The following is a 123,936-nucleotide window of genomic DNA, read 5'->3' as shown; positions in this document are numbered from 1 at the left end:
TGTAAAGCTGAGAGACTAGTTTTTTTCCCCCTCGGTTCTGGCTGCCAACTGTAAGTGTAAACTCAAGGCTTGTTGTGAAGCCTAAACATATTCACAAATCAGCTTTTAAACTGGTGTCTTAGAAGGAAGGTAGATACAAAAAGGTTGTGGTAACAACTGGGGTCAGTGCTCTTGGTGCCTTTTCTATAATTGTACTTGTTTTTTAATTACTTCCTTTCACTGCCAACCTCGAATTACTGTACAGTATACGTCTTACTGCTTGTGATCAGCTGTGATGACAGTGACAGCCCCACAACTAGCAGCCACCTGTACATTTGTAAACTGACCTGACTCAATTTTGTCTTTAAATGTGTGGGTTATGTTGCAGCTGTTGCAGTCCCCCAAATACCTATTATTTTACACAATTTGACCTATAGGAGGACACTTACAAACACACAGTTGCATTCATCAACGGGAAGAGAACGTGAAAGCCAGCTCTTTCAGAATATCCTTTATTAATACTGCATTTGGGTATGTTTATTCCATCTTGGTACAAATAACCGATCTTTTGACAAGAGTAATGACCTCAGTGGATTTGCTTTAAAGCTCATTTTTTTTTTAATGTTTCACATGCTACATTATTAGCTGAGTAAGTTAGAAAATCTGAAAGATAAGGACTGACATAGAATTAGGAGCGTTCTTATGGAGGGCATAGAAGTAGGTTCGAAACCTACACGTGTAACCTACCAGTACAACCTACCAGTACAACTGTGAATCCCAGGTGAGGTACAAATGCACTTCCACTGAAACGAAGCATTTCTGACCGCTTTTTCTCGGTTGTGAATCTTAATTTTTGAATATAAGATGATAGGTAAACGCAGCTTTCTTGGATAATCTAAATTCCCAAGTGCCAGGAGTAGGATTTCATTATAAAATTAATAGCTAATCTTATTCTGTCTCCTGAAGATTTAATTGCTATTCTTGTTACCCATTTGAAATCAGCTGTACTGTGTGAACGAAATCGAGACAATAACTAGAACCCCTCTCTGGCTGCACGGTCGCTTATGGCAGTTCCACACAGTAGTTGGCGCCCAATGGGGGGTCCCTGAGACTTGCATGTAAAACTAGTCTAGATGTCTTCTTTTTTGTAAGTTTTATTTTTGTAACTGTGCATGTAAAGCATCATTGAATCAATGGATCTGTTGAAGAACTCAGCTGCTGGAAACCATGCAAAATGTTTTGAATTGCCCTTAAAATATGGAAAATGTTTTCTGAATGCTTTATATTCTTTCTGCTGTAAATTAAAAATGAAGAAAATTTCCCCATACTATGTGTGTTTTGCTTTAAACTCAACTGATATTGAAATCCAAGGTGATCAGCACGTTTCACACCATACGAAATCATTTCAAATATTTCCTTCTATCCCGATACAGTGTCTTGACCGCGAACGTTACATAGTTTCAGATCTGTACAGGAAAGAAAAAGTTTCTCACTGGAGCCACTGTTCCTAAAACAATTACTTGTCAACTATCTTCTCAGGCATCGCTCAACCTATCAGTCATTTGACTAAGGGCAGTTATTGGAGAGATAAAGACACCGATCTAAATTCACCTTTTCAGTTAAAACCCTTTGCAGTTTTTTAAAAGGCACTTTTCAGCTGACTACTAATACCAGCCTTCCTTTCCAAGAGCTCCGTCATCAGTCTCACTCCCTTTCACTGCAGAGCCTCATCTTTTGTCTCCCTGGTGGTCCCTCTTCCATCTAATCCATCCCACTGCTGCTGCCAGAGAAGTTTTGCATGATAGATCTCCCAGATCCGTGAGGCCTTGATGGCTTCTACAACCCACTGCACTGAAATGACATTTGCCTTTCTTGCTTATCTTCAGTCTTTATTCGGCCTTATTTTCACCTATGCCCCAACCTGCACACCCTGGTTGGTCTGTTCAAACCATGTCCATGTCCACTGTTTCTTTGTTCATGATGTTTGTTCCTCCCATGCCTGGAAAGTTCTCTTTTTAGTTACTTAACCCAACTCAAATCTCACCTCCTCTGTGACACTCTCTTGTTTATTCTAATACACACTAACATTTCCCTTTTCAAATTATGCCATTTAGAGTTGGAAAAGACAGTTTGGTGTTTATTTTCATTTCTCATCTGATCTGCCAGTTGACTTACTGGTGTTCTGTGGTGTTTTGTTTGTTTAATGTAGGAGTTGCCGACGTTGATAGGAATACTTTCAGTAACAGCTTAAAGACCTTGCACAGTAACTCACTGCATTCAGATTTTTGCCTCAGCCTCAACCCGAAATCAAAAGTTGAGGACCTACTCTGTGCTTGGGGGTCCGGAAATACAGAAACGTAGAAAGTACAGTCCCTCATGTCAAGGCTCCCATAAACAGATTATAATAAGATCTGTGCAGTGAAAAATATACGTGTCACAAATGAACACACGAAGAGAGGGAACCTAATCCAATCAACGCCTGTGACAAATACCCTGAATGAACTTCCCCCCTCATTTTGACAAGTTTCTTGGGAAAATATGGCGGTCTCCAGGACCACCGGGTTAATGCGACACGTTCAGCGGAAGCCCATGGGCTGTCTCCAGTACTGTCAGGGCCAGAGAAATGACCCACGGTCCCAGAATAACGTAAAACGTCCCCACCTTCATTTATCTGCACAGTCCCTTTTCAGAGCCTAATGCACCACGTGCCTCAGCGTCCGTACCGGCGGCGGCAAAGACATGGAGCTGCAGCCCAGAGACCTGCCTCAGCGATCTGCGGTGTCCCCGCCCGAGACGCCCCGCCCCTTCCGGCGCGCCCCCTGGCGCCGCGCGCGCCCCGCCCACCCATCGGCCCATCCCGGTGACGTCACCGCCCCCGCGCCGCCCCGCCCAGGTCTCAGGTCTCAGGTCTCCTGTCCCGCTGCGCCGGTCAGCCGATCCTCGCCCGCTGCCGCCGCTAACAAAATGTGAGTGACACAGCGCGACGCGGAGCGGCCTCGGCCCCGGATGGCGGCGGCCCGCTGCTGCGACCCCCCGCCCGGCCCGGTTCCCGTCCGCCGCCTCTCGGACGCTGGCGCAGGCCGCGCGGGCCTTCGCGGGGGGCTCCCGAGGCCTGGGGGCGGGTGGAGGCCCCGGGGGTGCGGACTGCAGACGGGCCAGATCGGTCCCGCGGCGCCGCCGGCCGCGCCGGAGGGCGCCGCGGCCGGCGGGCGGACGCGGAAGGGGTGAGGGCGGGGCGGCCGGGGTTTTCCGGAGGTAGGGAGAGCCACCCCCGCCCCTCCGCTTCCCCTTTTCCCCTCCTCCCCCCCCCCCCACCAAGTTCCCTAAGGGGAGCTGTGACCACCGCCCTCGTCCTGCAGAGCCTGCTCGCTGCCTGGTGCCTGGGCTGGGCTCCGGCAGTTGCAAGGGAAAAGACCTGGGCCCTGTGTGAAGGCACCTGCGGTCAGAGTGGAGCCTGGCGCAGAGCTGTGCGCCTCCGCTCTCTTTTTAAGCAGAAGCATTCTTGTACTTGAAAACGTGGAGTTTCCCGTGGTAACATTCCCAGAACGCTAAGTGTCAAGATTCACCAGGACCCTGTGTCCCCTCTCCAACCTGCTCATTCCTCACCTACAGAGGAGGAAGGAATGGGTGCTTTCGCAGAGTTCCTTCCAGGAACTAGGGCCACCCCTCTGGAGTGTTCCTGCTTGAGGCTGCTGTTCCAGTAGATCGCGGTGGTTAAAACTGAGATCTGTAGGATTATACAGAACCTGGTCTAAACACAGGCTCCACTGCAGCCAGCGGTGTGGACTTTCTAAACCTTACTTTACTCATCTTTGAAATGAGGTTAATAGTAGTGTCCCCCTCAAAGAGTTTTGAGGATTAAATGAGAAAATGCTTGGAGAAAATGCACCAGTACATGGCCCTTCGCTATTATCGATCAGACAATAAACTCTCTGAGGGTAGGGGTGGGATCTGCTGCTTCCCTGGTCTTTGACGCGTGGTAGGTATAAAATAACTGTCGGTTGAATCAGTGAATCAGTGGCCGTTGTATGCAAGACACGGGGAAGAGACCTCTAAGACACAGGAGTCTGTGATCTATTAGAGAAGGCAAGGCTATATATTTCTATATCTGAAAAACCAAAGCATTGCCAAGTCATGGACGCAATTAGGACTTCAAAGCCAGAGTGGTCAAAAAAGATCTGTCCGGGGGAAAAATAAAGAATTCGATGAGGATTTTAAAAGAAGTACCTCTTAAGAGAGGGAGCATTGCTTCATCTTACCTTTCCCACTGACGCCCCCTCAACGCCACACCCTGGTGTTTCTGACTCTGTTTCTCTAACTGAATCTATTTCTCCATACTGGAAAAAGGGCATTCTATAATTGTTCATAACTATGAAGACCATTCTTGCCACAGTGAAAAGCTCAAAAGAGTACTGAGTGCCTTTAAGTAGGTGTAGGTCTTAAAACAAGTAATAAAAAATGGGAAAGCAGAGTTTACCTATCTTAGGATCAGGTCCTTCAGTGATACAAAGGAGATCCTGTTAAACCTTCACTTCAGACCTTGGTCCCTTTGAACACGTGGGTGAATCTTTAAAGTTATAGAGGAATTAGAAGAGGTGTCATTTGGGCCTCTGTTCGTTGATGCAGGAAGGATTTTCTTTTTCTGCTTTAGTTCTGAAATTCCTAACACTGAGGCTTCTCCAGTACATCTTCATACTTACAGAAGTGTGTTTGGAATCCTGATTTACTCATGCTTGTGTCTTTTCATGTTTCAGGACTACAAGCGCACCTGCAGGGTCAAGCGCTGCCTCTGGCGGTAGTAGAAGACTTCAGCAGACACAAAATCAAGTGGATGAGGTATTGCCCAGAAGTGCTGTAAACATGAATCATAAGCCAACATGGGAACACTCTGGGAATAGCTCTGTTTAGAAAAAGGATCGTAAAAGTGTGAATGTAAAGTAAATTTTGACTGTCATAAACGTAAAAAAATTTTGTCCCCTACTGTTTTGCAAGCCCTTACCTAAGCTTCTGAGAAGTCATGTCCTACTGGTTTCAAGCTTGTTTTCCTGTGACCGAATCACATACCTAAAGTACAGGCTCTCCTCTCTGAGAACATTCCTTCAAGAATCACTTTGTAATGTATATTTTGCCACAATAAATAAAAAATTAGAGAAGAAAAAAGAACCACTTTATAAAATAATAGAATTTTGAGGATTAGGCCTATAGATTGCGCAAGCCAGGACCAATCCTTCTGACCAGATTTTTCATCAAAATTCTTTCTCCAGTAGTGTGACATACTAGTTACCCAGCCCAGCAAGTCTCTGTAAATTGTTGCCTATCGACATGCAGGAGGCAGGTGCTGGGAAACTTCTCTAGCCCAACAGATCTGTATCTGTGGAATTCTTGAGTTAGAAGACCCTCAGAGCATCTTTTGTTCTGCCCTATATATGCAGACCTACAATGGAAAATTGTTTGAGAAATTCAAGCTAGTATTAATATCTCCATAGTCCTAAAAGCCATCACTGCTGAACAAGCATATCTTGGTCTTTCTGCATTTAGCTGCCTTAAAAAGCAGAGTTAAACTAATATTAGATTCTGTTGTTAAATCATATGGTAATATTTTGGTCTGAAGGTTTTGTTTATGACCTTAATTGTGAAATTTTTACATTTTCATGCTGAGAAACCCATTCTAATTCCATCCTACATGAAACTTCTGTTAACTTATGAAATCAGATTGGGTCCTTTTTCTTTACTAAAGAGAGTTGTTTTGTTTTGTTTTAGATTGAGGTAAAATTTACATAACATACAATTAACCATTTTAAGGAGTACAATTCGGGCTATTTGGTATATTCACAGTGTTATACAACCATTCCCTCTGTCTAGTTTCAGTTTTTTTTCCTCTATCCCTGAAGAACACCCTGTATGCATTTAGTAATCACTCCCCATTCCCCCTTCCTCCCGAATGGTAGCCTCTAATTGGCTTTCTGTTGCTATCCTTGTGCCTATTCTGGATATATCATATAAAAGGGCTACAATACGTGGCCTTTTGCGTCTGGCTTCTTTCACTTAGCATCACATGTTCTACAAAGTTGTAGCGTTTATCAGTACATCATTTTTGTGGCTGAGTAGTATTCCATTGCACATGGATACCTCAATTTGTTTATCCATTCATCTGTTGGTGGATTTTTGAGTTTCCACCTTTTGGCTGTTATGAACAGTGTTGCTATAAACGTTTGCATATATGTTTATATGTGTACACCTGTTTTCATTTCTCGGTTATGGGTCTAGGAGTAGAATTGCTGGATCGTATAGTAATACTATGTTTAACTTTTTTTTTTTTTTTTTTTTTTTTGCGGTACGCGGGCCTCTCACTGCTGTGGCCCCTCCCATTGCGGAGCACAGGCTCCGGACGCGCAGGCCTAACAGCCATGGCTCACAGGCCCAGCCGCTTCGCGGCATGTGGGATATTCCTAGACCGGGGCACAAACCTGTGTCCCCTGCATCGGCAGGCGGACTCTCAACCACTGCGCCACCAGGGAAGCCCTAGTGTGTTTAACTTTTTGAGGAACTGCCAAACTTTTCCACAGTGATGTACTATTTTACACTCCCACTAGCCATGTCCAAGGGTTCCTGTTCTTCCACATCATCACCAACACTTGTTATTTTCCATTTTTTTGGTTATAGCCATCCTAATGAGTATGCGTTAGTAACTCATCATGGTTTTGGTTTGCATTTCCTAATGACCAATGATGTTGAATATATTTTCATGTGCTTGTTGGCCGTTTGTATATATTCTCTGTAGAAATGTCTGTTCAAGTCCATTGCCAGTTCTTTAATTGGGTAGTCTGTTTCTGGTGTTGGTTGATAAGAATTCTTTATATATTCTGGATATTAAATCTTTGCCAGAAACATGATTTGCAAATATTTTCTTACATCTTGTGGATTGTCTTTTCACAGCTATGACAACAATGTCTTTTGATGCACAAAAGGTTTTAATTTTTATGAAGTCCAATTTATCTGTTTTTTCTCTTGTTGTTCTTGCTTTTGGTGTCAAATCCATGGCCAAATTCAAAGTTGTAAGGATTTACTCTTACGTTTTCTTCTAAGAGGTTTATAGTTTTAGTTGTATACTCAGATCATTGATCCATTTTGAGTTAATTTTTGCATTTGGGGTAAGGTAAGGGTCCAGCTTCATGAAGTGGCTGTCCAGTTGTCCCAGCACCAAGTTTTGAAATTGGAAAGTGTGACTCCTCCAATTTTGTTTTTCTTTTTCAATACTGTTTTGGGTATTCAGGGCCCCTTGGAATTCCATATGAATTTGAGGATTGGTTTTTCCCTTTCTGCAAAAAAAAAAACCAAGCCATTGGAATTTTGATAGAGATTGTGTTGAATCTATACATATGTACATCACTTGGGGGAGTACTGCCCTCTTAAAAATATTAAGTCTTTCAATCTATGAACATGGGATGTTTTCCCATTTCATTAGGTCTAATTCCTTTCAGCAGTGTTTCACAGTTTTCAGTGTGCAAGTCTTTGGCCTCCTTGGTTTAATTTATCGCTAGGTATTTTATTCTTTTGGGTGTTATCGTATGGAATTGTTTTCTTAATCTCCCTTTCATTGCTAGTGTGTGGAAGCACGCTCATTTATGGCTATTGAGCTTGTACCCTAAAACTTTACTGTTGTTTACTAACTTTAGTAGGGTTTTTTGGTAGATACTTTGGTATTTTCTGTACATGGAAACATCTGCAAATAGAGATCACTTTACTTCTTTTCTAATTTGGATGCCTTTTATTTCTTTTTCTTACCTAATTTCTCTGGCCAGAACTTCCAGTACAATGTTGAACAACAGTGGTGAAGGTGGGCCTCCTTGTCTTTCACCATTGAGCATGGATGTTAGTTGTGGGTTTTTCCATAGATGCCCTTTACTATGTTAAGGAAGTTCCCTTCTATTCCTAGTTTGCTGCGTGTTTTTAACTTGAAAGGGTGAGCCCTTTTTTCTTTTTTTTGAATGGAAGTTTGGCTCAAAGTAGTAAAGTGCTGACCTGAAAAAAAAATGCCGGTAAATTTCACTGAGGAGTTTTGTTCTTCATTCCTTTACGTGTAACTGAGCGTGATCATATTCGTCAGGTGGTGGACATCATGAGGGTCAACGTGGATAAGGTGTTGGAAAGAGATCAGAAGCTCTCTGAGTTGGATGACCGTGCAGACGCACTGCAGGCAGGAGCCTCCCAATTTGAAACGAGTGCTGCCAAGCTGAAGAGAAAATACTGGTGGAAGAATTGCAAGGTAGTTCGCTTTTAACTGGTCTTTACATTAAGTCACCCTCTGTAGTCTCAGGGTAGACAGAGGCTACACATATTGAACTTTCATGAATCTTGAGTTTGCCTTCCCTCGCGTGGAAGTGTGGATTGACTCTGAATCAAAAACACTGACTGCATATCCTCTTCCTGTCCCCACAACTGGGAATTCTCCATGTTCTGGGGCCGACCTTCAGAAGCATGTAGAACAGGACCATCCCAAATCAATCGTAGACCTAAGCCCCTTCCAGCCCTCCACCCCAGCAGAGCCCTGCACACAGGTTGACAGGAGAGGGCTGGACAGGTGGTCAGTTTCCACGTGGCTGTGAATGGCTCCAGTGTCAAAGGGAAGAGCCACTCGAAAGCCGCAGTGTGCTCCACAGAAGAGCAGGAAGCAGCCGCGCAAGGAGCATGGCCCAAAGCAGAGGTTACACAGCTGCGAAAGAAATGTGCTGTGATCAGATCCCTTCCTGGGTTGGAAGTGACACTTTCTGACGTATGGGACAGGCTTAGTAGCCCTTCTTTAGGTGGAAGACAGGTATACACAAAGGCCTATGTAGGGACCACAGATCATTTGAACATGTTATAAAAAGCAGATAAGTAACTTCCAGGCCCTAATTGAGAACATTAAGTTTAGGCTTTAAAAATTATGAATATTTCAGATGGTGGTGCACCTTTATTTCTCCTTCTGTGACTAGAACGATATTATATGATGCTTTTCAGTAAGCACGTTAATCTCTAGTTTTGAATATGAAATGGACGTATGTGTCGTTACAGATGTGGGCAATAGGGATCAGCGTTGTCGTCATCATCATTGTCATCATCATTGGTGAGTTCCCTGCTCCAGACTCCTTGCAGAAGCCTCCTCTGCTCACAATGGACTGCATATACAGGAACTCCAAATAAAAGTTCCCTCAGAGATGTTAGTTTATCCCAAAGGTTTTTGTTTTCATTATTAAGTGTTTTAAGTACTTGGGTGCTGAGTCTGAGATTTTCCGATATAAACAGTAATCCTTTGACGTTAGAGAAAATTTACTCATTTCCACTGAATGAGTGGAAGTAAGTTTTCTCTCTGAATATATTTTCATCAGAGGTTTCCTTTTATGAGAAATAGTGTAGTCTAGTGATTAAAAGCATGGACTACCTGTGATCCACCCTAGCTCCACCATCCAGTTGTGTGGCCTTGGGCAAGTAATTTAATATCTCTGAACCTCAGTTTCCTCATTTATAAAATGGGGATAATAATAGTACCTACCTCATATGTTTGTTATGAGGACAAAGCTGTTAATATATAAAAGGTGCTTAGGATGGTGCCTGGCATATAATAATAATAGTTATATAAAGAAATATATATACACACAACTATCATTATTATTATTATGATCATTACTACTGCTACTGTGTACAATATTGGAACAGCCCATTGCCATTCATAGCCCAGTACGTGAGAACTATTTAAAGAAATATATCTTGGATCCTTTTTTAGACAGCCTCCTCTAGCCCTCCAAAAAATGTAGAAAAGCCACTAACAGGAAATTGGACAGAAATTGAATTTCTGTTCACACTTAGACTGCAGTGTTTGATGTTTATTCTGTATTTGCACTGAACGACTAAACTGTTGTTTTTCCACTTTTTTGCATCTCCCCTGCTTATTAGTGTGGAGTGTTTCTTCCTGAAGAACCAGTGAAACTCCAGCCTGCTGTTCAAGAAACCTCTTCAAGAGTTTTGATTTAGAACCTGCTATATTATCAAGCTTACCTACTGTTATATCTAAAATGATTATTTTCTGTTAGTGACTGTAAAGTTTGTTTTCTAGGAAATGTGCCTTTGTTTTGTAATATGCACTCCAAACTAGAGGTGTAGTCAGCCCAGCCCCCATTTTGCACAGTGCCTTTTCAAATTTACATATGGGCTGATGAAGAAGACTTCTTAAGTTGCAGAGTGTAATAACCTAGCGGTAATGTTGTCTGATTAACTGCCAGTGATTCCAGTTAAGGAAATTTGTTCCAAGTTAGCTGTCCTAGTCATATGACATTACCCTCATTTTAAACCTTTGGGTAGTCAGATTCCAATTTGTGCCTTCCAGAAAGAACACTACTGCCTAACACAAATACAGACTGTGCCTTATTTTGCTATTTTTCTGATTCCCTTTAAGAGAACTCTCTACTGTTTATAAACACTGCTGACTCTTTGGCTGTATTTAAAACAAGATGCTGGTAAAGAGTTTTTGCTCCTGCGTTAGATATGAAGATGTTTACTTTCTTGTTACTGTTATGTATCACTTGCTAAAAATATTGTTTTAATCAGAAATAATAACCTCGTTAAAACATTTTTATAGAACTGTGGCTGTGACCAAAGTTTCTGTTTTGCCAAAAAGTTAAATCCCAGTCAGATGTCAAGTCTGTTCCTGGTAGATAAGTTCAGAAAAGTGACCAGTGGGACTCAAGGTGCCCTTCAGAATTAAAATTGTAATATTGTGTGTGAACCTCTGACATCCTGGCAGGCCTTTCTTGCCCTTGAAAGGCTGTAGGTCTTGCGACTCTCCTTCCAACCCAGCATTTTTCCTGGGGGTTAGAGAAGGTTTGAGCTCGACTGACCATCTCATTCCTGTAGACAGAGTTTTACCCAGCCATTTGCAGATTATCAGCTGTAGACTCCAATATGTTTCTAATAATTATGTGACCAACAGTTCTGTAGTCTTCAAGTGAGACCATCTGTGAACTGGTCATTTTCTGGCCCAGTTCCCACGGACGATAGCTTTTTGGGGTTTGTTTCCTATTTTGATCCATAGTCCACTTCCTAAATCTGCCTTCTAAATTATGCTCTCGATTAGGCATTGGTCAGGGGGAACGAGTTTTTACAGAGGATAGCTAACCAGAGACACTTTCTTTCTTTGATGTCACAGACTGTCTGCATAAGATGCTGCTTTGGAAATAGCTGTTGTCATCTGAGAGGCTTTTGTTGTGTACGTGAGACTTTGGACATCAGGGTGTGTGGCTTAAGGACAGGAATTCAGGTAGGAATGAAAACAGACGAGGCAGTGAGGGGGAAAGGAGTCTTACCACCCTGTGGCTCACCGTTAGTGGAATATTCTAAAATTCTTGTTCACACACTAGTTTGTGACTTACAAAGCAACAGTTAAGCTGCACCAGGACCCAGGTTCCATTTCTGTAATATCTGTTCCCCTGATATCAGTGAAATGGTGTGAAGTTGAAAATATGCCTTGCAGTGTGCCAACCTGGGAAGAAGGGAGCAGCTGTCAGTGTTGGGACGTTGGCCCACCCTCGGCTCAGGTCTCCGGCCGGGTCGACTCTGAATCCTCGGTGCTCTCTCCTTGGCCTCGATGCTCAGTCCCACGTAACCCACTGGCTGCTGCGTTAACCCAGGAATACTTCGCCTATATCTGTGCATTTAGCTGGGAGTCGCCCACTGTAACAAACCGAATAAAGTGTTTATAAACAGAACTCAGTGCTTGTGTTGCTTGTAGGGCTGCTGCTCAACCCGCGTCGCCCTTCCAGACCCCAAGTCCCCTTCCTCTCTTGCTCTCTCACCAGTCCCCTCCCTGAGGACTCTGAGTTCCTTGTATACCACTCCCCATGTGAAAAGTGCTTTTCAGTAGAGGAGATGCGTGGGAAACTGGCTTTCTTACGATTCCTAAAACGTTCAGAATTTGGCTTTTGAGTTTCTTAAATATATGGTCTTTCAGAAGTGACTAGTATAGAGCCGGCCGGTATGTGCTGGACCAGGTCGCTGCCCACGTGGGGCGTGGGAAGATGACTTGGGTGGGAGAGGGACGCCTCTTGTTTTCATTCTGCATATCTTTCCCCTTGAATGTACTTCCACTCTTACTCTGCGAGCCCTAGGGAACAATATACTATGGGTGGAAGGAGACTTGCGTATGTTCACAATAAAATGCCAGTTTTCAGTAGAATCCTGCGATAAGCAGGTTGACGTTTTTCCATTGCCTCGGATAGACAGTCACTGCTTTTCTTGTCTGGCGTGCGATTGTGTCCCTGGGAAAGCAGTAAGTGTGGAATCGTGCCTTTTGTTCGGGAGCATGATATAATGAAATGCGTGTGAACTTTCGGTGCCATTTTCAAAGGAGAATCTACCCTAAAGCGGTTCCTCTTTCTCTGCTTCTCCCTTAAATGTCAGGGTTCCTTGGGGGCTTCTGTTTCCATTCTACTTACCCTCCCCAGGCAATCTTATCTGTGCTCATGATCCCTCTTTTCATTCATCTGCTGATGAGGCCTGGCCTATTGCCCGTAAGCCTCTCAAACGCAGCGTTCACCAGAAGGAAACATCCCCTGCCCCGTGCCCCTCCTCCGATCATTCACAGTGTCTGCTCCAGAAATGGCACGATCACCGACCCAGTGACCACACTAGCCAAACCCACTGGACTTGCCGCTCCTTTTGGTCACCATCTACGTCACTCATGATACGCTGGAGAGGTGCTATGTACCAGACACCTCCCAAATCGCCACGGCTCAAAGTTTTTTCCTTGCTCGTGCTCTGTGTCCCACGCCAGTCAGCAGGGAGGCTCTGTCGTCAGTCCCTGCGGGGTGGGGTGAGGGGACTTCCTGTAAACATTCGTTTCCGGTTATCACTGCGGAAGGAAAGGAAGGGACCAGCAGGAATTGTGCACCGGCTCTCAACGCCTGCGCCGGGAAGTGGAGCCGGCACGTTCTGCTCACGTCTGCTCACGTTTCATTGGCCAAAGCAGGTCAGGTGACCGTGGCTCACCTCAGAGGTGGGAGGGAGTCCTGTCTGTCACCCAGAGGAGAAATGGAATGTTTGTGAACATCTTCCTTTGTGTCAACAACTTCAGTCAAGGAATGGGGGCAAATTCCCCGTGTCTTGTATTTTCTAATGACTTGTGTCTCTTACACGATAATTCTAGATTTGCATCACCAATAAAATGTTTCTTAAAGTATGGCAACTTTTTTATTGGCTCTGAATGATGATTCATTATTTGCTTTAAAATTGACCAGACTCGGGCTTCCCTGGTGGCGCAGTGGTTAAGAATCCGCCTGCCCGTGCAGGGGACACGGGTTCCAGCCCTGGTCCGGGAAGATCCCACATGCTCCGGAGCAACTAAGCCCGTGCGCCACAACTACTGAGCCTGTGCTCTAGAGCTCGTGAGCCACAACTGCTGAGCCCGCATGCCACAACTACTGAAGCCCGTGCGCCTAGAGCCCGTGCTCCGCAACAAGAGAAGCAATGAGAAGCCTGCACACCGCAACAAATAGTAGCCCCCGCTCACCTCAACTAGAGAAAGCCGGCACACAGCAACAAAGACCCAATGCAGCCAAAAATAAATAAATAAAAAAAAATACCTTAAAAATAAGATAAAATAAAATTGACCAGACTGCTTAGTGCATTTAAAAATAAGCAAACTTATTTCCAACTGAGCTGCTTTTCATAGTAGCAGAAAATTCAATCTGTAAAAGTAGAATTTACTAAATAAACCAATTATGGCATAATTATTAGAAAATAATTTTTTTTTTCTCATCCTTTAAATAGCAAGCTAAGTGCATTTAGAAATCTTCTACTTGGCTTTATACCGCCAAGACGGACAATCCCCTGTTGGGAGAAGTGCCTGCCTCTGGCCAAGGCTCTGGATCCCCAGCCTCACGAAGGACTTCTCTCTGGCAACTGCCTCTTGTCTGCAGCCCTTCCCTCCTGCGTCATTCACTTCTCCCTTCTTATTGGATCACCCCATCACTTAATAGTGATGCCCACATCCCTCCCTCCAGCCAACAAATACTTGTCTATAGCTCGTCACAGAAAAATTCCTCCCTATGTCTTCCTGTAGTCATTGCCTCACATCCTACTTTTCTTCAATCCACACCACTGAGACGTCTTTAACCAAGGTCACCATCTTGCTGAAGCCCAACAGGAAATTCTCAGCCTTTGTCTCACTCTGCTTATCACCAGCATTTGATAAAGTTGCCAGCTCTCTCCTTGAAATGCTTCGTTATCAAGCTTCCAGGACCCCACACTCCTCTGGTTTTCTTTCAGCCTCATCTATGGCTCCTTATTCTTTGCTTGGTTCTCTGCCTGACCTCTGAATCTCTGTGTGCCCCAAATCTTGGTCTTTGGCCCTTTTCTCTCTATCGGCACTCTCTCACTGACACCATTTCACCCATCACTGTGAACTCCATAGACACTCTGACGACTGCCAAATGTAAACTGTATCTCCACCCCCGGCTTCTCCCCTAAGTTCCCAGCTGGGAGATCCAATTGCCTACCTGACCACTCACTCCACTTGGATGTTTAGTGCACATCTCAAACATGGCATGTGGAAAACAGTTCTCTGTTCTCCCTCCATCAAAACCTGCCATCCCCAGACCTGCACTCAGTAAATATTTGCTGAATGAATGCAGTTTAACAAAATAGAGATTCGGAAGAGAGTAAGCATCATTTGGAGAAATAAGGTGGTTTATCCAATACCTAATATGAACAGTTACCACACCTCACTTTCCCCTCCTCTTATTTACAATTCCTTTCATTCATCCAACCAATACTTAAGATTTCTGATGTACCAGGCACCGGAGAGGGGCGGAGTTCTACATGGCACCTTCCACTTCGGAGGAGTCGAGACACAAATAAAAAGAGTCTTCCGACGGTGTTTTTTAAAGGCCTTCTCTACACCTTCCTTTCCCAAAATAATGTCTTTTACAGACACTTGTCTTCCTCCAGTTGCTAAGTGAATCTTTAACTTTAGGAAGACCAGGGAAATGTTTTAAGTTTCGCTGTCCAAATTCCGCTTCTGAGAACCGGGTTTGATCTTTCCAGGGCTGCTACACTGCCGGGTCCTCACAGCCCCTCACTTAAGATTCCGCAGGAGCGAGAGCAAGAAGGTCGTTAAGAAAAATGGAAACGACGGGAACCCGAGAAGACGCAGGGAAAGCGCAGGGACGTCTGCCAAGCGTGGTCCCGATCCGCCCTCAGCGCTGCGCCGCTCTCCCCAGCTCTGGAGCTGGGGCAGCCGCGGCCGCTCACGTGGAGGCCGCGCAGGCCCCGCCCACCCCGCCGCCCGGGGCCCGCCCCCTCATGACTGGCGGCTCCAGCGCCCTAATCACTGCCACGCTCGCTCCAGCGGCCCCCGGGGCCCATCCCCCGGGGCCGGGAGCGGGGCGGGGACTGGAGCCTCCTCTGGGCCCCTCTGCCCCCTCCTTACGTGCCAACCGGCCGGGATTGGCCGAGCGCCGTCCTCGGGCCGACCCCCGGCGTTACGTAAAGAGCTCCGGGACCTTTGCCCCGCTCACACGCCTCCGCTTATGTAACCGGGGCGCCCCTGCGCGGGTCCCGCCCCCAGGCCAATGGGGTCCCGCAGAGCCGGCAGCGGCAGCCAATCGCGCGACCCGGGGGCGGGACCGCTCACGTGGTGCGCGGGGGGTGCGGCGCCCGCGACCGCCCGGCACGCTGCTGGCCTCGAGACTGAGTGGGGCCGGGTCAGCTGGGCTAGCGGCGGCGCGCGGGTCCGCGGGAGGCGGCGGCGGCGGGTGAGGGCTCGGCCCGGGCGGGGAGGCCTCGGGGCCCGCCGGGCGCCGTCGCCCCGAGCCTGTCCTGCGCTGTGGGAACTTTGTGCTTCAAGTTGCCCCTTGCCGGGTGCGGGTCCTGGGTGCACGCCGACTCTCGGGGCGGCCGGAGCCGGGATCCCCCTGGGGCTGCCCAGCCCGCGAGCCACAGCCGAGCTTCCAGCATCAGATTGTGTTTCTCTTGACACTTGTCACCTTTGTTTCCACCGTCCCCCTCCACGGTGGACCTCCCGTGAGCGGAGACGTCCAAGACTGCAGGGAAATACTGGGGAGAAAAGTGCCCCCGGAGGAGCAGAAAGAGTACCTCTACTTGCCGGCTTGTGATGACTGACATTTTCTCTGAGACGATGGCCTGGACCAAAATGAGAAGTACATTTCCGTCGCCGATCGCAAAGTAGCAAAGTAGCAGGCGACAGGCTGAGGACTGCCGGGCGAGCGATGGATCCCTGTGAAGATCTGGAAGTGTCCGGTGGTAAATCTCAGGACTCTAGGCGGAGGCAGCCTCATGAACTTGAAGGACCACAGGCCAGCGGTCCTGAGGCGCTGGGGAAGGACTCTGCTGAGATGTGGAGCCGGAAATACCAGCTGCGGAGCAAATGCGTGCAGACCAGCAACAGGTGAAATAACCTGATGTGTTTGTTCTTCTCTGCTGGCGTAGTAGAGGGGAAAGGCGGGCTTACATCTTTCTATATTTTGTTTGTAAGCCTAGGAAAAAGTTTAAAGAGACTCAGACAACTTAGAATGAAATACCCTGGAGAAACTGAAGGAAATTAACCAAAAGGTAAAAAGTGGTTGAGGAATTTAGCTGACTCTAGGCTGAAGTGGGAATAAGAGAGTGGAAAATGCTTGATGTTTACCCATTTCTTTGCCTGGGATTCTCCACCTGTAAAAAAAAAAAAAAAGTGGTGGATAATAAATCTGTGAACTAAATGAGCTGATCCATGTTAAGGGCTTAGAAAGCGGGCCTGGCGTGAAATACGCTGTTCAGTAAAAGTTGACTTATTATAATCGAAAGTGTGAATTTAGAATCTTTTTTATCTTACAGTGAACCACAAGATCGAAACAGAGTTTCCAAAGACCTTATAACGGTTGTCCAAGAAATGAAAAAATACTTTCCGTCAGAGAGACAGAGTAAACCAAGCACCCTGGATGCTCTCAACTATGCCCTTCGCTGCGTACACAGCGTGCAAGGTAAACGGGCTGGAGAGGGAATACAGTCGTGCACGGACACCACTGCTCGTAAACAGCAGCCGGGCCAGAGCAGTTGTCTGCCTGGTTTTAGGCACAGAAATGTTTTGAGCTTTTTATGGTGCTTTATGTGAGACGTGCAAATCTACACTGATGCCATTAGCATCTTAGTTTTTCACATGAGCACTCGGAGAACCTTATTTGTGTCATAGCTTAGTAACCGTGCAGTATTTTGCTGATTTGTTTCAGGAGAGTAGAGCTCGGTATAAGCACATTTTGAAGATTCACTTTTTAAAATATAGTCTTCTGTGACTATTAGGGGAAAAATACACTTGATTAAATACATTTACATTTCTCTGCCGTGGACATACTTTTAAAATACAGTCATGATGTATCAGGAATTTACCAAATTAAAAACGAATGGTTGTAAACATTTTTTTCTTTTTATGGCTTTTCAGACTTCTTCTCAAGGGATTTTAAAAATACGCATTCTGTAGCACAAACCTCTGTGGCTTCATAGATGGTATATAGTTCCTGAATCCTCGAATAATGTTTCTGCCATACAGATTTCCTGTGTGTGTATTTGGAATTTTGGGTTTCAGTACCTTGTTTTGGTACCTTCAGTGTGTCTCATTCCTTGTGATCTGGAACATGCAGAATTCATAAAATTCAAAATCTTAAGTTTGTACAACTATCAGTATTTTAGTTGAAAGAAGAAAACGATCTGGTTTCAAGGAAAACGTGCTGCGGTGTCCTCATCCTAAAAAACAAGCCTGCTTTTATACTGATGAAAAATGATTTCCTAAAGATACTCTTGTCACTGGACTACCTATTTATTTTCCTGTGTTTCTTAGCAAACAGCGAGTTTTTCCAGATTCTCAATCAGAATGGAGCGCCTCAAGCAGACGTGACCATGTACAGTCGTGAGGAGCTGGCCACTATTGCTTCGGAGCACACTTCCAAAAACACAGTAAGAATTCACAGATTTTGCCATATCAACCTGGGTGATTTTTCCTAACGATCTTATCTAGATGCAGATTTTTTAAAATAATAACTGAGCATTTCAGTAACCACAGTTTGAGGTCAAGCATAGGAGAAAACTGTTAAAGAGGCCTTGTGGAGTTTCTCCTGCCCTTGCCAGAGAAAACATCTAAAAACAGGAAGCAACACATAAGTAGTAGTTGGCTTTGCTTCTGTCATGAGGTGCCTCTCTCTCCTTAGCATCCCTGAGTTCTCTCAAATGAAGAAAAAAATAACACTGCAGAGTGATTTCCTGCATCTTATTCTAATCTCCGAATTGTTAATTTCTATTTATGTCATTCTTAGTTCCAATACCTACTACTTCAAGTTGTAACAACTGGATTTTATAGAGCAGGTGAGTTGAGATGCTGTCATTTTTGGTAAAATTTTGGAAGAGATATTTAGTGTATCTTTTTTGAATCTCTTCGTGTTGACAGAATAATGGAGCCTCATGTTTTGCTGATGTGATGGAGATTACTTAATTTATGTGTAGACCTCAACGTAATTGTAACTTAAAGGTTTTATAATATTGGAGCATGAGCTATCCCTAATGTCACAGTGCTTATTTTACTAACTGATGTGTTTATAACACGGTAGTAGGCGCTATGGAGATTTAAGGGAAAAAAAGTTTAAGGAAAACATTTTCCCTTTAAGATCTTCAAAGTAAATCTAGAGAGGAAAACATACGCCACTTGCTAGCAGGTACAAACAGTGGCCGATTATAAGCAAGCTATGTATATGTCTAACGGAACACATTAGAGAAATGATTCTTATGTAATGAGGTTTGTCAAAGACAACGTCTTGGAGCAAGTGACTCTTGAGCTTGGTCTTGAAGCCTGGAATAGGCATATGGGTGAAGAGAAGACAGTCCTTCCAGGTACAGTTTGCAAAGGAGAGGGAATCAGAAGTGTACACAGTGTATACACTGTGTTTAGTCCGTGTAGAATGAGCTGGTGCATTGTTTGGCAGAACTTAAACCTTCAGAGGGAACAATGCAGGTTTTACAGCGATTTATTGCCTTTGCAGGGGTGTGTGTGTGTGTATGTGTTTTAAGCTACTGATCATGGTATTAAGCTATTGTTCATGGTAGACGTCTAGACGAAATTTATTCAGGGAATATTGCCAGTATGTATCTCAATATTTTGCTTTTATTTTAAATATTTTTTGTAGGATACCTTCGTGGCAGTTTTTTCATTTCTGTCTGGAAGGTTAGTGCACGTTTCTGAACAGGCTCCTTCGATCCTGCACTGTAAGAAAGAGTTCTTAGAGTCCTCTCATTTCGTTGAACTGCTCGCCCCTCAAGACGTGAGGGTGTTCTACACGCACACTGCCCACGCTCAGCTTCCTTTCTGGAACAACTGGACCCAAAGAGGTAATGGGACCAATATTCAGATGTTTATCTTGCCTGGTAAAGATCAGTTTCATTCTTCCAGAAATAGTACACAAATGAATGCCTTATTCAGAACATGCAAATATATAGTTTTTCTTATTTCTTCATTTTAAAAGTCAGAATGTGATGAAAATAGCATTTTAAATGCTGCTAATAACATAAAGATCCAATAAATTTGTTTTCATTTAATCAAGTTAGTTTCACAGACTATATGCCATAGATATGGTGTGTCACAGCATCATGTATAGCAGGTTAATTGCTACAAAGTGTCTGTTGTTAATAAAATTAAATGTTTTTCCTCTTATACTGACTTCATTATTTCTCTGCTTTGCTCTGGAGGTAAGCTTCTCAAAGTTAGATCCCTTTCCAGCTTTTCTTCTCCCCAAAAGTTATGAATCTCATCATTTTGTTTTCCTTCTGAAAGACTGCTTTTCCTGAACTGGGGGTGGGGAGTGGGTTCCCACTCAAGTTTTCTTTGTGTTATTCAATCCCATGTAATCTTTCATTCATTCATTTATTCTTTTTTTTTAAAAAAATATTTATTTATTTATTTGGTTGTGCCGGGTCTTTGTTGCGGCAGGTGAGCTCCTTAGTTGCAGCTCTCCAGCTCCTTAGATGCAGCACGTGGGCTCCTTAGTTGCAGCACGTGGGCTCTTTAGTTGTGGCTTGAGGGTTCCTTACTTGTGGCTCACGGGCTCCTTAGTTGAGGCATGCGAGCTCTTAGTTGCGGCATGCATGTGGGATCTAGTTCCCTGACCAGGGATCGAACCTGGGTCCCCTGAGTTGGGAGGGCAGAATCTTCACCACTCCACCACCAGGGAAGTCCCATTCATTCTTTCTTAAGTCACTCTTTATTCCCTCTTTCATATTTTTTGTGAAATGTCTCTTAAAGAACTTAGTAAAGATCAGCTTCCTTTTTGATCCCAAACCCTTTTCTCTCATTTTTAAAAAATTTTGATTATTTTTATTATGGTAAAAAACACATTCACAAAATTTACCATGGTAACCATTTTCAAGTGTACAGTTCAGCAGCATTAAGTACATTCACAGTGTTGTGAAACAGATCCTCAGAACTTCATCCTGCAAACCTAGAGCTCTGTACTCATTCTGGTTTTTAATCCAGTTCTCAGTCCAGTGAAGAACAGTGTTACAGCCTTCTTTTTTCAATCCCAGACCCTTGCCCCATTCTCTGTGCACGTTTTATGTAAGCTTCAGAAAAGACACCTGTCACCCTTGCTTTCTTCCAGCTCCCTCTCTCCTATTCCTTTCATTCAAAAACACTGGTTTCATTTTTCTTCCTCTTTCCGAAACATGCGTTTTCAACCTTTAATTGTCCACGTTTGTTTATCTGCTTTTGTTCATCGTTTATTCATTCCGTAGACATTATATAGCAGTGTCTGCGGGCCAGGAGCTGTTCTAGGTGCTAAGGTACAACAGTGAACAGAACTGACATGTGGTACTGTTCACCAGGTCTTTCCCATTTTCCCTTCGGTATTGCCCTATAGTCGCTGTCTGATCTTTTCACTTGTCTTTTTTTGACTGTGCTGCAAGACTTGCGGGATCTTAGTTCCCCGACCAGGGATCAAACCTATGTGCCTGCAGTGGAAGCGCGGAGTCCCAACCACTGGACCACTAGGGAATTCCCTGATCTTTTCACTTTCTTATCTTTGCTAATTACTTAATGGTATTTCCCCTACTTGTAAAAACATAATAGTCCCTGAAAGTGTTGTCTCTTGGACCTAAACATTTACTTGCTCCATAAAGATGAAGGCCATTTAGTTTACTTCTCACACTATACTTCCGCTTTAGGAACCCCAGGGATCCACACCCTCCCTGAGGGCCGTTGTTCAGCTCCACACCATTTCTGGGCTGTGCTCATGTTACCTCTTTCTGTCCCTTCCTTTGAACTCATAGGACATTAAGAGGACACGGGAAGCTCTAAACTCAGCAGTTGTCAGCTTTGGCCCTGTGTTAGAGCACATTTCCACTTAGGCTTGTTGTACAGACCTCTCAGAAGGATCTGACCGCTGTTTCTTTAGAACACACTTCCAGAAACAAGAATTCGCACGTTCCGGCCCAGGTGTGGAAGTGACAGCGGGCCCCCGTGTACTGTTTTTGAGATCCGGTAGGCTGGCTCTCTGTGTTACAGGACTCTGGGGGGGGGGGGCAGTTGAATTCAGGTGCCTGCTACAATGTATAAGTAGTGTAAGTGAGTTCACCTTACAGCAGAGTTGCAGTATTTTTTTATGTGCAAAGAATGTTAAGCTCAGAATCTGAAGGTCTGAGTTTCAAATTGCATTTTGTCCCTTTGTGAACCTTGGAGGCCACTTGGCTTCTCGTTGTAAAATGAGAATCACAGTTTCTGACGTGCCTGTTAATACAGGCTTTCTGTGAGAACCCAGCAAGCTGTAGGTTGGGGAAGGCTTGGAGATATTTGGAGCGTCCGCAGCATAAAGGCTCATCTTAACTGCTGTCATCTGTTGAACTGTTACTGTTTGCCAGGGACCCTTCTCTTTGCTTTTGTGGATCAACTGAGTTAATCTTCACGAAGACCTTGTGAGGTGTAGGTACTGTCATTCTCCCCGGTAGACGGACAGAGTAACTGAATTAGTTCGGGTTTGCCCAGAAGCGGGACGCTGACTGGGGGAGCGGGTGGAAAGTGGTGAGAGGAGCCCTCAGCCCGCATCGCTGGCATCGCTGGAAGGAGCGAGGCGGGGGGAGGGCTGGGCAGCAGGAGCTTCGGGCCACAGCGCAGTGCAGAGAGCTTCTGGGCCAGGCAGCCAGAGGGTGCACCCGCTGCAGGAGCCCGGCGTCTCCATGGAATGGTCCTGCCTCGTTGCCTGCTCCGTGTACGGGCACGGGCCGGGGGCAGCCCGCGGGAAGCAGGGCTCAGGCAACAGTCGGGTCCCTCAGAGCCAGCAACTGTGCCCTTTCTTATCTGCCATGGTCACAGAGATGCCAGGGTCACACTGCCTGCAAGTATGGAGCCGGCCTTCGCCGTGGCAGCGTGCATCCAGAGCCCGTCTGACCCCACGGCTGCTGGGACTGTGCCTTAAAGCGGGAGAGCTGCCCTCAGCCAAAGGCTGAGCTGCCCTCAGCCAAAGGCGAGCGTTTGAAAGTGTCACCGAGGGACGGTTCCCACCCGCGAGAGTCAGCTCAGAAGATCAAGGATAGTTCTGAAAAATCTTTATCTTGCCTTAATTCCTCCACAGAAACTCCAGGTGACAGCATGCCCTAGAGTAATTCATTTCTTTAGCTTACTTTGTCAAGTTCTTCCTGTTGTTTCTCCCAGACATTCTGGCTTCAGAATTCTGGGCCTGTAACTTTCATAGTTTCACGAATTACAGGAGCTTGGTCACTGGTCCCTTTACTTTTAAACTGGAGGGCTTTTTTTAAACTGTGAACATTTTTCTTGATCACTCAAAAGCCCATTTTCTTATTCTTCCTATGATCCTTTCCTTAGGAGTACAAACACCTGGACCATGTTCAGTATTTTGGTTCTTCAGAATCCTCGTTGTAGGTGCTCCTTCAGTGTATATTTTTTTAAAAACATCTCCTTGGTTGTAAACATTTCCTTGGTTTCTATAACTGAAAACTTTTCACTCCAGTGAATAAATGCCCAAAAGATGTATATTCAGGGAGTTCTACCAGACGAAATAAAGTAATCAACAAACATTTGGAAATAAGTTCAGTTTCCTAAGATGGGCAAATTTAAATGTTTCTGAATTACCACCTCACACATTAATAAAATAAATGCGAAGTCAATAAAGTTGAAGCAAAACCTTTGGCATGAGGAGTGTGAGAAAGTGTTATTAATGACACTGAATTGGTACCATCTGCTGGAGCTAAGTTTGCCAATATATGATGAGAGTCATGAAATGATATCATCGAATCTAGGAACACAGCTCTGGGGAATTTGTCCAAGGAAAGAAATGTATGTATCCTCTACCTGAAAGCTCTAAGTAATCGGAATTCCCAGTTTTTGAGACGTGTCCAGACTATTACAGGGGAATAGAATATTACCAGTGAAATAATTGTGTCGCAGGATGATTACGTTGACATTTGAAGCAGTGAGTCCAGGCAGGAGCAGAAATGCAGACAGGACTGCAGGGGGTGACAGGGAGAGGCCTCCGTCAGGTGCTCTCAGGGTCTCACCTGAGGGTTACTATTCAACACGAAAAAGCCCTGGGAAAATACTGGATGGAACTAGATCTTAGTGAGGGAGGAGAGTCCTATTTTAATCCAGAGCAGCTCTGTCCCTGAAAAGAGTCTCCCCTTTGTGCAGTGACAGTTTGGGGAGGAGCTGCGTGCGGGCGGGACACTGACACGTGTGTTTGTTTCCAGCAGCCTCACGCTATGAATTCGCTCCGGTGAAATCCTTTTTCTGCAGGATCCGGTGAGTGTGGGAGCTCCTGGAGGCCAGGGACGGCGGAGTGGGCTCTGGTTTTACTTTATTTTTTATTTACTTATTTTTTTTAATTGACTGTATAGTTGATTTACAATTTTTCAGCTGTACGGCAAAGTGGTTCAGTTATACATATGTGTGTGTGTGTATATATATATAATTATATACATATATATACATACATATATATATTCTTTTTCAGGTTCTTTTCCATTATTGGTTATTCCAAGATATTAAATATAGTCGGCTGTGCTATAAGGACAGGGAACTATATTTATCTATGCTATAAGGACCTATAAAGTAGGTCCTTGTTCATGTGTTTTATATATAGCAGTCCTTATCTGTTAACCCCAAATCCCAAACTCATCCCTCTGATTTTATTTGGCACTTATTTTGATGCCTTATTCAGCTAGGTCTGTTGTGGATAGAAAAGACAAGACTTGGTTCTTGCTGCAAGAAGTTTGTGTTTTTTTTGTTTTTTGTTTTTTTTGTGGTACGCGGGCCTCTCACTGTTGTGGCCTCTCCCGTTGCGGAGCACAGGCTCCGGACGCACAGGCTCAGCGGCCATGGCTCACGGGCCCAGCCACTCCGCGGCATGTGGGATCTTCCCGGACCGGGGCACGAACCCGTGTCCCCTGCATCGGCAGGCGGACTCTCAACCACTGTGCCACCAGGGAAGCCCAGAAGTTTGTGTTTTGATTGAGGAGAAGATACGTGTACTTATGAGAAAAGTAGATAATAATGCAATAGGGGAAGAGGCCAGAAAGACCATTCTTAACCCAGGGGCATGTGAGAGTTACTGGACATGAAATATACTTTCAGATGACAGTTTTTTGGAGCTCTTTTGTTTTTGTTTTTCAGTCACATTTAAACTTAATTTTTGAAATTTTGAACAACCTGAAAAAAAGCAAGATAGGTATATTTATGAGGACTTAAAAGGTCCAGTGACAGTGAACTAGAAGAAAAGAGATCAAAATTTTAATAGTAGTTGATTTCTGGTAGGATTTATTAGTGATTTTTTTTTTCTCTTCCAAATTTACTTTGATATGTTAATGTTACTTTCAAAGTAAAAATAAAAAATGGTTTTAAATGACGTCATGATCACCAACAGTAGTATTGAGGTTACTAAGTGCTCTTGATATGCGGGGAAGAGAAATCCTTGTAATGGATCATTCAGACACTCCATGGAACTGAGGGGGACTCGCGCTAAGAGTGTTCGAATGCTTGGGGAAGGATAACCTGGAAAGGTGTGCGTGTGTGGGGAGGGCCATGTCGGTTCTTTCTGTCACTCGCAGGTGAGTTGTTGGTTATGAAGATCTGAGAGCAGTGCCTGCCGCATAGTAAGCGCTCTGTGTGTTTCTTATGTTGGTAAATGTTTTCAGGTGCCTTTCCTGAGCCAGGGGAGACCTAGCAGCATATACTGGTGGGTTAGTTTCGGGTGCGAGATAGAAAGAGTAGTCAGGTGACGTGGGAGTCTTGGCTCAAGGTGCCATGTATTGGGGAGGAGGAAACTGTAGGACAAGCAGCTGCCTGGAGAGCAGAGGGGAGAGCGTGTGCCTTAGTTTTAGGTGAGTGTGTAATGTCGAGTAGGAATCTGCCTCTTGATGTTGACGAGGCGTTGGTCCAGGAGCCCGGGGTTCAGGGGAGGAGGCCGGGCTAGAGACAGATGTGCAGGTCATCGGCGTATAGGTGGCACTGAGAAGCTCAGGACGGGATGAGCCTGGAGAAAGCACGCACAGAAATGGGAGGGGAGCCACTAGCACAGGTACAGATGCTCGCAGGTGAGTGCCAGGAGAAGGTGCTCTTCTGAGCGGTGACCTAGGAAGCAGGGTCACGGCTGAGAGTGGAGAAGTCACAGGAGATGCTGGAGTTAGAGGAGAGAAGAGAGCGGGAGGGCGGCCAGAGACCCCCGAACATCCACGCTCACGATGGTTGGCGAGGAGAGGTGCGATGGGCAGAAACGGGGGAGCGTGAAATACAGGTTGGGACGTTCGGGCAGATCCAAGTGGAAACGTCTTCCAGGCAGCCAGGCTGATGAAACAGGACGGACATCTGTGTGCTTGTTGCAGACCCCTCGCCCCCGGGAGCCTCCTGACAGGGAGCGAGCAGCCTCTGCGCCGGTTGGCCGAGAGGGTCCAGCCCCACCATCTCCCCGTAGCTAGGAACGGTGGGCGATGCTGAGCCGCACACAAGGTCTGCGCTGGGCAGCGGAGCGGCTGAAGCGGTGGGACTGAATCGGTCATTTGAACGAGGGCGTAGGAAGGGCTGACGGAGGGCCGGCTTGGGGGCGTGATCCCAGGGGGCCTTGTTTTCCACCATGTGGTACTTGGTTTAGACACACGAGGCAAGACAGGTGGCTGTGCCTGCCCCTCTTCCCAGCAGGAACAGAAAGTCACGCTGAAATTAGCGAGCGGTTCACACTCACCTTGGTGAGCCGCCTCTCCAGAAAGCCTCCTACTCATCCAATAACAAACGAGTATCATTGCCCGTGGCTATTGAAAATTTAAACTAACGTGTCCCTCCTTTTAAAAATAAATATGTTTTGGACTTCCCTGATGGCGCAGTGGTTAAGAATCCGCCTGCCAATGCAGGGGATGCGGGCTTGAGCCCTGGTCCGGGAAGATCCCACGTGCGGCAGAGCAGCTAAGCCCGTGAGCCACAACTACTGAGCCCACGAGCTACAACTGCTGAGCCTGTGAGCCACAGCTACTGAAACCTGTGCACCTAGAGCCCGTGCTCCACAAGAGAAGCCACTGCGATGAGAAGCCCGCGCGCCGCAACGAAGAGTAGCCCCCGCTCAGCGCAACTAGAGAAAGCCCACATGCAGCAACGAAGACCCAACACGGCCAAAATAAATAAATAAATATGTCTAAACATTTTAGATTCAGACACGTCTCTCTTGGAAATTACCAACAAAACATTTTCCCTGGCCTTGTTTCACGTTGGACTAAGTGAACAGGTCAGGACTGGTACTAAACCATTTTTCTTCTCTTCAGTGGAGGTGAAGCCCGGGAGCTGAGGCAGCCTTACTGCCCGTTCCGGATTATCCCCTATTTGATTCATGTGCACAGCTCGGCCCGCCCGGAGCCTGAGCCCTGCTGTCTCACACTGGTGGAGAAGATTCATTCTGGTTACGAAGGTAGGTCAGGAGCGTCTGCGTTTAGGTCAGATGTGACGTGTCAGCACATCAGAAAGAAGCACGTGAAAGCCTGTTTCCTGCAGCCACTGTCTTCAGCTTGGCCCTGAGCTGATTTTCCCTGACGTCTCTGTTTGCTGGCCTTGACTTCCTGTGTGGTCATCTCCTTTAAGGACAGCATGGCCCAGGGGTCTGAGCATAGACTTGGCCACAGATGCACAGTCTTCTAATCCTTTCTCTACTGGTGACCATCCTGTGGCCTTTTCTTCTGTCTTGCGTGACAGGAGAGCATTGAAATTGTTCCATACAGAGGTTACAAGAATGAATTTATATTTTTAAGTGTTTTGAAAGCTCCCTGCGTAAAAAGTATAATTTATGTCTTCCAGTGGCAGAACAGCATTGCTAAATTCATATATCAAAACAGAAGCAGCTTCCATTTATCATTTGAAATTACAGTTGGTTCTGCTGTAATGTGACATATGCTTTCCTAAAACTTACCATCCTGTGCAAAAAAATTCACACAAACCACAGGGCTTATGGGAAAAATGAGTTTGGGGCAAAACACTCAAGTAACCATACATTAAAAATAAGAGGGGAATCTCATAAAATGGTAACACGGTGTTACACATTAAATGATGAAGAAATGCACAAGTGATACAATAAATGCGGCTCGCCACAGCGGAAAAGCCCTGCGGTTTGCTGTGGACGTGGGTGTTGGAAGGGCTGCACCTTGTGCATTACTGTGAGGAGCGAGGGGAAGGCGGACTGAAATCAGAGGGAAAGTTCCATCACCAGGTTGGACGGGCGTGGCTCAGAGCACACCTGGTGAACAGAGGCTGCAGGTGGATGTTTCAGGTGTGTGCATGTTTCTTCACGTTCCTAAGTGACTCCATTCAACTAGCTGCTCTTTTCTGCATTCACCTCGTGTTTCTTGCAAATGAAATCGTGCGTAAGCAGAGTTAGTGTCAAGCTCAAATTGTTCCCTAATGTGCTAATCACTACATTGTCAAAGCAGACTGTAGCAGCACTGACCCTGCCAATTTTATTACAGATTAAATACGTCCCTATTGTACTGACGTTTCACATCCTATTTGCTTAGTTGTATTCAACCACTAAATATGAAGCATTTTTGTCCTGAACTCTAAACGACCCCACCTTTGACTGTTAGATTGTGATGGATAAGCTATTCGATGTACACAGACTTTCTGTCTGTTTAAAATTAACTTTAGTAGGCATCACGTTTTGACCTAATTAAAATGTGGTTAATAATGAAAGTTATTAGCTTTGGCTGCTCAAAGGCCAGGTCCCTAGGTGAGATTTCTGCCAGGGCCTATAGAGTTTGTTCCCTCTTTAATATGTTAAGTGGATAGTTAATTAGGTATTTGCCTTTAAACCAGTCTTTCTGGTTTCCATAGCTCCTCGAATCCCAGTGGATAAAAGAATTTTTACCACAACACACACCCCCGGGTGTGTTTTTCTTGAAATAGATGAAAGGTAAGTACTTCTTTAAGCCTAAAAGAAATTTGTTTCTGAAAATAAATAAAAATATTTAAAAGTTTACGTAACGTTTAACATATGTTAAACGTAACGTGATAGAGCTGAATCTATTCATTTGCGCATTTGAGTTTTGTTAGTTTGAAATTTGTGTTGTGTAAATTTTTTTAATATTTATTTATTTTCCTTATATATATTTTTTTGACTGCATCGGGTCTTAGTTGCGGCACACGGGGTCTTTGTTGAGGCACGCAGGATCTCTTCGTTGCGGCGCGCGGTCTTCTCTCTAGTTGCGGCACGCGGGATCCAGAGCGCGTGGGCTTTGTAGTTTGCGGCATGCAAGCTGTCTCACTGAGATGCACGAGCTCAGTAGTTGTGGCGCGCGGGCTTAGTTGCCCTGCGGCGTGTAGGATCTTAGTTCCCGGACCAGGGCTCAAACCTGTGTCCCCTGCATTGGAAGGTGGATTCTTTACCACTGGACCACCAGGGAAGTCCCGTGTTGTGTAAATTTTTAATGTAAATATCTTGCATGTTATAGTGCTAAGATTTACACATTATCATATTTATTTCAAAGCTTTAGGAAAGTCAGAAATTATTTTTCCAGTTTGCACAAGAGGACAATGAACGTGGGCCACGTGGTATTAGATGACTGTGGTCCAAATGAGACCACGACTCTGGCCTCCAAGTCCTATTCCAGTGTTATTTCCACTAGGCAGGTGCTTCCCAAACAGTTTATAATGAATTTTTATTAGTCTGAAGTGGGGGAGAAGAGAAAGAAAAATAAGGCAGATTTTTTTTGTGTGTGAAGAACTGTTACTTATTTTGAACTTAGCGTCCTTCCTGCTTTTTTTTTGGTTATTAAAATAGTCTTTCTTATTTAAAGAGTTAGTGACAGTACATAATAGTTGTTGCTTACTGTTGTTTTTTTGATACCTTTATTTGGAAAAACAAAACATTGTTATCCCCTGTTCGTACCCTCCATTTCCACCCGCATTTACTTAAAAATTTTACTTATTTGTGAAATCTGAAAATCTGAGAACCAATGTACCGTACCACACATAAGCATAAGCAAAAATGTCAAAAAACCTGGCACAGTTATGATAGTTATTAATTGTGGTTTGTTTTGGGTTTTTTTTTGCAGTACGCGGGCCTCTCACTGTTGTGGCCTCTCCCATTGCGGAGCACAGGCTCTGGACGCGCAGGCTCAGCGGCCATGGCTCACGGGCCCAGCCGCTCCGTGGCATGTGGGATCTTCCCGGACCGGGGTATGAACCCGTGTCCCCTGCATCGGCAGGCGGACTCTCAACCACTGCGCCACCAGGGAAGCCCTTAATTTTGGTTTTTAAAAAATCTTAACATACAGGGAATTCCCTGGCAGTCCAGTGGTTAGGATGCCATGCTTTCACTGCCGAGGGCGCAGGTTCAATCCCTGGTCGGGGAACTAAGATCCCACAAGCCGAGTGATGCGGCCAAAAAAAAAAAAAAAAAGCTTTAAAAAATTTTTAACATCTGGAAATGGGTTTATTACCTATTTATTACCGTTTAGTTACCCTGAAACTAAACAGTAATTAGTGAGATACTTTGTATAATATAATCTGTAGAAGGTAAGAAAATTTTAGCTGAAGTTATTCTGAAAACAGCTTAAGTTTATTGTAATAGAAAGTATTTGTGAATTTGTACACATAGAAAATGTTTCTGGAGTCAGTTTTGTCTAAGTCATCTTGAGTGTCTGTACATCAGAATTTTCCCATGAACCTTTATCCTACAAATGGCTTTGTGACTGGTTGTCTATTTGATATCACCTTTTGGGAGACATTGTTTTTGTATAATTTTAATTATTCTGTATAAATTTGTAGCCTGCTTTATTCATTTAACATCATAAGCATTTTTCTATGTTATAATGTGATCTTTGTAGACTTTTTAAAAGGCAGCGAAATGGAGGGCATCAGAGACCTCTGAGGAACTTGTTAACAATATAGACTCCTAGTCTTACCACAGAAATTCTGATTTAGTAAGCTTGTGGTGAGCCTGCAAATCTGTTTTTTAGAAGTTTCACAGGCGATTTTGATGCAATATGTCAGATGACCAACACTTCTTAGATTGTGTATCTATTTCCCCACAATATAGGCACTTGGGTTGTTTGTAGCATTTATAAATGCTGTAATGAACATCTTTTGCATACCCTTTGTCATATTTAAAGTTTAGCTGAAAAGTACTGTTGAAAGTATATAAGGTATGAGTTACTTGGTGCATGTGACATGCTGCCTGTGCTGTGTCTGTGCTCAGAGCAGTGCCTTTGCTGGGTTACCTACCTCAGGATCTGATTGGAACATCCATCCTGACATACCTGCACCCGGAAGATCGTTCTCTAATGGTCGCCATACACCAAAAAGGTAAGGACCTACTTCTTTATAGGAGGACATTTCTTTTTCATTGATCTTTTTTTTTTTTTTTTTTTGCGATACGCGGGCCTCTCACTGCTGTGGCCTCTCCCGTTGCGGAGCACAGGCTCCAGACGCGCAGGCTCAGCGGCCATGGCTCACGGGCCCAGCCACTCCACGGCATGTGGGATCCTCCCGGACGGGGGCACGAACCCGCGTCCCCTGCATCGGCAGGCGGACTCTCAACCACCGCGCCACCAGGGAAGCCCCCATTGATCTTTTTAAGTTTGTCATTTCATTTCTCACTAGAGGGTCTCACAAGCTCTAATCGTTAGAGCTTAACCTTTAACCAGGTAAGCAATGTATTGGAACTGCTGAAACAATTTTTTTTTTTCTATTTTGACATTCTAAAACACTTACAAATAAATGCCTTAAAAAAGCCATTTGTAATCAATATCCGCGTTAAATAAATTGTAATTTTGTCTTATTATTTTATATAGTCTTGAAGTTTGCAGGCCATCTTCCCTTTGAACATTCACCCATTAGATTTTGTTCTCAAAATGGGGATTACATTGTATTGGATTCCAGTTGGTCCAGCTTTGTGAACCCGTGGAGCCGGAAGGTTTCTTTCATCATCGGTCGGCATAAAGTGCGAACGTAAGTCAGTCAGTTTGCGTATTTTCTAAAAAATCTTTTTCCAAATAATGTTCTTTGGCCCATTGATTCCCCTTTGAATCAACTAACACGTGAACTAAACGAAGGACAGGTTTTTTTCAGTGCTTCTGGAAGACAGTTTGGCAATAAGTATCAAGGGCTTTATAAGATTTCTACCTCCTTGGCCTAACGATTCCCTTATTGGAATATTCTAAAGAAGCCGAAATACAGAAAGCCTTATAAAGAAAAGACAGATTTTGCAGCATTTTTTAATTGTAATAGCTTAAATGTCTATCATTAAGTAGATTCTGAAATATCTGCTTGACATGTTATTATATTGGTCAATAAAAATTTTTACAGAGAGTATGGGAAGTTGATATATTAGATGATGTAAAAAGCAGCATACAGAAGTTTTTATACAGTATGATTATAATTATGTTTAAAACACAAACACTGTGAAATAGGAAGAAGAAGATTAGAAGGAAAGAAAACACATTTTGGTTATGTGTGGATAGTGGGATTTTGGGTGAAGTTTTGTTTTTTTTCCTTTTCTGAATTTTAAGGTTCTCTTCAGTGAGCATGTAAAATTTTTTATATCAGCCTTCTGCTGTCAAATTCCACTTATTTGTGTCAATTTTATTAAATCTTTTTTTTTATGTGGACCATTTTTAAAGTCTTCATTGAATTTGTTACAGTATTGCTTCTGTTTTATGTTTTGTTTTTTTGGCCTCGAGGCATGTGGGACCTCAGCTCCCCCACCAGGGGTTGAACCTGCACCCCCTGCCTTGGAAGGCAAAGTCTTTAACCACTGGACCACCAGTGAAGTCCCTAAATCTTTATTTTTAATATTTAAATTCGTTCATATTTATTCTCCTGCCAGCATGGCTGACCCAAGCCCGCTTGATTGTTGTTACCTGTCCATACAACAGCCTTGCAAAATGGATCCAGGGCAACCTGGACCACGGTTCCTGTAACCTGAGATACTCCTATAGTCCCTGGACTTTGTGGTCCATTTAAAGTTGACCTATAGGTTTCTTAACTGGCCCATCCCATAAGTTTCCTTTTGATGTCTGTTTCTTTTAAGAGTGGAAATTATACTTAACTCTTCAGCGTCATGCTGAAATTGAGCAACTCTGTCTTTTGTATTTTGTTATACAACTTTGTACACAGAAGAATAAAACTTCTGTGTACAGAACAGTACATCTCCCAGTAAGAGTATTTTATCACGTGTTACATCGTGATAGAGTGATGTTTTGGCCACTGTGAGATAGGCCTCAGGTTGCTCTGACCTTGTTGTGCTCCAGGGTTTGGCCTCTCAGCAGAGCAGGTCTGCCGCTTTAATGGAAGAATCGGGCTCCTTGCCTCCCTGACTCATGAGGCTGATTTGTGGTAGAAAACTAACTGGATAATTGAGGTAACGAACATGACTGCCAAGGAAGTGCTATTCGTGCTGCTCAGAAAGGACTTTTTTTTTCCCCCAGTAGGGAGACCTCTTGGGAAATGAAAATAAAATCAGATGGTTGGGGACTTCCCTGGTGGTCCAGTGGCTTAGACTCCGCCCTTCTAATGCAGGGGGCCCAGGTTCGATCCCTGGTCCGGGAACTAGATCCCACATGCCGCAACTCAAAAATGGTCCCGCGTGCCACAATTAAGACCCGGCACGGCCAAATAAATAAATATTTTTTAAAAATCAGATGGTTGCTTAGGATGAATATAGGAAACCCCGAAGCAAGTACAGTTCCTCTGACGAGACGTCCATCTGGGTGTTTGTTGACCAGTCTGAGTACCTCCCTGTCAGTGCTAGAGGTGCATCCTAGATTCATTCTCCAAGCCATCCTTTCAGTTCTTTGATTAAAGATATATGGAATAAACCGACATATTAGTACTCCCAATGTTTTCAGTGTTTTTTAAAATTACACCAATAATTGCATCTCAAGATCCAGGATTATGTGAGGGAAAGAGTTTAGAGGCTAGTAGGTATTAATTTCTCTCATCGAACAGTAATTATCTATTACGCTTATAAAATTATTTTAATGCATTTATTCCTTCAGTAAGTGTTTATGGCCACCTGCTGAGTCAGGCGTTGTGCTAGGCTGAGGCTGAGGTTATAAACAGAACAGACGTTCCCTTTGCCGCCCACCGCGTATGGGAGAACGGAAAACAGCAATGGCACTGTGATGCGCTGAGCAGAGTTTTGGAAAGTGTGACAGTTGAAGTAGGGAGGGGTCTATGGGAGTGTCCGGCTCTCTCCAGGTCCTTCCCAGCGGCTCTGTGCAGTTACCTCTGATTTTACAAAACAAACAAACAAACCCGCATTCTGTGAAACAGAGTCACTTTCCCGGCGATCACTGAGGCAGGAGGTTGCAAAGTGGAGACGGACACCAGATTTCCTTCTTTACTCCTAGACCCGTTTCCTGACGTCCGCCGCCTCCGCCACCGCCGCAGCCAACACTTCATGCCGAGCTTGACACCATTTGATGAAGGCGGCGAATCCTTTAAGTTCTGTAATTGGTGATTAAAAGCCCAACTTGGTTTTGTCGGAAGGGTCACCCCTGGGAACATCCACATCTCATAGCACAAAGCAGAACGTTCTGTTTGCACTCAGCATTGCACTTGAACAGCAGCCCAGACGCCTCTGGAAGACATTCAGGCCCACAGCACACGGGGATGCACTTTAGCCCCCAGGGACCCTTCTTTGACGCGGCCACGCTTTTACATGCCGGGCCGTGGGAGGCGTCAGAGGAGCTAACGGAGCGCGGGAGGCGCCTGGCGCCCGGCGGCGGGTGAGAGGAGGGGCACCTGAGACCTGAGACGTGCCAGTGTCAGGCTGTCGTCCAGGTGCAGCTGGCCCTCCGCGTCCCGCATCGCAGAGCCGGTGGCCCCGGACAGGGCCTGGCGCCTCCCAGGGTCTGGGCGGGGGCGGGGGGCCTGTGCCGGGACGCGGCCTCTTCCTGACGCCTCCCGTGACCCCGCTGGCGTCCCGCCGTTCCTGCTGGGAGTTTCTGTCTTTGGGGAAGTGTTGCCGCGTGTCTGAGGTGTGAGAGGCAGCGTGCAGGACTCGTAACAGGAAAAGGAGGGAGAGCCGGCTCGGGGGTCGGGCGTGTGGCTTCAGACGCGCCCCGGCCGCCTGGCCACGGCAACGTGGCAAGTTTCTTCACCTCTGCCGGGTTGATTCCTACCTGCCAGGGTCGCGAGGACTCAGGAGGTGACGTGTCTGGCCCGCGGCACATCCGGTATTAGCAGCACTAGTGCGACCGAGGTGCCGAGAGCGTGCGGCCTGGAGCCGGGACTCTGGGCCCCGGGAGCACCTGGCAGACCCAACAGCGGGGGACCTGAGCCGGGGTCTGGCTCAGGGAAGCGAGGAGGGGGTACCTGGTGGAGCAGCTGGCACAGCGCCCGGCACGTCGTAAGGGTGTAGAAAATGTCACTTATTCTCGATGTGTGTTATAAAACAGCACTTCCTGTCACATAGAGGGGCCTAAGTGAATGTCAGTCGCTTGTCTTTGCTGCTCTTTCTGCTGACGTGTCTGCCTCTCACTGTATTCCGGTGGTAGATTTCAGATGCTCTAGAATTGGGGTATAAATAAGACTGAAGATTTTGTGGCAACCACATGCTCACCACGCCGGTGGGCTGCAGAATCATCTTTACTAGGTAGCTTGAGTGATTAAGTACATTAAGCATTCAGTGTGTTTGCCAAACTTAAGGTCCTAAAATTTCTCATAGCCAGTAGGTCACTCAGTTCATGTTAAATTCTGAGACCAGTAGCTGTTAAAGGTATTTTAGTAGCTAGTGGTATACCTACCACTGATTTTAAATTTATACAGATACAGTAGAATGATTACAGCTGCAGAGAAACTAAAGAAGACGGTTAATACCTCATTTGTTTCCTAGGATTCTCTCTACCTCTATGAATAGAGTTTGAGCTTCATAGTTTCTATATTTGGACTTGAAGAGCTGCTTTGTAAAAGCATAGGTTTATTGTTTGAATTTTCTATTAAGAATCACTTTAGCCTTCGTTGTAAATGAACTTGAAATTGTCTGACTCAATCTTTCACTTGGCATTTTGTAGGAGTCCACTAAATGAGAATGTTTTTGCCACCGGAATAAAAAAGATGAACAGTAATGACAAAGACATAACAGAATTACAAGAACAAATTCACAGACTTCTCTTACAGGTAAAGTGAGAGATTTTAAAAAAACAAACATAATATTCCCATAATTGTCTTTAATTTTAACATTCAGTCTTAGTAAAGTCACTTCACAGAAATAAACCGTGAGGAGAGAGAAATCCTTACCCTCTACATTGCAGAAATTTTTGTCTTCCTCTTTTTGTTTTCAAATTAAATTTCATTAATCTTGTTTTCCTTTTTTCTGTGTTAAATACACAGGACTTTTTGTAAGAATCCAATTTAAGACGGCAAACAGAGTCATAGGAAGCAATAAGATAGAGAAGTTATTTCTAAATGAAAGAATCATTCTTGTATTCCAGACGCTGCCAGTGTTTTGGCTTCACTATTTTTTTAAATAATTACAGTTTTAAAGGTGGGGAGAGGGGTGGCAGGTCTCTGTATCTCTAGTCATTATGAGCCAAAGTAGGAAAAACTGCTGTTGAAAACAAATACCAAAATGCTTTCTACTAGAGAGTCAGTCAGTAAACTTCTCAAGCATTTACTGATGGTATCACTAAAACTGTTACCCAGTAGTGTTCAAAATGTCATTCATACAGTCTCTAGAGTTCATAAAGTATCTCTGAGGTTCTTGGGGAAAAGTACAGTATATATTTAATATGTTCTGTCTATTCCAAACTCAGCATAAAGAGTTAGAGTTTATTTTCATGTTTTGTTAAATTTATTTACTGTGGCTTTTAAAACGTTTGTTCTAGAAATACCCACCTAGACTAGAAAAGTAGGTTCTGCCCTTGAGAATTACCAAGATGAGAGAGGAATGTCTTTCATGTCAGCATCATCCTTCACACACCTCATTTAGGATTCCAGAAATTTTAATCTTAATTTTGTGATGACTGTAGATAAGCTCAGAGGTAGGCAATGCTGTGTCTCTCCTCTGATGGCCACATCACCCGGGGCTGCGACGGGCCCCTCTCTCTTGCAGCCCGTTCATGGGAGCGCATCCAGTGGCTATGGGAGCCTGGGGAGCAGCGGGTCTCAGGAGCATCACCTCAGCATCGCATCCTCCAGTGAGTCCAGCGAGCGCTGCATGGAGGAGGTGCAGAAGGCACCGGTGAGCGAGCACACGTGTGTTTCTGAGCACGTGTCCTTTTCTTCCTGTGTCGTTAACCGTAACGTGTCGGTGCTGGTTCCGTACCTCGACACATGTGGCTTCTTAGTTCTCGTCTGGAAGATCTCATCGGGTAATAGACATTCTGATCCATTCCGGTTTGGGAAAATGTCTCTAAAAAGAAAATATCACCTTTAGAAGGTGATATTTGGGTCAATTGTGTGCTTCCTAAAAATTAGCATGTTGTGGACAGATTGCTGTAAAGCTTCACTGCTCCTCGTGTGCTGTGGTGCAGCGGGAGACTGAATTAATGCTATTAATGTGCTTTCAGTCATTCTGTCCACAGAGAACCAAAAGTTAAATGTATTTCGTTTATGTATCTTTTAATGCACATTTTTGTAATCTTTGAAACATTGGTTATCATTCTTTTCCATAAGTTGACTTTGCAGCAGGTCTGTGCCAGTGTAAACAAAATCAAGAATCTAGGCCAGCGGCTGTACATCGAGTCAAGGGCCAAATCACCAAAGAAGCAAGTGATGGAGACCAGCCTGGGACAGCGTGGTGGTGAGTCAGCAGGGTCGCGCCGCCCCCCTCCCAGAGCGGCCCTCACGAAGCCACGACTCTGGGCTGCTGCTGTTCAGGTTTACGTGCCCAGATAACAAAAGTAACAGTACTACTACTAATAACAATGGCAGCAGCAAATACTGCCCCGAAAGCTAAATGGTATTAGAATGTATTCACAGTATACTTCTACTAAAGAATTGACTTTTCTGCTAGCTCCACCCAATTCGTAGATTCCCTTCATATGAGCGATCTGTAAACCAAAAGAGGTAATTTTAGAATACATTTCAGATAATAAATATATTAAAGTAATAATCCCTCCCTTTCATTTCAAACAAATGGAGAATGTTTGTGACCTAAATTGAATGAAAAACTTGGCCTTTTTCTTGATTACATGTTTACTTTTCTCAAATATGAGGTAGGGAGCACCCCAGAGGAATTGGATCAGTCGTGATAGTTGACGTTATTGTGAGAAGCTAGCCTGCGTGCTTCTATATACAGAATTATATAGTTCTGTATATATAAAGTTTTATAATATAGAGATCAAATTATGCTAACTTCTTAACTTAGATAACTTTTTCTTAATTTTCCTCCTTGAATGTTAATATCAATATAATTTGGGAAGTCGTTATAGATTTTGGCCACCTAAATGTCCTTGATGGTCCCTACCACTGTCACATGTGGGTGTTCTACACAGTAGGGTGAAAATTCTTCTCTTAAGTCAATAATAATAATAGTAGCTGTACTTTTCAGGACTTAATATGATTGCCACAAGAAAAATATCAAACTGCTGCTCCTACAGGTGATATCACTGGGAGCCCGTAGGACACCCTCCAGATACAGCAAGTCCCGTCCTTTAGTTTTTTGGGTTCTTATTCATCTTGGCAGGAGGTTTCAAGTTCTGTTTGTTTCTTTTGCTGTAGACGTAAGGGCACAAGGTAGAAATGACAACCTTCTTTGGTCCCGTGAAACCATCAGATATCCCCCACAAAAGAATTTATCTTAAATATCTTTCTTGTTGTGTATCGTTATTCCATATCCTGCCAGAGAAAATTCTTTGAGGAGATTTTTTTTTTTTTTTTTGCGGTATGCAGGCCTCTCACTGCTGTGGCCTCTCCTGTTGCGGAGCACAGGCTCCGGACGCGCAGGCTCAGTGGCCATGGCTCACGGGCCCAGCCGCTCCACAGCATGTGGGATCCTCCCGGACCGGGGCACGAACCCGTGTCCCCTGCATCGGCAGGCGGACTCTCAACCCCTGCGCCACCAGGGAAGCCCCTTTGAGGAGATTTTAATCTAAAATTTCTAGATGTTTTCTTCATTGTCTGATCCAGTCAGTGCTACTTGCTGCTGCCTTGGCCTACGACCTCATGTTAGTGCCACAATCTTACATCCTGACCTCTGGAATTTCTTCTCAAGGTAGAAATCCTTTCTAACCTCCTGCTTTGTTCCGTTTCTTATCACCTGTCGTTGCATTGGTCTAGTAATACCGTCAGTGCTGTTGTTTTGAAGGCTATATATTTAAGCATCATCCATATTCAGTCATTCAACATTTTATAAAATTTAAGCTATGTCTAACCCTGTGTACTTAGGCTGCTATTTTAGAAACTGCAATTTTCTTACTACCTAGCTATGTGCTATGTTTGACTAATACACATAGGATGCCACTTTGGGGGGAAGTTATGCCATTTGGAATAACTTTGGAGAACTAATGTTATTTGGGCGTCTTGTTTTTATTAATAGCTTAAGACCTACAAGTTTAAAGAGCTAGTAAAAAAATCTTTATTACTGTTTACTGAAGAGAAACAAGAAGGTGACTTAAAGATAGAAAACGTTGTAATTCGAATATTAGAAATTGAGTAGAGATATACACCAATGAAAAGGAAAATACTAAATGGTCATTGTATATATATTTTATTATATACAGGGTGCTGGAGCACACAAGAACATAAGGTTTTAAGTATGTATGTTTACCTTTCTTATAAAGGCAGGTTATGCTTTAGAATAGAATAAGAAGGGAAACTTTTGGGTTTCCCTGGTGGTGCAGTGGTTAAGAGTCCGCCTGCCAGTGCAGGGGACACGGGTTCGATCTCTGGTCTGGGAGGATCCCACATGCCACGGAGCAACTAAGCCTGTGAGATACAACTACTGAGCCTGCACTCTAGAGTCCATGAACCACAACTACTGAGCCTGCGTGCTGCAGCTACTGAAGCCCATACACCTGGAGTTCATGCTCCACAGCAAGAGAGGCCACCACAATGAGAAGCCCGTGCACTGCAATGAAGAGTAGCCCCCGCTCGCCGCAACTAGAGAAAGCCCACGTGCAGCAACGAAGACCCAATGCAGCCAAAAATAAATTAAATAAATAAATTTTTTTTTAAAAAAAGAAGGGAAACTTTTAAACTTATTACAGAAAGGCAAGGAACAACAAAGAGATGTAAAGTTCCGTCCTCAGCCATACAGACCGATGCCAACTGCCAGAGAAGTAATTGGGGAAATTGAGGAAAACTGAACGTTCTACTGCGAGGGTGATGCAAAGCCCAAGTGAAAGAAGATGATTCATACACTGAACTAACTCAGAGTGACAGTGCTTTGGTTTCTGCTCAGGGAGAGCTGGAAAGAGCATCATTCCAAACTTACGAGGAAAAAAGCCAGACGGGCAGCAAGTTCGTGTTCTTTCTTGAACCCGTCAGAGTGCTGAGGTTACAGGGCAGCCAGCAGGCCTGAAATCTGAGGAGAGGCACATACTTGCAAGGAGAAGTGAGGTAAGTGCTGGATCCTGTGACTGACTGATTCAAGTCACCTGCAAGAGACAGACCTTCTCTGAGGCACAGTGCAGGGAAGACCAAAGCCTGGAAGTGGAGCAGATGTTGGAAAAAAGAGCTCTCAGGAAACCAGCCTCCACCTGAAGCACAGAGTGTCACTAGAGGGATCTGAAAGCTGTCATACAGTGAGTGAAACCATAGCAACAACAAACCTCAGACCTGGCCTAAAGTTTAATTAGATTAACCGGAACACAGACCTAGTGGAAGGAAAGGCATGCTCAGTCCCTACTGTCTTATACATGTTCACTTTTCAGCAAATTATGAAGCATATGAAAAGCAAGGAAAAAAACCTCCTAAGAGACAAAGCAGTCATCCGAACAAGAACAAGAGTCGGGTAGGACACAGATGTTGGAAATAACTCTGAATAATAAATACATTAAAGGCTCTAATGGACAAAGTAGGTAACATGCAGAAACCGCCGAAGTAATCACAGCATCGAGATGGAACACGAAAGAAAGGATCAGATGGAAATGTTAGAAATGCTGGAGATGAATATATGCCTTTGGTGGGCACTCAACCAAGAAAAGAATCAGTAAAGTTGAAGATAGATAAATAGAAATTACACAGCTGAAACACAAAGAGAAAGGAACATGCAAGATAGAGCCTTTTAAGAATTTGGGGACAAGATTAAATGATCCAACATATGAGTAATTGAAATCCCGGGAAAAATACTCGAAATGATGGTTGATTTTCCAGATTCAAAGAACATCAAGTAGTGTAAATACAAAAAAAAAAAAAAAAAGAAAGAAAAAAAGAAAAACACCACACACTTGGGCATATCATATTCAAACTAAAATAAAACCAAAGAGAATATCTTGAAGGCAACCAAAGGAAAATGATAGATTACAGAAAAACAAAGATAAGAATAAGAATTACAGGAGACATTTCTTCAGAGACTGTGAACGTTAGAACACAATAGAGTAACATCTTCAAAGGAAAGAAACCGTCAGCGTAGAATGGTACACCCAGTGGGAAGTATCTTTCAGAAATGAAGGAGATATAAAGATTTTTCTCAGACAAAAACTATGGGAATGTATTGCCAGCAGATCTGTTCTATAAGAATCCTAAAGGAATTTGTAAAGGTAGAAGGAACATGATGTCAGACATAACACTTGGATCTGCACAAAGAAATGAAGAGCACTGGAAGTGGAATAAATGAAGATAAAATAAATTTTATTTTTTACTTATTTTTAATTACTGTAAAACATAACTAACTAAAGCAACAATAGTATTCTGCACGTATAACATATGTAAAAATACTGCAAAGGATGGGAGTGAGGTATTAGGAATATACTGCGTAAATTCTTCCCATATTATAGTATTTGGAGTATGCTATTTGGAGATAGAAACTGAGTCCTTAAAGATGTATATTGTAAACTTTAGGACAATTATTAGTAGAAGTTTTTAAAGAAGTGTAAATAATGTCAGTAGAGGTGTTAAAATGTAATTTAAAACACTTAACCCAAAATGAGGTAGAAAAGGAGGAAAAAAGAAACAAAAAACCCAGATGGAACAAATGGAAAACAGCAAGAGGTACATTTTAATCCAGCTACATCAATCACATTAAATGTGAATGATCTCAGTATATCAGTGAAAAGACTTGGAAATTGTGAAATTGGATGAAAAAACAAGATGCAGCTACCTATTATCTACAAAAACCCATTATGAAAATTAAAAACATAGGTTAAAAGTAAAAGGTTAGAAAAGATATACCATGCTAACAGGAATCAAAGGAAAACTGGAAAGCTATATTAAGGTCAGACACAGTAGACTTTAGAACAAGGGCTTCAGAGAGATATTGCATAAAGACAAGGGGGGTGATTCTCTGAGAATATAAAACAATCCTGTTTAGGCACCTAACATCAGAGCTTCAAAATACACGAAGCAAAAACTGATAAAAACTTCAAGGAGAAATAAACAGATCCACAGTCATAGTCGGGGACTGCAGCAAATCAAAACCGCGATGAGATATCAGCTCACACCTGTCAGAATGGCCGTCGTCAAAAGGACAAGAAATAGCAAGTGTTGGTGAGAACGAGGAGGAAAGGGAGCCCATTTACACTGTTGGTGGGGATGTAAATTGGTGCAGCCTCTATGGAAAACAGTATGGGGCTTCCTCAAAAAATTAATAATAGAACTACCATATGATCCAGCAGTCCCATTTATGAGTATTTATCTGAAGAAAACCAACACACTAATTTGAAAAAATATGTGCGCCACTATGTTCCCTGCGGAATTATTTACAATAACCAAGATACGGAAACAACCTAAGTGTGCATCCGTGGGTGATTGGATAGAGGAACTGGTATAGAGAGAGAATGGAATACTATTTGGCTACAAAAAAAGAATGACATCTTCCTGTGGCAACACGGAGGGGCCTCAGGAGTATTATGCTACATGAAATAAGTCAGAGAAGGACAAGTAGCATATGATTTCACTCGTATGTGGAATCTAAAACTACAAACCAGAGCTCCTAGATACAGAGGATAAATCGGTGGTTGCCAGAGGGGAAGGGGGTTGGGAGGTGGGCAAAATGGGTGAAGGGGATCAGAAGGTACAAATTTCCATCTATAAAACAAACAAATCATAGGGATGTAACGTGCAGCTTGGGGGCTATAGTCAGTGATACTGTACTGCAGATTTGAAAGTGGCTCTTACCACAAGAAAGACGTTCTTTAACTTCATATGGTGACAGACGGTAACTAGATTGTTGTGATTGTTTTGCAGTGTATACAAATGTTGATGCATTATGTTGTACACTTGAGGCTGATAGAATGTTGCCTGTCGATTATACTTCAATTTTTAAAATATAAATTTCTAGAAGAAAACATAGGAGAAAATCTCTGTAATATTGGGTTTGGAAAGAGGTTTTAGATATGACATCAAAAGCATGATCCATAAAAGAAAGAAATTGATAAATTAGACTTTATTGAAATTAAAACTGTTTCTTTGAAAGACGTTGGTAAGACATTGGTAAGACAATGAAAAGACAAAATATTTGCAAATTGTATATAAAGAGCTGTATCCAGAATACATAAAGAACTCTCAAAATTTAACAGTAAGAAGTTAAACATCCCAATTTTAAAATGGTCAAGAGATCTAAACACTTTTCCAGTGAAGATGTATAGATGGCAAATAGCATATGAAACAACACTCAATCTCATTGGTCATTAGGAAGTTAAAAACACATCACACACCCGTTAAAATGGCTAAAATTAAAAGAACGAAAACTGACAATACTGAGTTCTGGCAAGAATGCAGAGTAACTGGAGCTGTCACACGTTGCTGAGGGTAATGTAAAATTGTGCAGCCACTTCGGAAAATGCAGCAATTTATTATAAAGTTAAATATCTTATAATCTTACCATATTACTCAGCAATTCCATTCTTAGTTATTTACCCAAGTGAAAAAAAGAAGCAAGTTCACACAAAATCCTGTCTGAAAATGTTTATGACACTTTATTCACACTCACCCAAAATTGGAAACAACTTCCATGTCATTCAGCAGGTGAGTAGATAAACTGTGATACATCCACCCAATGGAATACTACTCAGCAATAAAGAAAAATGAACTTGGGCTTCCCTGGTGGCTCAGTGGTTGAGAGTCCGCCTGCCGATGCAGGGGACGCGGGTTCGTGCCCCGGTCCGGGAAGATCCCACATGCCGCGGAGCAGCTAGGCCCATGAGCCATGGCTGCTGAGCCCGCGCGTCCAGAGCCTGTGCTCCGCAACGGGAGAGGCCACAACAGTGAGAGGCCCGTGTACCGCAAAAAAAAAAAAAAAAGAGAAAAGAAAAAAAAATGAACTTGATTCATGCAGCAATGCAGATGGATCTTAAATGCATTTTGCTAAGTTAAAGAAGCCAGAGCTAAAAGGTTGCACGTTGTGTGGTTCTGTTCTGGGAAGGCATTACTTCTGGAACACAGTAGGTCCGGAAAACAGATCAGTATTTGCTAAGGTTGCGGGATGTGTTGACTGCAAAGAGGCAGCTGGAGGGAAATGTTTTGAGTGAGAGAAACGTTCTTTTTGTTACTCTGGTGGTGGAATCACAACTGGCTGTGCATTTGTTAAAACTCATAGATCTGTTGTGCCTCACCCCACCCCAGAATATAGAGGGAACCCAAGATGAGGTGTAGGCTGTGACAAGTGACCCTAACCAAGTTAGGCATAACAACTAATGGCATAAACATCCTGAAGGAGGTGGGGAAGAAAGTTGCTGAGTAGCTTTGCAAATCGGTGTCTTCGCTGGACACCCCAGCACTAAATCCAAAACATCAATGTACACAAACACAGTATTCAGGAAACTGATTTCTCACCATAGTGCAGGCTAGCGATTCTGAAGCTACTTTACATGCACAGTAGAACTGAGCGAGTAGGCAAACACATTGCAGATAATGAGATTCCTCGCTACTGGAGAGGGACATAGCAAATGAGCAGAGGGAATGCTAGCGTGAACTCTGGTGCTGGATTGCAGTTAAAGGTATCAGCATGACCTCATGCCTTTTTGCTTGGTGGATGGACGGATGGACAGACAGGAGTTGACATACATACAGATATAGATTTGTTTTGTCCATTGAGGGGACCTACAAGGAGGGACACATTTACCAATGAGCACACCCAGCACCCAGGTCTTAGTTCCTATGTGTTTTTCCCGTAAAAGAAACCAGAGAAGTAAGGAAGTAAGGAAGAGCTCAAGAAAAAAGGGAGAAAATGGCATGTCCGAGGGACACAGGAGGCAACTTGAAAGAGCACGTAATGACCAAAACTGGAACAATTTGAGCAACAAAATAAATAATGATAGCATTGGATTGCAACACAGCAAATGAGTATCCAGGAGCCCCGGCTGGCAAATGATTGGATGAATAAATAAAAGGGAGAGGGGGGAAGGGAGACTCTTCCTAACAGAAAAAGTTTGATTAATGTAGGGATAAAAAAATAGGAAATTGCTATTAGCATGCCACAGTAGTCATTATGCTGTACGCCTTAAACTTACTACCGTATGTCAATTATATTTCAATAAGACTTAGAGAATGAAGAAAGAATTCCACAGTAGTAACTGTTGCAGGGCATATCCTCCAGTGAGTGCTAAAATTAGATGAAAGGTTCTTTAAAATTGTCGTTTTAGGTATGTAATTTCCTATTTTTAAATGTACAGTTTGGTGGCATTAAGTATATTCACAGTGTTGTGCAAACAATAGGTGAAAGTATAAAAGAAACAGGATATTTGCATGGCTTCAAAGTATTCCTCCAGAACATTTATTGCTTACACCTTTTATTACGTTGTAAAATAGTAGCTTTACATAAGAGAAACCTGGCAGGCATCACCTTAACCAATGATCAAGGTTAATGTGTCAGTAATAAAACATCACCATCATGAACTGCACTTCTGTGGCAATTTTCCCCAAGATGCATGACCTCAACCTAATCATAAGAAAACACCAGAGAAACGCAAATGGAGGGGCATTTCTAAAAAATTCCTGCCCCGTACTCTTCAAAAGTTTCAGGATCATGAAAGACAAGGAAAGACTAAGGAGGCATTTGACAACTAAATTCACTTGTGACACCCTGGTTGGACTTCTGGACCAGAAAAGTGACACTTAGTGGGAAAACAGGTGAAATCCAAATGGACTGTAGCTCAGTATGCCGCTGTTAATTTCCTAGTATCATTCATTTTCCTATGGTTATGTGAGGTGTGACATTAGTGGAAGCTGGGTGAATGGTATATGGGAACTCTCTACCATTTTTGTAACCCTTTGAAACCTTCAAGTTGAAAATTATTAAAAAATTAGAAGCAAAATTAGGGCTTCCCTGGTGGCGCAGTGGTTGAGAGTCCGCCTGCCGATGCAGGGGACACGGGTTCGTGCCCCGGTCCCTGAAGATCCCACATGCCGCGGAGCGGCTGGGCCCGTGAGCCATGGCCGCTGAGCCTGCGCGTCCGGAGCCTGTGCTCCGCAACGGGAGAGGCCACAACAGTGAGAGGCCTGCGTACCGCAAAGAAAAAAAAAAAAAGTAAAATTAATGAGTGAAAGTGAAGCAGTTTTCCATAATTCCCTCTGAAAATAGAGAAGCCTCTTCCAAGCAGCTAAACTAACCTTTATTAATAGTATCAACAGTAGCTAATATTTCTTAGTCTCTCAACAGCATTTGCATAATTCTTTACTCTTCTTCCTTGAAATAGTTTCCCCTCTTGGTTTCCATGACGCCAGACCTTGCAGGATCTGTCTCTTCCTGGATAAGTCTCCTTCTGGCTTATTCTCTACTGAAAGTTCAAGTTCTATCTGTCTCTTCCTGGATAAGTCTCCTTCTGGCTTATTCTCTACTGAAAGTTCAAGTTCTTCAGCACTCCAGACTGAGGTCTTTTTTCCTCTCTCTATACCTCTGCTATCTGGTATGGTAGCCACTAACCACATTTTGCAATTTAAATTCAAATTAATTACAAATAAATAAAATGTGAAATTTAGTTCCTCAGTTGCTGTAGCCACACTTCAAATGCTAGTCGCTGGGTCTGGTGTTAGTGGCTACCAGGTTGGACAGCACAGATAAAGGACAATTCTGTCATTGTAGAACGTTCTGTTGGACACCAGTTCAACACAAGCAGTGCTGTGTACTCTCTGTTGCAACACATAAGCAATGCACTACGTCTGTCATGCCCCTTAGTGATGCCAAGATCAGTCAGTTGTACAGGTAGTAACTTTGTGAAGGTCCCCGTCAACCTTTCACCTTTGGTTTTATTCCTTGGTAATCTTTTCCTGAAGCAGTTGTTTTACTCCTTTTTTAAAAAGATACATATGAAATTATTCATGTAATTGTTCTAGGTGATATCTTTCTATATCAGTGCATTTAAATCTGAGCTCATTTTTAATAACTACATAATATTTACTGTATATGTCCTAAAGTATCATGTATATCCCAAAGTACTATTTAATTTTGCTGAATAAGTACATATTCTCAAGCATGTGATATTTTAAATTGTGCATCCTTTCATTCTCTTTCAGATGAGCAGAAGACCTTTTCTTCCTTCCAGACATTAAAAAATAATAGCATGTACCCCGAGTCTTGTGAGGATTTGAGAAGGTGTCAGCATAGCCCATCCTATCAGCAAATAAACTGTATTGATAGCGTTATCAGGTATGAGACACAAGTTTTGATAACATGTTAGTTTTTCCAGAAGCATATGTTGTCACTATGGGGCCTTTATATCTTTTTTTTTTTTTTTTGCGGTATGCGGGCCTCTCACTGTTGTGGCCTCTCCCGTTGCGGAGCACAGGCTCCGGACGCGCAGGCTCAGTGGCCATGGCTCACGGGCCTAGCCGCTCCGCGGCATGTGGGATCTTCCCGGACTGGGGCACAAACCCGTGTCCCCTGCATCGGCAGGCGGACTCTCAACCACTGCGCCACCAGGGAAGCCCCTATATCAGCTGTTTATTTTTCACTATAAATCAATGGATATCTACTACTAACAACTCATAATAAATTGAACATTTTGGGGGATGCAAAAAATTAGAAGATGCATCCCTTCTTTGAATATAGTTCAGAAGACAAGACCTACACTCATAAAAATTAAGATTTGACGATCAGTTCAAGACCATAGTCAGGGAAATGTAACAACCCCGTGATGTAGGCCAGGATGGTCAGGGAAGCCTTCACCCAGGAAGAAAGTGAGGGACTTCCCTGGTGGTCCAGGGGTAAAGACTCTGCGCTCCCACTGCAGGGGCACAGGGTTCGATCCCTGTTCGGGAAACTAAGATCCCACATGGCGCGCAGCGCGGCCAAAAAAAAAATGTGAAATACCCCAAACAGAGGTGGCGTGAGAAAAGCAGAAAGGTGGAGGATGGCAAAGTTGGGAGCAGGTAGGAATACGCAACCGAATTACCTTGTTGCAGGTACCTGAAGAGCTACAACGTTCCAGCTTTGAAGAGAAAGTGTATCTCCTGTACAAATACGACTTCCTCATCCTCGGAAGAAGACGGACAAAGCCACAGAGCAGATGATGTCCAAGCACTGCAAGGTGACAGGAATGCCTTTCATAGTTAGATCAAGAGAGTTATTACAAAGCCACCCCTCTCTGTTTTCTCTCTAATCTTTTGACTTTAATTATTTCATTGTAATCACAAAGAATCCACATTGCCTCTTTATGGCCAGTAGGTTTTAACTTGTCAGTTATAAGTGGGTGTAAACTGTTTGGGTCTTTAATATTGAATTTCCAGTTGGGAATTTTTCTTTTCACTGTCAGTTGCTCTTACATCACCAGCTGTTTCTCAGATCCCAGCCGTACCTACATCAGAAATGCCAGCTAATGGACGGTCCACAGATGCTGAAGGAGGAGCTCCACAGGCCCTGACCAAGGAGGCTCTGAGCCTGGACGTGAGGCAGTGCAGCTACAGCAGCACCGTTGTTCACATGCCACCACTGGAGTCAGGTACCATGGTACCTTCTATTTTAAAATACACTCAACGTTAAATACACCGTCGTGAGAAAACAAGTCATTAATGCCATTTACTTACCAATGACATCTAAATTATAAATACTTTTTTCTTTAATTCAGTTACAGTATTTTTGGAAATATCATCACGTTTATGTTGGTTACGTACTTAGGACTGTATTTCTTAGTTATGTCCTTTGCCAGTCAACTCTTGACACACTTAAGGCACCTAGAATAGTACCTGATACATAATAATAAGCCCTCAATTGTTGATGGGACTGCCTTGGGTCACTTTGTTGCTGACCTTGAAAGAAAGTGTCCAATTCAAACTTGGACTGTAGTTGTGACTAGATGGGTCATATATACTTTCAAATTTTGTTTGGTAACAGTGAGGACAGTATGTTTGAAATGCTCTTCCTTTGACATAATGATTTGGTGAACTATTCTGATGTCTTCTTTTTATTCCTTTTTACTGTCTCCTATCCTTTTTCACTTTTGCATTATTCATGAGGGTTTGGTGGATGAGGAAATGGTGACAAACGTGTTCAATCAGGTTTTCGGATTATGTCTAACACCTTTGCTAGTCTTCAGTGGTATATAAGTTACCATATGCTGAGCTGTGACTGTGTACCATTCCCTTCCCCTAGTTCTTCATATAAATTAATTCATTTAATCCTCACAACCACCCTTTGAGGTGGAGAATGTTATGTTACTAGGTGGATTGTGGATTGGTGGGAAAAGGCCAGATCGACAGCTGTTGTGAGATTAGATTATTTCTGTTTGTTTTTTTATTATATTGTTGATATTATATTATACTATTAGATGATATTTGTATATCTTATTCTATTATTTCTAATTAGCCACAGATAGAGTTGTTTTGGAGTTGAGCTCGTCCCTCAGGAGAGGAGCAGATGCGTGTTTTTAGTGTACCTATTCTTAAGTGCTTTGGATTCCTGTGTGGGCGTGTAGCTGTTAGTGACACAGTCCATGCAAGGTAGGGCCTCACCCAACATGGAAAGCTCTTTTTTTGACTGTGCCACTATACCTTGTATACTCTGGTTTTATATGACTGTTTTGAAAGAATCTATACTACAATCTACGTGCTTTCATTTAAAGAATAAGGGATATTTACTGATAATCATTTCTCCTGACCTTAAACCAGTCTCAGCATCTACAGGTGCTCATCTTTATTCTAAGGAGAGAAAGCAGAATCAGAGTCCAGATGTTCTTGAACTGCATCTGTCTTTTGCTTTCTGGAAAGCCCGTACTCCTGGAGTTTATACCTTATGCTAATAATGAGTTGGGTCTGAGGACCATGACCCCAAATGCATTTCTCTCCAAGTTATTACTTCTGTTTTATATATGGAACAATTAAGGCACGAACAGGTTAAGTAACAACTTGCCCAAAGTCACACAGCAAACGAGTGGCAGAGTAGAGAATCAAACACTGACAATTAGTCTCCACAAACCATTGCCGTTACAGATATTTTAAAATCTATAGCAGGGTTGATGGAGTATGAGATATAAAAATTAGCTAAAAAGCCAAGAGATAAACTAAAATGTAATTTTTAAAAACAAATAATCCAAAAGAAGGATAAGAAAGGACGATTAGGGCAACAACAACAACAATAAAACCAGGGAACCTATCAAACCAATAAAATAATAGCTCTAAATCCAACAAGTCTATAATTACATAAAATGGCAGAAATTGTCAGAACAGATAAAAATAAATCAAGACCCAAGTATGTGCTGTCTGCAGAGTACAATTTAAATATAAATTCACAAATGGGTTGAGAACAATTGGATGGGGAAGATGCACAATCCAAACAACACGCCTAAAAAGGCTGAGTGCCTGTATTAATAATAGACTTCAGGAGGGAGTCTCACCAGAGACATTTCATTGTGACAAAGCAGCCAGTTCATCTAATAAATAACAAACATGGAAGTGTTTTCACTCATAACAGACCTTTAAAGATATGAAGCAAAAATTGAATGAGTCAGAGAAAGTCTTTCCATAATCATAGTTGAAGAACTTAACACCCCTTTTCTGCAAATGTTAAAACATCTTAATGAAATAGATGATCTGAACAGTGCGGTCAGCCACTTGACCTAATTGATATCTAGAGAACACAACACACAATAACTGCTATACGTATTCTTTTCAAGTGCACATGATACGTTCACTGAGATATAAAATAGGTTGGGATGTAATACAAGTCTCAAATTTGAAATAATTGATGTTTTACAAACTACACTCTTTGGCTAGAGTTAATTCAATTAGAAATCAGTAAAAGTAAGATATTTATAAAGAGATTAATAACTTGAAATGCTAATGTTGGAGAAGAAAAGTCTCAAATCAGGGATCTAAAGTTCCACTTTAAGACGCTAGCCAAAAATAAAACAAGCCAAAACCAAAAACACAATAAACCCAGGTAGAAGGAGGGAAGTAATAGAGGTAAAAGAAGAAATCAACAAAGTAAAAAACAGACAGTACAGAAAATTAAAGCTCAAAGTTGCTTCTCTGAAGATGAACAAAAATTGATAAACCCTTTATGCCAAGTACCACACAGTTTTGATTCCTATAGTTTTATAGTAAGTCTTGAAATCAGGTAGTGTAAATGCTCCAACTTTGTTCATTTTCAAGATTGCTTTGAATATTCTAATTCAAAAAGTCCTGCAGCGGGGCTTCCCTCGTGGTGCAGTGGTTAAGAATCCGCCTGCCAACACAGGGGACACGGGTTCAATCCCTGGTCCAGGAAGATCCCACATACCATGAAGCAGCTAAGCCCGAGTGCCACAGCTACTGAGCCTGCGCTCTAGAGCCCACGAGCCACAACTACTGAGCCCACGAGCCACAGCTACTGAAGCCTGCGTGCCTAGAGTCTGTGCTCTGCAACAAGAGAAGCCACAACAATGAGAAGCCCGCACACCAAAACGAAGAGTAGCCTCCGCTCACCGCAACTAGAGAAAGCCCACACGCAGCAACGAAGACCCAACGCAGCCAAAAATAAATAAATTAAGTAAATAAAATTTTTTTTTAATTAAAAAAAAAAAAAGCCCTGCAGGGATTTGAATTGATATATTGAATCTATATATCAACTTGGGGAGAATTGATATCTCAAAAATGTAGAGTCCTCTAATCCATGAACCTGGTATATCTATTCATTTATTTAGGTATTCTTAAATTCCTCACAGTAATATCTTACAGTTTTCAGTGTACAGATCTTGCATATCTTTTGTCAGTTTTAACCTCAAGTATTTCATATTATAAATAGGATTATTTTTAATGTCAGTTTCCAATTGTTTGTTGCTAGTATATAGAAATATAATTGATTTTTGTATATTAATCTTTTATTCTACAGGCTTGCTAAACTCACTTATTAGTTCTAGAAACTTTTTGTCGATTCCATAGGATTTTCTACATGTATGATCATGTCTATGAAAGTCAGTTTTACTTTTTTTCCAATCTTCTTTTTAATCTTTTATTTGTTTGTTCTTTGCCTTCTTGAACTGGCTAGAACCTCTAATAAATATTGAATAAGAGTTGCAAGAGCAACTATTCTTATGTTTTTCCTGATCTTGGAGAAAAAACATTAATTATGTTAGTCCTAGGTTTTTCATAAATGTACTTTATCAAATTGAGGACGTTCCCTTCTATTCCTAATATCCTCAGAATTTTTTTAATCAGAAATGGATGTTGGATTTTGTCAGATCTGTCTGTTGAGATGATCATAAGATTTTTCCTTTTTAGTTTCTTTTTCAGTTTGTTAATATGATGAATTAACTATTTTTATTTCATTCAGTTTATTTAAACTGAAAAAAAAAAACCAGTTCACCCATTTCACCCACCCCCCCCCGCCTCTGGCAACCACCAATCTGTTCTCTGTATCTGTGAGCTTGACTTTTTTAAAGAATTTATTTTTAGATTCCATATATAAGAGAGATCATATGATATTTGTCTTTCGCTGTCTGACTTATCTTACTTAGCATAATGCCATCAAGGTCCATCTATGTTGTTTAAATGGCAAGATTTCATCCTTTTTTATAGCTGGATAATATTCCTGTATGTATGTGTGTGTGCGTGTGTGTGTAGACCGGAGGTTCTCTGTACATCTATTGATGGATATTTCGGTGGTTTCCATGTGTTGGCTGTTGTAAATAGTGCTCCAGTGAACGTGGAGGTGCGTTTATCTTTTCAAATTAGTGTTTTTGTTTTCTTCAGGTAAATACCCAGTAGTGAAATTGCTGGTTCATATGATAGTTCTAGTTTTAGTTTTTTGAGGAACCTCCGTACGGTTTTATAAAGTGACTGCACCAGTTTACATTCCCACCAACAGTGCCCAAGGGTTCCCTTTTCTCCACATCCTTACAAACACATTATTATTATTATTTTGGCTTTTGACCAATCTTCTTTTATCTTATTTTTTAAAATTTTTTAATTTTATATTGGAGTATAGTTGATTTACAATGTTGTGTTAGTTTTAGGTATACTACAGCAAAGTGATTTAATTGTACATATGCATATATCTATTCTTTTTCAGATTCTTTTTCCATATAAGTTATTACAGAGTATTGAGTAGAGTTCCCTGTGCCATACATAGGTCCTTGTTGATTATCTATTTTATATATAGTAGTTTGTATATGTTAATCCCAACCTCCTAATTTATCCCTCCTCCTCCCCCACCTTTCCCATTTGGTAACCATAAGCTTGTGTTCTAAGTCTGTGAGTCTGTTTCTGTTTTGTAAATAAGTTCATTTTATCATTTTTTTAGAGTCCACATGTAAGGGACATCATAAGATATTTGTCTTTCTCTGTCTGACTTACTTCAGTTAGTATGATCATCTCTAGGTCCATCCATGTTGCTGCAAATGGCATTATTTCATTCTTTTCTATGACTGAGTAATATTCCATTGTGTATATATACCACATCTTCTTTATCCATTCCTCTGTTGATGGACATTTAGGTTGCTTCCATGTCTTGGCTATTGTGAATACTGCTGCTGTGAACACTGCTGTGCATGTATCTTTTTGCAGTTTTTGTCTTTTCTGGATATATGCCCAGGAGTGGGATTGCAGGATCGTATGGCAACTCTAGTTTTTAAAGAACCTCCATACTGTTCTCCATAGTGGCTGTATCAATTTACATTCCCACCAACAGTGTAGGACGGTTCCCTTTCCTCCACACCCTCTCCAGCATTTATTATTTGTAGACCTTTTGATGATGGCCGTTCTCACCAGTGTGAGGTGACATCTCATTGTAGTTCTGATTTTCATTTCTCTAATAATCAGTGACGTTGAGCATCTTTTCATGTGCTTTTTGGCCATATGTATGCCTTTTTTGGAGAAATGTCTTTTTAGGTTTTCTGCCCATTTTTAAATCAGATTGCTTATTTTTTTGTTTTTTTGGCTGTTGAATTGTATGAGCTCTTTATATATTTTGGATATTAGCCACTTACCAAGTATATGATTTGCAAATATTTTCTCCCATTCAGTTGGTTGCCTTTTCATTTTGTTGATCATTTCCTTTGCTGGGCAAAAGTTTTGTTCTTCTTTCTCAAGATTGCTTTGGCTATTCAGGGTCTTTGATGTTTCCATACAAATTTTTCGACTGTTTGTTCCATTTCTCTGAAAAATGCTATTGGAATTTTGATAGAGATTGCCTTGAATTTGTATATTGCTTTGGGTAGCATGGACATTTTAACAATATTGATTCTTCCAATCCATGTGCACGAAATATCCTTCCATGTATTTGTGTCTTCTTCAATTTTAAATGTTAAAATATCTTTGCATTCCTGGGTTAAACCCCACTTGGTCATGATGTATTTCCTTTTTTATATATTGGATTCATTTTGCTAAAATTTTCATAAGAATTTCAAGATCTATGTTTATGAGAGCGATTGGTCTGTCATTTTGTTTGCTTTTGTTTTAATGACTTTGGTTTTGGTATCAGGATACTCCTGGCCTCATAGCATGAGCTGGGAAGTGTTTTGTTCTCTTCAGTTTTCTAGAAGACTTTATGTAGAATTGGTATTTTTTCTTCCTTAAATGTTTGCTCAAACTCACCAGTAAAGCCATCTGGGCTTGAAGTTTTCTTGGTGGAGAAGTTTTTAACTACAAATTCAATTTTTTAAGTAGATATGGGGCTATTCAGGTTTTCTACCTCTTGTTGAGTGATCTTTGTTAGTGTGTATGTCCCAAAGAACTGGTCGATTTTGTCTAAGTTGTCAAGTTTATTGGAAAAAGTTGTTTATAATGTTCCCTTATTATTCTTTCGATGTCTAGTGATAGTAGGGTCTCTAGTGATGTTTCCTCTATCATTTCTGAAATTGGTAACTTATATCTGCTCTTTTTTTCCTCATCAGTCTTGCTAGAGTTTTATCAATTTTACTGCTCTCTGCAAAGAGCCAGCTTAAAATTTTATTGATTTTCTCGGGCTTCCCTGGTGGCGCAGTGGTTGAGAGTCCGCCTGCCGATGCAGGGGACACGGGTTCGTGCCCCGGTCCGGGAAGATCCCACATGCTGCAGAGCGGCTGGGCCCGTGAGCCATGGCCACTGAGCCTGCGCGTCCGGAGCCTGTGCTCCGCAACGGGAGAGGCCACAACAGTGAGAGGCCCGCGTACCGCAAAAAAAAAAAAAAAAAAAAAAAAAAAAAAAAAAATTTTATTGATTTTCTCTCTTTACTATTTTTCTGTTTTCTACAATACTTAACAGATTTTTACTCTGATCTTTCTTATTTCCTTTCTTCTGCTTACTTTTGGTTTACCTTGCTCTTGTTTTTCCAGTTTCTTAAGATGGAAGCTGAAGTCATTGCTTTCAGATATTTCTTCCCTAGTGGATTTTAGTGTAAATTTTCCTTTTACTCTCAGCTGCATTTCACACATTTTGATGTATTTCATTTCATTTTCATCATGTTCAAATGCTGCCTAATATCCCTTTTTATATCTTCTCTGAAATCATTTACATTATCACCAATGTCATATATATATATATCATCATATATTATTTAGAAAGCATATTTAGAGATTTTCCAGACCTCTTTATGTTATTGATTTCTAATTTAATCCCATTTTGGTCAGAGAAAATACAAAACTTGAATTCTTTAAATTTATTGAGGCTTGTTTTATGGTCTGTATACGGTCTGTCTTGGTAAATGTTCTGTATGCACTTGGAAAGGATGTTTATTCTGCCCAGTGTGTGAACTAGGTCAGGTTGGTTGATAGTCTTGTTCAAGTCTTCTCTATCCCCCAGTTTTCTGAATCCTTGCTGTACCTCAGGAGGAGTGTTGAAGTCTCTGGCTGTAACTGTGGGCTTGTCTATTTCTCCTTGCCATTTTATCAGTTTTTGCTTCATGCATTTTGAAGCTTTCTTACTTTGTGTGTAAATGTTTAGAATTGCTGTGTCCTTTTGATGAATTTATCCTTTAATCATTGTGAAATGACCTTCTTATCCCTTGTCTATTCTTTGCTCTAAAATATACTTTGTCTTATGTTACTATATTCACTCCAGCGTTCTTTTTTTATTTTTGATTAGTGTTAACATGTTATATCTTTTTCCACCCTTTACTTTTAACCTATGTATGTCTTGGTATTTAACGTGGGCTTTATTTTAGTGGTTGCTTAGAGTTTATGATGTATATATTTAATTTTTGCCAGTCTAGAAGTCTCTAGCCTTCTAGAGATATTATACCATTTAATGCATAGTATAAGAAACTTAAAGTACTATACTTCCAGTTCCCCCCTTTGGCCTTTGTCTATTGGCATATATTTCTACATATGTTAGAAATCCCACACTACATTGTTATTATGCTTACTTACATAGTTATTATCTTTGAAAGAGGTTTAAATGTTTACCCCTGTAGTTATCTCTTCCAGTGCTTTTCATTCCTTTACGTAGATTCATCTGATATCACTCTCCTTCTGCCTGAGGGTATTCCTTTTCTATCTCTTGTAGTACAGGTCTACTGATGATGAATTCTTCCCATTTTTGTATGTCTGAAAATGTCTTTATTTCACCTTCTTGTTTTAAAGACATTTTATCAGAGCGTAGAATTCTAGGTTGACAGTGTTTATCTTTCAGTACCTTAAAGATGCTGCTCCACTGTCTTCTCATTTGCATTGTTTCTGACAGGAAGTCTGCTGTCATATGTACTGTTTGCATGTCTTTTTTCTGGCTACTTGTAAGATTTTCTCCTCATCCTTAATTTAAAGAATTTGAGGGACCTCCCTCATGGTGCAGTGGTTAAGAATCTGCCTGCCAATGCAGGGGACATGGGTTTGATCTCTGGTCCAGGAAGATCCCACATGCCGTGGAGCAGCTAAGCCTGTGTGCCACAACTACTGAACCTGCGCTCTAGAGCCCATGAGCCACAACTACTGAGCCTGCGTGCCACAACTACTGAAGCCCACGTGCCACAGCTGCTGAAGCCCGCGCACCTAGAGCCCGTGCTCCGCAACAAGAGAAGCCACCTCAATGAGAAGCCCGCGCACTGCGGTGAAGAGTAGCCCCCCGCTCACCACAACTAGAGAAAGCCCACGCACAGCAACGAAGACCCAACACAGCCAAAAATTAATTAATTTTTTAAAAAAGAATTTGTGATGTCCATGATGTAGTGTTCTTCATGTTTTTTGTGCTTGGAGTTCATTGAGCTTCTTGGATTTGTAGGTTTAGAGTTTCCATCAAATAGAAAAGAATGTTTTCCGTTATTTTTTAAATATTTTTTCTGTTTCCTCTTTTTCTGGGACTCAAGTTATAGGTATATAGGCTGCTTGAAGTTGTCTCACAGTCCACTGATGCTCTGTTCATTTAAGTCTTTTTCAATTTTTTAGGGCTTTGTTTCATTTTGGGACAGTCTCTGTTGCTATGTCTTCAGGTTCACTAGTATTTTCTATTACAATATCTAATCTGTTGTTATTTCCATTCAGTATATTTTCCAACTCACATATTTTAGTTTTCATTGCAGAAGTTCTGTTTGGATGTTTTTTAATATATCTTCCATGTCTTTATATAACATTTAATTTTCCCTGTGGCTGTATGGAATACAGTATAATAACTATTAACATTCTATCTGCCAATTCTAACATCTCTGCCAGCCCAGGGTTGGTTTTGCTTGATTAATTTTTCTCCTTATTGTGGGTTGTATTTTCCTGCTTCTTTGCATGCCTAGTCTTTGATTGGATGCCAGATACTGTGATTGAGTGCTGAATATTTCTGTATTGCTGTGAGCACCATTGAGCTTTATTCTGGGACCCAGTTAAGCAATGTGGAAACAGGTTGGTCTTTTCAGGCTTTGCTTTTAAAGTTGGTTAGGCTGGACCAGAGCAGTGTAGGGTAGGCCTAATTCTTCTCTGCTACTGAGGCAAGGCCCTTCAGAGCATCCTACCCAATGCCCGGGGATTATGAGGTTTTTCTAGTCTGGCTGTTGGGAGTGAGCCCTGTTCTCCAGGTGGTGTGAGCTTCGGTCTGATCCTTTCAGGTGATTTTTTTCCTCCCATCTGTGCACTGGTGAGGACGCTGGGGTCCCTGCAGCTGTCTGGAGTCCTCTCTGTGTAGCTGTCCTCTACATTTCTCTTCCTGAAAACTCCAGCCACCGTGGCCTCCCCAGACTCTCAGCTCTGCCTCTGCTCTCAGGGATCCCACAAGGCTCACCTGGTTTCCCCACCTTGCTCCTCAGAAACTCTCAAGGCAGTAAGCCAGGCAGATGTGGGGCTCACCTTGTTTTCCATCCCTTAAGAGTCACTCTCCTTTGTTACCTGATGTTCAGTGTCTTGGAACTTATTGTTTCATATATTTAGTCCCTTCCTGGTTGTTTCAGGTGGGAAGGTCAGTCTAGTCCCTGTTCCTCCATCTTGGCCAAAATCCGAAGTCCTTCCGCTGTGTTGACTTACACTAGTCAGTGCCTGTTTCTGGAAGCAGAATGGGGGCATGCCCACCCACACCTCAGTACCACACAGCAGGGGAGAGGTGGAATGGACACTGGGAGAACCCACCAGTGTCCACCATAAAGTCCTTTGTACCTGGAAGAAGTAATGTTTAGAAGCAACTCAGCACCCATCTACAGATGCTTACTTTAGTAAAAAGCCATAAATACATCATATGTGATGCACTGATAAAAGGGATATTGTTAAATGAAAAAACACATTGCAGGCTAGTGTACAAGATTATATGCCGTTTGGGTAAACATGGAGGTGAAGAATAAGAATCTGTATTCATGCTTATTTATAGATGTGTAAAGAAAGTAGACAGATATATAAGGAAATAAAAGAAATGGTTTTCTGTGGGGAGAATAAATGAGAACTAGGCAGATTGTGTACAGGGATAGGGAGAAGCTAGTAAATGTCTTTCTAATACATGCTGATTTTTGAACCACGTGGGTATATTACATATTAAGAAAAATAAATCCAAACATAACAATTTCTTGGAGAATTCAGGGAGACAGAAAATATTTACAATGAAAGCAAGATTTAAATAAGTATGTACATTGAGTATTACAACTCTAAAACATATATACAAGTGTACAAAGAGTATAAAGAAAGGCAGAAAAATTAAAAATTTATCTGCTAGATTGATGAAGGTTTTATGTTCCAGCTGTTGTAATGATTGTAAACATTTCTTGAAAGATAACTAAATTAGTGAAAGTAAATAAATGCAAAATAACTGGTAGGAGTTAAAATGAAATCTGTCTTCCTCCACTTCATCAGAATTGAGTCCAGCAGAGCTTGGCACCCTGCCCTGTGAGCCCTGGACCCTCAGCACACACCCAGCTCCACTGGCCTCAGAACAGTTTAAACACACAGGGCTCACAAAAGCTGTGCTGTCAGCCCACACGCAGAAGGAAGAGCCGAGTTATGTGGATCAGTTCCGGGACAGGATTCTGTCATTGCCCTACGGCTCCCATCTTCAGCAAGAAAGCAGAAGCAAAGCTACATATTCAGATGTTCAAGGTAGTTAAAATTTTGAAAATATATTCCCTTTATCAACATAGTTGTCAAATTTATAAATCATACGTGAGTACTGGGAGATACGGAGTGGAGTCTAGGAGTTTTACTTGTAAGAAACTGATTGAGAGATACTGAAATAAGTTTATTTTATAGCAACAGCTTTTACCCAGGATCTTGTTCATCTTTTCAGAGCTATTTTCTGTCGTCCCTGCAGTGGACATAGTTACTATCGGCCAATGTTTATTCCTTGTAAAATCTACTTAGAATTATCTATCAACATTGTCCTTCTCTTCTGTTCTGGCTTAGTTTTCTGTAACACGCCTTCCTCTTTACCCTTCAGGAGATTCTGCTTCCAAGCCTACCCGATCCGCTGGTTGCAGGAAGGGGAAGCACAAGCGTAAGAAGCTGCTCATGTGGTCGGACAGCAAGGGCACTAAGGATGACTTCTGTCCCCACCTCGTAGGAGAGGCCCAGGATGGACAGCCCTGGTGCCCTTCCTCCACCTCCTCTCCTTATGCCTCTGGCCCATTGCTCCAGGCTGCAGTGGTGGTTCCCAGCCAGGCACCTTGCCTCGTCCAAGCCCTTCCCCTCCCAACAATGACCTCCCTGGGGAGAGAACGTGCAGCCTCAGAAACTGCGTTGCAGAGTCTGCCTGAGCTGCCTTTCCCCAACGGCTTGCAGTCTTCCCCAGCTCTGCCCTCTGCTTGCTTAGATACTTTTATGAACATCTTCCTGCATGACCCCCCTATCTGTCCTCTCTTGTTACCACCATTCTCCCCATATCCATTCTTGGGAGCAGCAGGCTCTTCTGAAATACCCGCCTCGGTATCAGCAGTGCCTCCAAATCCAGGCCCACCATCTTCAGCCATCAGCCAAAGGAGCGGTGAGGGAAAGTGGGGGACCCAGAATGAAGGGCACCCCCTCATTAACTCAAAGAGCAGCTCCCCGCTCCAGCTCGACCTGCTGCAGGAGGACAGGCCCAGATCCTGTGCATCCCCAGAAGCTGAGTATGTAAGTGACACTAACTTTCAACACACAAGAGAGAAAATAAATGTGCGTCCTCTTACTAAAATTAAGGTTTTTGCACTGAGGCTCAAGACTAATGGCCTAGATGGGTAACTGTATTACAGCTGAGGTTGAGACTTTGTTCTGCAGAAACATGCAGTATATCCTTCAGACTCCATTTAAAAAGCTGCAGTGAAAGAATCTGCTGTGTCCTGAGTTCTTACATACTTTGCGAGGTTTTCCCCAAAGTGCTATCTTTCAGATTTTCTTTGTGAACTGGATTTCCCCTCTGCTTTAAAATTTGATATCCAGGTATTAAACTTAAGTGTGCATTGCCTATAAAATGTGTTTTCTTACTTACAACTGGGGTTATGGGCTAGTTAGACAGGAACAAGCCATACTGATAAGACATGAATTTAGCAATTTTACTTTTTCAGACACAGTTGTAGGACACCAGGTCTGTATGGAGGGGGTAGGAGCTCATTTTTGTCATTAATTATCAGTAAAGTAGTCAGTTTATATAATTTTATACTTACACATGTCATTTTTTAAAATGAAAAATTTTTGGTCACTTTCCTTTAACTTTTCATCTCTTTACCTAAAATGGCATTCTCAGGTTACACTTTGGGATAAGACTTTCCTATACTTAGGTATAGGATCCAAGACAAGCGTGAATATTTACGCAAAGTTTTTCTTCAGTCTTCCCTTCAAGGTGTAATAATGATTTTAAACAAATGTTCAGAATCTGATGATCCAAATCAAGAAAGTATGCTCGATTTTGAAAGCCTGATATTAGTACACTTGCTAGAAACCTAAGGCAAAGCGTGGGCTACAGAATCAGACCTGGCTTCCAGTCCTGGCTCTGCCACAGGTTAGGTGGCTTAGCTTAGCTTACACAAGATATTTAACCTTTCTATGCCTTTGTTTTCTTATTTGAAAAATGGAAAGATTAAGACTTCATGGCTTTTTCTGAGGACTAAATTAAGTAATATTTATATAGCCCTTCTCCCCATGCAGTATAAGCTCAGGATAGCTGGAACATGGTTTTGTTCACTATTATATTATTAGCATTTTGAACAATTCTTAGAACATATAAAGTGTTCAATATATGTGTTCTGAATGACAAAAAATAATAATAAAGCCCGTACCTGTATGGTTCCTGGAATGTAATAGGTGCTCAAAAAGCAGTAGTATCGTTAATGTTGTAAATAAAGGAACTTTGACCACATTCCTGGGGGCAGGCTGAAAATGTTTTACTTCTCAGTTATGTATATACCTTTTTTTCTGTTTAACATGTGAAGTTGAAGATCTGCCAGTTATTTTGTAACAGGATGCTTGAGATGTTCAAATCTTTTCTTGTGTCCTTACTTTCTAGCAGCCTGTCAGTCTCAACAGTGAGAATAAGAACGATCATTTTACTACCAGTGAACTGTCTACAGTGTCACTGCATGAGGCTTCTCCGCCGGGAGCTGGTTCTGCAGCAGCAGGTAGTGGATCAAAATGACACATCCTTCACACTCTGTGGTCCGGAGGTGACTAGGTAACAGGCCGTCTGGTTCTGGTCCTGGCGTGAAAGTAAAGTATTTTTTTTCTTTTTGTAAGCTTTATTGGGGTATATTTACATACAATAAATTCACCAAATTTAGGGGTGCAAATCAAGAATTCTCACAGCTTGTCTACATTCGTGTAACCGCCGCCACCGTCACCATATAGAACGTTTCCAGACTGTGACCATTTGCAGTCTGTCTGCCGCCCTGATCCTCCACCTCCTGGCAAGCACTGGTCTGCTTTCTGTCACTTTAATGCTGCTCTTTCTATTACTTCATATAGATCGACTCATCCAGTTTACAGTCTTTTGTGTCAGCATAGTGCTGTTGAGATTCATCCTTATTGTGTATATCAGTAATTTGTTCCTTTTTATTGCCAAGTGGAATTACATTGTATGGATAGCAATTCATCAGTTGATGGTTATTCGGTTGTTCCCAGTTTGGGGCTATTATGAATAATGCTGCTGTGAACATTAGTGTATGAGTCTTTTTGTGGACATATGTTTTCATTTTTCTTGGGTAAATACCTCAGAGTGAAATCGCTAGGTCACATGGTAAGTATATGGTTAACTTTATAAGGAACTGCCAACTGTTTTCCAAAGTGGCTGTACCGTTTGCATTCCTATCAGCCACATATGAGAGCTCCAATTACAGTGCATCCTGCCCAACACTGGGTATTGTCCATCATTTAAATTTTAGCCATTCCAGTGTATACATAGTGGTACTCATTGTGGTTTTATTGACTGTTGATTAATGGTGATGACTGTCTTCTTGTGTACTTATTTGCCATTCATATGTGTTTACATCTGTTGCTTGTTTTGGGGGGGTGGTTTTTTAGTTTTCTTATTGAGTAGTAAGAGTTCTGTATATATTCTGGATACAAGTCTGTTATCACATACTTGTTTTGCAAAAATTTCTTCCCTGTTGTGTGCCTTGCCCTTTTTTTTGATCTTTTATTTTTATCTTCGTTTTGAAGAGCAAATGTTTTTAAATTTTGATGAAGTTCAGTTTATCAGTTTTTTCTTTTGTAAGTTGTGCCTTTTATGTCCTTTTTAAAGAAGTCCTTGCCTAACTAGAAGTAACTAAGATAGTCTCCTGTTTTCTCTTGGAAATTTTAGAGATTAAGCCTCTATATAGCTAAGTCTGTGATCCGTTTTTAGTTACTTTTTATACATGGTGTGAGCTCACCTCCTCTCATAGGCACACCAGAATTGCCACTATTTACAGAACACCTGTCGATGAAAAAGACCAGAACCTACTGCAAAAGATCTTCTACAACTAAAGATTTAAAGAAGGAACCATGAGATGGGTAGGTGGTGGGGAGTCACAGTATAGGCAAGACCCATACGCTGGGTGGGTGACCCACATATGGAAGAATAATTACAATTGCAAGGTTCTCCCCAAGGAGCAAAAAGTCTGAGTCCCACATTGGGCCCCCCAGCCTGGGGGTTCTACTCCAGGAAAATGAGCCCCAAGAACTTTTGGCTTTGAAGCCCAGCGGTGCTTACTTTTGGGAGAGCCAGAGGGCTGTGGAAAATAGAGACTCCACTCTTAAAAGGCTCACACAGAATCTCACCCACTCCAGGACCCAGGGCAGAAGCAGTAATCTGAAAGGAGCCTGGGTCAGACCCACATGCTGATCTTGGAGAGTCTCCCCAAGAGGCAGGAAGCAGTTAATTGGAGCTCACCCCTGGGGACATAGGCATGGTGACAGCCATTTCTGGGAGCTCGTTCTGCCACATGGACTCTGTTGCTGGCAAGCACCATTTGGGAATCCTTGTTGTAGCTTATTAGCCACAGGACCCAGCCCCACCCCACCCCACCCCCAGCCCTAAGGCACCAGGACTGGGACGCCTCAGGCCAAGCAACTAACTGGGCAGGGACACAGCCCCACCCAACAGCAGACAGTCAGCCTTAAGACCCCCTGAGCCCACACCTTCCCCTGGACACAGCCCTGCCCACCAGAGGGCCAAGGACCAGGCTCTACACACCACTGGGCAGGCACTAGATCTGGGACACCCAGGCCCCTGCACGCAGAGACCCTGGGACCTAGCTCCACCTACCAGAGGGCATGCACCAGACCCAGAATCCCCTATCCCAGCCACCAATGAGCCTGTTCTAGCCTTGGAACCAGCCTCACCCAACAGTGGGCGAACACCAACCCCAGGACAACCACAGCCCCGTAGCCTGTGGACCTAGCCCACACACCAGCAACCAACCTACCAGATACACAGAAATAAAAACAGCAAGTTAGGCAAAATGAGGCAACAGAGGAACATGTTCCAAGCAAAGGAATAAGATTTAAACCCCAGAAGAGCTAAGTGAAGTGGAGATAGTCCATCTGCCCAAGACAGAGTTCAAGGTAATGTTTGTAAAGATGATCAGAGAACTCAGAAGAAGAATGGATGAACAGAGAGAGAAATTAGAAGTTTTTAGCAGTTAGAAAATATAAAGAACAACCAAACAGCGGTGAAGAATACAATCATTGAAATGAAAAATACACTAGAAGGAATCAACAGTAGACAAAATGGTACAGAGGAATGGACCAGTGAGGTGGAAGACAGAGTAGTGGAAATCACTGAAGATGAACAGGAAAAAGAATAAAAAGATGTGAGGACAGTGTGAGACATCTGGCACAACACCAGGCATACTAACATTCACATTTTTGAGGTTCCAGAAAGAGAAGAGAGAGAGAAAGGGGCAGAGAACATATTTGAAGATATAATAGCTGAATATATCCCTAACCTGGGAAAGGAAACATATCCAAGTCCAAGAAGAACAGAGAATCCCAAAGAGGACCACACGAAGGCACATTGCAATTAAAATGGCAAAAATTAAGGATAAATAGAGAATATAAAGAAATAATACGAGGGAACTTCCCGAGCATGGGGAAGGAACTGGATATACAAGTCCATGAAGCTAAGAGAACACCTAATTACCTCAACACAAAAAGACCTTCTTCTCCATGACTGTCAAAAGTCAATGGCAAAGAAAGAATTTTAAAGGCAGCCAGGGGAAAAAGGATGATAACCTGCAAAGGAACCCCCATTAGGCTATCAGCAGTTTTCTCAACAGAAACACTCTAGGCCAAGAGGGAGTGGAACGACATTCTCAAAATACTGAAATATAAAATCTGTCAGCCAAGAATACTCTATCCAGCAAAGTTACCCTTCAGATATGAAAGAGAAATAAAGGCTTTCCCAGACAAACAAAAGCTGAGGAAGTTCATCACCACTAGACCTGCCTTACAAGAAATGTTCAAAGGAGCTCTTCTGCCTGAAATGAAAAGGCAAAAGTACACAAAACCTTGAGTTAGGTAAAATAGAATCAGAAAAATCACAACTCAGTCAGAATAGGTTTTTAAATACATTATTACAGCATAAAAGTTAAAAAGAAGGAAAGCAGCAAAAATAACTATAGCTACTTCAATTTGGTAACAAACTCACAACTTAAAAAGGACTAATTTATGACAACTAGTACATAAAAGGGGAAGATGAAAAGGACAGACCTGTGTAGGTAAATGGAGATAAGGTGCTCTCAGCATAAAAAGAACTATCTTATCTATGAGATATTTTATGCAAACCTCATGGTAACCACATAACATAAATCTAGAGCAGAGACACGAAACATAAAAAAAAAAAACTGAGAAAAACATCATACAAAACCACCAAACCAAAATGGCAGACAGAAACACAAGGAAAAGAAACAATGGGGAAATAGAGCAACCAGAAAACAAAAGATTAAAAGGCAGTACTAAGTCCTCATTTGCCAATAATCACCATAAGTGTAAATGAGTTGAATTCATCAATCAAAAGACACAGAGTGGCTGGATGGATTACAAAAGAAGACCCAACTATACACTGCCTCCAGGAGACCCATCTCAGCTCAACAGACAAACATAGACACAAAAGAAGGGATGGAAGATGATACTCCAAGCAGATGGCAGCCAAAAGAAAGTGGTATAGCCATACATATATCAGACAAAATAGACTTCAAGCCAAAAAAGGTAACAAGAGACAAGATGGACATTATATAATGATGAAGGGGACAAGTCGTCAGGAAGATATAACAGTTATTAATATTTATGCACCTAGCATAGGAGCATTAAAATATACAAAGCAATTATTAACAGACCTAAAAAGAGAAATTTGCAGCAACACAATAATAGTAGGGGACTTTAAAACTCCTCTTACATCAATGAATAGATGTCCTGTGAACAAGGAAACAGTGGCCTTAAATGAAACATTAGACCAGATGGATTCATGGATTTGTATAGTCAATTCAAATGCAGCAGAATACACATTCTTCTCAAGTCCACATAGAACTTTCTCAGGGATAGATCATCTATTGGCACACAAAACAAGTCTCAGTGCATTTAAGAAGATGGAAATTATATCATGCATTTTTTCTAATCACCGTGGTGTGAAACTACAAATCAACTATGAGAAGAAAGCTGGAAAACTCACAAATATGTGGAGACTGAACAACATGCTACTGAACAACTATTGAGTCAATGAAGAAATCAAAGAAGAAATCAAAAAATACCTGAAGACAAATGACAATACAACATGTCAAAGCCTATGGGATGCAGCAAAAACAATACAAAGAAGAAAGTTTATAGCAATCCAGGCCTACCTCAAGAAACAAGAAAAATATCAAACAGTCTAACTTTACACCCAAAGGAACTAGAAAAAGAAGAACAAACGAAGCCCAAAGTCAGTAGAAGGAAGGACATAAAGATCAGAGAAGAAATGAAATGGACACAAAATTGACAAACCTTTAGCTAGACTCACTAAGAAACAAAGGGATAAAGCTCTAATAAAACCAGAAGTGAAAGAGGAGAAATATGATACCATAGAAACACAGAGGATTAGACGAGTATATTGTGAACAGCTACATGCCAACTACCTGGACAACCTAGAAGAAATGGGCAAATTCTTAGAATCATACAGCTTTATAAGACTGAATCATGAAGAAATGGAAAATCTTGATAGATTGATTACTAGTAAAGAGAATGAAACAGTAATCAAAGACGTCCCAAAAAAACAGAAGTCAAGGACCAGACAACTTCACAGGTGAATTCTCCCAAACATTCAAAGAAAGTTTAATACCTATGCTTTTCAAAACTCTTCCAAAAAAACTGAAGAGGGGGAAACACTTTCCAACTCATTTTACAAGGCCATCATTGCCTGATGCCAAAACCGGACAAGGACACCACACAAAAAAAGAAAATTACAGGCCAATATCTCTGATGAACCTAAATGTAAAGATCCTGAAAAAAGGTTAGCAGGGCTTCCTTGGTGGCGCAGTGGTTGCGAGTCCGCCTGCCAACGCAGGGGACGTGGGTTCGTGCCTCGGTCCGGGAGGATCCCACATGCCGCGGAGCGGCTGGGCCCATGAGCCATGGCCACTGCGCCTGCGTGTCCGGAGCCTGTGCTCCGCGACGGGAGAGGCCACAACGGTGAAAGGCCTGTGTACCGCAAAAATAAATAAATAAATAAATAATAAAAAATAAAATAAAATAAAATTAGGCTAAAAAAAAAAAAAGGTTAGCAAATACATTTAAAGGATCATACATCATGATCAAGTGGGATTTATTCCAGGGATGCAAGGATGGTTCAGCATCCACAGATCAGTCAATGTGAAACACTGTGATTAACAGAAAGAAGGATAAAAATCAGATGATCATCTCAAGAGATGTGGAAAAAACATTTGACAAGATTCAATATCTATTTATAATTTTTAAAAACTCTCTATAAAATGGGTATAGTAGGAACATACCTCAACATAGTAAAGACCATGTATGACAGACCCACAACTAACATCATACTCAGTGGTGAAAAGCTGAAAGCTATCCTTCTAAGATCTGGAAGAAGACAAGGATGCCACCTCTCACCACTCTTACTCAACATAATATTGGAAGTCCTAGGCAGAGCAGTTAGGCAAGAAAAAGAAACAGAAGGCATCCAAATTGTAAAAGAAGGAAAACTAACACGATTTGCGGATGATATGATTTTATATATAGAAAACCCTGAAGACTCCACACAAAAAAAACCTACTAGAAATAATAAATGAATATAATAAATTTGCAGGGTACAAAATCAACGTACAAAAACCTGTTGTGTTTCTATACACTAAAAATGAGCAGAAAGAGAAATTAAGAAAATCCCACAGTCACAACAAAAAGAATAAAATATCTAGGAATGAATTTAACAAAAAGAGGTGAAAGACCTGCATACTGAAAAATATAAGAAATTGAAGAAGATGGAAATAAATGAAAAGATGTTCCATGCTCAAGGATTAGAAGAGCTAACATTGTTAAAATGTACATACTACCTAAAGCAATCTACAGATTCAGTACAATCCCTATCAAAATCCCAAGGGCATTTTTCACAGAAATAGAGCAAAAAATTATAAAATGTATATGGAACCACAAAAGACCTCAAATAGCCAAAGTAATCCTGAGAAGAAAGAACAAAGCTGGAGGTATCACACTCCCTGAGTTCAAGCTATATCACAAAACTATAGTAATCAAAACAGCATGGTATTGGCAGAAAAACAGATACATAGCTCAGTGGAACAGAATTGAGAGCCCAGAAATAAACCCACACATATATGGACAATTAATTTATGACATAGGAGCAAAGAACATACAATGGAGAAAGGATGATCTCTTAAGTAAATGCCATTGGGAAAACAGGACAGCCACATACAAAAAATGGAAACTAGACCCCTGTCTCACAGCATGCACAAAAATTAACTCAAAATGAATTAAAGACTTGAATGTAAGACCCGAAACCATACAACTCCTAGATGAAAACAGGCAGTACACTTTTTGACATCAGTCTTAGCAATATCTTTCTGCTAATATATCTCCTCAATGGAAACAAAAGCTTCTGCACAGCAAAGAAAACCATTAACAAAATGAAAAGACAGCCTACTGTATGTGAGAAGATATTTGCAAGTCATAAGGGGTTAATATCCAAAATATGTAAAGAACTCATACAACTCAACAACAAAAAAACACAACCCGATTAAAAAACGGGCAGAGGAGCTGAATAGACATTTTTCCAAAGAAGACATGTAGTTGGCCAACAAGCACATGAAAGGATGTTTAACATCACTAATTATTAGGAACTGCAGTTCAAAACCACAAAGAGATTATCACCTCATATCCATTAGAATGGCTGTTATCAAAAAGGCAAGAAATAACAAGTATTGGTAAGGAAGTGAAGAAAAGAAAACCTTCATACACTGTGGGTGGGAACATAAATTGGTGTTGCTGCTATGGAAAACATATAGAGACTCCTCAAAAAATTAATAGAACTGCAATATGATCCAGCTATTCCACTTCTGGGTATTTAGCCAAAGAAAATGAAAACACTAATTCAAAAAGATATATGCATCCCTCTGTTCATCACAGCATTAGTTACAGTAGTCAAGATATGGAAACAATGTAAGTGCCCATCAATGGATGAATGAATAAAGAAGTGATGTATATTAAACATTTTTTTAATTTTAAAATACATCTATATACAGTACACACAATGGAGTACTATTAAGCCATAAAAAAGAGGAAACCTTGCCATTTGCAACAAGATGGATGGACTGCGAGGGTATTATGCTAGGTGAAATAAAGCAGAGGAGAAAGACAAATACTGTATGATTTCACTCATGTGTAGAATATAAAAAACAAACAGACCAGAAAAATGAAGAAAAACCCAAAAACAAATACTCTGTAGGTACAGGGAACAGAATAGTGGTTACCAGAGGGAAAGGGGGATGCCAAGTGGGTAAAGGAGGTCAAATGTATGGTAATGGAATCTACATTTTTGGTGATGAGCACGCTGTAGTGTATACAGAAGTAGAAATAACAATGTACACATGAAACTTATAAATGTCATAAACCAGTGCTACCGCGATAAAAAAAAAAGATTTAAAAATAAATAAGTTGTAGAATCAGTTTCTTAATTCCTACACAAAAGCCTGCTGGGATTTTGATTGACATCATGTTGAATCTACTGACCAATGTGGGAGGAATTATTATCCTAACAGTATTGAGTCCTCTGATCCACGAGTGTGATCTGTTTATTTATGTAGGTCTTTAATTTTTCTCAGCAATGTTTTGTAGTTTTCAGTGTACAGGTTACACTTACTTTGCTAAATTTATCACTAAGGATTTCGTAATTTTGATGCTATTGTAAATGGCATTTTAAAATTTCAATTTCCAATTGCTTGTTGTTAGCATATAGAAAGCCAATCAAATTTTGTCTTTCGCACTTGCATTCTCAAAACTTGCCATAGTTTTACTTTTTCTTTTCTGATCTGTATACCTTAATTTATTTGTCTTTCCTTTTTGGACTGGCTAGGACCCCCAATATAGTACAGTAAGTCCCCTACATATGAACCTTCAAGTTGCGAATTTTCAAAGGTGGGAACGTGCGTTCCATCAGCATCAGGCATGAGTGACATTGTAGCTTGCCCTCCGTCTCCTACTGCTGACGGCCCTTCAGCTCTACTACCATCTCCCACCTCCTCTCCCTCCTTCAGTCAGTAGCTCTTCTTGCCTGTTCACTCGATGCCAGCCCCTGTATGCCAGCTGTTGTACTGGACTACTGTACTTTTCAAGGGACTGTACTGTAAGATTAAAAATGTTTTTTTTTATTTTTTGTGTTTGTGTTTTATGCATTATTTGTGTGAAAAGTATTATAAACCTATTACAGCACAGTACTATATAGCCGATTTTGTTAGTTGGGTACCTCGCTAACTTTGTTGGACTTACAAACAAATTGGACTTAGGAACGTGCTTTCAGAACGGAACTCATTCGTATGTAGGGGACTTACTGTATTGAATAGAAGTGGTTAGACAGACATTCTTGCCTTGTTCATCGTCTTAGGGGGAAATCTGTCACAGTTTCAGTAAATATGATGTTAAATGTAGGTTTTCCTTAAATGGCCTTCAGCAAGATTGAGGAAGTTCCTTTCTGCTGCAGATTTACAGAGATGCTTTTTCTGCATCTATTTTTTAAAATAAATGTATTTATTTATTTTTGGCTGCATTGGGTCTTTGTTGCTGCACGTGGCTTTCTTTAGTTGTGGTGAGCAGGGGCTACTCTTCGTTGCAGTGCGCGGGCTTCTCATTACGGTGGCTTCTCTTGTTGTGGAGCATGGGCTCTAGGCACGAGGGCTTCAGTAGTTGTGGCACGTGGGCTCAGTAGTTGTGACTCGCGGGCTTTAGAGCTCAGGCTCAGTAGTTGTGGCACACGGGCTTAGTTGCTCTGCGGCATGTGGGATCTTCCCAGATCAGGGCTTGAACCTGTGTCCCCTGCCTTGGCAGGTGTATTCTTAACCCCTGCCACCAGGGAAGCCCTTCTGCTGCTACTGAGATTAACCATATGGTTTTTCTCCCTTGTTCTGTTAATATGGTGAATTACATTAACTAATTTTCAAATATTAAATTAATCTTGTATTTGGTCATGCTATTTTATCCTTTTTATATATTACCAGATTCTATATCCTAATATTTTAAGGATTCTTGCACCTATTATGAGAAATATTGGTCCATTGTCTTCTTTTCTTATGATGTCTTTATCTGGTTTTGGTATCAGGATAATACTGGCCTAACAAAAGAAATGAGTTGGGCACTGTTCCCTCCTCTTCTATTTTCTGGAAGAGTTTGTATTGAGTTGATATTATATCTTCCTTAGTATGGTTGGTAGAATTGGTGAATTCTACAAATAGTGAAGCTATCTGGGCCTGAAGTTTTCTTTATGAAAGGGTTTTTAAAAACAAATTTGATTTTTTTTAATAGACATGGTTAATAGACTCAGGTTATCTATTTCTTCCAAAGAATGATCTTTGGTAATTTGTATCATTCAAGATGATACAAATCCATTGTCCCTTTCATCTAAGTTGTTGAATTTATTGGCATAAAGTTATTTATAATAGTCCCTATCCTTTTAATGTCTTTAGAATTTATACTAATGTCTCCTCTCTATTTGCTGATATTATTACTTTTTCCTTATCATTCTGGCTCTATGTTTACCACTTTTATTAACTTTTCAAGGAAGCAACTTTTGATCTCATTGGGTTTATTTGCTATTTTTTTTGGTCTTGTATTTTATTGATTTCTGCTCTAATCTTTATTATTTCATGTGTTTACTTTGGATTTTATTCACTCTTTTTCTAATTTCTTAAGGTGGAAGCTTAGAGCATTGATTTGAGACCCTTTTTTCCCCTCCTAATATAAACATTTAACGTTTTATATTTCCCTCTAAGCACAGCTTTAGCTGCATCCCTCAAATTTTTGTATGAGTGTTTTCATTTTCATTCAGTACAAAATATTTTATAATTTCCCTTATGTTTTCTTCTTTGACCATGGGTTATTAGATATGTATTTATTTCCTAATACTTGGGGATTTTCCAGGTCTTTTATTGGTTTCTAACTTAATTGCAGTCAGACAACATTCTTTGTATTTTTTTTTAATTTACTGAGGCTTGTTTAATAGTTCAGAATTCGATCTGTCTTGATAAATGTTTCATATGCACTTGGAAAGAATGTGTGTTCTGCAGTTGTTGAGTAGCATTCTTCTGTAAATGTAAATTTGGTCAAGTTGGCTGATAATGTTGATTCATCCTTCTACATCCTAACTGATTTTCTATCTACTTGTTTTCTCATTTATTAAGATAAGGCTGTTAACATGTCCACCTATAATTGTGAATTTGTCTATTTTTTTCTTGCTGTTCAATCAGTTTTTGCTTCATGTATTTTGAAACTCTTTTATTAGTTGCATACACATTTAAGATTATGTGCTTTTGATGAATTGGATTCTCTATTATGAAATGTACCTTTCTTGATGTCCACTTTGTCTGATATCAGTGTAGCTCCTCCAGCTTTATTTTGATAGTGTTTACATGGAATATTTTTTTCCATCTTTTTACTTTTATCTGTGTCTTTATATTTAAAGTTGATTTCTGGTAACCAGTGTATGGTTGGGTATTGCTTCTTTATCTATGTGACAGTCTCTGACTTTTAATTGGAGTACTTAGACCATTTACATTTAATCTGATTATTGATATGATCAGGTTTAAATTAAATCTTCCATCTTGCTACTTGTTTTATGTTTGTCTCATTTGCTCGTTCTTCCTTTTTTCTCTTCCCCTCCTCCTTTTGGGTTAATTGTGTATTTTTTTTTTTTTTTTTTTTTTTTTTGGTGGTACGCGGGCCTCTCACTGTTGTGGCCTCTCCTGTTGTGGAGCACAGGCTCCGGATGTGCAGGCTCAGCGGCCATGGCTCATGGGCCCAGCCGCTCTGCGGCATGTGGGATCTTCCCGGATCGGGGCACGAACCTGTGTCCCCTGCATCGGCAGGCAGACTCTCAACCACTGTGCCACCAGGGAAGCCCAGTTGTGTATTTTTAATGATTCCATTTTCTCTCCATTATTGGCCTCCCAGCTATTCTTTTATTTTTTTTTCCTTTTTTCCTTTTTTTTTTAGTCATTGCTCTAGGATTTACACATGCATCTTTTACTTATCCCAGTTTACCTTCACATATTATACCTATTCTATCACTTTATGTCTAAGAACCTTAACACAGAGTACTTCCATTTTCCCTCTTTTTTGCCATTTCTGTCATACACTTTACTTCACCATGTATTATAAACCCCACAATAGAAGTTTTACTGTTTTTGCCTTAAACAGTTACCTCTTAATGAGATTTTTCTAATGAGGAAAAATGTCTTTTATGTTTACCCATACCCCTTTTTAAAAAATTAGAGAGGTACTTTGTTTTGTTTTAATTGTTCCAAAGTCAATGAGAAGGACCTTGAAGGGTCCCAGGCAAGATAGGAAAGGAATGATCCATGAGGCCCCATAAGAGCCATAAAGCGCTGGGCCTTGGGATGGATGGACGGCTTCTCTGTGGTAACAGAGAACATTCAGGAACATTCTCTCCTCTGTGGTGAGGAGAGAATGTAGATAGGAGTACGTTTATGTTTGGTATCAGGAGGATGAATTTCCTTTCCAGTGGCTTCCTTTTTTTTTCTTAAAAACTAGGTGAGAGTGAGGGAGGAAATAGAGGAGTAGAAGATAATCCTGCTGGGGATAGACTCGTGTGCTGACCACAGAGCTGTACCAGGATTACGGGCTTTGTGATGATCCTCTGGTGGTGATGAATTTACTGTAGAACCAATGTACCCTGTTATACGTGACTTTCTCTGTGCCTTTGGCTACTTGGGCTTAGATAAGAACAGAATTGATAAGTGGCTTTATCAGAGTTACATTTTGATAGTTGTGGAAAATTAAAGGGAAAAAGAAGTCTCAGGTCTTGCAGAGTGCTACTGAATGAATGATGGGCTTTGGGCTCTAAGCAGAATGGCTAAGGCACGGTTCCAAATTTGTAGTTGGAAGAGTAGGACAAGGAAACAAGAAATTGAAGCTGAGAGGTTGGTGATTTTGGAGACGGAGCTGGAGATGGAGCAGTTGTGGGTGATGAGAACAAACAAGGAACGGCCTTGGGAGGAGGCTAGTTCAGGAAGACTGAGAAGGAGATCTTGGGAAGATCGAGGAACTGGAAGGCTGAGGTGACCTGGGATGATGGCTGCGCTGGGTGGTGAAGGACCCTACCAGCTAGTTGCCAAAGTCTTTGGAGAATGAGGGCCAGTTTGGCAAATCAGCCCCTGACAGGTATTTTCAAATTTTTGTTGTTGATTTTTGATAGGAAGCAGTGGCAGCAGTATAAACTTTGCTACTAGTGATTATTCTTCTGAAATCTTTCAAAATGGGCAGCAGTCTCAGGATGTACAGAAAAAAGAAACATTTCCCAACTTAGCTGAAGAGTCCATCTGGAGAATGATAGAACAAACACCTGAGTGCATCCTGATGACGTATCAGGTGCCTGAGAGGTAAGAAAGCATGTTAGAAGACCCACTTTTATATAAGTGTTTTATGGTTTCTTAAGTGTGTTTTTTAATACAAAGTGATTTTTAATGTTTTTATACATATCCTTAGAGAAATGTATTTTCAAATTCATTCATTTGAAGTCAAAAGACAAATGATTTCTTAAAACAATGGTTGTAGTGGTAGTGACGGTATAAATATGTTATGTGTCCTGAGACAAGAAAACAAAGAGAGGCAGTGCTTTCCAAGACAGCCCGCAGGGACGAGAACTTTTTTTAGAGCCTGGACTTTTTTCTCTCATTCTAAAAGAAGAGAAGACCTAAAGGAAATCTGTTTCTTCCATATGACTCATTAAAACACTATACAGCTATTTTCCATCAAGAGAAAGAGGCCTAGCGTTACCAATCTGACAAGGAAATGAGTCAGTTGTTATATTTTTGATGTGTACGTCACATACTAACAAGAAATATAAAGTATATTACAAAGTAGAAAGAAGTGCTGTTCTTAGATCACAAGATAAGGACCCTGTGCCTTATTTAGGACTGTGAAGATTTTGTTTGTTTGTTCGTTTGTTTTCAGGGTTAAAGAAATTGTACTGAAAGAAGACCTAGAAAACCTGGAAAGCATGAGGCGGCGGCAGCCGCAGTTTTCTCACGGACAAAGGGAGGAGCTGGCCAATGTGCGTTCCTGGATTCAGAGCCAGACGATCCCTCAGGAAATAGACATCCAGGTAAGCCCAGTAATAACAGCTGTCATGTGTTGCTGTTTCTGTGCCAGGTAGTGTTCTGGGCGCTTAGTGTACAGTCATCCCTCGTTTTCTGCAGGGGACTAGTTCCAGGACCCCTGGGGTACCAAAATCTGCGGATGCTCAAGTCCCTCATGTAAAATGGCGTAGTATTTGCATGTAGCCTATGCGTGGCCTCCCGTATACCTTAAATCATCTCCAGATTGCTTATAATACCTAATACAATGTAAATGCTATTTAAACAGTTGTAAATTCAACGTACATTCTATGTAAATAGTTGCTGGTGCACTGCAGATTTAAGTTTTGCTTTTTGGAACTTTCTGGAATTTTTTTCCCAAGTATTTTCGATCTATGGTTGGTTGAGTCTGTGGATGTGGAACCTGCAGAGAGGGCCGACTGTGCATTGCATGATCCCGCTGAAAATCTTAATCTTCACAATTGCTTCTGTGGTAGGTGTTATTATCCCTGCTTTACCAATAACAACAAGTGAGGTATACAGATACTAAATAATTTGTACACTCAGCCCTCTATATCCACAGTTCAAATTTCAATCTGTAGTTGGTTGAATCCAAGGATGCGGAACCCTCGAGTGCAGAGGGCTGACTGTACCAAGTCATTTATATAAGGATCGAGCATCCATAGATTTTTGTATCCTCAGGGGGTGCAGGAACCAAACCCTCTGCACAAGCTGAAGGACAGCTGTGTAAGGGCTCAGTTCTTCAGATTTTGAATACAGGTCTTTCTGGCTCCAAGTGTTTTTTTCTTCCACCAGTTGGAATGTTACGGGGCAGTTAGGAGTAAAGACACCTGCTTTCATATGTGATTGACTGGGGAGGGGAGTATAAGATTTGCATGTCAAATATGTGTGCATGTTTGAAAAGAGTTGTAAGAGTTGTAAGATTCACACCAGAGGATTTAGGATTTAGGATTCATGCCGAGCAGGAATTTCTGTGGGAAGAGTATATGAAGAATGAGCCCCAAAACAATTTAAGCAAAAGTATTTAAACAATTGCTGTCATTTCCCTTCTAATAATAAGGGATGAACTATAATGGATAGTCTTAGATGTGAATAAGTGGGAGAATGAGACACAGGTTGCTTGGCCGGCACTTTACTGGTTTAAACACTTTTCAGTGACTTCACGTCAAATAACCTGCCTGTTCTTGTTCCTTTTTGGAGGGCTGTGTCACTTGCGAAAATGGAGATTCAGCTGGCGATGCTGCAGAATCCTGTGGTCCGGATCCAGCAGAAGCAGCAGTTGAGTGACTCTGAAGATGCACCTGTACTCCCTCTCCAGGCCTGTGGGACAGCTAGACCTCCTTGCGATTCTCTGTAAACCCCTGGGTCTTAAATGACCGTGAAGTTATCATTGAATATTAAGCTTTATCCTTCCTGATTTTTTAACAGACATCATTTTCCTGAAGCAGACATTGTATATAGACTCTTTTCCTTGTCTTTTTCCCCAATGTATTTAAACTGTCAAATAGACTCTTTTTCTAGTTTAGCTGTCCTCTAATGAGATTGGATGACCTCTAAAGAGGTATGTGTACAGTCAAACTTTATTTCAGATGTCACCCCAAATAAATTACAATTAGAAGTATAGCTAGAGGACTTCCCTGGTGGTGCAGTGGTTAAGAATCTGCCTGCCAACGCAGGGGACACGGGTTCGATCCCTGGTCTGGGAAGATCCCACATGCCGCGGAGCAACTAAGCCCGTGCGCCACAACTACTGAGCCTGAGCTCTAGAGCCCGTGAGCCACAACTACTGAGCCCATGCACCAGAACTACTGAAGCCCACGCACCTAGAGCCCGTGCTCTGCAACAAGAGAAGCCACCACAATGAGAAGCCCGCGCACCACAACGAAGAGTAGCCCCTGCTCGCCACAACTAGAGAAAGCCCACGTGCAGCAAGAAGACCCAGTGCAGCCAAAAATAAAGTAAATAAAATAAATAAATTTATTTTAAAAAACCAAAGTATAGCTAGAAAGAGCCCCAAACCTTAGCCTCATTGATTTTGTTCTGTTGTTACATGAATCATTTCCCCCTGTTAGAGACTTCAAGAAATCCCCGCTATGGGCCATGGACCTTTCCTAACAGTGTCCATAAATACAGTGCCCTCACCTGGTCTTTGCACGGTGACACATCCCTCCACAGTTAGGGTCTGACATTCCAGTTTTCTCACAACACAACACAGATCACTTCAGCATTGACCAGTATGAAAATGTATCGTCCATTGGTGTACCGGAAATTCCTAGCTTTTAGGGTTGAATTTTGACCTTCATTTTTGTAGCCGCTTTTCCTTTTGATTTTCTACCTTCCACTGAAATTCTCAAAGTCTTAGTTAAAAGTGGATCAGCTTATCAATGAGCTTATTCTTTGCAGGATTTAAATTAGCTTTTGCATGTGTAATGTTAAAACAAAAGAGCTTCTAGCTCAACCAGCTTCTGACTCTTTGAAATTTTTAAATAATGATTGCAAAAAGTCTTTAAAGTCATGTAAGAGTTAATGTTGTTCTTATATGCGTATGTGTTTAAATGTTGTCTTATCAAAACCAGCAGTTAACTCTTTGTTTCCAACCAATTTACACAAAAGAATGTCTCTCAATCCCTGCCAGAGGTCTGATTGGCACTGCCTTCTTTTTGTCCTTAAATAGGGGTAAGTGTTGCCCTTAAATAGGGGTAAGGGACCTACGGGAGGTCCCTAGCCAAGAGGGTTGCAGAATCTGCCACAAATGAGGGCTTCCTGGGCCTGCTGAAGTTGTGTCTTTTAAGAAGTGAGTGAGTTGTTTACAAGATAAGGGAGCCCCCTCTTCTTAGAGAAGTGATGATTCCTCCTCAAACTTGGAATGACGTGCAGTTCACACCCATGTAGATCAGAAACAGGAATAGAAGGAAATGAAGGCTGGAATAACCTTTTCTCTTTTAAATAACATGCAACAAACTAACTTACTTTTCTATTGTTGTTGTTGTGTTTTTTTGTTGTTTTTTTTGTTTTAGGAAAACACTTCTTCCTTTCAAGTTTTATAGTTTTTTATAAAATGCATCCTGCTCCTAATTATGAGAATCAACCTTTCTATCCACAATGCTGCTGGACTCTGATTCTCAAGCCTCGTAGCTTAGGTTTACTTTCTAAAGTGGAACAGACGGCTCTCGAATCTGCAGGGGATTGGTTCCAGGACGCCCTCGCAGATGCTAAAATCCACGGATGCTCAAGCCCCTTCTATAGCGTGGTGGTACAGTCAGCCCTCTGTACCCGCGGATCCGCGCCCAGGATTCTACACCCCTCCCCGATTCTCCCCACCGGGAATACGGGGGGCCAACTCTAGCTTCCTAGAAGGTAAATCTTTCTTCAGGTGTCAGAACCATTTTCAAATGATGCCCGTGACATTTCCTGGAATTTTCTCACTTTAAGCTGTTCATGCCCACATTCCTGTCTTATGAATAGAGAACTCGGCTATTCTGCTCCATCTCGATTGTTAAATGATCTCTGAAGCCCTTGTTGTGTTGGTCCAGTTGTGTGGTATTTTTGCCCTTGGTGAAAAATCAAATTTTAAAAAATGAACCAGCCTGGATATTGTCCATCAGTAGAATCGCTGTGACCTTCTGTAGTGATAACCTTTTTAATTTTTTTAAATTAAAAATGACATGGGGCAATCAGAGGCCTGTTCTGCATTTGTGAACATGTTTTTTAAACCTGACCTTCTCTAATATAAGCCCTCTTTTCGATTCTTCCTGGATGTTTGTTTTATCGACATTTGCTTATTTCTTTGCCTTACTACACGTTTAGGGTCAATTTAAAATTGGTGCTTGTTGTAAGCAGATCTATAAAACCATTTGTAGTTTTGATACTTTGATAAGTCGCCGAATTATCATGTTTAGAGTTTGGACCATGATGCTTCTACTGCTGAGGATGAGCAGACAAGGTTCAGCAGTGCGGCTGCCGCCCCCCAGGGGGGCTCCCCCCCAAGTTTAAAGAGTTGTTCAAGTTTATTAACTTTTTGTATCGATAACTATAGAAATTGGTAATAAAAATGTATACTCTAGGCTTCAGTGTTTACAGAAATGTTACCAAAAAGCTGTATTTTCTTGGATGAAAGGTCAGGATTTATGAACAACAGAATGCTGTGCGAACGGAATCGTTTTACAATTAAGTGCAACTTCGTCATAACTCACAAGGTAAATTTAATCCAAATGGAAATTTTCTTTTAACTGAGTTTATAATTAACTGTGAATTTACTTGTTTTTAATGGTTATGAATATTTTAATCGGGTATCTTTTTTAAGCAAAAACAATAAACGGTATACATGTAAAACTTGAGAAATTTCTTGCACTGCATCAACAAACCTTTGCCCTGAATGTGTATTTTATATCACTGAGGAATATTTACTGAGATTGAGAGACACTGCAGGGTGCTCACGTTAGGGTCACTCTGTGTCTGCGTCTCTGTCATCTCTGCGTCCAAGGTCCTGCTCGGTGACAACACAGCATTTAATCCTCACTTCAGCACTGGGAGGAGCTTATTGGGTTCTGAGCAAATGTACATGTTTTTCAATACCAATTTTTTTATTTTTGGCTGTGTTGAGTCTTTGTTTCTCTAGTTGCAGTGAGTGGGGGCTACTCATCGTTGCAGTGCACAGGCTTCTCATTGCAGTGGCTTCTCTTGTAGCGGAGTGTGGGCTCTGGGCATGCAGCTTCAGTAGTTGTGGCTCACGGGCTCTAGAGCACAGGCTCAGTAGTTGTGGCTCGCGGGCTCTAGAGCGCAGGCTCAGTAGTTGTGGCTCGCGGGCTCTAGAGCGCAGGCTCAGTAGTTGTGGCTCACGGGCTCTAGAGCGCAGGCTCAGTAGTTGTGGTACACGGGCTTCGTTGCTCTGCGGCATGTGGGATCTTCCCGGACCAGGGCTCGAACCCATGTCCCCTGCGTTGGCAGGTGGATTCTTAACCACTGCGCCACAAGGGAAGTCCCTTTAATACTAATTTTAATGCCTCATTTACAAAATTTAGTTATCAAGATTACTCTTTCAGATTCTGTAGAGTGAACCTGTGTTTCACAAAGTCTGACTGTGGAACTGGCAGCAACAGAATCTTGGAATTAAAATATGAATCGGAATCCTGAAGCCAACAGGACTTGCTAAATGTTACACCTTTCAAACCACCTGCACCTCGTGTCGTTTAAAACAACAGCACCCCAAGAAGGGAAGAGAGCTCAGTGTAGATGGGACGTGTACTCCTCCCGCAGGGACCGTTCAGTGCTTCCCGTGAATGATCTCATTTAATACAACCACGAAATAAGCAGCGTCGCTGCCCTCATTTTACAGAGAAGGACACGGGGGTGGAGAGAGCTGGATGGCCTGGCTGGGGGCTCACAGCTGGGTGGGAGCAATGACTTGATGCCAGAGCCCCGGCTGTAAGAGCAGCTGCCCAGTATCACCAAACGGGAGGGATTTGGGATTCTACGGCGATGGAATCCACCCTAAGCTCTTGCTGGTGTCATAAACATACCGGCACTTGTGCGGCCAGAGTCCTGTGTTAGGGAACTGGATTCAGTTGAATTTCAGCAGCGAGCGATGCCACGGCATCCTCACAGCCACATGTCAGCATGTTCCTGAGATGACGCGTCCATCCTTCAAGCTAGAGACAACTTGCCTACAGATTTGTTCTTGATGTCTTAGACAAGGAAAGGGAAGATTTATCAGACCTGCGCTCTAAAGAGATTTTGGATGGTGGTTGACAAGATCAATACCGATTATGTGGCTGTTTGGTGCAGACCTGACCCTTCATTCCTCCTGAGTTGGGGGTGTGATTGGCTACAGAGCTGAGAAGGGGAGCCTGGGTTTCCCTTGAGAAGTGCTCTCCCGCGGGCATGGGCCGTGCTGGGAGCTGCGTGGAGCCCGCGGGTCTCAGCTCCATACTCTATACATAGGTAAGCTACGATGGTATAGATGTATTAAGAGGATAAGTTAGTATGTGCACACACACACATGCTTTTTAAAAATTAACAAACCAGGCTATATTTCCATTCCACAATCTTAAATCCCACCTCAAGTTTCTTCTCTAAGAAACAGATGATGAAGGTATTTTTCTAGTACTGTGCTCTTGAGCTCACAGAAACTGACATCAAACAAGCTTCAGTGTTAAGAGATTAAAGTTTTCAAGTGTTCAGTACTTAGGTTAACTAAGGGAGAGGGGATCGGAGTGTGTGGACGCCCTCCTTCAAAAACAAAGAATTCAGACTTCCCAGCCCTTAGCTTTAGGCATCTTTCACTTCGGACGCTTTTCCAAGCTAAGATACTGATTTTTTTTTTTTTTAAGTAATAACTCAGGTTGTTATTTTTAAGAGTTGAGAGGACATCATCACTAAGATAATGTAGGTTAAATGATTTGTAGTTTTACTGTTTTAACTAAAATTTACTTTTATGGTTTTTTTCTTCTTAGTATTTGCTTCTTTTCATTTATTTGTTTACTTTTAAACTTTTAGATAATTCTTTGAAGATAAATTGAAGGATAGATTTTCAGGATATGTTTATAAGTAAAAGAACCACTCATGATATTTGTAAAACATAGAGGATTTATTTTCCAAATAATAATGAACAGGGTATAGCTTGCCTAGTTTTTCATCTATACTGCTTTCAAATCAAGCGTTTTTATTTGACTTTTTCTAAGATGGTTGGTTTTGAGTTGCCTAGTAGACGTTCATGTCACTTCAGACACAGTATTTCCAGAAGCATTCAGAGGGAGTTCCACGTTTCTTGTATGGCTTCCTGATTCTGGCTAAAAGGTGACTCAGTAAAATGTTAGGATCTTGTCCTGAGAAAGCCTGAAATTAAAACAATCCAAATAAAGAACCAGGTTATCAATGAATTGAGTCCTACACACACAAATAGGAACCTTAGTTCCTTTAAAAAGTGTTTTCTTGCTGTTTTATGGGACAGAATTGTGGTGAGCGCCCAGCATGCAGGCTCTGGAAGGTCTCCTCGTGCCCTGCCTGTGGTCCATCCAGTCTGTTTAGCCCTGTGATTGCCGTGAATTTTCCTAAACCCTCACTGACCTATTTCTATTTAAATCTGTCAGTAACATGTTCTATCCATTTACTGTCTTCCGTGTAAAGTAGCCTTTTATTTGCCTTGAAATTAACTTCTTTAAGCATGGACCCTTACTTTTTTTTTTTCTGGGATTTCGTGAGCACATGCTAATCACCTTTATGATTTTAGAGTCTTTCATCATCACCCTTCTGTTTGGAACAATATAAACATCTGAATGATAACGTTTAATGTAGAAGCCATCCCCATCCCCTTCTGGATGGGTTACCTGCCCTGGGGCCTCAGGTGGCGTATGCCATCTTCAGAACTGACGGATTCCAGAGTATATTTTTATAAGGATGGTAATGGGTGCTACACCAAAAACAGGTGTCTCCAGTCAAAATATTTGGGAAATGCTTGGTTAAAATTAAATACGCTTATCTCATTTCCTGGAGGCTTTAACATGCTAATAATGTACATAAAGATATTACCAGGACGGGAGAGGGGCCAGAACCCAGGGTGTCACTGTAGGCTGGCTCGTGGGACTGGTATACCTGGAAAGCCCTTTAGGAGACACTAATTTAGAGTTTGAGGGGTTGATCATGATGGAATACAGATTTTTCTTTTAGTGTTTAAGGTCCTCCATTAACTGTGCACCATTTCTAACCATTTAATATTATCATTCATCAATCCCAATCACAGTCTGTCTTCTGCACCCAAAACGATTTCCTTCATATTCTGCTCTGTCACACATATGACATCTCAGGGTTTGGACCGTGTCTTTCTTCTGTTTAGACATCATATGGCAGTGCTTGTCATACTTTATTTGATGTGCATAAGGATCACCTGGGGAATCTTGGTAAGATGCAGCTTTTGATTCAGTAGGTGCTGGGGGGTGGGGGCTGAGAGTCTGCATTTCTCACAAGCTTCCACATGATACTTACCTTTCTCACACTTCCTCTTGGGTAAAAAATGTTGGTACCGAGATCTGGAAAACAGTATTTTGAAACCATTCATCATCAGATCTGTTATTTCCATTTTACACTTGTCTTATTTAAAACGCACAAGATAGAATATTCCTAAGTCACGTCTAGTTTCTGATTTTCCTTTTTTTCACACCACAGTGATATTTACTTGAAGGAAGATAGGCAGGCACCTGTTTCTTTCTCGCTTCCGGAATTCACAAAGGGCACTGCATTTTCCTGAGTTAGCAGTTCAGTAGTTTATCAAAAATGTTTTATAACAAGTGAAATTCTTTCTACTGAACAAGGTCTATTAAAAGACTCCATTTTGTTTCCAGAATGTCCTGAGCATTTCTATCAGTGCTGGGAGGAATACAGTGACAGAGAAAATAGTGAAAGCTGCCATGTCATGGATTACTTTTGTGTGCCACTGTGCTGAACATTTTACTTGCATTTTCTCATTGACTGAACTTCACAATAACCCCATGAGATGGGCATTTTTATCATTCCGTTTACTGGTTTAAGAAACTGAGGTACAGATAGATTAAGTAATTGGCTTAAGACTTGAGTAAGTGGGAAACCTGGATTGTAAATTTCACTTATTGAAAACTGGGATAATACCCTCCTTCCCCCCAAAATAAAAGTCCATACAGAGAACAGATATACTGAGGGACCAAGCAGAGCAGGATGCTTGGAAGGAGTTGCTGAGAAAAAGAAAACAGAAGATGTCAGAGGAAGTCTTTATGCCCGGAGGGGAGAGCGTTGGGTGACTAACTCATTTTATATAGATGATCTTTATATTCCAAAATAGGATTTTACCTCATCTGATTCATGAGCACAGGGAGTAAATTCAGTGGCAAAAAAATCAGACAGGCTGGGGGCTTCCCTGGTGGCGCAGCGGTTGGGAGTGCGCCTGCCGATGCAGGGGACGCTGGTTCGTGCCCCGGCCCGGGAGGATCCCACGTGCCGCGGAGCGGCTGGGCCCGTGAGCCATGGCGGCTGAGCCTGCGCGTCCGGAGCCTGTGCTCCGCAACGGGCGAGGCCACAGCAGTGAGAGGCCCGTGTACCGCAAAAAAATAAAACAAAATCAAATAAAATCAGGCTGTAAACACAAGAATCATTTTACCTGCTTTCCTAAGACCATCTCCTGTCTCTGCACCTGACATCTCTGGCAGCATCTGCAGAAGGGAAGCTCTTTCCAGGTCATCCAAAGTTGATTCGACATCTTCAGGTGCTACACAGAGTAGAAATAGATATTAGCAACTCAGCTGATTCTTCAATCACTTCTGCTCCTTATTGCCTTTTCGGGGGTACCAGGGACAAGGAGATAATACTAGAAAAACTTCAAATACTAAATTCCGGGTTTGTCGCCAGTAGTATTTTAACCGAGAAGTAGAAAAGCTACAGTCCAGTTCACAAGCCAGCAGAACAGGAAATCAAGCGTGTGACTCTCATTCTGACTCCTCCTGCCTGTATGGCCTTGCCAGGCCGCTCACTGCCTTGAATAAGAGGGTAGGGCTGAGCCACAGGGTCAGTGAAAAAGCACTTCCACTTACAAAGTGATTCTTCCTCATTTCTATTTACCTACTGCTGCCTTTTGCCTTTTGCTTTTAGACATACGGGTGGTGAAATTGAAGTGAAAGGAAAAATGAAGGAGTGGTTTTCTAAAAGACAGGATTGTTAAGGTTCTTCCTGTAAAGCAAATAGGATGGCATCACCTCTTATCTGCCTGACCTCCAAGATTTAGGCACAATTGTCAGGAAAGAGTCAGCTTTAAAATACTCTTTAAAGAAGTTGATAGCAACAATTTCAGGGTGAAATTTGGTCAGCTTAGTGGCATAGAAGATGCATGGTAAGTGTGTGCAAGGTGTGTGGGAAGTGAGTGTGAGGTCTGGTGAGCAGACTCTGGACCCTGGCAGAGCAGTCTTGGCCAGGTGCTGCAGTGGGGAGATGGAGCTTCTGGGGAGTCCTGTACTATCCACTTGCTTCACTAAGCCTTCCAAATCCTCAGCTACAACCTTGATTGGAAAACAAAGAGCAAGCCGTTGTGGAGGCTTCTGGGCACATTCACAGTACTTCTGAAGAATGTTAATGAGAAATCTGTAAAATTTGGCCACACATCAATGTTTATGTCATGAAGGATCATTTATGGAGAAACAAATAAGTGGGAAAAAATTTCAGGCAAAAACTCTAATGTAAGCTGCCACTTGTTAAGAATTTAAGTGAGGGGCTTCCCTGGTGGCGCAGTGGTTGAGAGTCCGCCTGCCGATGCAGGGGACGCGGGTTTGTGCCCCGGTCCGGGAAGATCCCACATGCCGCTGAGTGGCTGGGCCCGTGAGCCATGGCCGCTGAGCCTGTGCATCCGGAGCCTGTGCTCCGCAACGGGAGAGGCCGCAGCAGTGAGAGGCCCGCGTACCGCAAAAAAAAAAAAAATTTAAGTGAGATACTATACTCATCTAAGTTTGGAAAAATCATAATCATGATATGTAATTTTTTGAGGATGACAGTAATATCTGAATGTTCATTCTTGGTTTCATCTTATGCTTTTCACTGTTCTTTATTTTAAATAGCAGAGATTCAATAAAGTTAATGCCCGATTTAGCATTAAGATGACTGCCACTTATGAGTTCAGTGACTGTGGAAGTTGACTGATAGTGCATGAGTTAGAGCTTGACAATTATCAGAAAGCTGCTTGAGAGAAACTTTAGAGAGTAGAAATTATAAAATCAATGGCTTAGAAGAGATTTTTTTCCTTTATTAAAAAAAAATGTCTAAAGTACCACAATTAAAGACAAGTTAAAATGCTTATGAACCTAATACTCAAGCACCAACCTTTTCATTTCTTAAACTAAATTAAGAGCTGACAGCACAATAAGTATCTGCTTGACTGATACACTTTAAGAGAATTCAACTTAGAATTGAACTGAATGAAACATGAATCAAAAGGAAAACATAAATGTACTTGGAAATCTGTGTCATCCCTAGCCCCAGCCAGTCACTTCTTTATTTTTTAATAAACATTTTTGTTTCATATAACACGTGACAGATGATTACTTTTTAGCTTAAAATAAGATACAATAAAAATATTTTACCCTATAATTGGAACAACCAATTCTGCATTCATCCAGTTCATTTAAAATAGAAACGAAAAGCAATGATGTTTTAAATTTAGTGCCATTTTCAAAATTGAAAAAAAAAAAAAGAAACAGCTGATCAAAATAACTTAGAAATATAGAAGTGACATTAAATAAGCAATGTTACCCTTCTACTTTTACATTTTAGGAAGGAAAAAAAAAACCGTATCCATTCCTGACTCTAAGATGTGTTGTAAGGACCCTCAGAATTCTTTTCATAGCTGGGACTATTAATTTCACAAGACTCCTTTAAGAAAGAATATTCATTCTTATCTCTAACATTGCATTTAAGACCCTTGAAGACTCTTTCAAGACTGACATAAGGGAAAGAAATCATTTTACCTGAGAGCTGCAGGGGCTCTTCCCTGGAGTCAAGGACAGGAAGAGACCAGAGAGGATTTAAGCATCCTATGAAAAGCAAACAGCAGGAGACCAGCTTATACATGATTGGCAGGAGACCGAAGTCTTCCTTCTCGGCTTCTGGCTTCTGTTTGTCAGAACTCTCAACTTGCTTCTTCTTGGGGATATAGCTCAGTGGTAGAGCATTTGCCTGCAACTTGTTCCTTCTCATTCTGTGATCAGCGATTATATATATTATCCTATGACCTCATATCATCCCCTACAAAAAAAAAATAAATAAATTTATTGGCTATGAAGGCGGAAAGACAATCACTTTGCATTGATGTAATTTTTCAAAGTAGCAACTCATAGACAATAAATTTACTGTCTTGTTGCCTAGTGTACAAAATAGGTATTAAATAAAGAACAGTTACGTTTATAAATCTGGCAAAAGGAGTAACTGAGAGCAATAAATCATGAGTTAAAGAAAGGATAAGACATGAGTTGGAGTGGCCAAGGCAGAGACATGGATTTATGAGTCCTACCCAGCAGAAGTATTGTGGAGCATGGCAAGAAATGTGTTGCTTTCCTTTTCTTTAATCTTTTGTGAATGAATAGATGAATTGTCATATTGTTTTTGGGGCTGCCATGCCTGAAGAATGACAATGTGTGGAATAAAACTCAAAACCAGTTATTTGTTTTTAAAAAGTGAAGATAAGTTAAATGCATAGCGAACATTCGGGCTCGAGGCAAGTTGTGTACATACACTAGGCCTCAGGTAAAACTACGAGTATAAGGGTCTTCAGAGAAGGGAAATAACTTTCCTGAATGTTGGACATTACTCATTAAGGAGGATGAAAAACAAGCCTGAAAACCTGGCCGGTAAGTATTTCCAAAATTTCACTGCTCTTCCGCTTCCACTCCGCCCGGCGGCTCCCAGCCTGGATCGTTGCAGTAGCCTCCTTGCAAACATCTTCAAGGCTGCACTCTGCCCACCAGTCTCATCTCAAAACAGCACAATGATGCTATCAGCACGTTAAGTTAGGTCACATCGGCTCTTTGCTCAAAACCCTGTACTGGACCTGAACATAAAAGTTAAAACGAAAGAATTTCTAGGAAAATAAATAAATAAATGAACACCTTCACAACCTGAGGGTAGGCAAATATTTCTTAGACATGACACCAACCATATAAGAAAAGAATGGATAAACTGGATTTCATCAAAATTAGAAACATCTGCTCCTTGAAAGATACTGTTAAGAAAATGAAAACGCCAACCACAGCTGTGAGAAGATATTCACAGAACCAATGCCAGACTGAAGACTTCTCCAGGATATGTGTAAAGAGTCCCAACTCAATAAGTCAGCAACCCAATTAAAAGAATGAGCAAAAGGTTTGACATGAAAACATACATCCAACAAACACCTGTACACAAGTGTTCATAGCTGTAAATAACTAAAGGACCCAGGTGTCCATCAACAGGGGACTGGGTAAACAAGTTCTGCTACATCACACAGTGGAATTCCACTCAGCAATGCAAAGGAACTGCTGATAAACGCAACATGGACAAATCTCAAAAACGTTATGCTGAGTGAAATGAGCCAGACCCAGAAGAGTACATATTGCATGAGTCCATTTAAATGAAGTTCTAGAACAGGCAAAATGAATCCGTGGCATCAAAAAACAGTTCAGTGAGAGATGGAGGGTTGACGGTGGGGAGACAAAGAACTTTTGGGGGTAATGAAAATGTTCTAACCTTATCAAGGCAGTGGTTTCCTTGGTCAAAACTCATCAAACTGGGACTTCCCTGGTGGCGCAGTGGTTAAGAATCCGCCTGCCAATGCAGGGGACACGGGTTCGAGCCCTGGTCCGGGAAGATCCCACATGCCGCGGAGCAACTAAGCCCGTGCGCCACAACTACAGAGTCCGCGAGCCACAACTACTGAAGCCCGTGCACCCTAGAGCCTGCGTGCTGCAACTACTGATGCCCATGTGCCTACAGCCCGTGCTCCGCAACAAGAGAAGCCACCGCAATGAGAAGCCCACGCACCGCAACGAAGAGTAGCCCCCGCTCGCCGCAACTAGAGAAAGCCCACGTGCAGCAACGAAGACCCAACGCAACCAAAAATAAAATTAAAAAGTCATCAAACTGTACACTTAAAATGGGCACGTTTTATTGTATGTAAGTGATACCTACATAAGGCTGATTGGTTTTAAAGATTTAAAACCACGGTCTCCTGACTTCAGTTTCACTTCTTCCAATACCACCCTCCCCTGACAACTCCACTCCAGCCATGCTTCCTCCTTACTACTCCCTGAATGTGCCCCTGCCTCAGGGCATTTGCAACTGCTGTTTTTCCCTCCCCTGGATTGCTCTTTCCCCAGATGTGGTGCCCGGCTCTCTTCCTCACCTCCTTCAAGTGTTTGCTAGAACATCACCTCCTACGTGAGGAATCCCCCAACCCTGCTATTTAAAAGTTGCAATGAACCCACCCCCAGCATTCCTCATCACTCTTGCCTTGCTCTGTTTTTTCTAAGGCACTAAGCCCCCTCCAGCACATTATATATTTATATAGTTATTATACAAAGTAGGCACTCAATACATATTTGTCGAATCCGTGAATGGGGTGCCAACCACAGGTCAGGCCTTGTTGAGGGTAAAGAGTAGTGAACAAGAGGAAAAGAAGTTTCTACTCTTATGACCTTCCTAACTGGAGGAGACAGACAACACAACAGATAGATACCATGGTTATTTTTTATTACCATGAAGAGGCATAAATCCTAGTGCAGAGATGCAGCTGTAGGGCAGGTGGTCGGGGAAGATGTTGTTTTATGCGGGGCATCCAGGAGGCCCCTGGGAAGGGACAGACACCCAAATGAAGTGCGGGAGTGATAAGTTTGGAGGTTCCCGCATAGGGAATCGAGGAGGGGTGATCAGGGAAGCAGGAGGAGCACTAAAAGAAGAGTCCCAGGCTTCCCTGGTGGCGCAGTGGTTGAGAGTCTGCCTGCCAATGCGGGGGATACAGGTTCAAGCCCTGGTCTGGGAGGATCCCACATGCCTCGGAGCAACTAGGCCCGTGAGCCACAACTACTGAGCCTGCGCGTCTGGAGCCTGTGCTCCGCAACAAGAGACGCTGCGACAGTGAGAGGCCCACGCACCGCGATGAAGAGTGGCCCCTGCTCGCCGCAACTTGAGAAAGCCCTCATACAGAAACGAAGACCCAACACAGCAAAAATAAATAAATAAATTTTATAAATAAATAAATAAATAAAAATAAAAGAAGAGTCTCGGTGCTAGTGGGGGAGTGGGGGCCCCACGCTGCTGACAGGCTGGGACACTGTCCAGCTCGGGGCCCTGATACGGGCTGCATGGGGGTCACTGGTGTTTCAACAGGGCAACGACAGGGCAATTTCACACAACCTGTCTGGTGAGGTGGAAGGTGGTAGTCTTATTTCAGGCTTATCTCCTCATTCAGTCGACATCTCAGCACCTACCACGTGCCAGCACTGCCGGGTGCGGGGGGACAGAGTTGTGGCCCAAGAGGACAGAGATGGCCCTCAAGAACCTGGTAGGAGGAATGGGGCCACCAGAAACCACTTAGATCCAGCTCAAGAAAACAAAATGTATTAGAAAGTCACGGTATATCTTCCAGGATCTGAAGAACTGTGCAGTAGCAGTACCCAGAGTCCCACTGGGGTTCTATTGGAAAAAAAAAAAAGCTGGGCTTTTGATAAACCCCCCTTGCAGCAGAATACCTAGGACAGCTATTTGCAAAGGAGAGGATTGTGGCCTCAACAGACATCCCAAATGGAACACATTATGGCAAGAGCTAAAATATATTTATACCCAGGAAGCTTGCTTTCAGAAATATACCTTAAGCTAATAATACCACAGAAGCAAAAAATTACCTGAAGGCATCTTCTGAAGCCTTATCTAGAGTGGAGAAGACATTAAATCAAAGGTTGCAAACTCAAGTGCATATAGAAATCAAGAGGTGATAATGTAAATGAGGGAGGCAGGCTTGGAGAATGACAATAGGGAGTAGTGGGGTCTGTAGCAAAGTGGAGAACATATGCTCTCTCCAAAGGTGGATGGATTGCAGCTGCCAAGCTTGAAGTTTATAAATCTGAATCTAAGGGTTATCCATGGTTTCCTTGGCCACTAATTAAAAATTTTAAAAAACAACAGCTACAAGAAAGTCCTAGCTAGCACTATGTGTTTCAAAGCAAACACATCCACACAGCATAACTCAACCTACATGCACCCAGTTCTGGCCCAAATGCCCAACATAATTGATTGAGTTAGTACAGAGGTTATCAACGTGTAATTTTAGTAATCATTAACATAGTAACTAAAAGATTATAGGAACTTGGGCAATAGAATAACGTCAACGAATTAGAACATAAGATGATTGACACTGTGTGAAAAAGGGGACTGTGGACAAGAACTGTTATGTAATATAATAATATGTAATATAAAATTGAAAATAGTTCTGTGAGGGTAAAGGATTTTTTTTCTTTTCTTAAAATGCTATTTTGCACATACATATAAAATATATATGTAAAAGTATGTGTAACATATATAACATATATGTATTACGTGTGTGTGCATGCATGCGTGTGTATGTGTAAGCACTCATGAAGTAAAGTCCTGCCAAGAGGTGGGGAAGCAGGCAGGCTGAGACTGGGAGTCTGTTGGTGCCCCTCGAGGAAGTTCAGAGAGGCGGGGCGAACGCCAGGCTGCTCCCTCCCCTGTGGAAGGGGCAGTCGGCCAAGCTTTGTCATTCTCTGGTGACTCAGGGGTACTTCTGACAGTTATTAGTGGTAATTTTACAGCATGGCCTAATTAAGTTACGACTCAAGCTTCAGCTCAAAAGAAAATTAGCTTCTTTCCTTCAACAGACCATCAAGGACAATGTCATCTTGTCCCAGAAATGTCCTGAGCACGTCACTCAATCCTAACAGTCCTCCAGCAGAGCAATACGACTTCACATTCATGAACATGTATGAAGAGCGACCCCCTTTTTAAGAGGTGGGATTCCTTTCACTAGTCGCAAATTACCTTTGTCAACCAGAGGGGTGTTTTTTGTGTCGCAGAGAAGCAAACCATTAATAGGACATGTTTTGGGTGACTTGTGCCCATGGAGCAACAGTACCTACTGGATATAAGTACAAAAGTCACAAACTTCTTTTTAGTCCTTGTGTTGAAATTAATCTAAGTTCACCTGCTCTGCTGCCATATTTACCCCTTCATAACATGGGCAGAACTTCTGAATATAGTATTTACATTGATTGTCCCCGCTTGTGAGTGCTCCTTGAGGAGAACTTGATGGGAAGTGACTTTGGCAAGTGTTTGAAGCCTGTTCAGTACATTCTTGGTGATGACTAACTCTCCTAATTCAGGATGAACCGTCAGGAACGGGCTTGTGCCCTTCAAATATTGCAATAGCATTTCAGTAGCCATTCTTTTAGGCCGACCCTGGACTGTGGAAGTTCAGAATCAGATGTTCAGCTGATGTTGAGTTTGTTTCAGATGGCATGGGGTCCACTCTTATTTCTGTTCGTGTAAAAATCAGAGGTTATAGGCTCTCAGATATAGATTTAATGTATATTAATTAAAATTCTAAATTTGCCCTCATCTATATTAGTTACAGCCTTAATTTGTATTAAATTATATCTCAGGTAACCATTTTGTATAAACGGTTACTGAATGCCTGCCTTGTCGGTTGCGTGACAGCAATAAACTGTGGGACTTGAAGGCTTCTCGGCAGAATCAGGAGGGCTTTGCGGGAGAGGCAGGCAAGGGACAGGTGAGGGAACAGCCTAAACCAAGGCCTAGAGGGCGTGTCCCGCAAGTTTGCAAAAGGCTGGACACAGCTAACAAAGACCAGAGCGGTTGGCAGGACCGATCCCATCACCAAGTCAAGAAATTTGGACCGTCCTTTAATAGCCGTGAGGAGGCAATGAGGGGTTTTCAACAAGGGAGCCATGTCATTCACTTGCTCATTCAACAATATTTATTGAGCACCTAGCATGTGCCAGGAACCATTCAAGATACTAAGGATACAAAAATAAACAAAGCCTCAGAGTTTACTCCCAATGCAGCAGGTGGTGACAAGCACCATGAAGAGCTAACTAGGCTTAGGAGGGTGATGATGGGGGGGCTACTCTATACAGGGGGTCAGCATAGAAGGAAATGAGGAGGGTGCCCTACGGCCATCTGAGAACAAGAGCATCCCAGGCAGTGGGCATAGCAAGTGCAAAGGCCCTGGGGTAGGACTGGGCTATGCCTGTTTCAGCAACACCCAGGAGGTCAGCGTGGCTCAAGCAGAGTGATCAAGGGGGAAAACGTGCAAGTTGAGAACAGAAAGATGGTAGAAGGACACATCTAGGTTTTTAAGGACTTAAAACAGCTTTAAAATGAGTAGGATAGGAAGCCCATTTGGAGAATTAGTATGACAGTGTGAATTATGTTTCAAAAAGCTCACTCCGGCCACTGTGTGGGGAGGATACTGCAAGGGGGACAGGGCAAAAGCAGGGGGACCACCCTCTGGAGATGAGAACTAGAGGTGGTGAGAAGGGGCAGGTTCTACAACTATTTTGAAGGAACAGCCAGCGGGATTTGCTGGTGAATTGAAGGTGAAAGATACATGGAGGATGATCCCAAAGTTATTGGCCTGAGAACCTGGAAGGGTGACGTCACCTGCGACTAAAGTGCAGGAGCAGGTCTGCAAGGGATGTCCAGAGTGGTTTGGACACGCTAGTATGGGGGTGCCTTTTAGACACCCAGGGGAGAGGTCAAGAGGGCTGCTGGATGCATGCAGGGTCCAGGAGGAAGACCTGGGCTGCAGACAAAACTTGGGAGTCATCAGACAGTATCTAAAGGCATCGGTGCGTGAATCACCAAGGAAGTGAAGGTGGAGAGAAGAGAGGAGGGTGCGGGCCCAAGAGCCCCATGAGGAGACATGGAGGAGCCAGCAAAGGGGCCACCGGGGGGCCAGTGAGGGAGACAAGAACCGAGGAAGAGGCCCGATGAAGACAGCGTTTCTAGAAGGAGGGAGGGATGGTCCACGTCAAAGGTTGCAGACGAGAAATAACTGGGGGGGATCCAGGTAGCAACACAAAGGGTCTCGCAACTTCGACCAGAGCAGTTCTGGTGGCATAGAGAGTTGAAAGGCTGATTGGAGTGGGTTCGAGACAGAATGGGGACTTCCCTGGTGACCCAGTGGGTAAGACTCCGCGCTCCCAATGCAGGGGGCCCGTGTTCGATCCCTGGTCAAGGAATTAGATCCCGCATGCATGCCGCACCTAGGAGTTCACATGCCGCATGCTTCAACTAAAGAAGCCCTCATGCCACGACTAAAGATACCACATGCCGCAACTAAGATGTGGCGTTGCCAAAATAAATAAATACTTTTTTTTTTTTAAAGAGAGAGAATAGGGAAAAAGGAAGTAGAGACCATGAACAGAAAACTCTTTTAGGGAGTCTTGTTGTGAAGGGGTGCAGAGAAATGGGAGCAGCAGCTGCTGAGGACCCGGCGTCAGGACAGAGGTGGTTAGAGAAGGACCGTGTCACAGGTGGTCGTCTGGCTGTAGGCACGACCACACCTGCCTTTTGCACGTGTTGCCCTCACGTGGTGACCTATGTGGCCAAGCTGAGTGCCTGGTGCCTGAACCACTCCCCTGTCCCACCCCCACTGGCTGCACAGAGCCCACTTCCCGGGGGCCGGGGTAGAAGCAAGTGGACCCAAGGACATGGTTGTGCACAGCTCCCAGCAGGTTTGTGAGTGTGAAGAACGTGCAACAGCAAGCACAGCTGTTCACAGATCTTTTTGGTGGTAACCAGGTTCTGAACTTCAGGATTCCCCTGGGTGCCAATTGACCAAATACTGCTTTACTGTAAAAAAGCTCTTCATTCTGAGAAAAGTCTTTATAGTGGCTTAGTGGGCCACACCTCATCTCTTACGGTTCTCCACCTTGCTCACTCCCCTCCAGGCATGCTTCCACCTCAGGGCCTTTGTACTGGTTGCCCCTTCTGCCTGGAATGCTAACCCCAAATATCTACATGGCTAACTCGTTCATCAACTTTGAGTCTCTGCCTGCCAACGCTTATTTAAAAATCACATGCTGCCCTTTCCTCCCCCTTGTATTTCCCACCCCCTTACGCAGCCTATTTTAAATGTCTTCATTTAACATGTTTTATTTACTTAATATGTTTATTGGGATTATTATGAAGGCAGGGACTCTGTTTTGCTCACTGATGTATCCCAAGTGCCTTGAAGAGTGGCTGGCACATGGTGGGTCTCAAACACTATTTGTTGAATGAATGAATTTTTGGAAATCCTTTTAGCCTGGTGCATGAGTTCTGTGTTTATTTTTTTTCCAGCTGAAGCTTATTGTCTCAGTCATTTAGTGCTGTGTAAGAAACTACCCCAAAATCTAGTGGCGTAAGACAACAACGATTTTATTGGCTCCTGATTCTGTGGGTCAGAAATTTGGACTGGGTTGTTCATAGGAGGTAAAGAGTCTGCTGCTGTTGTTTGGGTCATTCACGTGGCCCTGGCTTCTAAGAGGACCTCACTTGCCTGGCTGGAGGCTTCTGCTGGCTGGCAGCCAGACCTCCCTCTCCACCTGGTCACTCATCCCCCAGGAGACTGGTCCTGGAGCCTTCACATGGCATCTCAGGGCAACACAAGGGCAAGCATGGAAGCTGCAGGGCTCTTGAGACCCCGGCTCAGAAACCCTCAAGGTCACTTCTACTGCATTCCATTCATCAAAGCAAGTCCTCATGCCAGCCTACATTCAAGGGGTGCTGTATTAGTTTTCTGGGGTACTTAAACAACAGAATTATTGTCTCACAGTCCTGGAGGCTGGAAGTTCAAGAGCAAGTTGTTGGCAGAGTTGGTTACTTCTGAGGTCTCCCTCCTTGGCATGTAGATGGCCACCTTCTCCCTGTGTCCTCACATGGTCTTTCCTTTGTGTGGGTCTGTGCCCTAATCTCCTCTTTTTGTAAGGACACAAGTCCCATTGGATTAGAGCCCACCCATTTGAGCTCATTTAACCTTAACCATTTTTTTAAAGGCCCCGACTCCAAATACAGTCACACTCTAAGGTACTGGGTTTAGGACTTCAACATATGAATCTGGGGGCGACACAATTCAGCCCGTAACAAGGGGGGAGATAAACCCCATTTCTTGGTGGAGGAACTATTGCAATCTACCCACTTAGCAAGCTGGCCACTGTCCACTTGCCCAACATAGAAGACGTCTGCTTCCAGAGCCTCTTCTCAGCTCAGAGTGGACAGGAAGTCTGACCTGGGCCTGGTTTGGAAGTGCTTCTGTTCAACACCCCTGCAGGGACTTCAGGTCAGCGTGGAGGGCAGAGGGCGATGAAACCAATCAGAAAGCCAAATTCTCATGAGGCAGGGCCCTCAGGAGAAAGTCCACGCCCTCCCTTCCAAAGGAGTCTCCAGCCCTGTCCTACTCTGGTTTTGGCCCAGCTCTCAGGACTGCCTCTGGCTGGACACCTGTCTCCTGCCTCTACAGTTTCTTCTTTGCTCATGATGCTGTTTGCCTTGTAGAAATCAACCTCATCCTTAAGACCTAGCCCGAAGGCACCCTGTGGTTGCCCCCTCCTAGGGGAGCCCATGGGAAGAAGACTTATCAAGTGGTGCACCCACCTCTCTCCTCCATTGCTGTGGACTGTTTGTGCCTCCCAAATTCGTATGGTGAAGCCCCAACCCTCAAGGTGATGGTGTTGGGAGGTGGGGTCTTTGGGGAGGGGGGTGATTAGGTCATGAGGGTGGAGCCCTCATGAATGTGATTAGCACCCTTATGAAAAGAAACATGAGATGCACCCCAATGTTCATTGCAGCACTATTTATAATAGCCAGGTCACGGAAGCAACCTAAATGCCCATCGACAGATGAATGGATAAAGAAGATGTGGTACATATATACAGTGGAATATTAGCCATAAAAAGGAACAAAATTGGCTCATTTGTAGAGATGTGGGTGGATCTAGAGACTGTCATACAGAGTGAAGTAAGTCAGAAAGAGAAAAACAAATATCATATATTAACGCATATATGTGGAACCTAGAAAAATGGTACAGGTGAACTGGCTTGCAGGGCAGAAATTGAGACAAAGATGTAGAGAACAAACATATGGACACCAAGGGGGGAAAGTGGCAGGGGGTGGTGGTGGTGGTGTGATGAATTGAGAGATTGGGATTGACATATATACACTAATATGTATAAAATGGGTAACTAATAAGAACCTGCTGTATAAAAAAATAAATAAAATTAAATTTAAAAATTCAACAACAAAAAAAAGAAAGAAACATGAGAGAGATGATCTCTCTCCACCAAGTAAGGACACAGCAAGAAGGTGGCTGCCTGCAAACAAGGAAGAGAGCCCTCACCAGAACCCAACCATGCTGGCACCCTGATCTTAAACTTCCAGGCACCAGAACTGTGAGAACTAAGTGTAGGTTATTTAAACAGCCCACTCCAGGGCATTCTAGACATGTATGGAAGGTGTTGACCAACCATGCCAGGCACCGTGCCAGGCACCATACCAGAGTGTTCATGTGTCATCCCATCAAATCCCACAAATCACCTTCATCCCCCAGGGCTGACCACGGTTGTAGGCACAGAGCAGGGACTCTGTTAACAATGATCAGCTGAAGTTCAAAATACATTATCAATTCCTGCTGTGAGAATAAAAGGGGAGACCCTCAAAATATGAAGAACTCAACACAAGTAGATGTTTGTTGATTACAGGAAAGATGTATTAAATCAGACCCAGAAAAAAAAATTAGAAGAGAAATTAACACAAAATAACCCAACTGTTCAAAATTTTGCTTCTTCCCAGCACAATAGCTTCCACAATCTTGAAACAAACTGCAGCAAGTCTCCTAGGAAAAGTTTTCCTTTTGCTCTTCTGCATTCCAGCGGGTCTGTTAATGAAGGGGTCTTCCAGAATAAGCACCTCCTAACGTGTACCCATCTCTACTTTAACAGCAGAGTCATTATGTTAACACCCCCAACTAATTTACTGCAAATGGGAAGCTGGCTCTCCCTCAAAGGCACACGTTTGGTCAGGCCCAGGGATGAAGCCCCGTCCAGTTGCAGAAGGATTATCTTGAACTTTTTAGATCTAATTTCCCTTCAGACTCAGAGTTGGCAATTTTACAGTTCTTCCACCAACATCTGTTGAGACAAGCATGTGAGTGCCCAGCCCCATCACATCTGGCAGTTTGGACATTGCTCTGGTGGCAGCCAGGGCCCATCCAGCCCAGCAGAGTCCACAGGCCTGTCTGCCCCAGTGAGAGTCGACAAGCTCACATCTCTGAAGACAGCCTAGGGAGGCTTGGCACTTTCTCTGTAAATGGAAAAATAATAATGATGATGGCAAGATTTATGCAGGTGTCCCAGGCTCTGTGCATTGTGGACAGCACATGCCCAAGTGTCCGGGAGGGAGGTACAGAGCCACAGTGGCATCCCTGCTTTTCAGATGATGGAAGTGAGGCCGCCCAAGTTCCCATAGCTGGTCAACACTGAGACTGCCGGGGGGACCAAGGTCTGACTGGGCTATCTCGCTGTATTTGACATCCCTTGAATGTCCCACCCCTGACATTGTTGGAAGTGGGGGGTATGTAGCCAATCCCTTTCGAGGAGAGGCCTGGGTACTCAGGGGTCCCTCCACTGCAGGATGCCAGGGGGACTGGTTTTGTGGAATTGGACCAGTGTGGCTTGCCCACTCCTGCCCTGAAATGGGGTTGACCACATGAGAAAATGGCTACATTCCCAAAGATCAGAGCACAATTCAGTGGGCCTAGATTTTTTATAAAGCACTTTGAGAATCAAGTCCATACGTTTGCCTTAAAACTGACACATTTCTATGGGACCTTGTGGGCAGCAACAGATGGGCTGATGCTTCTCTTTCAGGCATCATTTTTCTAGCAAAGACGTCCATCTCCATCCTTGTGACCTAGAAAACCACTTTCTCAAAGAAGGATGAGCTGCCAAAGTGATGACGCTCTGGGTCTGGGTTTAACACACTAGGGCATGCGTCATGGCCCGCGAGTGATGGCGGAAGAGGAAGGGTGATGGTTAAATATACACTCTATTTATTGATTTGATTCATCCAATTACACAGGAAGCTTGTTTAGGAGAGGTTCAAGAGAATGACTCAAGTGTCTCCTGAATGATGCCCAAAGGGCTTCAGCCAGCATTTTTGTCATATTTCTGATATTAGAGGAGACTTTCAGCTAGAGAATATTAATCGCGACTGAGAGCTCCGTGTGAAGTTAAGTGGAAATGAAAAGTTCAGAAAAGATCCACAGGGGATAGGTCGATGAGGAGAATCGGTGCTGAGATGAACTGAACCAACTGGGTGACTTTATTTAATGATTATTATTTCTACTTTCCATCGTTAACTCATATGTAATGGAAGGCAGGCTATACCCTTGATACTTCCAATGCATTTCATTTTTAAAAATTATGTATTTATTTATTATTTATTTATTTTGGCTGCGCCAGGTCTTAGCTGTGGTACTCGGGATCTTTGCTGCGGCATGTGGGCTCTTAGTTGCTGCATGCATGCGGGATCTAGTTCCCCGACCAGGGATAGAACCCGGGGCCCCTGCATTGGGAGCACAGAGTCTTACCCACTGGACAACCAGCGAAGTCCCTTCCATTGCATTTCAAATCTAATCATCAAAACCAAATTCTGCACATGCCTCAGAGTCCCCGATTCACAGGGGTACTGGGTTTTTCAGGCGAGAAAACCCTCTTGTCCCCCGGAACAGTAACTAAGCTTTGATTTCCAAAGTTCTCCTTTAGCCTTTTCTGAGATCAGAATTTAGTTTACCCGAGTCCTCCTGGGTAAAGACAGGGGGAGAAGATCTCTCCTCAAGTTCCAAAAAACACAGAATATCAAATTATTGCTTCAGTTCAAATAATTTCATTTTGATTACTTCTTTATTGTAAACATCTTCTTGCTAACAACCACCAAGAATACACCTACAGTCAGAAAACGTTGCATTTTTTGATTCGTTTCATAGAACCCTACACCATGAGAACCACAAGAGATTGGAAAGGGCTTTAAGGATTTGAGTTGGGTGACAGGGGGTGGGGGGACGGGTGGGTGTCCAAGGAAGCAAGGCTTTGCCCTGGATTGGATGCTGTCAGGAAACAGGGATGAGTCTATGCTTGGATATCCTACTAATTCTTATCCGGAAGGTCAGGAGGCTAAACCCGTAATTGGGAAAGAAGCAGCCGTCTATCATACTAGCCAGGATACAGGGTGTTGGGCCACCTTTGTGGTTCTCACAGTGTTCTTGCTTTTGTCTGAGCAGAGATGACCTCGGGGTGCCCCTGTTTTTGTCTTGGTCCAGCATGGACGCAGGGTGCCCTGTCGGATGGTGTTCTGTGAAATCATAGATGTTCAGCAGAAGGACACTAAGGCCCAGGCCACCCCACTGTCCATTTCCTCCTGCCATTCATCCAGGTACTAGTTTCCTCAAATATGGAATACGGTTCCTCTCTCTGTGATTTACAAGCAGGAACTCATTTCATCAAATGTTCCCTCACCTCCCATGCCCCTCACCCTGCAATGGCTTTTCTCCACAGCCCTCCAACATGCTGTGGGGCTATTTACCTCTGGTTTATTTGGGGTCTGTAAGCTCCATAAGGGCAGGGCTGTCTATTTTGTTCCTTCCTGTATCCTCACTGCCTGGAACACAGCAAGTGGTCAATAAATACTTGTTGCCCATTAGTTAAAGAACATATCTATATGATAAATACATGCCTGGCCAAAACACACCTGTTTTTTTTTTCTAGTGGAATGTTCCGAAGTCCTGATCCCTGGGGCCACTCTTCAAAAGACAGTTAGGAGTAGTTCCATCTGCCCACCCACTAACAATCCATCATCCATCCACTCATCGAAACATCCAACCATTTACACACACTTCACCCATCCATCTGCACCCCATCCATCTGTGAAAGTAAAAGAAACCTCATTTAAAATGGAGTCAGGAAGCCCTGAACGGGGAGCTCTCAAGCAAGTACACTCATGGAAAACTACATAACCAAAAGGAAGACAGAAGATAAGTTATTTTGACCAGGAAGGATATGTTTCACATAGGAATTTCATCTCCTGTTAAAGAGAAAGAAGGGAGATCCCTCCCTGCCCAATTGCAGCCAATGAGAAACCGTCACAACTCTTGTTCTTCTCCAGTGAACTTTTGTTCAAACCCTCCACTATTCCCTCCTAAAACCTAATAAAAGTTAACCTTCCCTTTGCCTCTCCGGACGGGCCTATGGCTCTTCACAGCTTTTTTGTCTCGAATTGTAATTCCTCCACTATTCCCAATTAAATTCGACTCTGCTTTTATAATTTTATATTAATAAAATATTATTAATATATATATTTTAAATTTTTTTTATTTAAGATTGACACACCCATCCATCCATCTACTTATAGCTTTTAGGGGTTTGTACATCATTCTTACTCAGAAAGTGAACATCTTTGGAAAGTTTCCCAAAGGTAAGTTCTCCTTTCTTGTTTCTTCCTTGTCCGTGTGTCCTCGTCCTGGGCAGTCCCTGTGTGTCCATAGTGCTGCTTTGTCAGGTGCTTGGCTAACACCTGGGCTGGGCCGTTGGGTTTGGGAAGCGGACCCTGATGGTCTGAGACTGGGCTTCACTCCCGCCTCGTTAAGTACGAGGTCCTGCTGCCCTGGAAGTGCTGGAGAAGACCCGGCATAGGGCGACCTCGGGGGCAGGGCTGGGAGGGTAGACTCGGGGTCCGCAAGAGGGCGCCACCTCCCACACCACCCACAAATCCATCACACGCCCCCGACGCGGGTTCTCTTAGGCCAGGGTGGGGCACGGCCTGGGGTGGGCGTGTCCGGGGGCGTGTCGATGTGTGTGGGCGTGTCGGAGCCCGGCGAGGCGCGGCCAAGTCCAGGCGGCATCGGGAGTGGTCGGGAGGAGATGGAAGAGAAGAAGCGGGGCCAAGGCTCTGCAGGATCGGGGCGTGGTCCGGGTGGAAGAGGCGGGCCAATGCAGGGACGGGGGGGGGGGGGGGGGGAAGGGGCGTGGCTAGGGTCAAGGCCTTGGTGGGTGGGGCGGAGCTAGGTGCACCAAGTCAAGGCTGGACAAGGCCTCCCAGGACTGTGTGGGCAGAGCCAGACACCTGGGATAGGAGCTCAGGGGGCCAGAGCCCCCGGAGGTGTGGTGGAATCTCAGCCCCTGACTGGTGGGGCTGGATGGGCCCCAGTTTCTTGCTCCAACCCTGAGATCAAGGGATCTAGTCTCTCGAGCCCATCAGGAGTCACCGGCACGAAGTGCTCCTTGCCCACGTCGGGTCTCTGGGACCTCAGAGGCTTTCAGGCCTCTGCCCTTTCCTGCCGTCCAGATCACTCGCTCCAAACGCATCTCTGCCCAGGCTGAGGGAACAGATGACAACTGGCCGCAAGTGATGCAAATGACTAATATTTATCAAACTGGAACAAAGAAAGATTTTACCATTTCTAGGTAGCCCTATCCAACTCCGACGGGGATGCTCAACATGGTTTCAAGCTAGTGTTAATTTTAAATAAATGTAACAGAAATTATTTTCATTCTATGTTAATTCATAGGATGCAAACCCATGCTGGATCAGTCAATACTAGATCAGATTTAGGGCTGTGAAATGACGTGTCATATACCGGAATACACAAAATAAAAGAAATGTGTTCTAATAGGGCTTCCTTATATCAGATTTTAACCAACACCACAGTTTTATCGTAAATAAACGTTTTTAAAGGAATTAAACCAATATTATTTAGAAAGTTAATTCTGAAGCCCATTTCTGGATTTTATAATAGAAGTATGGTCATAATTGTACTCTATGGCTCCTATAATTGAAGGTAAGTAAAAATGGATTAATTTCACAGTCAGAATTACAGAAGGATGTATTTTTGCCTTATTAAAGAATTTTTATACTTGATATTTAGTTGTATTTTTGCACCTAAGTAACATTTTTGAGTCACCACATGGGAATAAAAATCCTTTTTGAGAAATTGCTAAAGAAAATTTTATGGTTTTGCTTTTTGGTAAAAGGCATTGTTATAACATAATTTTAAAAATATACAGTATTGGGCTTCCCTGGTGGCGCAGTGGTTGAGAGTCCGCCTGCCGATGCAGGGGACACGGATTCGTGCCCCGGTCCGGGAGGATCCCACATGCCGCGGAGCAGCTGGACCCGTGAGCCATGGCCGCTGAGCCTGCGCGTCCGGAGCCTGTGCTCCGCAACAGGAGAGGCCACAACAGTGAGAGGCCCGCGTACCGCAAAAAAAAATAAAATACAGTATTTGCAAGTATTCCCATTTACAAAGTCCTGAGAAATATTTGTTCTTAATGTTCTGTGTCATTTGATGGACTTATTTTTTCACACAAAATTGGACACAGCTGCAGACCAGTTAATGGTCATCCCTGCTGGGAAGCCTTATGTACATGACACTCCTCTGAACAAATTCACATCGAATTTGTTTCCAAAACAAATGATAATCTAACAACAGCGTGGCATTCAAAGAAAAAAAGTGAAATATGCTTTGATGTGACTGTCATAGCCTGCTGAAGATGGAGTTGTCTGACAATATGGAAATCTTATTTCTGCATTTGACCTACATTTCACTTTTTATATTTTTATTTCAGGCACAAGGAATGAATGTAGGGATTTCAGTAGCCCTCCTGGAAGAAACAAAAACTAGGGAGAATAATCCAAAGGTGAGAGCATTCTGGAGGAAGAAATTGATTACGCAAATGTCATATAAGGAAGCCTGATGTCACTTTATGGACCTCATCAATATGTTTCTTCTGAAGGGAAATATCCTCCTATTTAAAAAAATTCACTGACAGTTGTTGGCTATGTTGTTATTTTAATAACATGATACAGCACATTTATTTCCCTTCTTTATTCTATTTTATCAGAATAAAACAACAACGAACGTGAATTTCCTCTCGTGTCCTTGTTGATTAAGAACTTTTCCTTTGCAATCCCACCATCTTCTGAAACTGGACTGATAGCTCAGACTGGACTCAGATGAATGCGGATTTCTTTATTTAAAAAATTTTCACTTATCTAATTTAATTTTTGTTGTTGTTGTTTTAAACATCTTTGTTGGGGTATAATTGCTTTACAATGTTGTGTTAGTTTCTCACTTATCTAATTTTAAATTAGCATGCAGTGAAGTGTACACTCTTTGCTAAACAGTTCTATGAGTTTTGACAAGTTCATAGTTGTGTAACCACCATCACAATCAAGATACAGAATAGTTCCTTCCACCCTCCAGAATTCCTTCATGCTGACCCGCTGTGGTCAATGCTTCCTCCCACCCATATCCTTGAAATCCCTTTCCCCATCCCTAAAGTTTGCCTTTGGGTGAATATCATCTAGATGGAATCATATAGTACATAACCTTTTGAGTCTGGCTTCTTTCATCCAGCGTAAAGCATTTGAGATTCATCGGAATCAATATTTCAGTTCTTTTTATTACTTTGTAGTATTCCACTTACTTGTGTTGCACAATTTGTTTATTCATTCACCGTTTGAAGGGCAGTCTCTGGCAATTATGAATAACACTGCTATAAATGCCAACATACAAATTTTGTGTCAATCTAAACTTTTTTTCACTTGGGAGAATGATTATATTTTTGGTACTATTAATGGCTCTGTCTATGTGATTTCTATTTATTTTGTTTGCTTGTTTGTTGTTTTTTTGGGTTTTCTTTTTTTTTATTGAAGTATAGCTGATTTACAATGCTGTACTGGTTCCAGGTGTATAGCAAAGTGACTCAGCTATATGTGTGTGTATGTGTGTATATATGTGTGTGTGTGTATATATATATATATTCTTTTCCACCATAGGTCACCACAAGACACTGACTACAGTTCCCACTGCTATACAGTGGGTCCTTGTTGTTTATCTATTTTATAGATAGTAGTGTGTATCTGTTAACCCCAAATTCCTAATTTTTCCCTTCCCTTGTAATTTCTATTTCTAATTGTTCACTGCTAGTGTATAAAAATACATTTGATTTTTGTACACTACTTCATGTCCTGTGACCTGGCTAAATTTACTTATTAGTTCTAGGAATTATCTTGTAGATTCCTTCTAAGTACTGCTTTAGCTAGAATCCACAAACTTTGATATGTTATATATTTTTTCATTCAGTTAAAATATTTTCTGATTTTCCTTGTGACTTCTTGGCTTTTAGGTTATTTAGAAGTGTATTCCCCCTCCACCCCAGGTAGATACGTGTTTTTTTTTAATTGAAGTATAGTTAATGTACAATGTTATGTTAGTTTCAAGTATATAGCAAAGTGATTCAGCTATATATATATATCTATATATAGATATAGATATATATAGATATATATAGATATATTCTTTCTCATATTCTTTTCCATTATAGGTTATTACAAGATATTGAGTAAAGTTCCCTGTGCTATACAGTAGGTTTTTGTTGTTTACCTGTTTTATATATGGTAGTGTGTATAAATTAATCCCACCTCCTAATTTATCTACCCCCACTCCACCCCGTTATCCCCTTTGGTAATTGTAAGTTTGTTTCTATGTCTGTGAGTCTATTTCTGTTTTGTAAATAAGTTCATTTGTATCATTTTTTTAGATTCCACATATAAGTGATATCATATGATATTTGCCTTTAGAAGTGTATTTTTATTTCAAAATATTTTAGTGTTTTCCAGATATCTTTCTGGAATTGATTACTAGTTTAATTTCATTATGATCAGAAAATGTACTTCACATAGTTTTCTTTTAAGCTTGTTAATGTTTGTTTAATAACCCAAAATATGCTCTATTTTGATGAATGTTCCATGTGCACTTGAAAAGAATGTGTATTCTATTTCGGGGGTGGAATGTTTTGTAAATCTCAGTTAGACCAAGTTGATTTATAGTGTTCAAGCCAAGTAGATTTTGCTGATTTTCTGCATTTTTCAATTGTTGATTTTTTTTTTTTTTTTTTTTTTTTTTTTTGCGGTACGCTGGGGGGCCTCTCACTGTTGTGGCCTCTCCCGTTGCAGAGCACAGGCCCCGGACGCGCAGGCTCAGCGGCCATGGGTCACGGGCCCAGCCGCTCCGCGGCATGCGGGATCCTCCCGGACCGGGGCACGAACCCACGTCCCCTGCATCGGCAGGCAGACTGTCAACCACTGCGCCACCAGGGAAGCCCCTCAATTGTTGATTTTTGAGAGAGGAGTGTTGCAATCTCCAGGAAAAATTATGAATTTGCCTTTTTAATTCTATCATGTTGTTTTTTAAATTTTATTTTATTTTTTTTTATACAGCAGGTTCTCATTAGTTATCCATTTTATACACATTAGTGTATATATGTCAATCCCAATCTCCCAATTCATCATCTATCATGTTTTGCTTCGTGTATTTTGAAGCTCTTTTGCTATGCATGCTCATTTAGAAATGGTGTGTCTTCTTGGTAATTTGACCATTTTATCATTATGTAATATCCTTTTTCATCCCTGGTTACATGTCTTGTTCTGAAGTCTATTCTATGTTAATATAACTACTCCATTTTTTTTTAACATCTTTATTGGAGTATAATTCCTTTACAATGGTGTGTTAGTTTCTGCTTTATAACAAAGTGAATCAGTTATACATATAATGTTCCCATATCTCTTCCCTCTTGCGTCTCCCTCCCTCCCACCCTCCCTATCCCACCCCTCTAGGTGGTCACAAAGCACCGAGCTGATCTCCCTGTGCTATGCAGCTGCTTCCCACTAGCAATCTATTTTACGTTTGGTAGTGTATATATGTCCATGCCACTCCATTTTCTTTTAACTAGTATTTTCATTCTTCTGCTTTTAACCTATCTCTGTCATTATATTTAAAGTGGGTTTCTTTAAATATAATGTATATTTGGGTCTTGTGTTTTTGTTGTGTTTTGTTTTCTTGGCCATGCCATGCAGCTTGCAGGATCTCAGTTCCCCGACCAGGGATCGAACCCAGGCCATGGCAGTGAAAGCATTGAGTCCTAACCACTGGACAGCTAGGAGTTCCGTGGGGCTTGCGTTTTTAATCGAATCTGACAATCTCTTTTAATTTGCGTGTTTATTTATTCATTTATTTATTTATTTACTTTTAATTGAAGTATAGTTGATTCACAATGTTGTGTTAGTTTCAGGTATACAGCAAAGTGATTCAGATATATATGTATATATATTCTAATATATATATATATTCTTTTTCAGATTATTTTCCCCTATAAGTTACTACAAAATATTGAGTATAGTTCCCTGTGCTGTACAGTAGGACCTTCTTGTTTATCTATTTTATATACAGTAGTGTGTATATGTTAATCCCAAACTCCTAATTTATCCCACCCCCTCTAATTTGTGTGTTTAGTCCATTTACATTTAATGTAGTTATTGATATGGTTGGACTTAGGCCTCCCATTTTATAATTTGTTTTTTTGTTTGTTCCTACCATTTTTTGATCCTCTGTTCCCCCTTTCCCACATTCTTTTAGGTTATTTGAATGCTTTTAGTACTTCATTTTAATTTATCTATCCATTTTTTTGTCCATATCTTAGCATTATTTTATAGTAGTTGCTCTAGAGATTATAATTTACATACCTCACTTTTCACAGTCTACTTAAGTTTAATGTTTTACCATTTCAAGTAACATATACAAATCTTATAAGCATGTAAGTTCCTTTACCCTCTCCTTTATAATATTATTGTGATCCTATGTATTATACCTATATTCACTGAAAGTCCCTCCAGACAATTCTATAATTTTTTCTTTCAGCAGTAAATATACTTTAAAGAACTTAAAGAAAATAGTCTATTATCTTTAGTCAGATATATACCTTTTCTACTGCTCTTGCTTTATTCCTGAAATACCAAGTTTCTCTCTGGTATCACTGATCTTCAGCCTACAGAGCTTCATTTAGTATTTCTTTTTGAGCAAGTGTGCTGGCAACAAATTCTCTTAGCTTTCCTTCATCTGAAAATGTCTTTATTGTGACAATGACAACACTGAATATAGAATGTTGTTTCACTGTCTTTTGTCCTCCATGATTTCTGATGAGAAATTCACAGTCATTCCAATTATTCCTCTATATACAATGGGTCACTTTTCAAGATCTTTCCTTTTTCTTTGGTTTGTACCCATTTACTATGGTGTATCTGGGCCTGATTTTCTTTGAGTTTATTTGTTTGATGGTTCACTGCATTTCTCAAATCTGTGGGTTTATGTCTTTCACCAAATTGGGGAAGTTTTTGGTCACTATTTCTTCAAATATTTTTCTGCACCAATCTTTCTCTTCTCTTTCTGGGACTCCAATGGCATAAATATTAGACATTTTGATGTTGCTCCAGAAGTCCCTGAGGCTCTGTTCAATTGTTTTTTAATCATATTTCTCTCTGTTCTTCAAATTAAATAATTTCCTTTGATTTATCTTCAAGTTCACTGACTCATTCCTCTGTCATGTCCATGCTACTATTTTGTTTCAGGTGTTGTATTTTGCAGTTCTGAAGTTTCCATTTAGTTCTCATTTCTTTTTTTAGTTTCTTTTTTTCTGCTGAGAACTTTTTTCTTTCCATTCATTTGAAGTGTACTACTTTTACCCCATGGAGCATAGTTTTAATAGCCAAATTAAAGCCTTTGTTAAAGCCAATATCTAGGTGAATGCAGGGTTAGTATCTATTGATTTTATTTTCCCTTGAGAATTGTTCATGTTTTCCTGGTTCTTTGTATGCTGAACAATTTTTGACATTTTAGTGATGTTCTTGTGAGACTCTGTGTCCTGTTAAAATCCTCTAGAGAATGTTGATTTGTTGTTGCTATTGTTATTGTTGTTGTTGTTTAGCAGGCAACCACCTGGTTAAGTTCATACCACAAGTTCTGTTTTTCCTTCTGTGAGTGATGGATCCAACATTACTTCAGTTTTTAAAATCTTTGCTGTGTTCTTTTTTGTCTGTCCCATGCATGTACCATCCAGAGCTTAGCCTGGGATGTGGGCACCCATTCATACATAGACTTAAGAGATCACTTCTCCAGCTCTCTCCTCTATGTGATGATTCCCATGGACCCCCTTCCCAGTCCTCTGGCCAGAAAGCCAGAATTTCTCTCCAAGTTGTAGTTGGTTTCCTTGCCACCTTGTAGGTCTGCAACTGGGGGTTCTCTCAGAGTAGGGCCTGGAGAGAAAAAAAAGAGAGATATAGAAAGGAAAAACAGGGGCTTCCCTGGTGGCACAGTGGTTAAGAATCCTCTTGCCAATGCAGGGGACGTGGGTTCGAGCCCTGGTCTGGGAGGATCCCACATGTCACAGAGCAACTAAGCTCATACACCACAACTACTGAGCCTGTGCACAACAACTACTGAAGCCCATGTGCCTAGGGCCCATGCTCCACAACAAGAGGAGTCACCACCCTGAGAAGCCCATGCTCCACAACCAAAAAATTTTTTAAAAAAGAAAGGAAAAACAAATCAGGGATTCTCCCACACTCTGGTTTGTGTAGGCCCCTTTTCTTGGTTCTTTGGCTCAAAAAAAAAAAAAGGAGCTGCACTGTTCTATGACTGGGGTTTCCCTCAGGACAAGGCCAGGAAAGAAATGGGGAAAAACAACCAGAAACTCACCTGCCCCTCCTTCAAGTTTGATTTCCCTACCAGTCCGTCTCCTATCATTTACTTTTCAGAGGTCTCAAATAGTTGCTCCTCGTACTTTGATTTCTTCCCTTCAAGATGGGCTGCTTATTAAAGAGGACTTAATAGTCACTGGAGTTGAGATTCGATCTAAATAAGAACACTGTTAGGCTAAAAACTGTGCTTTTCCTCCCTTGTTTTTTCAAAGATGTCTCAATGTCACATTTTGTGCCAATCCTCAAAGAGTAACATCTGCATTCAAGACACAAATGAGTACACGACACACAACCTCAACCTCTTTTGTCCAATTTGTAGACCAGCTTCGGCCCCTCTGAGTAGGGGCACTCAAGGAAACACTTTCCTTACATGAACAGTTTTTAAAAAAATCAGGCCTAGGTGGAGGAAACAAGATGGTGGAGTAGAAGGACGTGCGCTCACTCCCTCTGGTGAGAACACCAGAATCACAACTAGCTGCTGGACAATCATTGACAGAAAGACACTGAAACTCACCAAAAAAGGTACCCCACATCCAAAGAGAAAAGAGAAGCCACAATGAGATGGTAGGAGGGGTGCAATCACAGTAAAATCAAATCCCATAACTGCTGAGTGGGCAACTCAGACTGGAGAACACTTATACCACAGAAGTCCACCCACTGGAGTGAAGGTTCTGAGCCCCACGTCAGGGTTTCCAACCTGGGGGTGTGGCAACAGGAGGAGGAAATCCTAGAGAATCAGACTTTGAAGCCTAATGGGATTTGATTGCAGGACTTCGACAGGACTGGGGGAAACAGAGACTCCACTCTTGGAGGGCACACACAAAATAGTGTGCACATTGGGACCCAGGGGAAGGAGCAGTGATCCCAGGGGAGACTGAACCAGACCTACCTGCTAGTGTTGGAAGGTCTTCTGCAGAGGAAGGAGGTGGCTGTGGCTCACCGTGGGGACAAGGCCACTGGCATCAGAAGTTCTGGGAAGTACTCCTTGGCGTGAGCCCTTCCAGAGTCTGTCATTAGCCCCACCAAAGACCCCAGGTAGGCTCCAGTGTTGGGTTGCCTCAGGTCAAACAACCAACAGGGAGGGAACACAGCCCCACTCATCAGCAGTCAAGTGGATTAAAGTTTTACTGAGCTCTGCCCATCAGAGCAGCAGTCAGCTCTACCCACCACCAGTCCCTCCCATCAGGAAACTTACATGCCTCTTAGATAGCCTCATCCACCAGAGGGCAGACAGCAGAAGCAAGAACTGCAATCCTGCAACCTGTGGGACAAAAACCACATTCACAGAAAGATAGACAGGATGAAAAGGCAGAGGGCTATGTACCAGATGAAGGAACAAGATAAAACCCCAGAAAAACAGCTAAATGAAGTGGAGATAGACAACCTTCCATAAAAAGAATTCAGAATAATGATAGTGAAGATGATCCAGGACCTCAGAAAAAGAATAGAGGCAAAGATCGAGAAGATGCAAGAAATGTTTAACAAAGACCTAGAAGGATTAAAGAACAAACAGAGATGAACAATACAGTAACTGAAATAAAAAATACACTAGAAGGAATCAATAGCAAAATAACTGAGGCAGAAGAATGGATAAGTGACCTGGAAGACAGAATGGTGGAATTCACTGCTGTGGAACAGAATAAAGAAAAAAGAATGAAAGGAAATGAAGACAGCCTAAGAGACCTCTGGGACAACATTGAACTCAACAACATTCACATTAGAGGGGTCCCAGAAGGAGAAGAGAAAGGGCCCAAGAAAATATTTCAAAAGATTATAGTCGAAAACTTCCCTAACATGGGAAAGGAAATAGCCACCCAAGTCCAGGAAGCACAGCTAGTCCCATACAGGATAAACCCAAGGGGGAACAAGCTGACACACATAGTAATCAAATTGCCAAAAATTAAAGACAATGAAAAATTATTGAAAGCAGCAAGGGAAAAACAACAAATAATAATATACAAGGGCACTCCCATAAGGTTAAGAGCTGATTTCTCAGCAGAAACTCTACAAGTCAGAAGGGAGTGGCATGATATACTTAAAGTGATGAAAGGGAAGAACCTACAACCAAGATTACTCAACCCGGCAAGGATCTCATTCAGATTTGATGGAGAAATCAAAAGCTTTACAGGTAAGCAAAAGCTAAGAGAGTTGAACACCACCAAACCAGCTCTACAACAAATGCTAAAGGAACTTCTCTAAGTGGGAAACACAGGAGTAGAAAAGGACCTACAAAAACAAACCCAAAACAATTAAGAAAATGGCCACAGTAACATACATATAGATAATTAACTTAAATGTGAATGGATTAAATGCTCCAACCAAAAGACACAGGCTCGCTGAATGGATACAAAAACAAGACCTATATATATGCTGTCTACAAGAGACCCACTTCAGACCTAGGGACACATACAAACTGAAAGTGAGGGGATGGAAAAAGATATTCCATGCAAATGGAAATCAAAAGAAAGCTGGAATAGCAATACTCATATCAGATAAAATAGACTTTAAAATAAAGAATCTGGGCTTCCCTGTTGGTGCAGTTGTTGAGAGTCTGCCTTCTGACGCAGGGGACACGGGTTCGTGCCCCAGTCTGGGAAGATCTCACATGCCGCAGAGCGGCTGGGTCTTTGAGCCATGGCCACTGAGCCTGCATGTCCAGAGCCTGTGCTCTGCAGTGGGAGAGGCCACAGCAGTGAGAGGCCCGCGTACTGGAAAAAAAAAAGAAATTAAAAAAAATAAAGAATCTTACAAGAGACAAGGAAGGACACCACATAATGATCAAGGAATCAATCCAAGGAGAAGATATATCAATTATACATATATATACACCCAACATAGGAGCACCTCAATACATAAGGCAACTGCTAACAGCTATAAAAGAGGAAATCGACAGTAACACAATAGTGGGGGACTTTAACATCTCACTTACACCAATGGACAGATCATCCAAAATGAAAATAAATAAGGAAACAGAAGCTTTAAATGACACAATAGACCAAATAGATTTAATTAATATTTATAGGACATTCCATCCAAAAACAGCAGATTACACTTTCTTCTCAAGTGTGCATGGAACATTCTCCAGGATAGATCACATCTTGGGTCACAAATCAAGCCTCCGTAAACTTAAGAAAATTGAAATCATATCAAGCATCTTTTCTGACCACAATGCTATGAGATTAGAAATCAATTACAGGGAAAAAAAACGTAAAAAACACAAACTCATGGAGGCTAAACAATATGTTATTAAATAGCCAAGAGATCACTGAAGAAATCAAAGAGGAAATAAAAAAAATACCTAGAGACAAATTACAATGAAAACACGACGATCCAAAACCTATGGGATGCAGCAAAAGCAGTTCTAAGGGGGAAGTTTATAGCTATACAAGCCTACCTCAAGAAACAAGAAAACTCTCAAATAAACAATCTAACCTTACACTTAAAGGAACTAGAGAAAGAAGAACAAACAAAACCGAAAGTTAGCAGAAGGAAAGAAATCATAAAGATCAGAGCAGAAATAAATGAAATAGAAACACAGAAAACAATAGCAAAGATCAATAAAAGTAAAAGCTGGTTCTTTGAGAAGGTAAACAAAATTGATAAACCATTAGCCAGACTCATCAAGAAAAAGAGGAAGAGGACTCAAATCAACAAAATTAGAAATGAAAAAGGAGAAGTTACAAGTGACACCACAGAAATACAAAGCATCCTAAGAGACTAGTACAAGCAGCTCTGTACCAATAAAATGGACAACCTGGAAGAAATGGACAAATTCTTAGAAAGATATAACCTTCCAAGACTGAACTAGGAAGAAATAGAAAATATGAACAGACCAATTACAAGGAATGAAATTGAAACTGTGATTAAAAATCTTCCAACAAACAAAAGTCCAGGACCAGGTGGCTTCACAGGTGAATTCTATCAAACATTTAGAGAAGAGTTAACACCCATCCTTCTCAAACTCTTCCAAAAAATTGTAGAGGAAGGAACACTCCCAAACTCATTCTATGATGTCACCATCACCCTGATACCAAAACCAGATAAAGATACTACAAAAAAAGAAAATTACAGACCAATATCACTGATGAATATAGATGCAAAAATCCTCAACAATATACTAACAAACAGAATCCAACAACACATTAAAAGGATCATACACCATGATCAAGTGGGATTTATCCCAGAGATTCAAGGATTCTTCAATATACGCAAATCAATCAATGTGATACACCATTTTACAAATGGAAGAATAAAAACCATACGATCATCTCAATAGATGCAGAGAAAGCTTTTGACAAAATTCAACATGCATTTATCATAAAAACCCTACAGAAAGTGGGCATAGAGGGAACTTATCTCAACATAATAAAGGCCATATATGACAAACCCACAGCAAACATCATTCTCAATGGTGAAAAACTGAAAACATTTCCTCTAAGATCAGGAACAAGACAAGGATGTCCACTCTCATCACTATTATTCAACATAGTTTTGCAATTCCTAGCCATGGCAATCAGAGAAGAAAAGGAAATAAAAGGAATACAAATTGGAAAAGAAGAAGTAAAACTGTCACTGTTTGCAGATGACATGATACTATACATAGAGAATGCCACCAGAAAACTACTAGAGCTAATCAATGAATTTGGCAAAGTTGCAGGATACAAAATTAATGCACAGAAATTTCTTGCATTCCTATACACTAAGATGAAAAATCTGAAAGAGAAATTAAGGAAACACTCCCGTGTACCATTGCAACAAAAAGAATAAAATACCTAGGAGTAAACCTACTTAAGGAGACAAAAGACCTGTATGCAGAAAACTATAAGGCACTGATGAAAGAAATTAAAGATGATACAAACAGATGGAGAGATATACCATGTTCTTGGATTGGAAGAATCAACATTGTGAAAATGACTATACTACCCAAAGCAATCTACAGATTCATTGCAATCTTTATCAAACTACCAATGGCATTTTTCACAGAACTAGAACAAAAAATTTCACAATGTGTATGAAAACACAAAAGACCCTGAATAGCCAAAGCAATCTTGAGAAAGAAAAACAGAGCTGGAGAATCAGGCTCCCTGACTTCAGACTATACTACAAAGCTACCGTAATCAAGACAGTATGGTACTTGCACAAAAACAGAAATATAGATCAATTTAACAGGATAGAAAGCCCAGAGATAAACCCATGCACCTATGGTCAACTAATCTAGGACAAAGGAGGCAAGGATATACAATGGAGAAAAGACAGTCTCCTCAATAATTGGTGCTGGGAAAACTGGACAGCAAGCCTACACGCAGTGAGAGATGGCAACCAGTCTGATCCCCTATTTCAAAGGTTAACTGAGATTACTTCCCCTTTTCCCTTAAAAACTTCTATGGCTGAGCAGAATCTTTGAAGCTGGTTTGGGGACATGAGTCTGCTTTTTCTCCAGATTGCCATCTTTCTGATTAAAACTAACGTTTTCCATTTCTACCAACACTTGCCTCTCAAGTATTGATTTTTGAACAGCAAGCAGCCAGCCCTGAGTTTGGTAACACTCTCACCAACTGGATAACGTGGACAATTTCTTAATCTCTCTGTTCCACAGTTTTCTCATTGTGGTCATCCTTGTCATTGTGAGGATTAAAAGAGATGATGTAGAAAAGTGCTTAGCATGATGTATGCCATGTAGTGAGCACCAGGCAAATGTCAGCTCTTAGTGTTGTCCTCCAGATGTGCACATAATCACCATCATCACTGTCTAGGGACAGGCAGTGCTCTGGTACCAACGTGCAGAATAAGACACAATCCCTGTAGCACATCCTGATGGGGAAGACAGACACATGAACAGATCTTCATGGTCAGGGTAGTGAATGCCATAAGAGACAGGAGTGCCTGGAAGTTACAGGCAGCAGTGGGCACCCAGCCTTTTTTCAGTGATTGTATTCCTTGATAGGGTGGATTCCTAGCCTGGGATATAAAGGATGAATAGGAGTTAGTTCCATACTAAGGGGAATTGGAAGAGAGGGTAAGGACCAGCATCATCAACGGTCAGTGCAAGCACAATATGTGCAAGGAACTTCTGGAGAAAGGAATCTTATTTTTAATAAAGTAAATGGTGGAAGGCCAATTTCAGGAACTCTCTTTTCTTTGACCAGGTCAGGATCCAATGTTCTTAACACATGTTGCTGGTATGACATTAAGAAGAACAAATAATGAGACAGGCTTTGCTAGAAAGCTTCCAGAGAGTGGTTCCTTTTTTTTGGTGGGGGGAGGGCAAATAAGTCTTTATTGTTTCCTTGTGAATTAGGACAGTTTTCAAACATGTCCACAAATTCTTTTACACTTTTCCCACTAATAGATGGGGTGTGTGTTGTCTTCACCTAAATCTGGGCTGACCCTGTGTATCAGTCTTCTATGGCTGTGTAACAGGTTACCCTAACACTTAGAAGCTTAACACAACAGACATTTATTATCTCGGTTTCTGGGTATCAGGAATTTGAGAATTCTTAACTGGCTTAGGATCTCATGTTGCTCAGGATGTCCACTGGGGTTGTAGCCACCTGAAATCTTGATCCATGCTATAGACTAAACGTTTCTATTCCCCTGCCCCAAATTCCTATGTTGAAACCTAATCCCCAGTGTGGTGGTATTAGGAAGTGGGGCCCTTTAGGAGGTGATTAGGTCGTGAGAGTGAAGCCATCATGAATAGGATTAGTGCCTTTATAAAAAGGACTCCAGCAAGCTCCCTCACCCCCTTCTCCCATATGAGGACACAGTGAGATGACCATTTATGAACCAGGAAAGGAAGCAGGACTCACTAGACATCAAATCTGCCCTCACCTTGATCTTGGACTTCCCAGCCTTTAGAACAGTGTGAAATAAATATTGTTGTTTAAGCCACCCGGTCTATGGTATTTTTGTAATAGCAGGCCAAAGAGACTAAGGTAACCCATTTCCAAGATGGCTGGGTCACAGGGCTATTGGCAGGAGGCCTCCATTCCTCACCATGAGGAACTCTCTTGTAGGCTGTTTGAGTGTCTTCATGACATGGCAGCTGGACTCAGTGATGAGAAAGAGAGAACTGCCTTTTTATTGCCTGGTCTTGGAGGTCACATACCATCACATCAACAATATTCTATTCATGATAAGTGAGTCACCAGGTATAGCCATTCTGAACAGGAGGAGAACTAGACTCCACCCTTGGAAAGGAGGCACATCAAAAAATGTGTGGGCATAATTTAAAACCACTACACCCTGCGACTTGCAACAAACATAATGTGGGGAAGTGACCCTGTGTGATTTCTGAGGCTGGATCATATAAGGTGATGCAGCTTCTTCATTGTTCACTGGGACACTCAACTTTGGAGACTTGAGTCACTATGTAAGAAGCTACCACCCTGAAGCCACCGTGTTATAAGGAATCCAGGCCACACAGAGAGCCATGCGTAGGTGTTCTGACTGACCGCCCCAGCTGGGTTTCCACAGACAACGAGCATCAACTGCCAGGCATGTGAGTGAAGATGATTCTGGATAAGCCCAGCCCCAGCTGTTGTGTCACGTCCAGCCACGGAATCTCTCCAGCTAAAGGCCAAGGCTTTGTAGAGCAGAGACAAGTCATCTCTGTCTGAATTCCTCACCCACATAATCATGAACATATTAAAACGATTATCTTATGCCATTACATTTTGGGGCTGTTTGTTACACAGCATTAGTAACCAGAACAGATCAGTTTCCATTCCATACAGACTCAGCCTCCAGGGATTGCCCAGAGGTTGCTTTTTCCGTGGATTCTCTCCAGCTCTTTATCTGCTCCTTTGGCACTTTCCTTTGTCCCTTTGAATATTTACAGAATAGCTACATCTAACATAGTGGCTGCTCTATCTTCTATACTCCATAGAGAGGAAATCTCACAAAACCTAGGTTGGTGTCCTTCACACAACAGGCTTGGAATGGATATTGCTGACAGACTCAAGTTTTATTCAATTCAAAAGTAGTTTAAAGAAATGTTTTTTAACCAGAACAGTTTTACTTTCTTTTCATTCTCCAATTTTTTAACAAACCCACACACCACCGCCAGGGGTCCCAAAGCCCATATAGAATTATCACACGTGTGAGAACACTGAGGAAACCACCTTGCAGCCACGGTGGGCTGGTCCCACCATGAAGACAGTACAGAAGCAGTTACTGAACATCCTACCTTTGAAAAAAGAAAAGCAGTAGCATTTACTTTCTTAAAGATCTGGAGAGGGGCTTCCCTGGTGGCGCAGTGGTTGGGAGTCCGCCTGCCGATGCAGGGGACACGGGTTTGTGCCCTGGTCCGGGAGGATCCCACATGCCGCGGAGCGGCTGGGCCCGTGAGCCATGGCCGCTGAGCCTGCACATCCGGAGCCTGTGCTCCGCAACGGGAGAGGCCACAACAGTGAGAGGCCCGCGTACAGGAAAAAAAAAAAAAAAAAGATCTGGAGAAATCAGCAGTCGTAGAGTTTCAGGTTTCCATTAAAAGGCAGGGCTTCACGATGGACTTAGGAGCAGGTGCTGCCAGGTGGCAGAAGAACGGACATCTCACAAAGGAGCTACTCAGCTACCAAAGACTGAATTACATCTTCAACACTTTGGCATTAACCTTAGAGCATATTTTTTCTTGCCCTTCTCTCACTTTGGGCTTCAGTTCAATACATCAGTGCAGCCACTATATTATACAGTAACTCTTCTGTGGCTTTAAAGTTCAAATCTGGCCACTCTTGCAGGCTGTCAACCTGTATTTCTTTCTGTCTGTGCTGTCCCTGTTCTTGACTGCCAAAAAGCAGGTGGTAGGATTCCGTCACCATGACCGTGACAGTATCACAAAAATCGTCAGTCTGTTTTTTTTTCCAGTTCTTACGAGATTCCATTATGGAATTAATTTGCTGGAGTGGCCTTTTCCATTTGGGGTGCCCTGCAGTGGCCTTACATGCCAACAACACCCCATAGTGCGTCTCACTCTATAGCATAGGGTGTCACATAGCAGGGTTTCAGTGTCCAGAGGGACTACTACATTACATTTGGGCTTGAGGACATACTTACAATCTGGCTGCTAAAGCAGAGATTAAGGAAGCAGAAGGATGAAATTCTTCTTCCTAATAATATATGTGATCACACACAGCAACAAGTTGAAACATTAAGTCTATCTGCAGCAATAAATGCATTATTTTAAAAATACCTGAAATTTAAGACAGATTAGAAGTGAACTTGGGATATTCATTGGTGATCATTTTTTAAAAATGAAGTCACTTAGATTGATGTTCTGTAAGCTTGACGTTCAGGTAGGCTCAAAGGCAGAAATGACCTTCCACAGAAGCAACCTAAAATGTGTAGAAGATGCTAAGAATTCTTGCTTAAGCATAAGTGGCTTAGGAATTTAGGGGATCAGTGAGGAAATGAGCACATTTAAGGGCTTCAAATGTTCAACAGTTGCTTCTCTCCATCCAATGAATAGACCAAAACAGCCCCAACTCCTGGATTTGTTCATTGCTTTGTCAGGCTATCTTTAAAGTTTGTCTTTAGCTCGTACGTCTATGTGTATGATCCATAGCTTTCTCTTTAATCCCTTTTTGCACCTACAATGTGTTTCTAGCACACAGTTCTTTTTCACATAAATGACACTTTCCCCTGAAACACAGCAATTCCAGGAGAGCACCCAGCAGCGTCTGCTGTCTCCTCCGCACCCTTTGGCAGGCTCTGTCTCCCTGTCCCCAAACCCACCCACAGCGACCAGCCTTGATCTTTGCTGCATCATCTGTGAGTCACTGCTCTTCCGTTCTTCCAATAACAAGGTGGAGGTAACTCTTCCCAAAAAAACGTCTCTACTCTTCTCCATTTTCAGTGCTGTCTCTATTCCAAGGTTTCCATCTGCTACCAGAGCCAAAAGGAGGACCTGGCTACTGAAAATGCCCTGGTCATCTCATTCAAGACACGGTGCGTAAGATGATGGAGGAGAAAGTGCTGGGCTTCTGCCTCATCAGACCACGCGTAAAGTGTAGGATTTAGGCATAACTTCTGACCGACCGAACTGGGTCCAGATGATGGCTGGGTGTCTGGAAACCACCTCTTGGATTGAGGAATAATTGAGTTGACAGCTGTGGGAAGGTTGAAGGGACAGAGGGGCCATTTGCTAACATTTTGAGGCTTCATCCATGCGGCTCAGGGCAGACTATCAGGGCGGGAATCCTGCCCTGTCTCTGGCCATGTTACTTCCTTCTGCTTCTCTGTTTCTTCATCGGCAGATTGGGGATGAGAACCGTGCTCACCTCTAGGGCTGGCGTGGGGATTAAAGGTGTTAATACAGAAGTGTGCTTAACAAGTGTTAGGTGTGATAATGATGGTGATGGCAATGGGTTTTTTGATTATAAAGAGGCTCCAGAGGGACTTCCCTGACAGTCCAGTGGTTAGGACTCCTCACTTCCACTGCAGGGGGCATGGGTTCGATCCCTGGTCAGGGAACTAAGATCCCACATGCTACGTGGTGAGGCCAAAAAATAAGTTAATTAATTAAAAAAAATAAAAAGTAGATCATACATGATGCAACAATTCCACTTCAAAGAATACATCCCAAAGAGATGATCAGAAGGTATGCAACAATGTATTTGTAAAGATGTTTCTAGCAATATTCTAGCAATATATAAGTACCACATCTTCTTTATCCACTCATCTGCCAATGAACACTTAGGTTGCTTCCATGATAGAAGTATATTTTACTGAAGTTTTTATATTAACTTACAACCCACGAAAACATGACCATCCTGCTATCCTTCACATTGAAAAGAAAGGGAAAAAAAACACAGTTATTCACTCTATTCTACAATTAGAAATGATGGCTTCTTCCTTCTCTAAAAAAAACTGTAGAGTGAGTTGGAGGCAGAGCTAAAGATAAAACTGGTCTCTGGGTTTGCACCTCTTCACTGATTTCTTAGTGTAAAGGCTGGTGGATAATCAGCTCACTGGTCCTTCTGCCAGGGATGCCAGGGGACAAACAGCAGTGCGGTTTGGATGCGCTGCTCACCTAGAACTATTGACGAAGGAAAGACACTGGGGCACCAGAGCCTGCTCAGGACCATCTGAAAGCTCTCAGAGAACCCATCTGAAATTTGTATTTCATGTTCCTTTACATTTTGAGAATGTTAAAATTGTGTGTTTAATAAACATTGAACCTGGCTGTCACTGTGCATCAAACTCTCTGCAAACATTAACTCATGCATCCTCATGACAGCCCCTACCTTCTCATCTCATCCAATGGATGAGAACATGGGCACAGCGAGGTGAGGGGGCAGGTCCAGGACACAGCAATGAAGGAGGAAGAAGGGTTTGAGCTCAAGCAGAATCTTGTTCTTGACCACGCTGCTCTGGCTGCCTCTACAACACCAACTTTAGGAATGAACGACAGGCAGACTGATGGGGCATAGCTCATTGAGAGAACAGCACTGTGTACCAGCGTGGAACACTGAGTGTTTGGTGCCAAATCTACCTGTGTGAGTCCAGGGATGGATGTCCAGGGACACCATAGCTGGGTTTGCTCTGGCGAGATGTCCAGTGAATGATCCCCCCAAGTGTTTCCTTCCTGCGTGATCCATATACCTTCCAAGCCCCACATACTCGTGAGGGAAGAACACACCTGAGAGAAGCTCAAGTCTGGGAACAGGGAAGCGGCCGCTGAGAAGGCTGCGAGAGTCCAGATGGAATCCAGAGGGTCTGGATGAGAAGTGCATGGATGGACATCAAGGGACCATGCTCACAAAACCAGAGATGGAGACTGATGGTTGTGAAGTGTATGGAGGGTCCCTCTGTGAGAAGAAAATAAAGAGAAGGTAGGGAGGACATGGATTATGTTTGTTTGATCTCTAACTGACACAAGCTGACGATGAGCTCATGCTGTCTGCCGTCCCCCACTTGGCTAAAAGATGCACCATTCCTCCAGACACCTGCTCCGTGAGAGTCAGGGGTCAGACCCCCTCGGGGCTGACGTTTCAAGCTCTGGCAGCACATGGCAAGAAGGAGGACCCTCCCTCGCCTTCCCTGTCATGATTTGCTCCTCACACTGTGCCTCCCAGCCCCACCCACTTCATCTGGGACAATGATCTCCTTGCCCTTGAATCCATGGCATCATCAGATTGAAATCCAACAGTGGGATTTACCTTAACAGATCCAGGTGCTTCTATGGGGTCTTCACTACATTCATTGGGAAACATTATACAGAAAAGAAACAAAGTCAATAGAATATGTAAGAAGTTATAGGGAGGAGTTTTTCAGATCACTGAGAAATAGAGGGGAAAAAACATGCTGCTCTTCAGACCTGGAAATTGCTTTAAATCTTTTATTAATTTTTTGCCTTCTATTACTTTTTATGTCTTTAAACATGGCTAGATGTTTAACTTAGATCTTCTTCATCAGCTTTGTGCAGAAAAAAAATACACCATTCAGTGCATCAGTTACAATTGGCCGCACTGAAACTGAAAACGTCTGAAGGGGTTATTACCTTAAAGGTGATGGTATTACCTCTTAATACCATCACCTTTAACTCTCAGGAAAAAGAGGGATTCAAAGCTGGGGCGCTCAGGAACTTCCCTGGTGGTCCAGTGGTTAGCCTCTGTGCTTCCATGGCAGGTTTGATCCCTGATCGGGGAACTATGATCCCACATGCTGCTCAGCACGGCCAAATAAATACATCAATTAATTAATAATAATAAAAAAGACTTCCCTGGTGGTGCAGTGGTTAAGAATCTGCCTGCCAATACAGGGGACACGGGTTCAAGCCCTGGCCCGGGAAGGTCCCACATACTGCAGAGCAACTATGCCCGTGCACCACAACTACTGAGCCCATGCTCTAGAGCCTGCTGGCTGCAACTACTGAGCCTGTGTGCTGCAACTACAGATGACTTTGTGCCTAGAGCCCATGCTCCACAACAAGAGAAGCCACTGCAATGAGAAGCCCATGCACTGCAACGAAGAGTAGTCCCGCTCGATGCAACTAGAGAAAGCCTGCACACAGCAACGAAGACCCAGTGCAGGCAAAAATAAATAAATAAATAAATTTATTTTAAAAAATTAATTTAAAAAAATATGAGGCACTCAGTTCAGGAGGAAATTCACAGAACAGACACTGTTTGCAAAAGGAGGTGAGGAGCAATGCAGTGCTGTTTAGAATCAGTAACTTGTCAATGATTAATTTAAAGAAAACTATCATCTGACATGATCAAAACTGAGAAATAGTCCACCATAACAAGAGTCAAACAAGGGAGTGAATTGCCCAACCCTTGAGAAACAAAAATGGAGCTGGAGGAATCAGGCTCCCTGACTTCAGACTATACTACAAAGTTACACTAATCAAGGAAGTATGGTACTGGCACAAAAACAGAAATACAGATCAGTGGAACAGGATAGAAAGCCCAGAGATAAATCCACTAACCTATGGTCACCTAATCTATGACAAAGGAAGCCAGAATATACAATGGAGCAAAGATAGCCTTTTCAATAAGTGGTGCTGGGGAAACTGGACAGCTACATGTAAAAGAATGAAATTAGAACACTCCCTAACACCATAAACAAAAATAAACTGTAAATGGATTAAAGACCTAAACGTAAAGCCAGACACTATAAAACTCTTAGATGAAAACATAGGCAGAACACTCTTTGACATAAATCACAGCAAGATCTTTTTTGACCCACCTCCTAGAGCAATGGAAATAAAAACAAAAATAAACAAATGAGACCTAATGAAACTTAAAAGCTTTTGCACAGCAAAAAACCCCATAAACAAGAAGAAAAGACAACCCTCAGAATGGGAGAAAATATTTGCAAATGAAGCAACTGACAAAGGATTAATCTCCAAAATATACAAACAGCTCATGAAGCACAATATCAAAAAAAAAACAACCCAATTAAAATATGGGCAGAAGACCTAAATAGACTTTCCTCCAAAGAATACCTACAGATGGCCAACAAACACATGAGAAGATGCTCAACATCATTAATTATTAGAGAAATGAAAATCAAAACTACAATGAGGTATCACCTTACACCAGTCAGAATGGCCATCATGAAAAAATCTACAAACAATAAATGCTGGAGAGGTTGTGGAGAAAAGGGAACCCTCTTGCACTGTTGGTAGAATGTAAATTGATACAGCCACTATGGAGAACAGTATGGAGTTTCCTCA

General features: G+C 42.2%; 3 protein-coding genes across 4 annotated transcripts; 2 read left to right on the top strand and 1 right to left on the bottom strand.

Annotated features, from left to right (window-relative positions):
• Positions 1-2,718: 2,718 nt before the first annotated feature.
• Positions 2,719-11,671, top strand: VAMP3 (vesicle associated membrane protein 3; the record flags this gene model as incomplete). Its single annotated transcript, XM_082860289.1, has 5 exons — positions 2,719-2,945; positions 4,734-4,815; positions 8,087-8,245; positions 9,034-9,085; positions 9,913-11,671. The coding sequence occupies 5 exons, from the start codon at positions 2,719-2,721 to the stop codon at positions 9,930-9,932; spliced, it is 540 nt and encodes a 179-aa protein (XP_082716415.1). The 3' UTR covers positions 9,933-11,671.
• Positions 11,672-15,756: 4,085 nt separating this feature from the next.
• Positions 15,757-76,942, top strand: PER3 (period circadian regulator 3). 2 transcript variants are annotated; one of them, XM_082832458.1, is made up of 21 exons: positions 15,757-16,417; positions 16,846-16,991; positions 17,843-17,958; positions 19,179-19,380; positions 23,746-23,794; positions 26,800-26,942; positions 28,355-28,433; positions 30,720-30,826; positions 31,315-31,471; positions 35,539-35,644; positions 36,579-36,707; positions 37,142-37,268; positions 47,081-47,213; positions 47,969-48,093; positions 48,337-48,504; positions 59,206-59,448; positions 59,786-60,456; positions 61,826-61,937; positions 74,717-74,900; positions 75,475-75,625; positions 76,818-76,942. In XM_082832458.1, exons 1-21 carry the CDS (start codon positions 16,239-16,241, stop codon positions 76,902-76,904), a joined length of 3,414 nt encoding a protein of 1,137 aa, XP_082688584.1. In that variant the 5' UTR covers positions 15,757-16,238; the 3' UTR covers positions 76,905-76,942. The 2 variants fall into 2 exon arrangements, with proteins under 2 accessions (XP_082688584.1, XP_082688583.1); XM_082832457.1 differs by having other exon boundaries at positions 23,743-23,794.
• Positions 76,943-84,548: 7,606 nt separating this feature from the next.
• UTS2 (urotensin 2) lies at positions 84,549-87,194 on the bottom strand (the record flags this gene model as incomplete). The annotated part of the gene is made up of 2 exons (XM_082856863.1): positions 84,549-84,849; positions 87,092-87,194. The coding sequence occupies 2 exons, from the start codon at positions 87,192-87,194 to the stop codon at positions 84,713-84,715; spliced, it is 240 nt and encodes a 79-aa protein (XP_082712989.1). The 3' UTR covers positions 84,549-84,712.
• Between the last annotated feature and the right edge of the window lie 36,742 nt (positions 87,195-123,936).

Source organism: Leucopleurus acutus, assembly GCF_964270905.1.
Source record: "Leucopleurus acutus genome assembly, chromosome: 2".
Classification (NCBI taxonomy): Eukaryota; Metazoa; Chordata; class Mammalia; order Artiodactyla; family Delphinidae; genus Leucopleurus; species Leucopleurus acutus.
This window is presented reverse-complemented; position numbering and strand designations above follow the sequence as displayed.

Bases quoted from the DNA above. Each gene is read 5' to 3' on its own strand.
- PER3 (XM_082832457.1), top strand. From the start codon at position 16,239: ATGGATCCCTGTGAAGATCTGGAAGTGTCCGGTGGTAAATCTCAGGAC. The intron at 31,472-35,538 runs GTAAGTCAGTCA...GGCATTTTGTAG, and splicing joins GGTCGGCATAAAGTGCGAAC to GAGTCCACTAAATGAGAATG. The intron at 74,901-75,474 runs GTAAGAAAGCAT...GTTTGTTTTCAG, and splicing joins ACGTATCAGGTGCCTGAGAG to GGTTAAAGAAATTGTACTGA.